Here is a 133,282-nt window from a genome sequence, read left to right as displayed (position 1 = left end):
GTATATTATAATTATATTTAAGGACTTTTATACTTTATATAATATATTAAATATCTTTTAAAAGTAAGATATTACCTTTTTATAGGGTTATATAAGAGATTTATATAATTATATTTATTTATAATAATTATTTATATTAATTATCTTATAAGTAATTATAATAGTTTATAATAGAGTAAAGAATTTAAAAATAAAGCTTATATAAAACGTTTATTAATAAATAAAAAATAAAAATATAAAGAAAAAAATTAAATAATATTAAAAGAGAAAAAATACTTAAACTTATACGTATAAAAGAAGATAAAAAGGTAATAATTAAGCGTAAGAAACGCTAAGAATAAGAGAAAGAGAGAAAAGAGAGAAAAGAAAGAAAAGAAAAGAAAAGAAAGTAATAGTTAGTTTTATTAGCTCTTTAATTAACTCTTTAAAACCTAATAATTAAAGTTATATTAAATATTAAGAGATAATACTTTAAACTTAAAACTTATTATAAATATAATTAAATATTAAAGAGTTAACGTTAATTATTATAATTAATTATTATAATTAATTTAAGAAACTTAATTTATATTATTATATTATATTATTATACATTTTATAGGTATTTATAGGGTACTTATCTTTTTCTTAGGTTACCTATAGTATACCTAAATCACCTACATAATAAAATAGGTAGCCCACGAATAACCTAAGAAAAACTTGGATACCCACGGGTGCCCACGGGTACCCGTTTTTACACTCTAGGAATCGGCCTGTCATCAAATGCCTGAACCGGCTCTTGTTCCGGATCTCCACAGCGCGCCAACAACTCCTCATCAGACCAGAGATGAAATTCCTGCGGGAGTCTGAGTAGGACGTTGCCGAGATGAAGGTCTGAACTCGGTCAAGTCAGTCGGGTAGCGGGACAGCGAACAGTACTGGCACTCACCTCCGTGGACAAATCCCTTACCATGCAGATAGGGCAACCGCAAGAATTAACTGAGCTGCGATAGCACGCGCAACGGGCAGCATTAGAGGTGCGTAGGATCCTCTGCGTTTTGCCTCGTTCACGCTGCATCGTGCAACGTCAGTGACCAGGCACGTATGGGTGCCGAGGGGGCCATTTATGTGAAATGTGTTGAGAAGTGTTGGTATCATACCTCGGCCCAAGGCGTCGTCGAACTCAGACGGATTCCGTAAAAGGGACAGAATCTCAGACTCTCGCGGGCTCGCGTCCGCCGTGCAGACTTTAACCGCAACGAGTCGCTGGTGCGTCTCATCTCGCGTGAGCCAGACAGTGGAATAGCTGCCGTGGCCGAGCTTTTATAGTACATAGCAACGACCGCCAAGTCGATCGCCGATGGCTACAGGATGGTAGCCGCCAGGGCCATGTCTGTAAAAAGGTTCTGCGTCGTCGACGGCGTGAAAATAGATGTTCGAGTCCGAGTCAGATGTCCCACTGCCATATGGGGACTGTGCCCTTGTGTTGCTTATGGCGCGACGTGACGAGGCCCAATGAGTATGGCTGAGCCGAAATGAAAGGCAGCCGACGCCGCAAGCTGGAGCTGCTAATAGGGGAAATAAAGGAGAAAGAAAGCCTTCACAGCTTCGCACAGCCATAGATGGCGTTCTCGTCGCCACTGAGATGAGAGTTGTAGTCAGTCTTGATTATGCAGATGGGTGGTTTTGTCAGGGGATGAAGGAAGGTTGACAAGATGAGGTCGTGGACCATATGGGAAGGCGCAGTCGACTTACGTAAGCTCTCACTCGTCCCTCACACATGGACATGTATCAAACCCGTAATATGTTGCTTTGAGAAAGCTCTCCAAACTCGGTTATTTAGAGCAAGTAAAAGTCGTAACAAGGTCTTGGCTGGGGTAACGTCTAACCAGACAGAAATACCCCGAACATAGTCAGTGGTACTTTGTCCAGAGTACGGAAATTGTCGGCACGTAGTACTTCAGGCAGGCTACAGATTTCTGAAAGTAACTAGAGGCAATCACTGCATGTGGCTCATATATACGCCAAAAGGTCACTTTCGTCTATATACCTTCATCAAATCCGGGCTTGATAGTTGATTAGCTTGTTCCACTCCTTGATTGCAGCTTGGGAGGGTTATAATCAAGCTAGGATTCTTGAATAATAGGATGGCCCAATTTTCGTCTCTTAATAGCGGATTACAGTTAAAGATCTACAAGTAATAAATTCAACGCATCAGTTGGGGAGTAGCTGATGGTACGGTCATTCCCACATGTTGTCAGATTTCTGGAGGAGTACTACTCCATTTCTTGCTCTCCCCATTCGCCTCGCAATATATCGCAGTACAAGTCGAAAAAGTGTATCGCCGCTTCCACGAGTAGTTTGACCCAGAAATTCTCTAGGAAACGAAGTATCGTACCGTCCAAAGATGGCAAACTGCCAGATGTTCCGGTCGGAGCCACCTTGGCTTGCGCCCTTATTCCCTCAATGCATTAGCAGTGTAGAATTCGGGGACGCTGGTAAATTCATGGTGACACTTTATTTGGCAGTCAGAATAAAAACAGCTTAGGTCTCCACGAGAAGTCGAATGCATAAAAGTAGCACACCGCTTATCAGAAACAGTTCGGCGTTCTATGGTAAGGGCAATTCTTGTTGCGGCAGTTGAGATAGTCACCCGCCTGCTAATAACACTTTTCGCATCTTGGATAGGTCAATGGCTTTGCGAAATTGGCGTGGTTGGTGGATTGTGAGGACTTGGACATTGTTCAGATGGTTTTTTTTAGAAAAAAGAAAGAAACTTGGGAGCTCTGAAAAATTGATGAATTTGGGTATGACCGATTTGTCGGTGACAAGGGCAGGGTAACTAGGCTTGCAACGTGATGAGTTCAATTCAATCTGTAATAATCTTCTTTGAGGTATCAATGGTCATTGGTTTCCCACGGGGCCTTGAGGGACCGAGAGACTCCATGTCTGTATATACAAGAAGCCAGTGAGCGTTAGAGGCCTAAGGCAGCTCTGGCCTAAGGGCCCAACCTTGGTCTCGTGATACCTTTGCTGTTGTGTCACCGTTATTGGCCCAACGCCTTTATTGTGTCCTCACCGTGAGACAGTCCCTGGTTGTGTTCAAGTGTAGTAGGTTTTTGTTCTGCTCTGTCGGGTCCCTCGTGTTGGCTGGATCGCGTGGGCCATGGTCTGAAGTGGCTGGGTCGACTACCCATAATTATGGACGATCTGGGTTTGATAAGCGCGCGGTAGGAGTCCGATATTTCTTTGCGATTGGTCATTAAGGCGCCATTTCCCCCTTGGAAGGCGGCCCGTAGGTTGTGAGCGGGAATCTAAACCGCTGAGACGTTGAGAAATGTGATGTAACTTGAGGTACCAGTTGCCAGTCTGCCCGGAATTTATCACCTTGCCAGTATTTTCAGAAGTGGAGCATCAAGCCATCGTCAACCTGGAGAAGCTTGTTGTAGAATCCATAATAGAAATGGAGAGTCATCAAGAAACGAGGCCACCTACGGGTAATCTAGGAGCGAACATGGTACTGAATCCGAATATGACGCGTCTTTCCACTTACATGGCTTTTCAGGGCGCAGAGCTCACTCATTGTCATTATATGGCTTCACCAAGAAAAAGTCTTTGGGCGAGCAAGATGGTTGTAAAGCTCATAATGGGGAAGAGCGTCACTTGGGAACAGATGATAGAGGTGTATGGCACCATGGCTCTTTTCTAGACGATTGTCATTCATCCTTAGTCCTGTTTTGTCGTCACAGGGGTACTTATTATGCGCAATGTGTAAATACTTGCGCTACTGTTTCTTATAAAAGCAATGCCCTTGCCCTAATTACACTTTGCAGAACATTCAGGCCGTAGTATTGCTCTTGTCTGCACTAGAGGTAATGCCTCTCCTGGGGACGACGGTATCACTGAGTAGCGTGGGCTGCAGGGTCAACCTCACTTTCCTCACAAACAGATAGCATACAAACAGACATAGTTGTAAGCCGTACTCTTTCCAAGATATACGGTGGGACGTCTCCCTACTCGTCTATCTCTGATGTTAGGCGTGATGTAGTGCTCTAATTTGTGGTCTTGGATCGGAATAAAATAAAAGGTACATAGATATACACATGTTTAACGAGCTGGGACCCTCTCAAGAGAGCGTCAACACTCGACGCTGGCTATATTAACGAAGTTTCAGTAAGTTTTTTGTCACATACAGACAAACGACTAGATCCTAGCGCGAGGACCCGAAGGAAAATGGCAAGGGCTCACAACGAGTTTCGTGTAAGGCACTTATAGTGCCATAGCTGTACCCTAGTCGCTACCTAGCATACTCATGAACAGCCTTTTGCGGGAAATCGTCATCTACCGTTCGCTCTTCTCGCCAGAATCCCCTTCAATACCGCATAAAGCCCTTCCATAGAAGGAGGTGGCATCTCTCAGTCGTTATGTTTTCCCGCAAAGAATGCCGTAGATATCCAGTGTAGTCTGATATGAAATCTTCGTAGCCACCGTAGGTGTGACAAGGGCTCGGTTACGAGGGCTTCGAGCAAGGGCTTAATTCAGAGATAATCTGGTATAGTGTTAAAGGTCCTTAGTTTTCTAAGAGAAATAAAGGGCGTGGTAACTATTATATATATATAAAAGGAATAGAGATACTAGGGGCGGTAAGTACGCTGTATATTTAGTTTAGGTAAGCTTATAGGTCTTATATTAGCGTTAGGCTTTATTAAGTTTTAATCGTATAATACTAGCTTTCCTTTTAAAAAAGCTTACTTTAAGCTTTTAAAGCTATTTAAACTTTTAAGTTATATAGCTTATTTAAATAATTTAATTTAAATTATTATAATAATAATAAAGCGCTCTTTTTAATAAAGTATTTATAAGATTCTTAAGTTTAATAACGTTTTATAGGCTATTCTTTTTACTTAATTAAATATTTAATATAGTTATTAGTCTTTTAAGAATTTATAATTATCTTTATTTAATAGTTATGTTTAACTATTAATATCTCTTTAAGAACCTAGCTTATATTTAAGCTATTAGAATCTTCTTAATAAGGCTTAATTAATAAAACGTAAAAGGAATTATAAGTTCTTTAAGAGGCTAATAATATTAATTTAATAATAGATAAGAAAATTACCTTAATTACTTTAAAGAGTTTAAGTATCTTTTTATTTAGCTTTTTAATAGGTTACTTTATTTTAATATTATAAGTATTTAATATTATTAATTATTCTTCTTTATAAACTAAAGCCTTTATATACTTTTTATTCGCCTAGTTCTTTATTCTCTATTAACTTTAATTAAGACTCTTCTTAGCCTTCTTATATACTTATATTATTTAATAAAAGTAAAGTCTATTACTTAAATTACGTAGTTACTCTTTAAAGGGGTTACTAACTACTAGATAAAACCTATAATTCGCGTAAAATAGCGATATACTTATAATTACTAATATTACGTTATTATATACGAATTCTACTATTAATAGTAGGTTCTTTTAGTTTAATATTTTATAGTTAATAAACGCTTAAAGGTAAACTTTAAGGGTTTAATTCATATATTTCATTTATTTATTTATTTAAGGGTAAAAGACGGTTAATATTTAGCTCTTAATTTTAATAAGCTTTAAAAAGTCTTTTTATAAATAGGCTATAAAGCGAGAATCTTAGTCTAATATAATATTTAAAGGGACTTTATATAGCCTTTAATATAACCTTATAAAGATTTAAATTAAATTCTTTGTCTTTTTCTTGTCTTTTTATAAGAGAATAAAATAAGCTATCTTTATAAAGAGATTTACTATAACTTATATAAAATTACAGCTATTTAATAGTAAAAGATTTATAATAAAGTTTATAGCTATTAATTACTAGAGCTTATAATAAAGCTTTAAGGGTTATAATAAGCTATAAGCTATATAATAAGGGTTCTTATTTCTTTAGTATTTTAAATATTTATAAATACTCTTTTAAATATAAGACTTTATAGCTAATTACTAGAAATTTCTTATAATTAATTTTAATATCTTATTTATACTAAAATATTCTATAACTTTTAAATTATACTTAAATTTTAGGATTCTTTACTATAAAAGCTTAAAGTCTAGTATTTAAAGTTATTCTTTTTAGTAGAGAAGTCCTATTATTAGCTATAATATCTTTTAATAGATTAAATAACTTATTTAAGTAAGTTAAGTTATTTTAAGTAGTATCTTTTACCTATTAAATAAACTTAAGGTAATTAAGCCTTTACTATTAGGCTATATAATTAATTAAAGGTTAAAAGTATAGCTAGTATAAGTTTTAAAGTTTATTTAAAATATTTAGGTTATAAGACTATTATTATAGGTTAGTTTTTACGTTCTCCTTTCTTAGGTTAGTATTATAATAATCTTAATAAGATATTCGCCTTCTTATTTACCTTACTTAATTAATAGTTAATAATAAACTAATATATAAATAACTTTTAAGCTTATTTAACTTATTATTAATTAAGAACCTTTATTATAGTAAAGTAATTAAGGTTTTAATAATCTAATAATACTTTAATATAATAGGTAGCTCCCTTTAAGTATTACCTTTAGTATTTAAAGAAATTAATAATAGCTAAAAGCTTTTTATTATATATTTTATAGTTTATTTTAATAGGGGATAATTTCCTTAAGTGAAAGGCTATAAGGTGCTATTTTCTATTAAGATACTTTTATAATAGTATAGCTCTTAAGGTAAAATTTAAAGTATTTACCTTAACTTATAATAGAAGGTTTAAATTAAAGTAGTGAGTATAAAGGATAAATAAAATGCGATTTTTAGCTGCTTAAAGGCTTCTTATATCTCTAAGGTTAATAATTATTTCTTTAAACTATATTAGGCGTTAATTAACGGTCTTATTACTTTAAAGAAGTCTTTAATAAATCGTTAATAAAAGTTAGCGAATTTAATAAATTTCTAGATATCTTTAATACTTTAAGGTAGTTTCTATAGTCTTATATATAATATAACGCGTTTTATTAAAGAATATTAAAATACCTTTTATTAAGATAATATACCCTAGAAATTTTACTTTAAGTACTCTTTAATAGTATTTCTATAAAGCTATAATAAGCTTATACTTAGTTAAGCGTCTTAATACTTCTTAGATATATTCTTTTATTATTTTAGCGTAAATAAGAATATTATTAAGATATATTAGAACCCTTATACTAATAAGATTCTAAAAGATACCGTTTATTAAGGCCTAAAATATAAATAGTACGTTTATTAGTTTAAATAGTATAATTATATACTTAAATAAGCTGTATTTATAGCGAAACGCTATCTTTTACTTATAACCCTTTATAATATAAATAAGGTTAAAGCTAAACTTTAAGTTAAGTTTTAAGAATATAATAGCGCTTTAAAGGTAGTTCTATAACTCTTAAATAAGTGAGATTAAATACCTTACTAGTATTATAACCTTATTAAGTTCTTTATAATCTATTATAAGTTATAAGGGGTTCTTTAGGTTCTTTTTATTAATAAATATTATAAGAGCGCTATAAGGTACTATTAACTTTTAAATTTATTTTATTTATAGTATATTATTTAACTATAAGCGTAAGGCTTAAAGTTCCCTTACGCTTATAGTATATAAGAGTCCCTATAATAGTATTTATTCTTCTACTAGGTTAATATAGTAATCTTAAGGTTAATAGTCTAGTAACTATAAGGTAGCCTTATTTAATATTATTAGAGTAAACGCTTTAAATTCCTTAAGTACTATAACTTTAATCGCTTTAATAGTATTCTTAGCCGTAACTATTCTATTATTAAAAATAAGTTTAAGAGACTTTAAACTAAAGTAGTATTTATAGTAGTATTTAAAGGTAAAGCGAATATTATTCTTATTATTCCTATAAGTTAATAGGTTAATATTATTTTAGCTATTAATATAATAGAATTATATTATAATCTTCTCTTATAGTACTAAGCTTAAAGCTAAGACTTATAAAATAATTATTCTAATACCTTAAAATAACTAGTTCTATATAATAACGGTTATTAGACTTATTAGGCTAGTTATTAAACTTATATAAGGTCTTTTTTTAAGAACGTTTATAGATTTCTAGGCCTACTTATTAGGCTAATTTAATTAATATTATTAAAAAAGAGCTTCTATTATTAAGTAAAACTTATACTATTCTTTTTTAATTACTATTAAGAATTATTATTTAAACTATTAGTTTTAGTTTTAAGATTAGTTTATTTAGCCTTTATCGTTTTAAGAGTAAAGCTATAGTATCTTTATTAAGAGGTCTTTTTCTTAGTAATAAGTTAAGGGCCTCTTTTAAAAATTTCATTTTAAGTTAAAAGGTAATACGTAGTTACACTTAATAAGGTCTCTAGAAATTACGCTAATTCGTAGTTATTTAGCTAGCTTAAAGACTTTCTTCTTATTTTCTTTCTTCCTTTTATTTCTTCTTAAAGATAATAGCTACCTTTCTTTCTAGTAGTGCTATTAAAATATTACCTTTAAGGTCTTATTTTATAAAGTAAGATATTACCTTATAATTATTTTAATTATAGCGCTAATATTTAATATTATCTTTTTTTCTTTTAATAATAAGAGCATTATTTATTCCTTTAATAGCTTTCTTTAATAATAATTATATCTTCTTAATTTTACTAGACTTATTATTCTTTAAAAATACCTTTAATAGGCCTAATATTTTCTTAAAGCTAGTTTATAATTATATTATTTAAGAGAGCTTAACTTTAAGCGCTTTAAGATTAAAGTAAGTGAATCTTTTTTTTAGGTTTACTTTTAAATAATTAAAGTCTAGTAATAACTTCTTATAAACCTCTTTAACCTTTTATAAGGCGCTAATAAAGTTCTTATTTATTTAAGGTTTTCCTTTATAAAGAGAGTATATAAGCTTAATAATCTTTTAAGGTAAAGCTTTTATAATATACTTTTAAAGAGTAATATTAAATATTTAAATTAATTTATTAAGATCTATTAAGAACGTTAAGAACTAAGTAATATTATTATTATATTTAAGCTTCTTAAGCTTTCTTAAGTTTCTTACTTTCTTTAATATATTTTTAAACCTTAATTAAATAACCTAAGAGAAATTATTTTACGTGTTTAAGCCTTTTAAGCTTTTTAGTTATCTTTCTCTCTATTAATACTAAATCTTAGCCTAATTTAAGAGAAGTAAGCTAATTTAATTAATCTTAACCTAGTTTATTAAAAAGCTTTTCACGTAAAAGTTAATATAAATAATAATAGTCTTTTATTAAAAGTGAAACTTATTAGTATCTTAATTATTAAAGTTTAATAGTTTATTCTAATATAAAGAATTAACTTATTTAATTAATTTAAATTAGTTAATAAGCTAGGCTAATAAATTTAGCTATAATAGCAGTTTATTTTATACTCTTAAGGGTATTCTTAGGTTATTTAAAGGTTTTAATAGGTGGTAGTTATTCTATCTATTATTATTACTACTAGACGAGTTAGGGTTATTAAGGTTAAAACGAGTATTATAAGTAAATAGCTGGGAAAATTATAACTATTAGTAAGTTTAATAAGAGGTACGTATATACGCTAAGCGAATAGCCTTCTTAAATAAGAGTTATAGAGTTTATAGTTTTTAGGTTTTAATATTACGTATAACTAATAGCTATATAAGTAGTATAATAGGGGATTATATAGCTTATATAAGTACTACTCTTTTCCCGATTTTTTAAAGGGTTTTATTAACGTTTGCCTATTTTCCGTTATTTATTTTTTTTATTATTTTATTAATAATAGTTTTTATTAAATCTTAAATACTCTTTAATTATATTTAATTATAAGCGTTTAATTAATTTAAGCTAATATACTTTTAAGCTAAAAGTTCTTTAATAATATTATTTATAGCTATTACTTACACTTATATTTAGTTTTAAGTATATTTAAGTTTATAATAAAGGCCTAAATTTAGCGAGTACTTTAAGCTTATATATCTCAAAGGTAAGAGAAAGCGTTATTACGCTTCTTCTCGTTTTAAGTAAACTAAGTAATCTAGTAATAAACGTTACTAGTAAATTTATTTATAGCGTTTTTAAGCGTATACTAGAAACGTATAAGCTTATTTTTATTAAATATAAGGCCTTATTAAATAAGGTTAATAACTTCTTAATATTTATTATAAATCTCTTAATACTTACGTTAAATATTCTAGAGATTCTACTAATCTAATACCTTAATATTTAAGGCTTAAAAGCGAATTACCTTATAGGCTTAGGTTAATTATTTATTAAGGTTAATAATATCTTTATATACTACTAGTAATTAATTAACTAGTTTAAAGCTTTCTATTAATTTAAGAGCGTCTCTTATTATTACGTTAAAGCTTAATAGGTTATAAATAATTAATTATTCTAATTTAACGAAAACTATAACTATTTAAGAAATAAGCTTAAATTATAGGAGGTTAAATTTTACTTAAAAGAGAGTAAGGTTCTTTAGCTACTTTTCTTTATTTAGTTTCCTTAGTTTAAAAGCTAGGGTAATTATTATTACTAGTATTAATATAACCTTTTAAGTAAGTTAAATAATAATAGAAGGTATAAGCTTCTTTACTTTTATACTTTATATTATAGCTAAGACTAATATTAAGGTAACTTATAATATAAGACTTAAAGTTTTTTATAATAGTTTAAGCTTAACTTTAATTAGCTTAAAAGATATAAGGTAATATTCTCTTTACTTTAAGTTTTTCTTATTATTACTAGTAATAGAGCTAAGTTTTTAATTATTAATAAGAGTATTAATAGGAAAGGCTTTTAATAAATAATTAAAGAAGTAGTAAAACCCTTAATTAAATATTAATAGGTTCTTACTTAACTAAAACCTTTGAGTTATATAAGGTAAGGTATAAAGGGCTATTATAATACTTTAAGGGGGTAATAAAGAGTCTTCTTTCTTATTATTATCTTTCTTCTTCTTATTATTTTAACTAAAAGTAACGTTCTTATCTAAGAATTCTTTCTCGCTTAAGGTCTCTTTCTCCTTTAAGAGTTCTTCTTAGTATTATTAAGAGAGCTCTTATAAAGCTTTATTTATAGGGTTAAGTAATAATAGTATAAGAAAGTTAAGGTATTATAAAGTAGATTATATATCTAGGGAAAAAGGTTTTCTTTAAGAGTACTAGATTATTTATAATAAGAGCTTAATTATAAGAGCTTAAAGTAAAAGCTTAATTTAAAGATAATCTAATATAGTATTAAAGGTTCTTAGTTTTCTAAGAGAAATAAAGAGCGTGGTAATTATTATATATACATGAAAGAAATAGAGATACTAGGGGTGGTAAGTGCGTTATATATTTAGTTTAGGTAAGCCTATAGGTCCTATATTGGCGTTAGGCTTTATTAAGTCCCAACCGTGTAACAGTAGGCGCCTAAGCTTTTGGGATCGAGAAGCTCCTCCAATTACTAGCGCTAAGCAGCCGAGCGGCCCTTCCAAATCTGACGAAGCTTTTGCCTGCCGCTAGTCATTCGCTCAACAACTTCCACTTGACATGGTGGCGTTGACTTTGTTAAGGCTTATAAACGCATGCCCCCTCTAGTCTCACAAAGTTGTTGCAGCATAGTCTAATTTTATTATACTAGACCCTTCCGGGGCACAAGTCAAGCAACCACTTCGAACTCGACCTCCGCAGCTAGACTGTTGTGGCGCGTGGGCATACCGTCTCAAAACTAGTAGCTCTCTCCTTCATCAAGGGCAGTTATTAGACAAGCATGGTTGCATTAGTGTGGAGTAGAGAATTAGATGGCATGAACCGGCACTGCCGTCCTTTGAAAGTAATCCACGAACAAAAGCCGCAAGAGTATAACCCTAGATAATATCCCCGAGCTGGAAATTCCAGAGAGGGTTGCTAAAGTCCATTTCGTCAAATCGTTAAAAGCACCTTCCCTTCTAAATGACACATTCGTGGCACTCTGATTAAAACTGGCACCAAAGTCGTAATTCACTACTATCAACGCCAAAGGCCCCTTTCAATGGAAAATGGCTGCTATTTATCGGGGACCCCAATAAGCCCTAAAACGCCTTAAATAGCTGCTTTTTAATTGTACTGAAAAGCCTTAAAAGAAGGCTCGCGTTACCACTCTATTAAAGCTAAACCTTTAATAGGCTAAATACTATAAAACCCCTTAAATTAATTACTTTTTAAGTGATCTATTAAATGACCTTAATATCTATAAATAAGGGCCTATTTTTCGTACTTAAATAGCTTTAATTCTAAGAATAATTCCACTATTTAATCTACTTTTATAGCTATTAACGTAATAGTTATAAGCCTAGTTTACCACTAAATTTAAGATATTTTAACGTTAAATTATAATACCTTTAAGGTCTTTAATAAAAAGACTTAATTAACCTAGTTATAAATATTACAGGTTCTTTATTAATAACCCTAATAGGTTTAAAAAGCTAGTTTTAATAGGATTTTTATCGTTAAAAAGTACGCTATTAATTAGGGCATTTAATATTTAATTAACCCTTAATAGCCTAATAAGATAGCTATTATCTCTTTAAAAAAACCCTAATCTAGTAATATTAACCCTAAGGCTATAACAATTATAAACCTTAATAAGGTTTAATTTAAGAGGCTTAAATTCCTTATAAATAACTATTAGATTAATATTTAAGCCTATTAAAGGTATTAAAAGGCTCTTTTAATTACTTAGTAATTTATTATAAAGACTATTAATAGTTATTATAATATAATAGCTATTAAAGATAGCGTTTTAAGATAATTAAAGCTACTATAAGCCTAGCTATAACTTATATTATAGGAATATAAAAGAGAGGTTCTATTAAAATATAAATTAATATTAAAGAGCGCTAATCGTATGAAAATTAAAGCTTAAATTATGAGCTAATAGAAGGTACTAGTAAAAGCTTATTAAATTAACCTGCCTAATATAAAAGGGCTTTAATTAACCCTAGATTTTATAGCTATAATAGCTTTAATTAGCCTTATATTTTTAAGCTACTAGAATAATTATATCTTAAACCTCTTAAATCTTAATAAGAAAGGTTAAATAAATAAGATTTTAGACGGCTTTTAAATTAGTAACTTATATAAATAGTATTACTAGCGTTAAAAGGTTATAAAAGGTAAAAGTAGTTTTTTATTCTTTACCTTCTAAGAAAGTCTATTATTATTAAAGACCCTAAATATATTATAAGCACTTAGCTAACCTAGAAATAATTAATAAAAAAGGTTAAAGATAGCTTTAAAGTGCCTTTATAATTAGAAATACTATTATTATAAGTATTTATACTTAAATAAGCCTCTTAAAGATCTAATATAAAAGCCTAACGCTAAAATTAAAGCTTAAATTTAATAGAAGCTATTAAACTCAGTTTATTAAGGTAAAAGTTAATTAAGCCTATTAGTAAGCTTTTAATTAAGTTAATTAAAAGTAATAGAAAAACCTAAAAATAAAAGGTATTACGTTTTTAAGCTAACTTTAATAATAATAATAAGGTATTCTTTAAAATAAAGGCCCTTATTAATAAGATCCTTTATAAGATAAAGGCCTCTTACGAGCGCTAGAGTAATCTAGGCCTTAATAGCATTAAATTAAAGAAGCTTATAAACAGAGCATTAGAAGTAGTGTAGTTTTATAGTTTTGTAGTTTTTGTAGTTTCAAATATAAAAAATTATATTAAATCTAATAAAATACTTATAAAATTATAAGTCTTACGAATAACTAGTATAAATTCTATATTATAAGCTAATTTAAAAAAAAGTGGGTTCTTATATACTATTATAAGCTTAAAACTTTAAAAACTACATTTTATAGTTTTTGTAGTGTAGTGTAGTGTAGTGTATTTTTAAAAAATTACATAATCTAGTTTTTAAGCTTATAATAAGCTGGAAGGACCCACTCTTTTAAATAAGCTGATTGGTTATAATATTAGCTATTTTATGTATTTATTATTATAATCTAAGTATTTTATTAGATTTATTATTAATTATTTAAGCTTTTTGAAAAAATGAAAATGTAGTTTTCTTGTTAATGCTCTGCTTATAAATGCTTTTTATAAGTATTAATTAAAGAAGCTTATAAACGCTTTCTACGAGCATTAAAAGCCTAGAAAATCAATGAATAATAAAGCCTATAAAGGTCTAGATATTAGAGGGCCTAAAAGATCAAAAAATAAGGGTAGCTTAAAGGGCCTAAAAACGCTAAAAACGCTAAAAACGCTTAAATTAATGAAAAAGGCTATAACTAATAAAAGTATAAGTTAAATTACGTGAAGTAAGTAACCGCGTTATCTATCTAGTTAATCTATAAGAATATTTACCCTTTAAGAGACTCTTTTATTCTAGATTCTAGGTTAAATATATATATTTATAATAACCTTAATTAATTTACTAACTATTAAGTTCTTTAATAGCTTAAAGAAGCCTTTATAAGCGATATTAAGCTTTAAATTAAAGGCTATAAAAAGGTCTCTCTACGAATATAAATAGAGCTCTTTTAGCTAGAGTAAGTAGCTTTTATTTTAACCTTTTATATAAATATAGCCTTATTAAATAGCTTTTTAAAAAAGAGCTATAATTAAAACCTAATTATAAGAGTTATATTAAAGAATAATAAGGTTATCTTTTATATAAGGCGTTACTTTAAGTAGCTTATTACTAAATTTAATGAAATTTATTAAATTAAAAGCTTTTAATTTAATTTAACGTAACCTTAACCCTAAAAAATAGCCTTTACTAACCTTTAACACTAATAGCTAGGCTACTTAAACGTAAATAGCCTTAAATATTTAGTTTAATAGACTATTAGGTTAAAGATTTAAGGCTTTATATAAATTAATTATAAAGCCTATTTTAAGGTTAAGGCTAAAAGGGTTATCTTTTATAAAAGCCTATAAATAACGAGTTTAAGACCCTTTTAAAGGATTTACATTAATATCTTTTAATTTAAGCCTAGCTATAATAATAAATTAATAGCTCTAGTAGTTAAAGATAAATTCTTAGGCCTTTTAATGGTCTTTAAGCTTAAAAATACCACTTAAAATACCCTATTATTAGCTCTTTAATTATTTAAGACTTAAATTTAAAGGTAATATAAACTAAGTATTTATTAAATCTATTAAGATAACGATAAAAGCCTTTAAACCGCTTATAAGGCCTAGATTAACTATAAAGGCATTATTAATAAGCTTATATTACCGTATACACTCGCTTAAAATAGCTCTATTAAAAGGTTTAAGGGTATTTTAAGGATAAAAGCTTATATAATATAGCTAGTAGCTAACCTTTCTATTAAATTATAGCTTAAAATCTAGAAAGCTATTACTTACCTTTATAATCTATTACTATAATAAGGCTTAAACTAAAAGACGCTCTTCTAATAGCTTTAATAGTAGCTTTAATTAAATAATCGCGATATAAGTTATTTAAATAGGCCTAATATCATATATTTAAGTCGCGTATAATTATAGGGCTTATTTAATAACCTAGAAAGCCCTTTAAGGCATTTAAAAACGAGCTCTTAAAATAATACCCCACGTAAAAATTAGCTATCCTATTAGATATAACTTAACTAATATCTTTCGTATATAAATTCCATTAAAATTAAAAGTTAAATAGGTTAAAGATATAACCTTTAATAAAAAAACCTTTTATTAAGGTTAAATTTATTAAATTTAATTAAAGAAGCTATAATAGCTTAAATTTTTAATCTATATTAAGTTTAATAATAATAATAATACTAATAAGATATAATTTATTATTAAAGTTAGTACTTAAAGCCTTTAAGTTAATTAAAAAGAAAGTTAATTATTTAAATCTAATATTTTTAAAGACCTTAAATCTAATATAAGTAGCTCTTATTAAAACCTTTTAATACTAGCTTTATTAGAGCCTTTTAACTAAGATAAAAGACCTTAATAGTTATAATAAATTTCTAATAGAGCTCTTAGTAGCTTTTATAGTAGCTTTTTAATCAAATAGCTTAAAAGGCTATATAAAAGAAGCCTATTACCTAAACCTTAATATTAGAAAAAGCTATAAAAGTACTCTTATAAGCTTAAATTTAAAAAGGCTACTTAAGTAGAATATAATACCCTAATTAACTAAGAGACCTTTTAACCTATTTAACTTAATTAAATAAAACGGTTATATTACTTATTACTATTAATTTAAGTGTTTAAATTTAAATATAATAAATATGAATTTATTAATAAATTTAAGGCCTATTTATACGTATAAGGTAACCTTTAACTACCTAATAATAAAAAGACTTACGCTATAACCTTAGCTAAAAGGTTATTTTAAACCCTAATAGCTATTATAGTTAAATTTAACCTTAAAGCTAGGTAGTTTAACGTGGTAAACGCCTTTATAAATAGCCTAATTAATAAAGAAGTTTACGTTAAATTTCCTAAAGGCTTTAAAAGGCTCGGTTAAATAATAAGGCTACTATAAGCCTTATATAAGCTATAAAGGTTAGCCTTATTATAGTAATAGTCCCTTAGTAAGACCTTTAAGCTATTAGGTCTAATACCTTACCTAAAAGACCCTTATATCTTTAATAGCTTAATATTAACGGTCTTTTTTTACGTTAATAATATCGTTTTCTTATACTATTAGGTAGCTTTTAAAGCTACTAAATAAATAATTTAAAAGCTTAAATTAACTTATAATATAAAGAATCTTAGCGAGCTATAATAGTTTCTAGGTATTTAAATCCTTTAAGATAAAGCTACTTATAAGCTTTAGCTATATTAAGATTCTTATATTAAAAAACTAGCTACGAAATTTAATATTTCTAAGAGAGATAGCTTTAAAGAAAGTCTAATACCTAGAAATTAATTAAAATCTCATTTAAGTATTATAACTATTAATTAAATTTATTAATATTAGTAAATAATTAGCTCCATTAATTATATTACGGTTATTAAAAGACCTAATATAGCTAAACTAATAGCTAAGCTAGCTAAATTTCTCTTTAATCCGTTAAAAATCCACTAATAGGTTACTAATTAAGTTATTAAATACCTGTATTTAACGCGATACCTAGTAATTAAATTCAATGAAAATCCTAATAACTTAAAGCTTTAAATAGCTTCTAATATTACCTTTATAAACGACTAATAAACTTAAAAGTTATTATAAGGCTTAATAATTCGATTATTTAACAGACCTATTAATTAGATAGCTAGTAAGTAAGATATAATTATAATATTATTTACTAAAGCTAAATTATTAGCTTTTATATATATAATTAAAGAGACTATTATAATATTTAAGCTTTTTTAATAGCTAAACCTATAATTAAATCGTTTAAAGCTTATAATATAATGTAATAATTTACAGATAATTTAACTTATTAATAGTAATCTTTTAAGGCTTAAGATTACTCTTTATTATATTAATATTTATAATAGCTAAATTTAATAAGCTTATTAATAAGAGACCTTTAATATTAAATTCGTTTAAAGCGCTAATAATCTAGCTAATAAATTAATAAAAATTCTAATAAGCTAATAATTTAACCGCTTTATTAAGTAATTAAAGCTTATTAATATTATTAGTATTATTAAAAGAGCTTAAATTAATTAATTTAGCTTACCTTAATAGCTATTAATAGCTTTAATAGCTAGCTATTAGCCTAATTTATAGGGGTATATTAACGTTAAAGGCCTCTTTTAATAGAAAATAGCTACTATTTATTAGGGACTCTAATAAGCCCTAAAACGCCTTAAATAATTACTTTTTAATTATATAAAAAGCCTTAAAAGAAGGCTTACACTACCACCCTATTAAAGCTAAATCTTTAATAGTTAAATATTATAGAACCTCTTAAATTAATTACTTTTTAAGTAACCTATTAAATAACCTTAATATCTATAAATAAGGGCCTGTTTTCCGTACCTAAATAGCTTTAATCCCAAGGATAATTCCACTATTTAATCTGCTTCCATAGCTGTTAACGTAATAACTACACATATTAATGGCTATCGGAATCTTCTTTTAACACGATAGGGTTCCGAACCGGACCACGGCAGGATGTAGCTTACCTCCACTTTTGCGGCCTTTCTCCTTATTCACCGTTTCCAGGAATTTTCCCAGTTGGGCCCTGGCCTTGGATGCCCCTTCTTTTTGCCACCGATGCTCGTCTAGCACTTGAAAGGCATGCGCCACGGCCTGCCCTTAAGAGCCGGCACCGTCCTCCAGACCGACTCCTAGTTCAGGCACTAGAGTGGAAGCAATAATGACCGTTGCAGCAGACAGTGTCACATATACTGCGATCGAGCTGAAAATTCGGCAACACAACTGCAGATTTTCGTCAAGTGTTTCAATCGCCAACAGCGCTGCTTGGACACATATAGTTGACACCTCGATGCCCGGGGTGGCTTCAGTACGCGATGGAGGCGGATGAAACGTTGGTGCCAGAATTCTTCGACGAGCCGTGGCCAACATGTTGGGCCGGAGGAGGATGAGGCGGGTGTGAAGGATTCTGTGCGCGTGTTAGATGCTGAATCCTCGTTGATTAGCTGAAAGGAGCGAAAGTCAGTGTCAACCTGATTTTGACTGTCACTGCCTGCGGGCTTAATGCTCGACCACGGCGTGTACTTTGCTTTTCGTGGTTTCCATATACCAGGTGAGCTTCGATTTGGCCGAGCTCCTCCTTCAGCTGCAAGACTTGAGTAAGTTCAGGTAAACAAAGCGCACGGGCAAAATAACCGTCATTGATGTCTGGAGCTTGATGTAATCCTTCGACTATCTTGATAGTCATGATGAAGGAGTTAAGGAGTGAAGGTGTGGCGGTTGGCTGGACGCCCTCTCCGTCTTCCAGAAGATACTCATCATCAATGACACTGGGAAGTGGGACTTTGGCGTCGAGTTTAGTTAGGGTCTTCCATCCGAATAGACTTGACAATAACCTATCCATTCAGATGCGGCTCGACGTTGGAGTTGTTGATGCAACCCAAAGCAAAAGACGATATTGAGCGTTGCATAAAAGGTCGCTTCTGTGGCCAAGGTCTCAAACGAGCTCGGCCTCCCTGGTTCCCAAAGGCACATGTAGCTTGTTCTAAAACTGGGAACATGTAGAATAGGAAAAAGGGGGTATACAAATCGCTCATAGCAGTCAATTAAGTCGTCTGCGGTAGCTCTTTTAGGGATCACCATTGACGAGGTGTCTGTCTCGACAAGCTACGCGCCGCTGCTGGGCCGGATTGACGCCTGATCCAGAGATGAAGTTGATTGGAGGTTGGTTAGTTGTGTCATGTTGGAAAGAAACTGCGTCGTTGGATTGTCTGCAAATGTCGAGTTATTTTCTCGGCCTTGGTCTTCTGCTGTGTTGCGCGGACTTTGCCAGAGGGGATGCGGCGCCGGCTGGCATGGACCGTCTGGTTGAGTAAGTCGAGTTGCTACGTGGACAGTCTTCATGGAGAGGTGATGAGGAAGAACATACACAGCTGGTGAATTTGGCACATGCGTCGAGGTCACTGTAGATTGATGCTCTAGATGCTGCAAGCGGGCCTCAATATCCGCCCATGTGTTGAATGATACTGGGACGGTAATATCATCGTATTTACACGCAGCACCCTTTGCCGCGCATGGGGAATAGACCGGACGCTGGCCATCGCACTGAGTCTTCTTGGCTCTGCATATCTTGCATGATTCGCGAACCCTGCGGCGCTTAGATGGCTGAGGACCATGCTCATTGTCCTGTACCATGCCGCAGACTACCAGGAAAAATGAAGCGCTCCAGTCGATGCCTCGGCATACACCTGAGGCTCGGAAGATTGCGCGGTCAGCGACGTCACCGATGGACCTGGTCACTCCGGCAGTTCATTCATGCATGGGCAGATCGGAATGCGCCGCGAAACCTCACAGCTGCCGATCGGGTTGTTCCCAGCTTTCACTAGCGCCCAGTGCCTGCTTGCAGAAGTTGCCGGTGAAGTGAGACAGAGCCTTGGGGCACAACTGTAAACGTCAAGGTCGATAAGGGTATCTACGGAGAAGTATATAAACCGAATTTGCATCATGTCATTGCCAATGACTTGTCCCACAAGAGCCAGGAGACAGATCAATCAATTGACCTCTCGAGTCTCTTCGGCGACCCAAAAACTTATAACCTCACAGTTTCTCCCTACTTCCATAACTCACCAAGACAGTCACACCCTTCAACATGTTCGCTATCCCTAAAGCTTGATGTCTATTATCATGGTATGCCTCCTTAGCTTCGCGGTTTGTTCCCTGCCAACGCCCTAATATCTGACGACTTGACTAATATCTGTGTTTAAAGGTGTGGACGAGGGACTGAAGGAGATGAAAGTCCCTGACTGGAGTATCTCGAGCGACGAGGCCTTCAGCAAGTCCATGGGTGTGCATTCTTTAATTGTTCTCCGTTAGCACGCCAGGTGTTGCCTTCATCCCCGATCCAGAGGAGAGCGCCAAAGTCGCGCGAGCCATGAAGGAGTACAGCGCTTCGCTTCGTGACCGGAACCCTTCCAACGGGTTCTTTGCGACGGTCCCCTCTCTCGAGCGTACCGACCTTGTGCTTCGCGAGCTTCGCTATACTTTCGATACCCTGCACGCCGACGGTGCGACCTTGTTTGCCAGTTATGCCACCCCGGGGGGTTACTTGGGCCACCCAGAGTATGTGCCCGATTGGGAGGAACTCAGCCGCCGTAAGGCTGTCGTGTTCGTCCATCCCATCAATCACAAGGACTCGGTTTTTGTGACGACACACTGCCGATGCCTGCCTTCGATTGGCCGCACGAGACGGGACGCACGGCCATGGACTTGATTCTCAAACGACGCCCGCAGCAGTTCCCCAATGTCAAGATCATATTGTCTCACGGCGGTGGTACGCTGGCGGCGTTGATCACGCGGGCTAGTATGATAGAGCTCCCTGAGTTTGGGGGCGCAATGAGCGCCGAGGACATCATATAGCCAGGCAAAAAGTGTAACAAGGGCTTGTATTCAAGGGCTTGAAGCGAAGGGGCTCAGTTCAATGACAATCTTGTATGGTGTCAAAGGTCCTTGGTTCCCTCAAGCCTTAAGGCAAGGTGAGACCGTCTTATATACATGAAAGGAACGGCCCATGCCTATTACGCCCCATAGCTCTCGTGATCTCTCTGTGTAACGAATAAGTCCTTTGTCGGTGAGGCCCCTTTATTGGGCTTCACGATCTGTTGGGCCTTTTCCTTGTAACAAAAAGCTTCTACTTTGACCTCGCACTTGCGGGAAGCAATGAAATGCTCCCGCTGATTCTGGGATTCGCGAAGGAAGGGCATCTTCTATTCGGCAGCGACTTTCCACACGCCACAGCCCCATTTAGCCAGAAGTTCACCAAATTCATTGACAAATTCCCCATGGACGATGATAATGGGAAAACAGGTATACGGGACCGCGGAGAAATTGTTCCCAAGACTGAAAGGAAAGTTCGGGTCCTAAGACAGCAACCGCAGCGGCGGAGGCTATGCTTAGAATTAGCCATTAGTATGGCATGATGTCTTGCCAGTTCGTGAAATACAGACAAGACCCAGGAAGCACTGTTCTCCCCTCCATACGGGCGGGAACTGTCGCTGCTCTTGGCGGTTGGTATAGCAAGGAATTAATAGACTGATCAGGTATAAGTGTGTATTAAGCCAGAAATAAGGACAGTAAGGTAGGTTTACTTACTGGTCTTGGTAGCTTTATAATAAGCATATGATACTCTAAGCTCGCGCGGCACTTGCTTGAAGTCAAGTTCTTTAATCTAGTCTATTTGAGTTTTTTTTCTAACACCCCTAATATTGTGAATACCCAACTAGGGTTAATAAATCACACAACTAGAGTGTAAAAACGGGTACTCGTGGGCACCTATAGGTATTTAAGTTTTTCTTAGGTTATTTATAGGTTACTCGTTTTATTATATAAGTGGTTTAGGTATATTATAAGTAATTTAATATAAAGATAAGTACCTTATAAATACCTATAAAACGTATAATAATATAATATAATAATATAAATTAATTTCTTAAATTAATTATAATAATTAATTATAATAATTATAATAATTAACGTTAACCCTTTAATATTTAATTATATTTATAATAAGTCTTAAGTTCAAAGTATAAAGTAAGTTATATAAGTCTTATTTAAGTACTTAAAAACACTTAATATTCTTAATAAATAATTATAAGTATCTCTCTTTCTCTTATAAATTTATTTAAGTCTTTTTTTTTTACCTATACCTATTTAAAGCTCACGAGTAAGTAACTCACACGGGTACCCGTAGACCTTTTACACCCTACATATAATAGAATAAACCCCACGTGGAAAAGGCCAGATTCAGCAAGAAAAGGGACAGATTCATTAACAAATCAATTATATTTGCGTCATTTACATTTTACTTGTTTTCTTGCGCGTTTCACGACTCCGCTGGATCCAACAACTTGCCCGTCGAATCCACCGATTAACAGGTCGGGCCGTGGCTAGCAACAGACATTCCTTAAGGAAGACGCTAGCATGTGTATTAATAAAAGCCTGGACCTTTTATTTTAAGCATAGTTGAGCATGAGTCGTGTAAAATACTCAGCTAATTATAGAAGATGCGGCCCGCTAAAACGGGCTACCACTCCGGTGTGTATAATAATTTAGGGCATAAGTTATATTAATTACTATTCTTCTTCCTTATTTCTACCTAAAGTGTTCCTAGTAATATTACCTCTTATTTTCCTATGTAACGTAACTTAATTTACTTTTCTTTATAATAGGCTAAGAGAGAGGAAAACTAGTATTAACCCTAATACTATATTAAGCTCTCTTTTAAAATCTATTATATATTACTCCCTTTAAGCTTTACTTATCTTAGGTTTTAATTAATTAAATTCTAGTAATTAAACCTTAATAGCTTTAATTATTTTAATTATAAGATAAATTATTTTAAGTTATTTACATGAACTTTTTATAATAAATCTCTCTTTATTAATTTAATTTTATAGGATATTAAAGATACTATTATAATTACTTATAAAAGATTTTCTTATATCTTATAAAACTTTTCTTTTAGTTTATTCTTCTTATTTAATTTCTCTTAGATTAAATTATTTACGCGAAATAATTATAGAATATTTCAGTAAGCTTTTATTAATAATAGCTTTAGTTTTTTAAGTGTAAATATATTCTTTTCTCTTCTTCTAGAGATTAATTTATATTAGATTAGTTTCTTATATTAACTCTTTCTTTAATAATATTTCTTTATTTAAAACTAGGTCTTTTACTCTCTTATATTATAAGTATAATTTAAATTCTAATATTACTAATACTAGACTAGCTCTTATAGTAAATATATATCTATTATTAACGGTTTATTATAATAGTTAATAATATTTAATTCTATAATTCTAATAATATATCTTCTCTCTTTATAACCTACTTTATTAATTGGTTTTTAATTAAGCGTATATTTTATTTAATAAGTTTTATAATAAATAAATAAAATACTAGTTTAAACGTAATCTTCGTTTTATATTTTTAAGATATTACTTTTAAGTTTAAATTCTTAAGGTAAAATCTATTATTATAATAGATTTTTCTTAGCTATTTTATAATTAATTCTTAATACTTATTTTAAGTCTTAGTAATTACGCTTTTAATAGCTTTATTATAGGACTAAGCTATAATAAATTAAGTAATATAATCTATTATTACTAATATATAAGCGTCTTTATTTTAAGCTATAAGTGTAATAAAACTTAAATAATTTATAGCTATTAAGTTCTATAGTTTTAAAATAATAACTGTCTTAGAATTAGCTTTTAATAAGCGTCTTTTAGTTTATTAGTATATTAGATAAGAATAATAATAGGTTTTTACGTCTTTTAATTAATTTAGCTAAAAGAATCTCCCCTATAGTTTTTATATAGTAATTTCTAGCTTAAAATATTTTAAAGTATTATAAGCTTACTAGATTCTTATTAGTATATTCTTTATAAGAGTGTATTTTATTAGAGATTTATTTTACTTTAAATAATAGAGTATTTAACTAATAATTTTATATTTTAAAGAGTAATACCTAATAAGTTTTCTTTATTTAATAGAAATAGTTTAATATTTATAAATAATAATAGTTAATACCTCTTTATACTACTATAATTTAAATTATCTTTTAAGTTTACGTGTTAATTCTTATATTATATCTTTATTTAAAGGGCTTTCTTTAAGTAGAATTAATTCTTTAATATTTACGTTTATTAAAATTTAAATTAATTAATCTATTATTATAAAAGTAACTTTTACTCTTATTCTTCTCTTTATTAATAGAGGTTTTAATCTTAGGCTATTTAGTATTCTTAATATTCTATTAGTAATCTTTATAATCTTTATAGTATTAGCTTAATAAATATATTTTACGTTTAACTTCCTATAATATATTAATCTATTAAGCTACTTTCTTATATACTTTTACTAGATTTACTATTAAGTTAATAATACCTTTATAATTCGTATATACCTTTAAAGGGAATAGTAAACCTCTTTACTAATTATTATATTTCCTTTAATTCTACTATAATTATATATATCTTTTTCTTAGGTATAGTATATTTTTTTTTCGTATTTATTAGCTTATAAAAAAGCTATATAATAATTTTAACCTTTAAGAAGTTATTATTTAATATTAGAGTGTTAGGTTTAGTATTTTTTATTTAAAATAAGACTTCTTTTATACTTATATTTAAGGCGTTTATTACTATATAAAATTAAGACCTTAAACTGCGCTTTAAATATTACATTTATTTAAATACTATTATAGATTTTTAAGAGCGCGTTTTAAGCCTTTAATATTTAAGTTAAGTTATCTTTAAAAACCTTTTAATATTATCTTAATTCCCTTTTTATCTTTATAGTTTTTAGAACTTTATAAAAAAACACTTCTTTAATAGTAAAAATTAAATTAACTTAGCTTAAAATAAACTTTCTTAAAAATAAAGTTAAATAAATAAGTATTAGAATTTCATTTTATAATTATAGTAATCTCTATTAAAAATATTCTACTATTAAGGTAAATTAGTTTTTATATTTATATACTAATTAAATCCTTTCTTTCTTTAAGAAATAACTTATATAATTTACGCTTAAAGCGAAAAGCTTTATCTTATATCTATTAAGCTTAATAAAAGCTTATATTACTCTTAAAAAATACCTCTTTTATAGAAAGTTAAAGTAGTTTCTCCTACGTTTTTAATTTTAAGTGATAATTATTAACGTAAATGAAAAATAAAGTGTAAATATCTTTTATATACCTTAAAATTAACTTTAATTTCGTTTTATCTTTAAAGAATAAGTGTTTAAACGTTATATCCTTAAATTTAACGTAAATAGCTAGTAATTTTATTAAGCTTTAAGGTATATTATTATATTAAAACATTTCGTTTAGCCTAGTAAAAGCTATCTTATATTTATCTATTAGGTTAATCTTAATAGCTTAAAACCTATTTAAGATATTAGCTTAAAAGAAAATAATAAAGCGCTTATAATATATTAAGTTTAAATTTACTTTTATATTATAATAAAGATATTTAAGTTTAATAGTTTTACTATTAATATTACGATAATTATATACTACCTAGAATTTCTTTAAGCTTAGCTTATCTATAAATAAGATTAATATAACCTAAGAAAAGTTCTCTCTTTAAATAATTTTAGCTTACTTTATAACGGGAAAAACTTTACGTGAAAATTCTTAATATAAGCTATTATACTAATATTATTTACGCTTTTTAAGAAGTACCCTAAAAATTAAAGGAATATAATATTATAATAAGTTTATTATATAAATACCTTTAATATTAATAATAAAATAATCTTTATAAGTGTAATATAGCCTTATAATTATAAGATATTAATTATTATCTTTTATTAGATTTTTAAGTGTAATATAGAAATTCTTAAACTATAAAACCACGGTTTCGTAAGGCTATATAATTAATAAATAATTTATATATAAATTTTAAAATTATAAGGGGTAGTCCTTTACATTTAATTTTCTTATATAAAGTAAGGTAAGGTTACGTTCTAGCGTATTTATATTTACCTTACCTTTCTTTAAAGTATTAATTAGCGCTTAGTTTTTATGCTTCTTTATAACTTTAAGGTTGTAAGAGTAATAACTTTTAAATAATACTTTCTATAATAATACCTAGTATAAACTATTTCTTTAAGGTATTAATAATATAAGAGATTTACTTTATATTCGTATATATTTTAAGTAATTAAAATAAAAGCGTGGTAATAAATCGTTTTAATTTAAATAATATATTATATTTAAAGGTAAGCCTTTAAAATAAAGAGTTCTAGCTTTTACTTTTAAAGATAACTAAAGATTTTTACTATTTATATAGGGTTTTTACTTTTTAAAGAGATAAACCTTAAATTCTAGATTTTTATATAAATTAAAGCCTAGCTATATTCTATTATATTTAAATTAAAGTTAGGGTTATAAGCTATAATAAATTTCTTTAAATCCCTAGAATAAAGGCTATTAAACTTAATACCTTTTAATAAGTCTAAGAAATTCGTATTTATATAAGGTTTTTTATTTTCTAAGAGATAGATCTTAGATTTTATATTTCCTATATAAATTAAAGCTTCGCTATATTTAAGTGTATTTTACCGTTAATTAATTTAGCTTTTCACTATGAAATTCGTTTAAGGTTAAAGAATAAGAAGAGCTATCCCATTTACCTTTCCCTAAAAATAATAATATTAGATTTATATAGGGATTTTACTTTAATAAGAGATTCCCCTTAATTTTTAGGTTTTTTATATAAATCTACTAACTTAAATATTATAACGTGTCTTTAATTAGTTTATTTAACTCTCTTACACTTAGAATATTTATAAATATATCTAGTAAATCTAATAATATTCTCTTATTATTATAAGGTTTATTTAAGCCTCTCTTATTATTCTTATTCTCCTTTTATTTTAATTTAATTAGCGTTATTTAAGTTATTATATAATTCTTTTTAGTTTTATTATTATTAAAGTTATAATATTCTTTTTCTAAGAAATTATTATAAGGTAGTTTTACCTTATTTAATTATAAAGAAGTTATAGTCTATTTATTCTTTATTTTATAGGTATTTAAGTAATAATAAACTCTAGTATTAAATAGTCTTTAATTTTATATAATTAAACGTTAAGTTACTTATCTTTAAGTAATATTTTAGGTAATATTAATAGGTTTTATAGTATAAATTTAAGGGTAATATAAAGCTAATTTTATTTTTACCTAATTATTATTTAATAATAACTTATAAGGGTTTAAGTCTTAAAGAATTAAAGCTTATAACTTTATCTCGTTTATAGATTATAACTATTTAGTCTTTATTATTTAATTATAGGAATTATAAAAGCTATTTAAGTTATATTAAGTAATATTCTATTTTAATAGTCTTTATATTAAGTTTAATTTCAATTAATTCGCGTTTAATTTATAATTACTAAGTTTAAGTAATTCCCGCGAATAATTACTAGTATAATTACTTATAGTAGTTATTTTTTTAACTTTAAGTTTCTTAACTTTATTTTCTTTACACGTTTATAAACTTCTTTATTTAATTCTTTAAGAATCTTCTTTACTTCTTTAATAATCTTATAATTAAACTCCACGTTCTTATTAAGGTTTATTCTTATTAATAATTACTTTAAATATATTTCAATAAATATATTTAAATATAAGTAAAGTAATATTATTTAAGTTTAATCTCTTACTCTAATAATAATTAATTTCTCTTTTATATAATACTCTACTACATATATTTAACGTAGTTAAGTCTTCTTTAAAATCACTTTTTAATTCTATTAAGCTTTTATAATATAGAACTTTACTAATACTAGAATTCCTTCTACTATTATATTAATATAAATATAAGCTATAATAAAGTGTTTTATATTATTTACTATATAAATAGATTTCTTTCCCTTTAATTATACTAATAAAAGATTATACTTTATTATAAAACGATAACTTATTAGTTTTACACTTAATTCTTTATTTACTAGAATAAAACTAAACTAATTATTAAGGACTAGCTATACTATACTACTATAAGTATACGTCTTTAGAAAGTAAGAATAAACTTAAGAAGAAAGAGAAAGAGAAAGAAAGGTTTCCCCCTTCTTACCCCCCTTTATATCCCTACCTAGCTCGTAGATTATCCGGGTTAGGTCCGAGCTGCCTCCGCATTGGGTCCGGCCTAGGCCCGAGCTGCTAGCTCGAGCCCATAACACTAATACCCTTTTAAATAGGTAATAATATATCCTAGTATTAATATAACTTACCCCTTTAGCTTAGCTACGTTATTATAAGCTATAAAATTAAAATAGCTTAATATTACTAGTGCTTTAAATAGATATTCTAGTGTAATAATATCTTAGAAGGGTGTAATAAGGCTATTTATAATAGCCTTAGCTAAGTTACTCTAAGCTTCTTATAATACTATATTAAGTGTATTATTTACTATTATAAGATAAAAGCTAGTTAAAGAAGTTATAGAATACTAATATTAAACCTAATATCTCTTATTTATTTTCCTAGATTAAAAGCTAGAACCTAGTATTTCTTTATTACTCTAATCTTTTTTAGTTTTAACCTACGTTTAAAAGAAAGCGCTTTCTTTATTTATATTTTCTTTATAGGTAAAGATACCTTAATAGAAAGTATAATAATTAAAACTAAAATAGATAGTAATAGAATTATTTAAGGTAATAAACCTAGCTCTAGCTTATAAGAAGCCTTACCTAGTTTTTTTAAGTGTAATTATATTATTAGCCTTAACCTCTTAAATTTATTTAATATTATTTTTTATAATAATAGTATTAACTATAAAGGTTAAAATAAGCTTATATTTATTAAAGCCTATTTCTCTAGCATTTTAAAATCTAAAAGTTCCTCTATTCTCTTTTAAGTTTAGTTATTAAAATAAACTTTAGGTTTCTAAGATAATTTTATTACCTTATTTAATAGTTTTTAAGAATTAAAAACCTTCTTAGCTTTACTCTTATTTTTCGTAGCCGCGTTTACACTCTTTATTCTTTCGTTTATCTCCTTTATTTAAGGGGATTTATAACTTTATAAATTAATTATATAATGTTAAAATAGCTATAGTATTATTAGTTCTTTAAGCGTATATTTTAATAGTAGAATTATCTCTTAATACCTTTATTTTAAATCTTTTACGTAGTTTAATTATAGTTTTATATTTAGCTTCTAGTATTTATCTCTTCTTATTTATTAAGTATTTTATTATTATAATTCTCGTCTCTCTTTAAACTTTTCAGGTAAGCATTTATCCTTATTTTTATAACTATATCCTATATATCTTTACTTTTTATAAGAGAAACACTAAAAATAATCTAAGTCTCTTTATACGTTATTTTTAAGAGGGAGAGCTAATAATATTAAAGCCTTATTTCTTAGGAAATTATTATTAACGTAAAAAGAGTTTACGTAATTACCTTTTATTTACTTATTTAAGTTTAAAGTATAATAGCTAAGCCTTTTATATTATTTATATAGTCTTAATAATTCTAGGTTTATTTAAACCTTAAATACTTTTAATTACTTAATAAGTTTAAATATTTTCTTATCCCTTTTTACTTACTATTTAAGCTATTATTTTTCTTATTTTATTTAATAGTTTATTAATACGCGAATTAGGTTTATACTTATTATTAGGGTTAATTTCTTATATTATCTTATAATCTTTTTTAAGGTAAATAAGCGATAATTATAAAGAATAATCTTAAGATTTACTATTAATAAACCTTTAATAGTTATCTCTTATATTTACTTATTTAAAGTAAATAACTTATCTAATACTTACTCTTAAAGCTAAGCGTTTATTTCTTTATTTATTAAATAAGTAATAAAGTTAATAAGTAATATTTATCTTACGTTTATCTTTACCTTTATTATTAAGTTCTTTACTCTTTAAATATAAGCTATTAATAACTCTCCCTTTTCTCTAATAAAATAAAATATCTCTTATTTTATAATTACCTTTAAATAGAGGTTAAAGTTTAAAAACTTCTTAATAAACTTTACTAAAAGCGTATTCTATCTTTTATTCTTATAAGTTAAGTCCTTATATTTAGAGCATTAAAAGTAGTGTAGTTTTATAGTTTTTAGTGAGTTTTAGTATAGTGTAATGTAGTGTAGTTTTACTACACTATATTACATTTTAAAAATTAGTGTAATGTATAGTGTTAATTAATTTATAAGCTATTATTAGCTAATATAATTAATAAGCTAAAATAGAGCTAAATTTACTTACTAATATTAGTATTAGTAAGCAGGGATTAGCTAGCTTAGATAAGCTAAAAATAGGGATTAAAAAACTAATAAAAATAAAATAAAAATAAAATAAAAGGGAATTATAAGAGAATTATATTAAGTAAGCAAGTATTATTTTATATTATTATTATAAGTAAAATATTTTAAATATAATAAATTTAAAAATTTCTATTATTTATATATAAATATCTTATAAAATAATATTATTTATAGTATTACCCTATAACTTAAATATAAAATATTAAATATTAAAGTTATAAGAAATATATTAAAGTTCTAAATAAAATATTTAAATACCTTAAAGTTTTTCATATAAATAATATTTTATACTTTCTTTTTATATATATTATTTCCTATATTATAATAGATTTTATATTTCTTACTTAACTTTTTTATTTTTAAATTTTATTATAAAAAAAGTTTTACTAAAAAAAAGCTTATATGAGTATATTATATATGAAAATAAAGCTAAAAATCACGTGATTTTAAATCTTTAAAAATTAACCTTAAAATGTGGATATGAAGCGAGATATTAAGGTTTTAATCTCTTATTTTAAAAAAGTAGATCTCAATTTTTAGCTAAGATTTCACCTATTATAACTCGCTTAATTTATAAGCTATACGTATAAAACCTAGTGTATTATAAAGAGCTAAAATAGCTCTATTTAAGTATAATAATTATAACCTTATAAATCTTATAATTAACGTTATATTTATAATTAAAATTTCCCTTTATAATTACACATTACACTACAAATATAGTTATAGTGTAGTTAAACTATACTAAAACTATAAAAACTACACTACATTAAAAACTACACTAAAAAACTACATGTAGTGTAGTTTTTTTGTTAATGCGCTGCTTATATTATATTACCGCTTTTCCCCTTAAACCTTATATAAAATATACCTAGGCTAAAGTGTTTATATATTCTAGCACTCTTACTAATACTATTATAATATTATAGTAACTAACGTAATCTTAAGTAAAATTATCTTTAGGGTATCTAGTAAATGAAATTCCTTTTACTCCCCTTATAAAATAAGAGCTTAAAGGGTCTATAATTCTTAGTAGTAAAAATAAGGGTAATTTCTTAGTTTTTTCTTCTTTTAAGTTTAAATTAATTAATAAACGTAAGAATAAAGGTAAAACGTTCTCTAATAAATATATAAAATTAAGAGAGAGATCTTTTATAAATAAAGATATAAAGTTAAGTTTAAAGTTTAAGTTTAAGTCTAATAGTTTTAAATTAGCTTAATATAATAAGAGAAAAGGTTAAACTTTAAGGTCTTATAAATATTCTTAAGCTAATATTAGCTTTTAAGAGACTAAAAGAAAAAAAGAGTATTTAAGTATTATTACGCTATTATAAGCTAATAATAAGAGTTTAATAGAAGAAGTCTAGTAAATATAAGCGTGTTTATTTAAGTAATAATAAAAAGTAGCTTATAAGCTAGAAAAAGTTATAATAAAGGTAAAATTAAGGCTAAACCTTTAATAAATCTATTACGCCTTTTATTTCTTATAGGTAAATAAATTAATAAATTAAAATTTAAATATAAATTTCCTAGAAAAAGAAACCCTTTTCTTTTATTCTAGTTTTACTTTTAATTACCCTTTTTATTAATAATAGGTAATATCTTAATTATTATTACCTTCCTTATAAACTTCTTATAATATTAAATTTAATTAAGTTTAATTAATCTTACGTTCTTATAATATAGCTCTTATAGTTTATATATAATACTCCTTATTTAATTAAATAAGTTTAATAAGAGATTAATAGGGTAAAGTAGTTTATACGCTCTTTAATATTAAGTATAATACGCTTATATATAAAAACTAAGGTTTCTTACTTTAAAGTAAGGTTATAAAGTAACCTTAAAAACTAAAAGAATAATCCTATATTTATTAATATTTAATAACTTCTCGCCTTACTTTTACCTAGCTAGAACTTTAAGCTTACACTTAACTATAATTATAAGATTATATAATAGAAAAGTAAGTATACCTATTATTAATCCCATTATTCTATAAGGTATTATTAGTATAGGTTTTTAGGAATTAGTTTTATAGTTTATTAATTATTTCTATAAATCTAATATATTACTAGCTTTATTATTATATTTTAATATATTATAAAACGAATAAGCGCTTATAGTTTTTTAATCTCGTATAACTTCTATAAGAAAACGTCTTATATAATTCTTTAATAAAAGAATAAGTGTCTTTAAAGTTCTATTAAAAGCTTTAAAAGTCTTTTTATACCCTTTAAAAAAAGAGAAGTAATAATCGTATATTTTAGTCTATTTATAAGCGCTTAATTAATACATTTAATCTCGTTTAATTTTATTAAGTTTATAGTTCTAGAAATAAGAATTACTACTTTATTCTTTAAGTATTTAATATAAGTTCTAGGACTTCTTCAAAGTCTAGTAAAGTAAAGCTATATTATAGCGTATTTAGCTATTATTTAAAGACTTTAAAATCGTTTAAGTTTATAACTATAAAAAATAAACCTCTTTATATCCCTTTTTAAGTGTTTAAAAGGTGTTTTAAAGTCCCCTTAAAATTAAAAGTTTAAATCGTTTATTCGCGTATATTTAGCCTTTATTTAATTACCTTCTTTAAGCTCTTATAGTCTCTTAAAGTATAAGTATTATCCTATAACTTCTTTATAATTTTAATACTATAGTATTAAGTTCTTCTTTTATTTTATTTATATTAAGATTATTTCACGCCTTATAATTTATATAATCTTTTATAAGTAGTTTCTAGTTTTAACCTTCTTTATAATCTTAATCTTATAGTTTTAATTTCTCGTAAAGGTTTATTCGTATTATTCCCTTTTAATATAAAATAAAGGTTTATTTATATTATTCTTAGCTTTATATAAGTCTAGTAATCTTTTATAACCTATTTTAAGCTTTATTTAAGTCTTAATATCACGGTCTTAAGTTTTTATAAGAATTAATTTATCTTATAGTACTAGTAAGCTTTATAATATTTATTTAATAATAAGAGCTTATTTATATAATATTATTAAGCGTTTAACACTTATATTAAGTTAAGAAAGAAATAAAGAAAGGTATTAGAATTATAATAGTTTTAATCTTATTATTAAAACTATATAATAATTTAAGGTATTAGTTATATTAATTGCTATTCTTCTTTCTTATTTCTACTTAAAGTATTCCTAGTAATATTACCCCTCATTTCCGCATGTAACGTGACTTAATCCACTTTTCTCCATAACAGGTGGGAGCCGTGGTGTGGAGCAAGGCGCCCCTTATAAAAAGGCATTCAATTCTCTGTTTTGCAGCTTTACCAAGGCTTTCATTAGTATTCATGTGTCTTTTCTTCTGAAACAGGTGCTTACTATTGTGTGACAACCGTTCGATGGCCCCCAGACCCGAATAATTATTCCTTCAGTCAATATATTTTGCTCGAGTAGCTCTCCGACTTCTTGGCATGAGATGGCCACTACCATGGCTGACCGAATTTCTTCGGTGCTGGAATTGGAAGACGTCTGCCGTCGGACGCCGCTTTCATACGCAGCCGAACGTGGTGACATCGATGCCGTCTCGGGGCTTTTGAATAAGGCTGCAAATTACCGGGCTGTTGATGCCTTGGGGAGGACCCCTATCTTCTGGGCTGCTATCGAGGGCCACGTGGATGTGATCAAAGAGCTTATAGCGTACGGAGCGGAATGGAAGATTGAGGATGCTTCTGGACGAACTCCTCTATCGTGCGCCGCTGAAAAAGGACACACTGATGCAGCTTGCGAGTTGGTGACGGCGGAGGCTCCCGAGGGGTCATCAGAAGACGAAGACGACGACGCGGCGGAGGGTTCAGATGAAGGAGACGCTGAGAAATGTTCCGACAACGACTCGGATGATTTCTCCATGGCTTCGACCGCTTCTATCGTCTTGCCATTAAATCTCGCGGTCCGCCGCGCCGATGAGGCCGCCGTCAAGACCCTACTGCAGCATGGTATGGACATGTACTACGACTCCGCATGGGAAGAGGATCCGCAGCCAGTTCTACTCGCGGCTAAGACTGGTAATGGTGAAATCATGGATATGCTTCTGAAAGCCGGCCTTTCCCTAGACAGAGCCGAGGACATGTATGGGCGAACAGCGTTGATGTTTGCCGCTGTAAGAGGCCACGAATCCACAGTCCAAATTTTGCTGGCGAGGCCAGATATTCAGCTTGACAGTCAGGATGAGACGGGTAAGAATGCACTCACATATGCTATAGAGGGAGGACATGAAAACATCGCCCAGATGCTACGGCAGGCAGGTTTGAGTGAAGAACGGGGTGAAGCCCAGTCTGAGACATCTTCCGCCCCCTCTGATAACGATGACGCGCTTATTGATACGCACGTGCCTGTTGACTCTTGCCATGCGCTGGCAAAATCAAGTATGACGCAGGGGACAAAGGACGAGGAGGTCGTTCTCCGCCAGCAGGATGAGCGTGTCTTCAAAGCCATTGACAGTGGTAAACAAGATGCGCTATCATTGGCCATACAGCGTAACGATGTTCATGCGGCACATACTTTGGCAAGACACAAGGGGATAGACGGTACTGCCCTGGATAACGAGGGCATGTCTCCTTTATTGTGGTCGGTCAAGTCCAATATGCCATCAGTGACACGGATGCTCATGGCCACAACACACGCGCTACACGTGGACAACCAGGGTCGGAGTCTGATTCACCACGCAGCCATGGCGGAAAACGGTGACATTTTCCCATTTCTCGTAAAAATGGGGGTTCCTGTCGATGGACCAGACAAATCCGGCCGAACACCGCTCTCATACGCTGCAGAGCTGGACCGAGTCGCCATCGTGAAGTTGCTCCTTCAGAATACTGCCGTGGATGTCAACCATGCCGATAAGACTGGGCGCACACCACTTTCATATGCCGCAGAAGGCGGCTCGGACCAGACAATAGAGCTACTACTGGAGAGACCCGGAGTCAAGGCGACTTTGGCCGCCGAGAATGGACGGACACCGCTGTCATACGCTTGCACTCATTCGACGTCGACGGCACCGACATTTGAGTTGTTGAGCGCCGTCGACGCTTCTGTTGCTGACACCGAGGACAAAGATGGCCGGACTCCCATCTCATGGGCTGCAGGCTCGGGTTCGGCTTCTGTATGCTCTCGGCTCATTTCCTTGGGGGTTGACGTCGATCGTATGGATAAAAATAAGAGGAGCCCTCTATCTCTTGCAGCTGAAAGGCCCTACGCCGACGTCGTGCGTGTGCTTCTCGGAACACAGCGGGTTGATAGGATGTCCAAATGTGCAGCCGGACGGACACCGCTGGACTGGGCAGTACGTGAGTGCTCTGAGCTGGATGAGCCTTGTCTCGACTGGCACAGGCATCAGGAACGGAAATGGGCCACTGCGTACATGCTCATCACAGGAGAACTGGATCAAGCTCCAACCGCCAGTTCCATAGAGAGGCTTCTTAAAGAGGCTATTGAGCGTGGCAAGCCGCAGGTGGTCTCGGAGCTCATTCCCTCTCCCTTAGCCAAGGACATATACTCTCCCTCCGAACTGATTGAGCATGCCATGGAGCAAGGGTCCGATGAGATGGTGAGAGCCGTCGTTACGGCTTTCGCAAAAAGCGAGATTGAATTGTCTCCTACCTCGATTCTGTCCAATGCGGCATCCGCCGGGAGGACTGTACTGGTTGAAGAGCTACTCGGTCGGGAGACGGCGTCCAAAGCCGATGACCAGAGTGTCATCTCTCAAGCAGCTGCCAACGGACATATAGAGACGATACAAATGCTTCTGGAAAAAGGCACAGATGTCAACCAAGCGGATGTAGATGGGAAAACACCTCTTATGTTGGCGGGCATTCATGACCAAGAAGAAACCATAAAGGTACTGCTTGAATCCCCGGGAATTAATGTCAATGCTGTAGACAAAGACGGACGGACAGCTGTATCTCATGTGGCTGGTGCTTGGTACTCGGGTTGTTTGAAGTTACTCTTGGCAGATCCGAGGGTTGATGCAAAGCGGCAAGATTCACAAGGCCGATCGCCATTGTGGTATGCGGTCGCCGCGTGGCGCCGCAAGGCCATCCGTGCCCTTTTGGAGGCTGCATCATGTTGTGAGGTTGAAGAGGAAGAATGTGGGCGACTAACGTATCCTACTTGTCAAGAAACATATAGTCCGGCTGCGTGAAGCTGCAAGCTGAGGTGACTGGCATTGGCCTAACTCCTACTTATTCGTAGACGCTAGGAGCTTCCTATTTGACAAGAGAAATGAAAAATGAAGGAATAAATGATTTTGAACTCAAAAAACTAGCAATAGTAATTTTTCCACTTGGAGCCCTCAACGACATGACTTTGCTCCTACTCATTTTGGGTTGTAGGTAAGCTGCTGTATTATTTCCGAGTCAAAGAGCCCGAAAAAGGTAAGGGGTTGATCACAATCCTTGTTTGGTACATGAAGTAGTGGGAGAGGCTCGACGAGACGTATATACGCCGTTGGCGGCACGGGCGCCTGTTCGATGAAGGAGGCCGCCTAGCTTGGAGGGTCAAACACCACCTCCTAGAGCACGGGGTGAAAGACAGTTGAAACTTTACATTGTACGCTATTAGGCGGCAGAATATTGTCGAATGACTCTTCAAAGTTCTTCAGATGAAATCTAATTTGACTCCGTGAGTAAGCATGAGACAACCAATATCACATCGATATAATGCATTTGGCAAATGCATTTAGATATGTGACGGGATATTGTAAAAATTGGCAGTGTTAGTGCTGTCACACAGTTACACAGAGATACGATGATGAGACCTAGGGTATAAGGCTCTCACTAACTTCTTGTATAAATAGAGCTCTTAAGCCGATTTACGCCTTGAAAAAATTAGGGACCTTTAATACTAAAGACTGTTGTAAGATGAATTGAACCAAAATATTCTAAGCCCTCACTGAGCCCTCATCACACTACGTGACTCACACTTTACACCACTAGGCAACAACATCGTGAATAACCCTAACCCTTACTCTCCTTACTACTCCTCCCGTATAGTGCGCTGTACAATTCTTCCATTGCAACGTATATCCCATCAAAAAACACGATTGAAAAAATCACCGACTACCCACCACTTACAGGAGATGCCTTCTATCACGCGAGCAGTGTCAAAGTTGACCATTTCTTGAATCGGTTGTCAGTCATGATCAACCCCGGCGCCGCATGGACAAACAGGGGAGCGGATATATCGGGAGACACCTGGCTCATCAAGCTCGACTTGAAAACGGGCGGATAGCTCTGGTGCAGTAGCCTAACTCCTGCACTGAATGGCGCGTATGGAGGGTATTAGGACGTGGCGCATGACTCCTTGGGTAACTCGTACGTTATTGGCACTTTTCCGGGCTCCATTCTCAAGGTCGACCCCAGCGGAAAGGATTTAAACCCATGTTTTTTAAGCAATGAGACCGACACTACGGTAACTGGATTCACTGGCATTGTGTATCTCAACGACAAGTTGCTCACGGCGTATGGGCGAAAAGGCCAACTACTATGCTTTGGCAGTGGCGACAAAAAGGGTCAGCCTACTTAAATCCCGATTGGAACAACCGAAGCACCACCTACAACGGACGCCATTTTTGAGAATATCGAAGCTACTAATCTGCCTCAGAAGTACAAGAGGTACGGTTCTCCTGGTGGCTTCCAACACGGAATGAGTCCATGTATTGCGATCCAAGGACGGTAAATGGGATTCGGCTGGGAAGCTTGGCGTAATCCCCAACACCTACCTCGAGGGCGGTGGGTTTTGTGTAACATCTGTGCAGGTGGGAGAGCGTATCGATGCTGTGATTGAGTACTTTGGAGATATTGCGGACCCGGTTCCTGGTACCATTGCTGGCAACGGAACAGAGTTTCCCCTCCAAGATATTACTCCTGCTGTGGACGAGTTGGTCCAGAAGTAATGTCATTCGAAGCACTGCGATTAAGGTAGGGTTATAGAAGGATATATATCTGTTACCTTGGGGTCTGTAACTAGTTCTACAAGGGGCCAAGTAGGCAAGAAGCACTTGCCCACTACCAATACTAGATTCGAAATGATTGGCCCCATCATTTTGTGTGTTTGACAGATGTTTCCTACAGTCCGAAACGTGAAGGAAGGGCAGTCAAAACGCGACAGAATCAACGAGAATTATCAGCAAAGATGGTTCGCCATGCGCAACGACAACTCTTACTTGGTTAGTCTTATTTCTAGATATAGTTGAGATTGTACTCACAATGTGTCCAGGCTCATGCTGTTGTCCTGGCTTGTTACAACTAACTCGGCGCAAAGGCATTATGAAAAGGGGACAGACGTTGACCAGGCACCGGCCACAAATGATGGCACAGAATCATTCAGTGACAGGTTATCGTAAAACAATAATGGAATATGTCCAATCATAAGAATGTGACAAGTTGGGCTTTTGGGATTCGACTCCAACACTTGGTCGAAATCTCGGGAAAATACGTCGTGCTCCGATTTACTCTTGGCGCCATAGATGTGGTCAAGATAATGGTAAGAAGGCTGCGGTGAACTGATTAAAACGCCATCTTCCAAGGAGAATTGCACGTTTTGAGACGCCTGGTTGAGAATATATCGGTCGGTCGGTCGGTAGAAGCTCGTAATTCTGCATTAGGGCCCTGGTGCCAAACCGGCCAAGAGAAGTGAGCTTATGGTCAGCCAAGGGGCTTTAAAAATTTACTCGGACTCATATCTGACTCCAAAAATTCATCAGACGGCTTCTCTGCCACCAAAAGACGTGAAAGCGCGTGTAAGTCGTATTGCACAAGATGGGCGTCACTGCATTAGTTGACGTGGCTCTTGTATTTCCCCAATCATGTTGGTAGCGATTGCGTTGGCTAACACACACCATTACGGATTGTCCAGTCATTTATGCTACAGCCGTAGCATAAACATGTTGGGTTTCCAATTTAGACAAAACTACATCTTGATCCACGGTCCAGTATATGCCGCACACAACCTACAGAGCGCAAGTTGCCTTTGTTAACCGAGCATGAAACACAGCACTCGACAGTCTCCGTCGCAACACCTTATTTTGGAATTTCAATGACCAACCCGTCAAATGAAGCATCACTATTTTTTATTCGCTATTCTACGCACGACTATCCAGAAGCATGTTGAACCATCCAGTCGTTCTCGTATAATTGGCATGTTGTCCCCTGGTTGAATGGTAAGAAAATGCACCAAGTACATCTACACGCCCGAATCTTTCGCGACGAAGGCGTGGTGGTTGGCAGCCGGGGCGTTGCGCAAACGACATGTTGACTGCACCTTTGACACAACCGGAAAAAAATTTGGCCACGATATCCTCACGCCGTTCTACCCAACTCAAGTACACAAGAAGTTTGACGTTGGGCAACTCCAGAGTCCGCGCCTCCTCAAAGTCTAAGTAAAGGCACATGTGCAGCATTAATGCTTATGTAGCTTGGAACCAAGATGGCGCAGTGGAACGGCGTGGGGGCCCGCCCTTTCGGAGCTGATGTATTCGCGAAACTGGCCGTCATAAACCAGGGTTCGTAGCAAAAAGCACCAGACTTGAGGCCATATTGATTGCATAGAGACCTAGTTTCTTTTTATAAGTGGCTAGTCCCAAAAGCTACATGTAACACATGGTGACACCAGCCCTTTCCGGAAGGAGGTATCACGGCCGACTGCCGTGCATAAGCTACCAGCCTATCAAGTGGGTTGTCGGTTCCCCAACGCCACACATCTTGAAACTTACATCAAATGGCAATTGAGTGATGTCGTACAAGTGAATTGAACAAAAAAACAAGCAAAAATTAAGAACATTTTATACATTTTGGCAAATTATCAGAGTAAAATTCATGGTATCTGGTTAGGAAGCGGCCAGCAAAAAGGATATATACCAAGACTGGGGTTCGAACCCAGGAATCTCTCGATAGTGGAAATTACGCCAAAAATCGCTTAAGCCCACCGCCTTAACCACTCGGCCATCTTGGTGTTATTGAATTTGACGTCTCAATTCGCTATATACAGGGCACTTGGTCTACACCCACTAACAGCCCACGCCCCGGCACTCACTGCCCCAAAAGTGAAACCGGGATGGGATATTGGGTGGCTTTTCGGGGCTTTTGTCACCAAGTTAATCAAGTATATCAATTGGTCTTTTATAGAAATAGTTCACTTCCTCAAGTGCTGCATGTCATGGGAAGTGCCGTCTGGTTGGTGTATGCATCGCGACCTTGACACGTCTGGTACAGTCAATAGGTAGCCGTATTAAGCGTGTCCACTGAACTATTGACCTGTAGTGGACCACAGGCGTCAACTGGTCGCTTGGAGCAGAAGCGCCCCGGGCGCCCGGCAACATTGAACCAGACTTGCTGTCCGGAGGGCCCGGTCGAACACACGGCACCTGCGGCTTTATGGAGGAATCATGTACGACGGACTGCTTCTTGTCTTCCATTATCTGAAATCGACAGAGCTTTATAGCTATATGATTGCTTTTATACGGAAAGTTGTCCAGCTCCTGCACAGCGAAGCCTTTTTCTTTGGGTAAGTCTCACCACGACACGCAACGTAAGCCTTGAAGTAACTTCTCATGTGCTGCCGTGTGTCCGCGCGTAGATTTCTAGTCCTCTCTTGCGATGAAGCTCGTGGTGCTTGAGATTCTCGAAACTAGCAGCGAGCCTCGCGACCGCACATTTAATTCTAAAATGCATCGTCTGGCAAACTGAGCTTTGGGCTGTTTTTCTTTTCTTACGCCTTTCCGTAGTCTCCAAGAGCATGTTGGCATTTGAAAGGATCCAGTGAGAAGTGTCCTCTACCTGACTCTCCATAATGTCCTCAATTCCTCCCCTCTCGGGGCGCGGGTTAGTGATGGCAAATCAACCATCAACGGGTATACTTGAATATACTGACCGATACCGCGATATCGTCAAAAAGCCACTCACCACAGGGGCCTATTGGACGACTCGATTCCTTGGCCAGCAGGATCTGTCTCATTTCTGTCTCTACCTCAATGGAAAGGGTCTCTGCCCTTTCAATGTATACTGTTCATAATTCTCCCTTTTCCCTTGGTGGGAAAAGACACCTCCTGGTTTATTACCACTTTAATGTATGAGCCAGGGTTAAAGGATTTCTTGATAAACTTGAATACAAGTACATCCCATCTCCGCTTATCATAATCTAGATCCTCATGTCATGCCGCCGCTCTTCCCCTTAAACCTCGAGTGAAGTGCACACGAGCCAGGGTGCTCACATGTTCTGGTATTCGCCCACTGAACGACTTGACGCCCGTCCAGCGGCCGCTAGATCAGGAGGTCTAAACCTCACGGTAACAGACAATCGCAATGAGGAAAAGTTGTGACGAGGCCTTTTCCGAATCTCAAAATTGACCCTTGACATCCATAAAAAGCCCTCAATTCCCACAGCCCGATAGGTTGAATACTAAGAACAAGTCCGCTCTTCAATATTCACGATGCCCACTTTGTGATACCAATGCTACAGCGGCGTTATTCCATCCCACAGGACTTGCTAGAGTAGGTGGCTGGTCAGCCTTGCAATTTTCTGATATTGATGATTTCATGACTCACAGTAATTGCGTCCAGTCTACTTATTCAATGAACGGAGGCAGCATTACCCAACAGTTGTAGTTCCCGAGCAAAAACGCCACTAGGTAGGTGCCGGTACAGCTTCCTCAATATCCTCGTCCAAGAGGCTAGGCCCTCCAAGTATTTTGTTGACGACGGCAGTCACGTCGTCAACAATGTTTGCTTCGGGTATCCCCGTGTTGGCGACGATTTTTTGCACAGTATTCTGCGCCATCTTGTCTTTTTTTCGTCCAGTCCTCAAATCATGCTCAATCACATGGACGGCTTTATCAGCAGCCATATCTTTGACCGGACTGCCAGCTAAAATGCCTTGGATCTTTGCTCTTGCCCATTCGTCTCGAAGCCGCAATACAAACTCCGGGGGCACTTCCTTGCGAACGCGCCGTCTACCAAAAAACATGAATACCAAAGCAATGAATTGCCACGTCTGTACAGCCCAATGCATCATCGATAGACCGACGCTTTGCAGAACAAAACTAACAGGAATCAAAACCAATACAATATTGGTAAACCGCGATTCAAAACACCAGTGATGAGACAAGGCGGTTGAGTCCCTGTGTGCGGATAGGACTTCTGCCTCGATATTTTTCGCAAGAATATAAGCCTCGGTATGCCAGTCATCTCCCTGCATCTGTCTTTGCACCCAAACGACCTTTGCCTTCTCGCCATCTGGCGGCTTCCAAGTGGACCGTCTTACCTTGAGAGGCAAGGTGAGAGACTTGGCTGTATACAGCAGGCCTAAAAACAAGAAAATCGTCCCCGATTCAACACAGGCAAAAGCAGTTATTCGAAATGCAAAAGATGCCTTGTCAAAAAAACACGATATAAGCGATGGATGGAAGGCTGTAAATGCGGTAAAGACCATTATGCCCACCTGAAAAGTGAGTCCAAAGATACACAGAATGTACATACTGAGAGACCGCTTAAATGGTGTCAGATTGAGTAGAAGATTGGGCGGATCAGTCGTCTCGTTGTCCTTTAGGCTTCCTAGGCCTATTGGCGATCCTGAAATGTGTCAAATTGTACGTAGTTTGCAGAACTGTAACGATATACATACCTTTTGACGGTTGCAGCCAAGGGTCATACATCTTGCCGCGATATTTACCGCCGTATTTCGCAATTTTCGAAGGAAGAAGCTCTGGAGGGATATCCTCTCTCCCGGGTAGATATATATACTCTCTGATAGGTCCTGGCTTCCTCGAGACGGTTTTTTCTACTCTTTCCACTTGACGGCCATTCCATATCTCGCATATTTCCTTTGAACAAGTTGAGAGTAGGTCCTTTTCCAAAGCTTTTCTGTAGCTTGTGTAAAAAGTGTCCATCTTGATATTTTGTAGTTTCAAAAGCCTGGACAAGACTTTCATGGCATAGGGCACACCCGTGGGAATTACAGAAAAGACAACCCAGTCACAGCAGTTGTGGGACAAGGACAGATATCGGTTTGTAAAGTCCTCTCCAAGAAGGGCCAGGAAACTAAAATCTGATTAGGGTTAGCATGAATATGACGGGCCGAGAACTTACGGAGCAACTCCGCCAAGCAGATTCATAGAATCCCATGGCGTAAGACTGGGGCTGGTGCTGGTGGATCTGTCAACTAATATTGGCGCCATGATATCAGAAATGAGTACCCGGAAAGAACACATACAGATTCAGCACAGTATATTTAAAAAAAAAAAAAAAAAGAAATCCTGAATTAAAAATACTCTATTTATACCGCCCACAAATGCCCGATGTCCTGCTGCCAGAGTAGGTGGGTGGAGTTGGGGCGTTAACGTTTGTGCAAAGTTTACGGCTGAAAGTTGTATGAGGTCTGGCTTACAGAAGGTCCATGCCGAAAATAGTTTGCCATGGAAACCCATGGGGTGTCGCACTGCCAGCTGTGGATGTGTCTGGTGGCTTAGTGATGGTGTATAGATTGCAGTCTAAAGCAAAGCTTGGTATGATGGATAAGGGCGACTTCGGAAGAGCCCCGTGAGAGGCGTATAGTGGGACTTTTTGAAGATGCCAAACGTCCTAATTATAGTCCCTTGGAGATGGGCAAGGCAGGGGAGAAATACCGCCAGCCGCTGTTACATATAACACAAGAAGTTTTGATAAATTATGTCAGCTTAAATAATATCAGCCACCGAGCTTCGACATGTGGCGACAGGACAGAAGAAGAAACTCTGACCTGGGTGTTTGGGATCAGATGGATGTTCCAAAACTTCTTCATCGGTTTCGAATCGTTCACTACAACTTCGATGCGGGCAGTGGAATAACTGAGTGCACTTTCGCGTGTTCTGCCGCTTGTGACGCAGTGTTGAACACTAGTTCGCACTTGTACCGCTCTGCAAGAGGTCAAGGGTGCTCGGTGCCAATATGCCGATCTGCATCAAGTCTAGCTTTGGTTGCCACTTGAAACATTGCTTGAGGCCACAGTTAAACTGTTCAGGAATAGGGCAAGGATATAATGCCCCATTGTGCATGATTTCTGCATGTTTTTGAGCATAACTCTTGTCAGCGAATATTGCACTACAGTTCTCTTGCTCTGCCAGAGGCACGGGAATCTTTGTTTCTCGTGGACTGAACTAGCATGGGGATCTAGCCCTTGTTCGTGACGTAAACAGGTCATTGCAACTATACTTATCAGCGAGCGGGCAAGGGTACCGCACTTTCTTATGTACCACCTTTGAATGAGAAAGAGCACCGCTGAGACTCTGGAAACTTCTGTTACAGCCATACAGCCACACTCTTTCGCCCCGGGACAAATGTAAGACCGTTTTACGTTGTGAGTTACGCCATGCTGACTTGCGGATTCTCGAAAATTGAAAACAGACGTGCAGTCCGACTCCTTCGCATAAGAGCCCGGATATGTCTTAGTTTCGTGTTTCCGTTGGGCATGCTGCCTTGCTCCACTCCGAGTTGTGAAGGTCATTGCACAGCCTCTCTCTGTTGCACAGAACAGAGGCATGGGTACTGTTTGTTCCTGTGCTTCGTCTCAACATGCGGTCGTGTGCCTCTAAAGAAGAGAACCTTGATATGCAGGCACTGGCTCCTGCAAGCGTACATAGAAACCTCGTTTTGGCCTGTGCAGAGTGAATGTGCATATCTAGAGGCGTGACTGACGAGGCTGTTATTCTTCAACCAAGCTTTTCAGCAAAGGGGCATATGAACCGGCCATCTCCAGTCTTGTTAATTGGCGCGACGTTATGACTAAGTATTGCATGAGAAAACGTCTCCGACTGGCTGTTGGATGTCTCCGTAAAAGTAAACTTGTTGGCATACGTGTAAGAGAACAGCGGCGGGATGAAAGATTCGCACACGATAAAAGCACGGTGAAGAGTCCTTACCATGGTCTGTAAGAGGGACTGGAAGTTAGGTAGCTAAAGTAGGGGTAGCTGTATTGTAATAATTAAAGCTTATTCTATTTTCTAGTTATATAAGATATAAGGGATATAGTTTTAAAGCTCTTGTTTTATATAACGTTATTAATTACGTTATAAGTAAGTAAAGTCTTTTAATTACCTTATAATTATTCTCTTTTACTTTAATTAAGCGTTAAATAGCTTTAATACTTACTTATTAATTATATAATAGTACATTATTAATTAATATATATATAATTTAAACGTTTAATTAAAGTTAATTACATTATTATATAATTAATTATATATATAAATTAATGTAATCTCTTTATACTTTTATTAATTATTTCTCTCTTAAATATTATTACTTATCTTATTCTTTTTTATATTATACGTTTAATTCTCTTTTTTCATTTCAGAATCTTTATTTTATTAAGTTAATTACCTATTATTTATTATTAAGCGTTATTTTTATATATATTACTTACGTATAATAATAAACGCCTATTATTATAGCTTTTTAAAGAAGCTTAAACTTCTTAAGATTTCTTATACTTTTAATAATAATATAAGCTTAAATATTAGCTTTTTTAAGCGTTATTAATAATATATTACATGCGTTAATACGTGTAATTTAATTAATTTATAACTTTAAAGGGTTTTCTTATAGTTTTATTATATTTTTATTAATATTTATATAGCTTATTTTTATTATAATTAAAGATATAATTAATCTTTTATACCTTTTAAGTTACCTTTAATAGCTTATAATTATTTTAATCTTAAAGAATAAGAATAATAATAATAATAATAATAATAATATTAGTTATATTTTTTTACATGTAACTTATATACGCTTTACTTAGCTTTTACTAGAAATTATTTATAGCTTTAATTATATTAAAATTACTTATTATATTACCTATAAGCTAATTAATATAATAAAAAGCCTATAGGTATATTTTTCCTTAATTTATTATAATATATTTACTAATTAATTCTCTCTTTTTAACTTTTTTAAAGTACTTATTACTAGTATACAATAGCTTAAAAGTAGCTTTTAATTACTTGAACTTATTCTTTATAATTTAATAATATAAGTAAACTTCTTTATTAATAACTTCTTATTATTTTACTTATTAATTATTATTAAGTAAATTATAATTAAGTTTTTAATAAATAAGAATAACTTAAGTTTTATATTTACACTTATTTAATTTAAGTTATATTACTTAAGTAATAATAATTTATTATCTTTATAATAATATAAAAAAGGTAATTATTATTAATAAATTTAATAATAACTTACTTAAAGAAAGCGCTTTAAGTGCTTTTTTAATAGTTTTTTTTATGCTTTAAGTGTTATTTTATTTATTTTTTATTTAATAGTTTATTAGTTTTAAAGTTAAGATAAATAAAATTAATAATAATAAGAGTATAATTATTTAATTTTTATATAATAATCTTTTACTTATAGTTTTCTTATAATATTTTATTAGCTTTTTATTTATTTTTATTTTATTAAAATATAATAATTATCTTAAATATATTAATTATATCTTTAATAATTACCTATTAATTATACTTAAAAGATTATCTCTTTTACTTTATTACTTTATTAAATAATAAGTATTTTCTTAAAAATCTCTTTAATTTTTAACTTCTTTAACTTTATACTCTTTATTATTCTCTTTAAGATTTAATATTAGAAGTAAGTTTTTATTAGTATTTTCTTACCTTTTTTATAGCTTTAATAAGCTAATATAAAAGATATTATAAAGATAATTATATTATTTTAATAGTATTAAATAATATATTTATTTTTTAATAGTTTTTAAAATTTGAAAGGGTTTAATATAATAAAGAATAAGCTTTTATTTTCTTACCTTAAATTTAATATTCTTTATAATTAAGCCTATTAAGTCTCTCTTATATAAGATAAAAGGTATATATTATTAATTATAATATTTTACTTAAAATTTTATAGCTTTTTATTAATTAATTTAAAGTTATTCTTATATTTTTTTAAGCTTAATTATATAGGTTTTTATAATAAGTACTCTCTTTTAATAAGCTTTAACTTTAAGATAAAAGTAAAACTTTAAGTTATACTTTATTAAATTATAATTAAATAAGTAGCTTATTATATTACTCTTTATATTATTATAAGTAAATTAAACTTATAATAATAATTATACTTATATTAATTAATTATTTATAATAAAATAATATAAGTAATACTTTATAATTTAATTTATTCTTTTTATTTACTTATTTATTTATAAGTAAAAAGCTATTAAAAGCTTTCTTTTTATCTTAAATAAATAATAAAGGGTTAATTAAAATTAACTAAGAAATATTAGCTTTTTATTAAAGATAATATCTTTTAATACATTAAATTAAAGTTTAATCTTATAATAAAAGAGTTTTATTAAAGATAATATCTTTTAATACATTAAATTAAAGTTTAATCTTATAATAAAAGAGTTTTATTAGTTTTATAACGTTAATAATAGTATTAATTATTAAAAAAAAAGAATACTTAATAAATTAATTTATTATTATTAATATTATATTAATAATTTACTTAAAGTACTTTATCTTAAATAACTTTATTATAAAGTCTATTAATATTTTAACTTAAAGTTATTATAAAATTAATAGTAATTTAAGCGCGTTATATAAGTAATATTATTAAGTTATTACCTTTCAATAAATTATATAACTTATAATATAATCTTTTACTTTATCTTATATATATAATTAATAAAAGTTATATTATAATAATTTTAAAATTCTTTTTATTTTAAAGTAATTTATTAATAGATTATTATAATATAACTTAAGTAAATCTTAACGTATCTTTAAATTATAAGATATAATTACTTTATTCTTATATAATAAAAGATTACTTTTATCTTTTATTTAATTCTTCTTTTCTTTTTATTTTATTATTAACTTATTAATAAATTACTTTTATATATTTAAGTTAATATCCGGGACACGGCGTTACGCCGGGCCTAAGACAGTGCGGCATAACACGACGCCTAGAGACAACTACGTAATAGCCTTAAATACCTAGATACTAGGACAGCCACCTAACCAGCGCACCGGGGCTAACCCGGACTCAGCTCAGACCTCTACCACACACGCTCTAACGAACCGCTACTAGAATAGCTAGCCTAATAGGTACCTTTAATCTACACGATCTAGAACACGCTTTATATAATTATAGGTTATAGCGGGGTAAAGATAACCTAGAATAAATGTGAGGGGGTTTTTCTTTTTATATAAAGGGTTTTCCCACTTAAACTATATGTAAAAGTATTAAAATAGCTTATAATAGCTTTAGGGTACTTAAATAAATAAATAAATATATTTAAGTTATAGCTTTAAGCTTAAAGTAAAAGTTCTTTAAGTAATATAATTAATTTATTCTTATAAATTAATTATTATCTTATAATATACTTTACTTAACTTTATATAATTATACTTATTATACTTACTTTCTTCTTAAATTTATTAATAAAATAAGTAATAATTATTAAACTTATAATAATTACTTAACTTATATAAGTTAAATACCTCTCTTTTAAAGGCTTTAAAGCTTTATATATTTAATTAAATATTAGCTTTTTATTATTATTTTTATAGTTTTTAAGATATTCTTTACTTTTTCTTAAGTAATTATTAGCTTCTTTTATAAGTTTAATAATAGCTTCTTATTAAATATAGCTTTACCTTTATAATTAAATTACCTTAATAGCTTATTAATTAAATTACTCTTATTAAATTAATACTTAATAATAAAGTTAAAGAGTAATAAGAATATATATTAATAAGCTTAATACTTATTTAACTTAAATTACCTTATAAATATTTAAAGGTTATAATAATTTAATAAAATCTTAATTAAATTTATTATCTCTTTTATATAATATTATTAATATTTAAATAATTTTATTATAATAAATAATTTTTAATTTAATATTTTATAATTTCTTTTTATATTAATAAACTTTTAAAATTAAAATATAATAAAATAATATTACTTTTTATTATTTAATTATAAGAGAATTTTAATTATTATAAAGTTAAACGCGTTTATTTTAATTTAAATTACCTTACTCAAATTATAATATTAAAGAAGAAAAGCTCTTATAAAGGTATTCTTTAAATAATTAAACGTTAATTATTCTTTATATATAAAGGTTAAGTAATTAAGCTTTTTATTATTTTAACTTTTCTTTAATAAAGCATTTAAGGATATTATTATTTTAAAGTAACTTTATATAAATTATTAATAGAAGTTATAAAATTCTAAAAATACTTATATCTTATAATACGTAATTAATTCTTTTTATTCTTAAATAATTTATACTTATTTTAAATCTATTAAAAGGCTATTAATTAATAAAATAAACCTTAAAAATTTTATAAAGGTTTAATATAAGATATACTTAAATAGCTTTATAAATAGCTTAATTACTTTTATTTATTTTAATATTTAAGTAATATAAGAGATATATTTCTCTTTTATTTTTAAGAAGATTAAAATATTATTTAAATATATTATATAAATAATATTAATTAGCTTCTATAAGGCTTAATAAAAATAATTTTAAAAAGTAATAAATACCTTTATAAGATTAAAAAGTATAATTAAGTATTTATAATACTTATAATAAGTTTAAAAGATTATCTTTTACTTATTTCTCTTTTTTATTTATATTTTATAATAAGTATTCTTTATATTAATCTTTAAGAAAAACTTAATCTCTTAATATTTATTAAGTAGCTTTAAAATTAAGAGTAATATATAATAATTCTTTTAAGTTACTTTATTTAATCTCTTATAATTTATATATAATCTTAAGGTTTTATTTTTCTTAAGTATAAATAAAATTAATACTTTAATTAAGCTTTTTAAGAGTTTTATTTATTTATTTATTAGGTTTTCATTAATATATTAATAAAGTTTCTTTAACTTAACTTAAAATAATAAGTAAATAAATTTATAAGATAACGTAATATTAAGTAAAAGGTTAATATTATAATTAATATTCTTATATAATAATAAAGTCTTAAAATAATTATTTATAAAGATATTCTTAAAGTTATAAAGCTTTATTAAAATATTATTTATAAAATTATACTCTTTTATTAACTCTTTACCTTTTAAAGTAAGAAAGTCTTTCTTAAATATACTAATAATAGCGTAAATTTAAGTTATATTCTAGTATTTCTTAGTAAGTTTATAGGAATTATTTAATAAGAAGCTCTCTCTTTAAAACTTATATTATTATTTTTAATTATATATAATTATATATATCTTCTATTTAATTAATATATATATTTTTATTAAAATAAAGTTTCTCTTTAAATTTAAGTCTCTTTTAATAGTAATAAATAATAGTTTTAAGATACGTTTATACTTATAAGAATTAATAGCTTAAATAAGTACTTTATATATATTATATTAAAGAATTAAAAGAGTTTTAATTAATTATAAAATAAAAGCTATTACCTTTACTTAATATAATTCTTATTATCTTATAAAGTTAATATTAATAAGATTAAGTATTATATAATTATTAAAATTAACGTAAATTCTTATAATATTATATTTATATATAATAACCTTTATATTAAAGTATTAGCTTATTAATACTTTTTAATTTAAGGTTAAAGTAAAAGTAATTACTTTAATCTTTAAGTATTTTCTTAATTATTTAAGTTACTTTTAAATAGTTTATTATAAGTAAGTTAAAGGTAATTCTTATTATTATAATTGTAATAATATAACTTTTCTTACTTAATTAAGTTTAGGTTTTAATTATAATAATTTAATTATAAGAGTCTTTTATTATTAAGATAAGCTTTTAATAAGTTACTTCTTTCTTATTAAGGTATCTTTAAAAAGCTTTTTAATTAAAATAAGTTAATCTTTTACTTATTTCTTTTTAATATAATATTTTAAAATTATTAAGTAATTTAAATTACTTTTTCTTAAGTTTTCTTAAAGATAAAGATATATAAATTTATATAATCTTAAAGTTTAAGTTATAACTTAATAAAAAGAATAAGTACTTATAACTTTTTATTAACTTTTTTTAAGTATTTTTTTAATAAATTTAAGTAAATATTAAAGTTTATAAAGCTTTAATTTTATATTACTTTACTTATTTTAATTATATAATTATTTAAGCCTTATAATTTTTTACGTTTTTTAAAAGTATAAGAGTTTAATTTTAAAATATATTTTAATTATTCTTAAGGTTTTTCTTTTAATTTATTAATTATTTATTAAGATATTAATTTTATTTTACCTTATATTTTAAGTTTATATAATTTAAGATAAAGAGAATTTTTTAATAATTCTCATAATACTTATATTTTACTTTATTAAAAGTATAATTTAAGTTATTTATTTAAATCTTATACTTTTAAGAGTTTATTAAATAATAAAAAGAGTTAATATATTTAACTTATACTTTTTAATTATTACTTTTCTTTAAATTATAAGAGTTATATCTTTTTTTATTATTAAGTAAGTTATGTTAAGAATTAATTTTTATAGCTTCTTTTTCTTTTTTTAAAGCTCTTATAACTTCTTTAATTAAGTAATTTAATTTTAAAGAGCTATAATAATTTTATTTAATTACTTAAGTATTTTCCCTTTACTTAAAGCTATTATATTCTTTTAATCGCTTAATAATTCTAATAAATTCTTTATTATTAAAGGTAAAAATATTTATAAAATAAGAGTTCTTCAAGTACTTATTCTTATTATTTTAATTAAGTAACTTTTTTAAAAAGCTTTAAAAATTATAAGAGAGATTAAAAGTTAAGTAATTAAAGTAAGAGTAATTATATTATAATAATTAAAGCTTATTTTATTTTTTAATTATATAAGATATAAGAGATATAGTTTTAAAGCTCCTATTTCACGTAACGTTATTAATCGCGTTACAGGTAGGCGGGGTCCCCTAACCACCTTACATAATCGCTCTATTCGGGGAAAACTGCGCGTCCTCTAATACCGATTTTAGTCGAGTTCTGTCGTACAATTAAGGTGTAAAAGGTCCACGAATACTAGTATAACGTATAACTTCAAATAAGTCGCTTATTCGTGGGCTTTAAGTATAAGTAAGAAAAAAAAACTTAAATATATTTATAAAGAAAAATAAGTGATTTATAATTATTTAGAAGTGATTTTAAGTGATTTTAAGTATTTATTTTAAATTTAACTTACTTAATTTAATTTAATATATAAGTATTATTAATAAGTTATAATAAGTAATATTATAAGTACTTTTTAATATTTAAGATTGTTTTAAGAAATTCTTTATATAAAATAATAAATAACTTATAAAGAATCTAAGAAAAGCTTAAATACCTACGTGTATCTAGGGGTACCCGTTTCTACACCCTACGTACAACGATAACTACTAGCTACTGTGGAGATGGTTAGGTGGCCTGTCCGGCCGTCCAAAGTTCTTGGCGATGAGAACAGTACGAGGGAGAAGACCACCTAGTTAATTAGGTAATGTTGGTTCAAGTTGCGTTTTCTCTTGGCAAACGCGTGCAATAGCATTGCTATGATTGGTCGGCGCGGGAATTCCGCGCCCCGCAATAAAATTCGGGGTTACTAATCATCTGAAATTCAACATCGAGTTACTCATCCGTGATCTCGAGATTCACCATCTTCCAACTACCATGGCTGTGCTTGTATGTTGCTCTACCAACCACCAATTCTCGATTTCATCCTGCTTTCATCGAAAACCTGCAACAACATGTCTAACTGTGTTTCATTAGCGGAGGGCGATCTGGCTCAATGCCTCCGTCCTTGCAACGCGACAGGCCCGTACCTCGATTACTCGCTTCCGATTGTTGCCCGGATCTGTGAATCCGTTTCGCAGCCATGTCTCAACCTGTCCCCGACAGCAACAGGCCCGGCAATTACAATCTAACACCAGCTCCAACACCCCTAACCTCCAGTCCTCCCTAGACTCCGCCGCTCGAACGAACCCGCAGACACTTACCGAGAAGATAGTACAACTTCACGCAGATGGCCTCGGCCAAGGCAGGAGAGTCAGAGCTGGGGACTATGTGATGCTGCGGTTAGTCTAGCCCTGGTCCGCCCACTGGACAATCGAGCTGACATTAGTTTGTTGCCAGTCCTCACAAGAGTATGACCCACGACAACTCGTTCCCTGTAATTACTAAGTAAGTAGTTAGCTCTTTGTAAGAATACACGAATTAATATGTCTAGATTCATGGAAATGGGCGCCATATCGGTCAGCGATAATCGCCAGGTTGTCATGGCGTAAGCTACCTCTTTCTTGCTATCTGACCTCGGTATACTGTCTAACGATCCCAGACTTGATCACGATGTGCAGAACGAATCTGACCAGAATCTGCGCAAATATCGTCTAATCGAGGAGTTCGCCAACAAGCATGGCATAGATTTCTGTATGCTCGCCGCGCCGAGGCGCAACTTTCCAAAGTATTTAGCTTACTTGGGATAGATCCTGCCAAGACTGGAATTGGCCACCAAATAATGATTGAAGAAGGTTATGCATGGCCAGGAACACTCACAGGTACGTTGCTTGCATTCTTGTAGAAAAAAAATAGAAAGGGAAAAAACCGTTTTCCTGTCGGCCACTCACACACGGGATAGTTGCCAGTGACAGCCATTCGACCATCTACGGAGGCATCGGCTGTCTCGGCACCGCCATTGTTCGCTCAGATGCAGCGAGTATTCTTGCGACCTCGACCATATTCTGGCAAGTCCCGCCGATTGCAAAAGTCACATTTACAGGCGTCCTGCCACCCGGAGTCACAGGCAAAGATGTCATCATTGCGCTCTGCACCTTCCTCAAGTCCGATGTGCTGAACATGTGCGTCGAGTTCACGGGCTCTGAGCAGACTCTTGCAAGCATACCCGTTTCGGAAAGATTAACTATTTCAAATATGGCTTGCGAATGGGGGGCGCTATCAGGTTTGTCTCCTTTCCAGGCCACGACTTTGCTGAGTAACTCATGTTGACTAGGACTCTTCCCCGTCGACAACACGCTTGTTTCCTGGTACCGTGCCAGAGCATCGGCCGCAGCAATTACTGATAGCCCTACCAAGTCTCGTCTAAATCATAAGCGGATTGATGAGCTTCTAGAAACCTCTCCCGTAGCTGATCCTGGTGCCGTGTACGCGAAAGAATTTTATCTGAATCTGTAAGCAAGAGACGCACTTGTGTCGCTCACACCCATTATCTAACATAACGCAGTTCTACTCTTTCACCCTTCGTTGCCGGACCCAACTCGGTCAATGTCGCAAACCCTGTTGCAAAGCTCGAAACTGAGAATATCGCTATTGACAAAGCCTATCTCTTGAGTTGCACCAATGGCAGGAGCACGGACTTTGCAGCTGCTGCTCGTGTCTTCCGCGAGGCTGGTACCAATGGCAAACCTGCCAAGATCCACCCCCGGGTCAAGCTCTATCTTGCGCCAGCGTCTGTGGCTGAACAACGAATGTCGGAGGAAGCTGGTGACTGGCAGGTTCTTGTTCAATCTGGGGCCGAGCTTCTTCCCGCCGGCTGTGCTACTTGCATTGGCCTGGGTCGTGTGAGTATTCGAAACCCTCTGTTTATAATTAGATGTCATGGCTAATCGTTCGCTTAGGGCTTGCTGGAAGAAGGTGAAGTGGGCATATCGGCAAGCAACAGATCCTACAAAGGACGCATGGGTAATTTCGCTGAGCTTTTACTTCTGTTTGAAGTGGCACTGACTTGTTGGTTTAGGCAGCCCCAAAGCATCGTGTTATCTCGCCAGCCCCGAGGTGGTTGCCGCTAGTGCTATCAAAGGCCAGATCGCTTCCCCTGGGTGGTACTCGAAGCCTGATGGCGTTGAGAAGGTCATTGTTGGCGAGGGCACCGGTGATTTTGTAGCCGATAAAGCTCGCTCCACTGGGGATGCTTTTGAAAAGCTCATTGGCGAGATGGAGAGCATGATCAGCGCCGCTGAAGGCGCCGCCGAGGCAGTAGCAAGCCCAACGGCTACTGGAGACGAGGTCTTGACGGATGTTCTACCAGGCTTCCCCGAGAAAATTGAGGGCGAGATTGTTTTCTGTAAGGAATTGGTCAGTGCTCGCAAGATGAGTTGTTCGCTAACCGCAACAGGCGACAATGATAACATTAATACTGATGGTATCTATCCCGGACGCTATACATACCAGGATGGCATGACGACAGAGCAAATGGCCGAGGTGTGCATGGAGAACTACGATACTAATTTCCGCAATATCATTCGACCAAAGGATATACTGGTAGCCGGGTATACTTTCGGCTCTGGTTCGTCTAGGGAGCAGGCTGCTACTTCTATCCTAGCTAACAAGATTCCTCTCGTTATTGCCGGCAGCTTTAGCTCCATCTTTAGCCGCAATAGTAAGCGCCTTTGGCAATATGTTAATTCACTTGGGACACTAATTTATGGAATAATACAGGTATTAACAATGCTCTTCTTGGACTTGAAATGCCTAAACTGGTCGAGCGGCTTCGTGAAGCGTATAAGAATGATGCAGAGAAGCCTCTGACTCGTCGAACGGGCTGGAAGCTGCTGTGGGATGTCCGCCGGTCTCAGGTTACTATTACGGAGCAGGATGGCACCTCCTGGGTGCAAAAGGTGGGTGAGATGCCTCCTAATGTCCAGGAAATCATCGCCAAGGGAGGTATTGTGAAGTGGGTGCAGTCTACTCTGCAGGCTTGAGTGGGAAGCTCGGAGCTTTGGAGTCCATTATATCTGAGACATGGCGCCCGCTTGCCAGCGATGCGGTGTCCACGCGGCCGCCTGTATTTCTACTTGGCGGCATCACGAGCCCGGCTCGGGAAAGCTTCAACAGTCTGTTGTCGGTGCTTCTCATCGAGTGTTGGACCAGCCTGAGGTGATGCGGGGAAAGGAGCGTCGTATGTGAGGGCATTTGGCGAAGGGCAGTACTGTTTATTGTCCTTGGCCGCCAAAGCGATACTAGCCCCTCTTGAGCTCCGCCCCCTACTCTCCCAACTTGGTGATCTCTGGATCCCATGTCAAGTTCTCCCACACCTCCAGAGATACTATGTTTTCTGTAATATAAGAGTTAAACGTTAGACCAATTTATATAGAAATTCGAAACATCTAGTTTTTTATTTCTTTTTCCGAACAGGAATTTTAAAGGTTAAAGCTAGTATTCTAATTTAAATAAAACGCGTTAAGTTAATTTTACGTTTATTTTCTTAGATGACTTGAATATAAAATTTAGACTTTTTTACATAAAAGTAGATTGTATACTAAAATTTGGAAAAGAGGTTTCACAGGGGTTAAAGGGATAGGAGGCTGGAGATCCGGCCCTGCCACGGCTGCGTTACCAGAGACCAGCGTCCACCACCACTACTATGGCTAGTACAAAATGAATAGTATTCAAGTTGCTCCATTCACCATGTCCTATCCATTGCTATAGCTGGTAAAGAAGCGCCCAAAGCGCATCAAGTCTTAACACTGGAACGGTACATAGCAGTGCAGATGTGACACCCCATATACGTGGTAGAGAATGGCTTCACAATCGCGCTTTCTGTAGCTCTATTACGGTACCAGCTGTGAGATGAGCTTCTCCCCTTTTGGCATTTTAAATGTTCCTGTGCGTAATTTCAATACTATTTAGTACCCACAGAATGGATAATGTACTTGGGGAAGGGGTTGTGGCTAATTATGGCTATACTTGAATACACTATACGAGCTTGCGATAAGGCCACAATTAGCTGTGTGCCATTGTCATCTTTCAAGTACCTCTATGTACTAAGTCAGTTCTAGAGCCCGGCGCTCATACGCTAAAAAAAAAGCTAAAGCTAATAGGATGGAATTTTGATGTTCTGCACTATCTGCTAAAGGGAGCTATATACCACGACTCAGACATGCCTGTTATCTTTCAAGTGCCTGAAAGTACTACCTAAGCGTTAGACCTGGGTCCGCGCACTCTGGTTTGCGTAATGAACATAGGACAACACGTTCAAGCTGCTTACAAACTGGCTTGGTATAGTACAGTACTCTTTCTTTTTGTACCGACACTATCAGGACAACCAGGAATACATAACCTCTCTCAGCACAAGTACTAATGATATAGTAGTTGTAGTAGTTGTGGCAATTTGAGCGGTGGGGGTTCTAGTGGGTCAGCAGGCAATAAGGACCAGTTGACCTCTTAGATAGGACTGGCTGGACGGCCAGCGAATACCCAGTGTTGTATGTTTTTTTGCCTTGTTTTTATTTTAATTCTCCCAAGCCTAAGAATATAATATGAAATAACGCCCTCTTCTCATACATACGACCACAGCCACTAGCAAAGTTCAGGATCCCGTCAAGCCCTTCTCCAATGTTTAAATGCCTCCAAATATGGAGGAGTGTGCTTCCATAAATGGAGGATGTGGTGTCCGTTTCTGGAGGACAGCGAACCTAGTATTGGTGTGGGAAGATTACGGTTTGCCTCCATATCGCACGGTCATCTGTTGTAACGGACGCATAATTATAGCTCCGGGCCTCCGGCACTAGCCTTGTACCAAATTTCTTTGCCATACGATACAGGCACTCACTAGGCCCCTGATTATTTCCAGGTGGGCGCTGGATTTTTTGGCGAAAAGTGAAATGTGACGGAGTGAATCCCTACGCAAACTGTGCAATTCTAGAGCTCCACTGTCCTTTGTTTAAGGCTGACGCGTTTATGTGATCATTCTTTTGCAGCAGGAAAGGGGCAACCCAGACAAAAAGGATTAAAAATAAATGCCCGGTGTGGGAATCGAACTCCACGCGGCTCAGGTGCTGTGACCGTCACCGGAGGCGGGGCAATGGTAAGCCATCTTGTCCAGGGTGCTGATACATTAGCCCGCACCAGTTCAAGCTGGGAACGCTACACCCACTGTAGGTCGAGTCACCCGCGCTGCGTCTGCAGCCGCTGCGCCAGACAAGTGCCTTTGAAACCACGCTGAGCCTCCTACCCCAATAACCTGGCTTACTTAATACGTAGCACAGCTCTTCCCCAATAACCCCGCTTGCTGTTCTCTTCTCATCGCACCATTCTCTTCGACCATCGCACTATTCTCTTTGACCATTAATCGCACTGCTCTCTTCGACTATCGCGCTATTCTCTTCGACCATCGCACTATTCTCTTCGACCATTAATCGCACTGCTCTCTTCGACCATTAATCGCACTGCTCTCTTTGACCATTAATCGCACTGCTCTCTTCGACTATCGCGCTGAGTTCCCTCCAAACCCTCTCTCAGCTTGCACCGCCGGATCATCAAACACTACTTCGCATATTTTGATTCACATCGCTGATCAAAGGGGCTCTTGATTACGCGATAGCGATTACTATGCAAATTAATTTGCCTTTTGCGCCCCAAGCATTGATACCTTATACCCTTAAAGCCGGACAAACTGCAAACCTTTAAGCCTCATTGGGTTCAAGGTCTCATGCCTATTCTTTCACGACTTCTCATCACTAGGCACATTATATACGGTTAGTAAGGTCTTAGTAACCTTACTCCACGTTAATTTCAATCCCTACCATGGAAGATCAAGTCCAAATACGCGAGCCCACCTACCAAATAGCCAAAAATGGTCTAGAGATCCTCCTTCAGATCCTAGGTCCTAAAGAAGAGGCACCATTACGTTACCAAGACACTATTCTCGTGGCAATTGACTTTGAGAATAATATTCAGTTTAGGGGAGACCTTTCTCGTAATGTGGATACGCAACTTGGTCTTGCGATTCTTGATACCAGAGATATTTCTACAGCTATATCTCCTGAAAAGCTTATATCAACATATAATTTTGTGACTGGATCACCAAAATACTATCGCAAGGCTATGCTTAAATTTTTATTTGGGAGGCCTGCCTGGATAAAACTTAGTAAGGTTCTTGATCAAATTAAGGCTCTTATTCCTATAGATCGAAATATCACTCTTGTTGGACATGATGTTAGACATGAGGTTCATGTTCTATCAGATCTAGGGTTTAATCTACAAGGACTACAGTGTCTTGATACTTTTAGAATTACGAGTCAAGTTCTTCCATACTTTTCTCTTACTCTTGGGGAACTCCTTACTGAACTTGGGTGTCCATATAGTTGGCTTCATAATGGTGGCAATGATGCAAATTTCACATTACGAGCTCTTTTACTTCTTGGTATAAAAGCCAGCCAGCATCAAGCAGAAGCCAAAGGAGACAGAGATGGGAAATTACAGCTCATGGAAGAAGTTGCAAGATCTCCAATCCCATTAATATCACCAGGCGAAGCAGAACTAGTAGCGCAGGAAAGAGCTTCTGCTGCTGAAAAAAGAGCTGTGAAAACAGCAAAGCGATTCAAGAATACGCGCAAATACCAATCTAGATTCTGGAGTGCTGAAAAACAAGCCGAAATTCGTGCTGAAAGAACAGCAATAAGATTAGCCAAGGCAGAGTTATCACTTGAACATAACGATGATGTTACGAAATAAAGTGCCGATTTGACCTGTTGTCACAGGTGGCTGTCTTAGGCACCTAGAACGCGCGAACCAGCCCCTTTTTATAGGACTTCTAGCAACCCAGATAGCTCAAGAAAAACAACCACTACCCACTCACTGATCTGACCTTTTATTTCGTAACAAGTGGTAGCATTTGTTCGTTTGCTTTGCTATTCAAGGACCCTACCTAGCTTACTAGGACCCTTACCAAATCGACCCTGTCAACCAATTCAATCAAGCCCGCCCGTCAAAGCCGTCCCTTTTACTAGGACCGTACGGCACGCACCCTCAATCAGCCTCTTGCAATGACCTCAAGAGCTGTGGCAGCTATAGCTTTTCCCAGGTTGTAGTGGACCACAAGATCGTACACGAAATCGTCAGGTCTATCGTCAATCCGGCTGCCCTGTTCAATCCGGTCATAGCTCTCGATATCTCTCGATAGCTCTGTTCAGCCCGGGCAAATCCCTGGATATTACTGTCAATCTAACTGCTCTGTTCAATCTGGTCGCAACCCTCGATATCCCTCAACAGCTCTGTCAATCCGACCGCCCTGTTCGATCCGGCTGCCCTGTTCAATCCGGCCAAATCCCTCGATATCGGCTGCAGCCACAAGCCCTTTCAAAATGATCCCCCTAGACAGGCTTGATCAACTGGAGTAACAGCGGCTCTAACAGCTCTATCACAAGGATCAACAGCGCCGTACTTGTGGCATCTACAGGAAGACCTTCCAGTCAAGAAATCAGGTCTTCCAGCATCTTCAAGAGCTCTGCCTAGCTAGCCCTCAATACCAAAGATACCAGCAGCAGCTGCAAGCCCTAGAGGCTCAACAGACCTACCTCCAGCAGCAGGAAAAGAGCCTCTAAAACTGGTACTGGGGCTAGTGGCAGCAACATTAGAAGCTTCAACAAGACTGTGACTATTGGAGAGACCAAGCCCAACGAGCTTGGTATCGGGCCCAGCAGCAAGGCCGCCCAATTCAAAGGAATTCAATCCAGCGGCTTCAATCCGAGCCCTGCAGGGGCCTTCTAATCGAGCCCGGCAGGGACTTTCAATTCACCGATGTTAGCCTTCCAATTGAACCTGGTATTATTATGCAACTTAAGAACGGCTATATGACTCTATTTAAGCATGGTCAGCTAATTCAGTCCGCGCCTGCCTATGACTTACACGGTCAGATTAGTCAATACCTTCAATCTGAGCCCGGCCAGAAGCTTCTAATCAAGCCCTGCCAGAAGCTTCCAATTGAACCCGGCAGGGACCTTCCATCCCGGCTCGAAGCTCGTCAAATTCAACAGCTTCAATCAAGCCCGGCTCAAAGCCCTGAATTTGACCACCCGGCTCAACAGCCTGAATCTCAACAGCTCTGCCGCAATCCTCAATACGGCCATAACGCTTATTTCAGTCCTGGCCACGACGTTCCTTTCAATCCCGGCCACAACGTTCAAACCGAGCCCGCCCGTGACCTTCGATACGGGCCTGTCAGCAACGCTCAATTTGGACCCGGCCAGTCCCTTCAAATGAAGCCTAGTTATAGTAGCTATTCTAGGCACTTTAGATATCCTAGCTATTCTAGCGACTCTAGTTAGATATAGCTGGGGCAGCTATTTCTTCCCTTGTGAACCGGCATCTGTTACGAAATAAAGTGCCGATTTGACCTGTTGTCACAGGTGGCTGCCTTACATATGTAGGCACCTAGAACGCCCGAACTGGCCCCCTTTTATAGGACTTCTAGCAACCCAGATGGCTCAAGAAAAACAACCATTACATACTCACTGATCTGACCTTTTATTTCGTAACAGATGACTAGTGATGAGTCATGACTCATCACTGCCTCTTCATGTGGCAGTTGTTGGCAGGAGAACCCTGTCTGTTACTATATGCGCCCTATAGATGTGATTGATAGTGGACTTGGTCCAAAATTGAAGCCATCTGGAGGGCAAACCTATCACTATTTAAGCGGCCCGGCTAGTTGATGCTTTTGATGATGGTTGATTTTGCCGATTCAGCTGCCGCAGCTAGTTTTCAGGTCTCGCCGCCACCTTTCGTTGATACTGTTGTTGAATAGATTACGCATTTTCTGCTGGGCTTGTGTGACCGCTATTTCGGCCATTTGAGACATTCCAAGGATGCCGGAAAATGGAGGCTTAGCCAGAGCTGCACTGAGCAGTTACGAATTGGACCACCGTCAGATTAATCACCTGTATATATGATAACTATCAATACTGTCCTTACATACGACCACAGCCGCTAGAAAGCTTAGGATCCAGTCCGATCTCCCACGAGAACCTAGTGAGCGCTGGATTAGTAGCTAGGTCGGTGACGACTAGCGAACACCTAGTGTTGTATGTGAAAATACATCAATTATTTTTTTTTTGCCTGGCTTAACGATGTTGAGCGTCTTACTAGTAGCCGTGTTAAGTTCTGGGAACGGGAGGTTGGATAGAAATAGTTACTTAAACGCTGGAATCGACGTGTGTAGCGTTGAGTTCCCACGAATAGATATAAAAAAAATTTTCTTAAGAATAGAATATGGGGTTAATGAATTCCTGTTTTCTTTTTCAGTAGATTTGACCTTTTATAGGACGTCGTCGTCATCACGTGGTCTACTTGCTTTGACTTGTTGTAGCAAGCAGGCAAGCGTCTTGGTTGTTGCGGGCAGCCCGTAGTATATAATCCTAATAATTAGTTTCGGAACCTGAAGTGCAATATCTTACACGACTAAAATCCCTGGTACTATGTAAAGGGCTTCAAATCTTGCTTTCTCCCCTCTATAGCAACACCATTACGATAGTGTTACCTCTAATAAATGTAATCCCGCTTCTATGGTGTGGTTGTTGCGTAGGGAATTTACAATTGCTACACTAATATTTCTGCTGGTTTGAGGGTCGTCGTATACAAATCTTGTAATGTTTCCCCTTCAGCAATAGTAACAAAGCCAATTCAAGTAGTCCTTGGCTAATGCTATTAAGCTTGCCCTTTGGTCATCTCACCCTTCTTGAACTAACTGCCGTCTTGACAGCAATGTCTTCACCCCATATCTAGAAAGGACGCCGCCCGGTTTTAATCCCTAGCTTCAATAATAGCCTTTAATACCAAAGACTGTTATTAGATGAACTGAGCTATTCAATCTAAGCCCTTCTTGAGTCCTTGTCACACTTGGGTTCAATCTATACATGTGAAAAATAATTAGCCCATCGCTCGACATGCTTCATGCACGAAGCACTTACAGGTTCCTAGAATTTAAACACATTAGTACGCTATTGGATATACCACTTCGACAGACTTACACAAATACGGCCTCCACAATCTGTTACGCAGCAAACATAGCCGGGGCGGCACTGATTATGTGGGCATGCGATGACGCATTCGCTCGATGGCTAGCCTCACTGCATTAACATCATTAATATCTATCGCGTGCCGTATGCGTACCCTTTTACACGCTGGAAAGTCAATTGCCAGCCCAAGTCCGGCGAGAATGCTTATCGTATTAGCAAAGATTTTCATGGTGATGCAGGTGGCTGTTGAATCTACTGGTTGGGCAAGGTTTGCGTAGCATAGTCTGGGTGCAAGGGGAGCCTTTATAGCCCAAAGCGTTTGGTGAGAATTCACCTGGGATTGTCCATTTAACTCATGCATATTATTGAACATCTGATCGGGGATCTCTTACACGTGTCGGAGGCCGGCTAATGGGTGTTCCACTTTACCTGTCGGCGGTTGATTACCGGATTGGCGTGAATAATATTCCCAAGGCGTTTTGGTTTGCCAATTTTCCAGTGCCGCGCGCCCTGTTCACTACCTCGAAAGCTAAACAGCCTTTGGGAGTAAGGACTGGCTTACGCTTCAGCTCCGGGCTTTGCGATAGCCACGAAATCTGGAATCGATAACCCAAAAGCTTAATTTGGCACAACACGGCAAATGGATGCCGAACTCTACCAATAGCAGGCTTGGCCTCCAAGCCATGGCCAAGTGACTAACTTGCACCTTACGGATGTGCGGTGTAACTCGTATGACCTTGTAATACGTGGTAGAGACGCGGTGCTAAAAGTGTTGGAAGGGTTCTCTGCTAGGCAGTCTCTAGGGCTTTGTCGGTCTTCTTCCTCAGCAGAAGGCTAGCGATGGTAGATACAAAACTGCTCTGCTGCCTTACGATGCCCGTAGTTCGAAAAATGTTGAGCACCCCGAACTGCTCAGCTTCCGACCAGGAAAAACCTCTAAATGACGTCACTTGCGAGACTTGCACCTAGCCAACAGGTACAAAGGGTACAGAACCCTATATAACCGAAACTAAACGTTAGACAAGACGCATTGCACCGCCGCTTTTAGTCACACCAGCTCAGGCATCAATAAATTTCCGAGTAAGTTGGGCTTTGGATTACATCTCCCGCCCACCAAGTGATATGTTGTCAGCGCCATTTTTCGGCAGTTTTGCAGACAACGCGATGGAAAGTAGTGCTTACCAAAGCTCATAAGCCATAATCGACCTTCGATCTCGTGTTGGATTTGTCGAGTTTGGCCACTGCATGATATCGTGCACTTGTCTACGATTAGAGCCTGGATAGGTACATGCATTCCTAGTGTATTTGAAGTGGGAACCATAGAGTAGAGCTGTTCAACATAGCACCGAATAGTGTCTCGAATCAACCCTATATTTCTGGCCATAGCTTGACACTGACTCTTGTCACTGTACATGATGAGATCACAGTCAGTTGTAACGGTAGCACTGTTTCACAAGGTGTGTAGATGCACCGTTTGCCATTGAGAGACATCTTAAAGCCATCGATGAGTCTCCAATTGATTTGTTCGGCCTCTTCATATTTGCCCTGCCCGTTTAGGCCTGTGGCAAGTATGTCAAGTTGCACAAGCCTATCGCAATACTCCTCGCAAAGGAGCTTCTCAAAGGTATCAACACACAGTCTTTTCAACTTCTCGGTCCTTGTCTTCATGCCTCGATATCCTGGGCTTACAGAAAGGCCATCAATTAGAAGCAGCAAAACCTCAACAATTGAGAAACAGTCCAACTCATCGTCATTTAGAGGCTGTTGGTTTTTGTTCTTAGCCTCATATTTTTCTTGTCGGTCTAGCTCTGTGGCAGACTTCGTAAGGATTTCGCTCCTAGGGATATAACTCTCAGTAAACCCCTCAAAAATAAGGTCAGAGGCCCGTTCAAGCATGAGCTCAGACTCCTCAAAATTCTTCTGGAGGTAAAGCACTGCTGTAAGAAGCAGAACGCTCATGATTATTTCGGGATGCGCTATACATAGAATCTTCTCCATCTTGTTGACTGCGTTCCTTGATATCTTCTCTACCATGGAATAGTCTCCCATTTCCACCCGGTACGTTGCTACTTTGTTCAGGAGCCCCGTCCAAATCTCCGCATCCTCTTTCGATGGAATCTCTTCAAGGACAAGAATAATATGTGGCTCTAGTTGTCGACATTTATCCGGACCTTGAGGGCACTTATTGGTTAATCCAAGGAGATATTACGCAGAAATATACTCTTCCAAGCTGGCTCTTCGTCTAAAAGCCAATCTCGCGCACAGAGCTGCACCGGAGCATGCATCTCACAAATATGTGGCTGCGTGGTCATCGAAACCATGGAGTATGCTCGAAGTATTTCAAAATCATCCTCAAACTCTGAGTAAATATCGTCAATTCTATCGGGTTCGCCTTGCTTCAAGTTATCGATACCAGCCTTATAATCTTTGTGTCTCCGGCATTAGTAGTTTTGAAGTAACCAATCCGGAATTCCCAGTGGATTAAACAAGCTCATGAAACAAATAAAGTCAGCCGTAACCGCCGCTCCTATTAAATCTAATCAAATGTTATCTGCCATGTAGTAACGACCGAGTCTGCGGCGCCAGGGTCACGGCGGAGATCTCCCCTGTCCACGCGGAGGAGATGGGTTTTTCTCTTATTATTCCTTTTAACTCAAGCCAGATACTCAGATACAAACAGTCGAGACTTCCGCCGGAGTATGTATGCTGCTGCCTGAGTGATCGCGAGAGACATAGACTCAAGTGCGTCAACAAGGTCAGAAGCCCCTATTTGGTTATTCTTTGCCCCAAGTTTTGTCGGGAGCAGCTTCTTGGCTTGGCCTTGATCCATGCAGGGAACTCTCAGAAGCTTTTGGTAGTGGCCAGTTAACCTCTCGGCTACATCAGTGTTTCGTGAGGTGACGAGGATTCTGCAATTGGTGTTCTGCGGCAAGAAGGCCGCGTTGACGAGTCTGTCGTGCCTTGCCTGGAGGTTTTTGGATAAAAGACATTGACATCGTCTGAACTATTGAGTATCATGGGCCAGCTCCCGTTCTGCTCGTCCTTCAGCCAGTCATGCACTAGACGAAGAAAAACCGGTCTGAGGGTCATCAAGTCGCGGCAACTTCAGTCGAACTGCAATCTCGCGGTAACCCTCCTTGAATCGAGCTTGGGTGCTCGCGTGCACCCCAAAACACGTATATGCTTGGCATCTGGTCTTGGATTTCATAGGCAAACTGAATAATCAGCTGCGACTTTCTAGGGCAGTTAGACGTCAAAGGACAAGACGATAGCGGTATGCAACGGGCGGCTTACCCGATGCCACCCCGTCCAACGAGTGCGAAACGTCCGCCAGCCGCTCGTATTGTTTCTGCAGCCACCCAAGAATCTCATGTCGGTCGACACAATGCTCGTCTCGCGGGAAAGGGACGGTCGAGAACGGCTTATGAGGCGTGGCCTCGCCAAGGGTTGGTCACCATAGACAGCAGCTGTTTCGCGTTGCAAAGTCAGTTTATTTGTAAGGAAATACTGGTGGCGGTTGATACAGGGCAGGCCAAAGGCCAGGTCAGTCTCTACATACTCATCTTAAAACCCTCCCACCGAGAAATTATTACCCAAATCACCCTGCTGAATCCTAGATGCCCCAAAAGTGGGCCGAGTGCCGAGCCTGCTTGGCCCCGGATCCGATAACAGGAGGTCGCGGGGCAATTTCGGTGGAGCCGCGCCGGCCCGAGACCGGGATGAGTCGAGACAGGAGAGTAGTTCCTTCGCACATGCCGCTGCCGTCGCCGCCGCATATTTTTGCCATGCGTCGTTCTTATGCGAGTCGACATTTTCGGAGATGCCCCGAATGACGATACACGAATGCTCAGTGGCAATGCCCGCTGCTTCCATCTCGAAGCAGAGCACGTCGCCCAGGGCTTGGACATTTTGGTCCCTTTTCATGGCACTTTTGACAACACTATCCCCCGAGGCAATCAGGCCATAGTGTACCTCAGGCAAATTAGATTCCCGGTCTTGTCTCTCGACGGCCTTGTCCGGGCCGCGCTTTGCACATGTTAACTGGCCAGGAGTATGGTGATAATCTGCCTTGAACAGGGTGTCAGACGCGGGCAACGGGCGTGTGTAGGTCTTGAGGCGAGGTGGACTTTTGTGTTATTGCCGAGACGGTTTTATCGTTCTTATTATCTTGCCCTACGTGGTTCGACTTCATGGTCACCACAGCGCGCCTCAAGTCTGCTGGCGGCGGGCAGAGAAAGCCCTTCCGCTCAAGAGCGTCCTCGGTAAGCCTGCCCAGGTCGTATTGCACAACACCGCCATGTTCTCCCTGCGGCATGCTGATGACCACGTCGCCAAGGCGAATGTCGTGCCTCTCGCTGGGCACACCCCCTCCGATGCCAATCATGAATCTCCACTTGATCCTGTCACACAAAAAATGGGCGTGGCCACGGCACAGTATCTTATGTGTTGTACCCCCTTATGTCCTTTGCGACAGATCCAAGGGAACGTGCGGGCCACGTTCGTGGCAACGCTTGCAGCAGCGCCCTTCCCCTGATTGCTGAGGAGACACGCAAGAATGACATTCTGGCCGCTCAGCTCGCCGAGAATGTAAATCGTCGGATCGTCCTGCTGCTTGTATCCGCGATGTTCTTGGTCCAACGTGTAGCGAACGGCACTCATCTCGAGCTTGACAGCGCAAAGTGCTATCGTGTACCGTTTGAGCCTACGTTGGTCATCGTACTCGTCTGATATTCTTGCCATACCGCAGTTTACCGATTGCGCTTACCGTAGATAATGTTCTTGAGGCTTAGGTTTACAATAATAGCTTGTAAAACGGCAGTGGGGGAAAGTGTAGAGTGCTGGCTAACGATAGAGAGGACGCCAAGTGCTCAAATGGAGATGATACGTACATGTCAGTGAGATGTTTCTCTCTGCCGTCGAAGAACCTCTTTTCCGTTCATGTCCAATGTGTAGCCGGTTGGGCAGCGTCGTAGTCATTATAGCCTGCTGTGTCTGCTGAACCATGCAGGATGACCACCGTAAACGCTGTGTGACCTGTCCAGAGTCTCATCTAATCCGGGACTGCCATATTCGAGGGAAATGCGCTCAAGACGATATTACGATTGAGTAAAATCGAGGTAGTTTGGCTGGAAGTGGCGTAGTTGGTTAGTTAGAGAATATCGTACGTAAGTTGAACTACACACAATACACACACAGCCAATAAAGATTACGATGATACAACGCCACAGCCTGAATGTTAGCATAATGGAATCAATGCGTCTGAGCGGTAAATCGATTACTCATCGTATGCAGAAGAATGGTAGATGGGCTGTTGTCGCAGGCTGCAAAGTGGTGAATGGAAGCAGTAGGAATATCAGTCACAACATTGCTCCGCCCGGGCACCCAACCGTTAAAATACACTAAATACAGCTTTTCGTGGCACCGCCATGGCCCCGAAGCATATCCTGATGTAGCTACTCCTAAGTAAATGACTAGAAACTGGCTTCGTAGTAGTCGTAGCAAGGGTTCAACGGTTTCCAGAACGGCCGAGATTGAGTAAAGATGTTCCACGGCTGAAATTGCGAAAATCTACAAATAGCATGATGATTTGGCTGAATTCTTGTTAGACATACCCATATGATCATACGACTAATTGCCCAGGTCTGGCTCACGTTGTGATCCAAGAACAGCCTACGGAACAATGTTGACTCCATTGATTTCAAAATAAAATAAAATAATATTATGAGAAGACTAACTCAACTATTAAATAAAACCCATTTAGGCTAGGTGCCTTACTTCTTCATATTTCAAGATATTGCCCCCGATCTATCAAACATAAGCATTTTAGTTTCGAGTCTGCCTATGCCTTAGCGGAGCGTTTGTAGTCTACTTTCCCTGCTTCCTCGGTTTCATCTTCAGAGTTATCCCTTGTCTCAGCTTAATGAACCGCGTCTTCAGTATCCTTCTGTTCTAGCTCGGCGGCCGCTCGACTGGCTAGCCCTACGGTCTCGACATGCTTGGACTTGACAACTGTGGTCAGGTATTCTCCAGTATCATCGTAGCCATCCATGTTGCCAAGCTTGGAGTGGAAGAACTCAATGTCATGTAGCATGCTGTACCAAATTAGCACATGTCGTGAGCTCCTTCGGGCCGGCATAGACGTACCTCTCCCAACCTAATACCGTCTTGGCATCTACCTCCTGAAACGCTTTGCCGAACTGATCCCTATACCTGATAAACACTGAAGTCATAAGCATACGAACAGTTCTTTCTGGTAGAGTCTTTGTGAGGATGCGATGCAACGAGGTCGTGTCTTTGACTAATGCCGTCATGTATGGATGCACATCCTTCTGTCCATTGTCCCAGTTAATATTTTTCATGGTCTTTACATGTGAGGCGGCCAGGCGACTCATGATTTCGACTAGCTTGTCATATATGCTGTTCTGGTGCTGTTGGTAGAGACGCTCGACCTTGTCAAGTTCCACGAGACTCGAGGAGGTAGCAGCAGTACGTCCGGCATGGCGTCTGAGAAACTCGCGGACACAGCGGATTAGGCTAGCTACGAATGCCAAAGACTGCGATGCGACAACTAGATGCTTTGAGGTAATGTTCTTCAGGCCTGCGGATTGTCGGGCCCCTGCCCCCAAGATGAGTTGTGTGCAGCGTGAGTTGAAAAGCTGGAGATAGGAGACTAGTGAAGGCCCGATGTCTGGGATCATTGATGGGATGCTAACCATCAGTTGCAACAAGTGGGCTAAGCCATGCATGCAAAGAATTGCAGACTTAGGAAGTACGAATATTTCCTCATCAATAGACGCATTCCTATTCCTGGCTTTATCATCGCTGTTGGGTTGCGGATCATCAGCCTTATTAGAATGAGGATCGTCATCTGAATATGGAACCCAGATTTTGAGACCATCTGACCATTCAGACGGGTCCTTCGTACTACAGGATAAAATCCTGTTAAGCTCGGCCGTGTCTTTCTCTGAAAAGTCTTTTGCCTCCCATTGGTCAAGCTCCATACCCTGAGCAAGCTTATGCTTTTCCTCATCGGTATACTGCCGTATAAAGTCAGTAATTTGCACATTGATAACTGTCTTAAGGGCCGTCCCGCTCCGTCCAGAGATTGATTCACACCCGTTAGCGAAGTATAGGTTTAGAGTAAAATATCGAAGAAACCAGATTAGTGATAGACGAGTATTCTGCTCTGAACGAACCCTCAGGAGCTTAACAATCTTGTCCTGCGCAACATCCACAGCTTCACCTAGGAGACTTGGTAGGTCTATAGCTTTGTGGATTTCTTGTACTTCAAGTGCAGCGATCATTGAAGACCTCCCTGGGGTAGGACTACTCAAGGGCGATTCTAACCAAGCAGATCTTAGCCATGAAGTACTAGAGTCATTACTTAACGAGCTGGCAACGTCTAACAGCAGTTTGACTTGTGTCGTTAACCGCCTCAACGTCTCGGTGACGCTGATATAAATTTTAACCAGTAGGTCTTCAGCGTCTTCCGGCTCAAGAGCTCGCAGATTATGAGCTAGAATAGACCATTTCTGTTGCAGTGACGACTGTCTCCTTGTCATGGTGGACGAAGAAATAGTTGACTCGTCATCTTCGTTTGAACTAGGCAGAGATCGCCGAACTAGATTGCGCATTTCCTTAAGTACGGTCTCTCTGTAGGCGGAGGCGGCAATAGTGATGTGGTTTGCTCGATGCAAGCCGGTCAAGCTCTTCAGTAGCTCGGAGCGAAGACTATCGGTTGAGTCCATATAGGATGGAAAGACAGAAGGCTCCTGCATATGGCCGCTTCGAGACCGAAGTGAAGCACTGGTCCAACGCATTAGAACCTCCTGCGTGGTGACAGTTTGAGAGTGGCGCTGGAGATCTCCCATAAGGAGACTCAAAATTCGTGTTTCGTAAGCTTTGCCGATTCGGAATCTTAGAGTACTCAAATCGTAATTCACCTCCTGAACCGCCAGTACAGTTCTAAGGTCTCTTAACTGGAGATCCTGTCCATCGATCTTTAATGGTGTCTTTGAAAGATCCGACTCGCCGGCAATGAGCTTCTCAAGAGAAGCAATACATTCTGAAGCCTTCCCCACTTCTCCATTATCAACGAAAGACTCGCAAGTAGCAACGCTATCAATGATATGTTTCAGTTGCTGGACTGCATCGTGAAGCTGTTGGATATTGTGCCACTCTTGTCTCTTCTTGGCAATATTTAACCCGCTGCTTGCAATCTCTTCATCCAAAGCGTTAAGCTCTCTCCTGAGAGCCTTTATTTTCCTCACCGAGTTAGCGGTTTCTGAGTGAAGGTCCTGTAGCGAAGCTAGCGCGGTGAAGAAGGCCGTGGAAGCCACTGAAATGGAAGCTATGAGATACATCTCAAGCGTATCCATATACCAGGACAATTTTTCCTGTAATATCGCATTTGTTGCCAGGGCTTTCCGTGGTGCCGCTGCATTTCCATCTGCTGAAGCCTTTTCATTCAGCGTCCCTGGTGCTGGTCGAACAACCTCTGACCTCTCACTGACCACGTCAAAGGTGCGAGGGTTTTCCAGGCAAAAGTCTTGCTTGAAATAGACAGAAGGTATTGTTGATAATGGCGGTAGTCCTTGCGTCGCTCTTGTTTCAAGTCCTGAGCTAGATCTACGAGCCGGAACAGGCGCTTCTGTTGGTGAGAATGAAGATGCAGAGGGGGCAGAGCCTTTGCTTGATCCTGATGTCCGCTCTCCCAGCCGTAGATCGCTGTCATCGAAGACGGCAACTATTTTGTCTTTTTTACTGCTCTTTCTGTGCAGGATATTTACCGCTTCATCTTCAGTCTCCTTCACTCTTCGCAATTCCTCGTATAATGCACCGACTTGAATTAGATAGGGCTTGAATTCAGCTGCGTCAACGTGTGGGATATTTGTCAGTGTCACTGGAGGGATATCCTTTGTGGTTGGAGGTTTGTGAGAGGCTGATTCTAGAGTGGAACTATGCTGCAGAAGTCCTGTTCGTATTATTGGCGGTTGTAATAATGTCGATATCGCTTTGCAACGTATTAGCTCATACTTTGAACACAAGATGAGAGGGCTCCAGCGTACCATTCTGCCCCATTTCCAATACAGCATTGGCCCAACTATCTGACGGTGTATCCAGCCATTCTCCGATTGAATGCGCGGAGCTTGCCGTGGAGCCGAGCCTTGTATGAGAATACGGGCATATAGAGTCTTGCCTTGCGGAGCAGTTAGTCTCCATCTCTTGCCAACGCATCCCGTGAGTAATACTTATGGAAAGGGAAATTCTTTTGATGTGCATAATGAGATACGACTGACGACAGAGTATCGACGGACTTGCGCGCGCTAGAATTCGAATACATCTTTGCAGATGTAGGCTACCAGGTGAGTAACAACCCCTTCTCCACAAAGACGCCGCAAAACAGGATGGAGACCAGCCTGGGCTGATGATCAGAGGATAGAGAACTGTTGAAGAATCATAGTCTCGGCCAGACTCAATGTACACGCATGAAAGATTAGCCTGTAAGGTCCGATGGGTTGGAAGATTAGATGCGTTGTTGGTTCCTGGTCCGGTCGACGTAGCTCATGTCAGCTGATAGCCGGAGCTTAGCCAGCAGTGTCATGTGCTGATTCAGCCGAAGGCTGACTCTACATTAATCCATAAGTTTTCCGAATAATGAGGGTTTGGTGCAGGCTTGACAAATAAGTTTCTATTGGTCCAAATTTTGTATGGGAAATCGCGAAAGAAGGCTGGATTGGTTGGTGGCTCTAGAAAAGTGGGTAAAGGACAGCCACCGTCTGTCGGTGCTTCTTTGTTTACTTCTCTGTTTACAATCGTTTACAATCGTTTACAATCGTTTACAATCGCTAAATTTGCCCAGCGATCTGTTCGTTTGCTTGGCCAGCAGCCTTTCTTCCATTATTGAAACAGATGTACCGCATGGTTGGGTATGGATTATGATTCTAGGGGTAATATTAGTCCTAGATCTGAATTGGCAGTCCATTGCCCGTCTTGCGACCGAACAAAATCACCAAGTAATTTCGTTAGCAGGAGGAAATCTGCCAATCCAACTACAACCTGTCTGGAATGCCGGGACCACCGCAATTCCGAGGTAACTGACACCATTGATATACTATATATGCCTCCCTAACCTGATCAAGCGTGCCAGGTCCAAAGGTGCCGTCCTTGCATTGAGAAAGCTGGCTGTCCGTCCTACCTCAGCTGAGAGATCTGCCCCGAAAAGAACCGACAGAGACGCTGGCCTATCGCCTCCTAACCAGAGATCTGGAACCCAACCTACATCGCCAGAGAAGCTACGGCAACAACATACAGCTAGGAGTTTGTTCGGAGAGCCAGGCAGCCAGCCGCAGATAGTGCTGGGGACGCCGATCCCACCAACCCAAGCGAGCTCGCGGCTCTTCCGGGCTCTAGCTCCCTCACCGCCTGTGCCGCCCTCGACCGATCCTGTCGCCTCACATTCTGATCCATCTACTGTCCGAAGCAGCACGACTGGTGTGGACTACTCTTACCTGGCTGTTAGGTTCCACAAGGGCGGGAAGGACTCGCAAGATGATGCCTCCAAGGCCGGCGCCAGGGCCAAGCAGGCCACTATTCGGCGCGACCATCGTTCACGACGCCGTGCAGGGGAGGCTGTGTCACTAACTCCCACAATCTCTCAACTCGGCGTCTTTGAAGGTTCTGATGGTCCTGGAGAAGGTATCCTTGTGCTGTGGTCCCGGCAGTTTGTTCAAGCTAACCACGGAACGTAGCTGGGAGTCAAGATCGACTACAGGCAAATGAGCTCCCAGATGGGGATGGAATGACCAAGGAAGCGGATGACAGGGGACAGTTCTCTGAATCTGATGTTGACGTCGAGGACTATTTCAACTTGCTGCTTTCACCTGCTCGACCACGGAAGTACCTCGAACACCTAGGGGTAGAGTCTGATTCCGATCTAGGGGACGAAGACGGGAACGATAATAGCAATGCCTTGGACGAAAGCCCTCTTCGCTATTGCTCGCGGCAGCCTTCCAGAAAGTCAGGGCCTCGTCGCCGTGCTCGCCGTGGTCCTGCCCCTGGTACAGGAGGGCGGCCAAAAAAATCTCAAAGGCAAACTCGATCGTCGGGGCCGCCACGACGGTACCGGAGTCCAGTGATGATTCCACCTGAAGAATCGGCCGTATTTCACGCACAAGATCCGGTGTGGAATGGGGACCTGGACGCTTGCGCCTTGACCTGTCGTGATAAAGCAATCCTCCGTGAGTTCTGGACAAAGCTGGACAATGACCAAATGCAATTTTGTGGTCGATGTCAAGAGCGTTGGTTCCAGATGAAGATCGATTCTGATGGCATTTGTGCGCGTTGCTGTCGAAAGGATGATAAACGCGGCCCTGAAGAGCCGTACTTCTTCTCTGTGGACAACCAGTTGGATTTTGGCTCCGTACCGACTCAATTGCCTCAGCTTACACCTACTGAAGAGTCTTTAATAGGCCGTGTTCACGTCCACGTGAATATTATGCTTGTGCGGGGCCAGCAGTACAAATATCGGGGACATGTTGTTCACTTTCTCCGCGAGGTTGGCTTGGTGTACAACCAACTCCCGCTTTTGCCGCGGGAGTTGAACACTGTATTACTCCGTCCTTCCAATACGTCGTCCCATGCAAACCTTAGCCGGCAATTCACCCGCCAGTTCCGTGTACGCCGCCAGCCAGTTGCCATATGGCTTAACTACCTCCGGCGCCATCATCCTGGCTATCGATGCATCGTCATCGACGAAGAGCGGCTGAGTCAATTGCCTCAAGATGGCAATGTCCTGGACGACATCCCCCAGAGCCAGGTGGAGGCTGCCGAAGTTGGACCCGAGGAAGATGAGGAGGCAGAACCGGACCTGGAGGACGAGGCTGCGGTGCCGGACCTTTTGGCCAAGGACACGGAGCTCGATGCTCTGCGGTCTATTCTTGCCGGAGAACCAGAAGCTGAACCAAGGCTTTCCACAAGCTTCCAGGAGCAGGTGCAGCACGAGCTGCAGCTTCCGAATATACGGCGCACACCCATTAATGAGTTCAATCGCTCTCATGCCCTACTCTCCTTAGCTTTTCCCTGCCTCTTTCCTGACGGGAGAGCCGACTTTGTTGAGCCTCGGCTACGGTCAATCGACTACAAGGACTACATCGAGCACGCGATGCGCTGGCATGACGGGCGTTTTGCACGCCACCCGACCTTCCGCTTCGTCGCCTTCAATACTCTGATGCGGTCACAGGCCCGTGCACGGTCCAAATTCTTCGTGAAGCAACACGATGGTAGTCATGAACCGCTCACACGGGAGCAGCTTGTTCAGGCACTGGAGCACAGCGAGGACCCTGAGGCGCAGGTGCTAATCAACTCAATCACAAGACATGCGGTACCTATTCGCGGCACGCGCCCCTTCTGGAACAGGAAGAGGCAGGACCTCGAGGCCTATGCCTACAACCTTGGATGTCCTGGTGCATTCATCACATTCAGCCCGGCAGATTTACACTGGCGGAGTCTCTACCAGCACATGCCCCGATATGATGAATGGCTGGCTGCGTCCGAGTCCGAGAGGATGGGTCTCTCGCGCCAACTTTTGCGTCAGAATCCTCACATTGCTGCTTTCCATTTCTACCGCCGATACTGTTTCTTTCGAGATATCGTGTTAAGCAAGAAGTTCAACATTACGGATTACTGGGATCGGTATGAATGGCAAGGGCGTGGCAGTCCGCACAACCATGGCCTGTACTGGATGGAGAATTGCCCAAGAGTCGACATGGTGGATGAAGCCGCTCGTGATGTTTTTGCACGCACGTGGGGATTCCACATCACTGCCATTAATCCTGAGCCGACTAGGACTATGCCCCAGGGTGAGGGTAACCCCCTGAGCGTAGATCCACTGAGTACAGAACTGACATTCCTGCGTCTCTCACAAATCGTCAACCGCTGCCAGCGCCACAGATGCAATACCACATACTGCTTACGCGTAAGGAAGAGAACCGTTGATCTGGCGAGGGATATGGAAGGCGCTGCTGCAGATATCGAGGCGGCCAATGCGGCCAATCCAGAGCGGGAGTGTCGTTTTGACTTTCCTCGTGCCTTGCGGGAGCTGGCCGCAGTGATCAGGAAGGAAGGCAAGTCGTACTATGTCTTCGAGGCGGCGCGGAATGACAACCTCATGAATCACTTCAATCCCGCCATTATACTAGGCTGGCTAGCCAATATCGACATATCTCCTTGCACCAGCCTACAGGCGGTTATTACGTACGCTGCCAAGTATTGCAGCAAATCTGAGAAGAAGACTGAGCCTTACTGTAAGCTTGCAGACCAGGTTTTGCCGCACACGGCACACCTTCAGCCGCTATTATCCTTCTCCTCTCGCCTGATGAATAAGCTGATTGCCGAGAGAGATTACTCGGCGCAGGAGATTTCCCATCTTCTCCTTAACATTCCTCTGCAGGAAGGCACGCGGATGGTGGTCTCTGTCGACTGCCGTCCTTTGGAGCAACATGCACGTTCGTATCGCGTGGATGAAGATGTCAACGAGACCGTCGGCAGCTACAGGAGGTATCTCGAGAGAAATGACCAGCACGAGGATGCAACTTACCTCGAGTACCTGCAATCGTATAATCTCAAGACGTGGAGGAGACTCGCTGCCAACGCGAAGAAGAGAGTCCTGTCTTACTTTCCTCGATACAGGTCCGTGGAGGCATCTCCCCAGTTTGGTGACTTCTGCCGTGTTAAATTGATGATGGCTCACCCGCATCGCTCTCCAGAGGAGTTGCTCACCGTGGGCGGGCAGCGGTTCGATTCCTTCGCGGCTGCGTACAGGTTTTGCAGAGAGCAGCACCGTGACACCCATGCGGACGATCATTATGGGGAGCCAGATACAAATGAATTGAGGGCTGAGGACGACGAATTTGAGCTTGAGGTCCATGAAGAGCCCATTGTGGATGAAGACTGGCATGAACTCGCCCGCATGCTTCCCGACCGCCCGCTGGAGGAAGAGGATATCGACATGCTCGGCCGCCGAGACATCGACATCAATTATGATTGGACCCCTCACGTTGGACGGTATACTGATGACGGTATTCTCAAGGGCGACTACTGGAAGCAACGCAAGGCGGCAAACCGCCTTGACCTTGATGTGGATCATCAGCCCTTGGAAGCTCGAGATTCCCTAAACCGGGATCAGCGCTTAGTATACGATACCGTGATGGACCACTTCCTGAATCAGGAACCCTCTCAGTTGCTGCTCCATGTGGATGGTGGAGGTGGTACCGGGAAGTCATACCTCATTAATTTGCTCTCCGCGCACCTCCAAGCCGCTGCTGCCGGGAGAGGGACACCTGTTTGGCGTGCCGCGCCCACTGGCGTCGCGGGAAATCAGATATCGGGCACTACTTTGCACTCCCTGTTACACCTTCCAATCAACAAGGACTTCAAGCCCCTCTCGCCCACTGACATGGCCCAGCTCCAGAAGAAGCTGAAGGACATCAACTACCTGATCATCGATGAGAAGAGCATGCTGGGACTGCGACAGCTTTCTTGGATCGATGACCGCCTGCGCGAGGCGTTCCCGAGTAGGAATGAGGAGTTCTTTGGTAGTCTTAACATCCTTCTGGTTGGCGACTTCTTCCAGCTTCCACCCGTGCTACAGAAGCCGCTCTATTACGATAAAGAGGTGCAGGGAGTGGAGATCAAAGGCAGGAACGCATATAGACGCTTCGATAAATCAGTCTTCTTGAAGGTTGTCCAACGGCAACGGGGCGACGATCAGAAGGCGTTTCGCACAGCTCTCGAGGAATTGCGGCTCCTCCAACTGTCAGTCGAGTCCTGGAAACTCCTTTCCGGTCGAGTACAGGCGAAGCTAGATGATCTGGAGGTCGCCAGGTTCGCCAACGCCTTGCGAGTATACGCCACGAAAGATAGGGTGAACGAATATAACCACTACCACCTCGACCGCCTCGGCCGGCCAGTCATTCAGGTCAAGGCTAAGAATGTCGGCCTTGGCGCGGCTGCGGCGCCTGATGACAAGGCGGGCAACCTTGCGAAGCAGATCCCTATATGCATTGGCGCCCGTCTGATGCTGACATCTAACCTTTGGCAGCCAGTTGGTCTCTGCAACGGCGCTCGCGGTACCGTTTACGATATCGGCTGGGCACCGGGGGCTGACCCAGTCCAAGACCCTCCCTGTGTTATCATGATGGAGTTTGACAAGTACAGTGGACCTGTGTTCCTGACCACCGCTGATGGCAGAAAGATTGTCCCGATTCTCCCAGTAGACAGGGACTTCCTCATCGGAAGCACTCTCTGCACTCGCACGCAGTTTCCCCTGATCGTATGCTACGCCATTACGGTTCACAAGTCGCAGAGCATCACTGAAGATGTCATCGTGACAGATCTCTCCTGTCGGGACTTTCAGACTGGTTTAAGCTACGTAGCTGTCTCTCGCGTAAAAACGCTCCAGGGCTTGATGCTGGATGCGCCCTTTGATCGTGGTCACCTGTTTTACGAGTCTCCACCAGAGGGTATGAAGATGAAGATGAGGGATGAGCGGCATAGAAGACGACAGGTCCTTACACGGAATCCATATAGGTCAGACCACGGCTCTGCATAACTAGATAGCTAGCTAAATGTAATGGCTTAATAGTTGCTTGGCCCAAGGACTCCCAGCCTTCGGATGATCGTACCCCTTGCACCCACAGCTCTAACGTGCAAGGGGTGGCGTAGTATTTTAAGAGTATGATAAGGATTCTCGCCCTTGGAAACGCACTAACAACTTCCTGTCCTCTAAACACGCGGATACTTTAGGCTCATTGCACGCGACCCTATATAGAACGGAAAGTTGCGCTTCATGTTTCAACTAATCGCGTCTAGGTAGGCGGAACACGATTTGACACATTGCCCTTATACGGATATTAGCACTAGTCCAAAAGATCCTTTGCTTTGCCATATCGTTTCCTATTGCTCCCTTGAGTAATATCAGAATCTTCCTCCATTCAATATGACCACTCATCATTCATTCAATATTCCCAAATAATTCGATTAATCTAGTGAAAGCGAACGCTATATTTTATAAGACTAATAAGCAGCATAAGAAATTGCAATAATGGAGGTTGAATGATAGTGCTCTTCGGCAACATTATTCGATATCCCAAGCAATTTGTATTCAATTCTTTCCAACTCACTATCCCCTGTCCTTCCCTGAGCATCACGTTTATACGTCGAAATTTTAACTGAGATGACTGAAGCTTTTGCTGTCGCCCGATGGTCCAGCACAATCAGCATTGGGACTCTCGTTGCCAGAGCTTGCATTTTCTGAAGTGACCTGTGAAGTAGTCTGTAGACTCGAACCAATTCCGCTATCGTAGGAACTGTCTTCGTTTTGAACCCCCGATTGCGACGAAAGCTGCAGCTTTTCGGGGTCCAGAACGCTGCTGTCATCGAATACAACAGCAACTTGGATCTTGGCGAAGATGTCATCATTCAGGGTACCCTTTCTAGTCCAACCGATTTCGTGTAATACTTGTGCCGGGACGGACGAACGAAGTTGCTGCACACGGCTAGGAAAGGTGTGCTTGCAGCGCGGCCGCAGGTACTGAAAGCATCCTCTGACGGGAACCAGAGGAGGCCTTGAGCTAATTCCAGCCAGTTCGCATCTACTTCGCCTTCCTCTGTGCTATGTTGCTAGATTCCCTTCAGCAATGAAATGGGGACCGCGAGATACTTGTGGCCCGGCGGAATAGTCATCCAGTCTTTGCAGATATGCGTCTGGGCCATCAGTCTTCAAATCAGTTACTGGCGTGGTCGGATAGAGACATACCAATATGTCTGGTTATATTTGGCGTCCACCTTACAAAATTGCGAATGCCTGCAGCATCCAACAAGTCAGTGCACACTTTGTCAACTCCGACCCAGACCGGAGAGCGTATAATCTGCCCGTCTACAGGTCGATTTCCACCCCTGTTGTTGTTCAGTGGGATTGACCCGGGAGGAAGATCTGCCATGTCTAGCAACACTAAAATTAGCGTCTATTAGTAAAGCAATCTCATAAACCGCGCGTAAAAAGAGGGCGAAAACTCAAGACGTTCGCCTTTCTTGCGTTGCCTTGACTTCATCCGAGTGAAGGAGGCACAGGAGACCAACAAAGCCAAGCAGCAATCTGTTTGAGTACTCAAGTCTACGGAGTACTCGGGTAGAGGAGTCTGGTGGGGATGGTGCAGCAAAAGCATTACTGCCCAATGAAAGATGCTGGACATTCGGGGTCTGTATCAACTTGTCACATATGAGGAACACCTTCCTCGAGACCACAATATCAAAGCTCCTGTACCGGTTAATAAGCATGCGGCCCACGATCCATCCATCATACAACAAATGATTTTTCCAAATGGAGGATGCAGCTGATACGAGCGAGCGCGCTAGACGCAGTCTCCAGAGCTATGGGTGGTGGATTGGAAAACTCGGCTGTGTGGAAAGGCTTGTACAAAAAGGCCTCGCCACCACGCGTTGTGCTGACCACCATGTCAACCACACGGGCCATTGCCTCGTCGGTACCGATAATCGACGAGAAAAAGCTTGGATATGATCATCACTACCCTCAGGCGGCCTTACAATCCAGCGTTCCCCGTTCCTGTACGCATAATGACTCGAAAAACAGCCCCCAAGTTTATTCACGACACCAGGATTGAGCGACCTGGCAAGGCGCGATGTGGCTTGCCGCATTGTAATGATAGCGGAGAACAATCGGACCGATGTACATAATTGAGCCGACTATCCTTCATTCTCAAAAGTAATTCAGGCTCAACCACTCTTTATTGAGAAAGTTTTATTACCACCGGACATCATACGGTCGAATAAGCCGCGTCCACGCTGCAGCGGTCCAGGACCTCAGACAGGCTATGCATGTCTGACTTCAGCAGGCTATTCAACCATTAAGAAGGTGCATACTATCGGTGTCAGTCAGCCCTGGTGAGTGATGCAAATTTCTCATCGCGGTGTGGATTTCCGCTTACATGTGCAGATCACATCCGTTGTCATTATTGTGACCTCAAGTGGTAATTTCAGCTGGAGCCTCTTTGGCTTACTGTTATCTCAATGCAGGCACTTGCATACACTCCCCCGGCAAGAAGTGACTTGCAGCCTCGATTTACAGTTGTGGCGACGGTGACGATATTTTGTTCCCCTGAGAATATTCCCAATATTCAAGCAACCACTCCTTAGATGGATAGTCAATATGTCAATGCTCAAGACATCCAGGTCCTAATACGTCCGTGTCGGAATACATTTTCCCAGAAAGAAGTGTACACTAATATACCTTACTATATTATGGATATAGAACGCGATAGGCAGGTACTTAATTTCTTAAAAAGTTTTTCCCGCCTCCTGTATACGCAAGCAGCATAAACATTTAAAATCTGAGGCCTTGTCCTGAAACTGATATATAAAGTGGCCAAAGGGGTCTTCTTGCCATGGTACTGAAGATTTCGTCCAAGCCAGGATCGAAACCATAACAAGATTCTCTGTATCTTTTACATCAACATTGGCTACAATGGCTACTGTATCTCAGCTATCCAAGGCGGCATTTCTCCTTGCGCTTTCCTTCAAAGTTGCCAGTGCTGTTGATTTGGATCATGATACCATCATTGGCGTTGATGGAGGGGACCACTTGAACCCGCCGCAGTGTCATACAACTATTACCATTCCTTACATCGGAAGTACCACAACATCTACCACGATTGTTCCTTGCGGCACTGGCCTCTCCACTCTAGTCATACAGACTCCTTTAATCACTGAGACGTGCAGCCCGACGCAAACCACAACGCGTAAGCCGCCGTCTACTTCAACATCTCGGCACACGACAACACAAACCACAACCATTAAAACCACCACAAAGAAGCCAGTCACAACAACCACCACCACTACTACCAAGATCCCAGAAGCAACTCCTGGTGGGCCCTGCCCAATCACTAAACCCCGTTGCCGCCCGGATGGTTTCGACATCGACTACTACGCCAACCCTTTTGCTGGTTACAGTCGAGAGAACTCCCTCCCGTGGTCCTACTACATCACGCAGAACCTGAAGCCTCTCAAATCTTCAATCACAAACGTCACTTTCTTCCCTCAGGACTTTGGCCCTCCTGCCAACCTTCCCAAAGTTTATCCTCGCCCCGACCTCCCCGGAGATTGGTATGCCGTCGGCTGGACGAAGCAGACCAATGGCGGCATTGTGGTTGACGCCAACAACTTTACCCTCGTGTACAGCGGTTTCTACCGTGCTCCTGAAACCGGCAAGTACACTCTCTGCACCACCGCTGATAACGAGAACGACGTCTTCTTCGGGCACGGAAACGCTTTCAGCTGCCTGGACGGCAAAGTCGACACAAATGTGAAGCCACTCGTGGTGTCCACTGGAGGCAATTATATCAATGGAATCAAGTGTGCGGATCTGGAGTTGGTCAAGGATGCGTACTATCCGCTGCGTAGCGTCATGGGAGATTGGCAGGGCCCGTCAGCCTTTAACCTCACTATCAAGACGCCGAGCGAGACGTTTGAAAACCGTAAGAACGATTACACTGGCCACGCATATCCCCTTTCCTGTCGTTTTGGATCCTAAGACAGCGTATGCCAAATCCGACGGCCGCAGAGGCACAAGGATTGAATCGGTTTGAACTTTTAAAATGTGGGCATGTCGCCATGTCCTCTTTTACCATTCTTCACGCTCCTTGATTGAATTATTCCCAAAAGTACAGACTTGGTATAACTAGGATACTGTGAACTTAAATACAGAGCTGTCAACTTAAATACAGAGCTGTTAACTTAAATACAGAGCTGTTAACTTAAATACAGAGCTGTCAACTTAAATACAGAGCTGTTAACTTAAATACAGAGCTGTTAACTTAAATACAGAGCTGTCAACTTAAATACAGAGCTGTTAACTTAAATACAGAGCTGTCAACTTAAATACAGAGCTGTCACGTTAATAAAATCAGCCCAAGATTACAATTCGTGCTTCGTTGTAAGAAATTTGTGGAAAGCAGAAACGTAAAGTGTGGGCGCTTCGCATGACGGCATTTAGCACACGAGAACCCTGACAAGATGAACTCTAATTCTACATGAAATATTATGAATTTCTCTCAAAATAAGTAGGTAAAGTAGATATTCTAATTGCTATAATAGCTATTTAGCCCGAGGACTCCCAGTCTTCGGATGATTCTACCCTTCGCAATCCACGGCTCTAGCTTGCAAGCGGTGGCGTAGTATCTTCTGGCAATCACCAGAGTATCCTGACCGTAATGAGGCTGCATTCACATGTGTTGGAATAATTTTAGGGCTGTTCAGCATTTTCAAACCAAGCTAAAGTACAGCCCCCATTAGCATTGACTGCTTGTGAAAGGCCTCTAGCGAGCTGATTCAGCTAACTAGTCCCTGAGCTGTTTACTACAAAGATGAAACAGAAAAGGGAGCCTACACACTCCGTGGCACAGTGACAGCGCCTTACATATTTCCCATACGCCTCCACAGGATATTCTAGAATCAACCCGCTCGGGGGAAGTTGGGTTCAAGCGGCTCGACCTGATATACTGCACTCAATGCCGCAGATACAACAGCCGTCACGCGACATAATTGAATGGACAACCGGACGACCAGGAACTCTCTATCGTCTACAAGAGCTAGAGCACTATAGTAACTGCTACTAACCCCCGGGGAGCAGTAGTATTTTATGATGGCTCTGAATGAGCAGCTTCACGTTGGCTTCATCACTTTGGGCTAATGTAAGGCCCATATGGAACCGCAGCATTCTCAGCCACCCACTTCGGATTAAGATGGTCATGGCCCGCTAGTATGACTTGGATTGAGTGTCGGGATAACGACATAATTCGGCCGATGTTCCCTTTCCGATTGGGGTGATGCTGTTACAGCCCTTTTGGAATATACCTCGGTTGAGCCTAACTGCCACGGCATTATATTACGAAAAAAAAAAAAATGCAAAGCTAGAGGCGACGCTGCTAAATATGTCCGAGTGCGACTTGGGCCTTGAATTACGCAGCTTGATGATGCACACGCCCCTTTTAACCCGCTTCACTAGCGATAATAAAATAGTAACTGTCTGTTATTTTTTTTATAAGACTAGCTGGTAATAGAATAAAAATGTACATTGACTCTTTGCTGTCTTCATCTTGTGAGAGGAATATACTAGGTCCGATGCCAACGTGAGCCCTTGCCATAGGTGTAAGCAATGCTGATGCGCTGCTACTGCGGATCAATTCGAGCCTGCCTGTTGAAGCTGAGTTTGACCAGTTGACCTTGCTGAACCAGTCTTTTGATTTTCCAGAACGCTTGTACGGAGTATGATGCTTGCCTAATACTTGTACTACTGTCTGTATTAGAAGGGAAAAAACAAATTCATATAATTTAAAGTGAACTTTTTAATTAATTTATTCAAATTAATTAATTAATTTAAATAACCTTAAATCACTACCATTAGCTCAAATCTCAATGCCGGTACGTGTCCTTCAGATGTGGATCCTGCTGTTTCGGTGGCGGGGCTAGCCGGTGGGGCACCTTGACCAGACATGTTACATCCATCAATGTCTAGTAACAAAAATCTCTCGCCACTCAAAAGCTTTCAGTCCAGCAACGGAGATGAGAGTCAATAGTCAAAGGGGACATGGTCAACACTGTTGGCGGTAGATGTTTTGAGATTCCAAATTGCGCGTTTAAACCAGAGCAGACACGCAGGTCGCGAGGCTGCTGAGAGAGACCAGACCAGACCTCTTCACGGCGCAAAGACGAGCCTAGTCTACTAGCCAGGTGGTATGCGTGGGACTAAACGCAAATAGGTACAGAAAATGGGGTCAATGCTCGACAAGCCAACTGCGATGGAGTCTGGTTATTAGGCCATGTCCAAGAGGCTACGCTTATCGATGGTTTTAAATGTCTGGGCCGAGACTTTTAATGTCTGGTGGCCACTAGCCTGTTCGGCACGTGCGCTGCCCTACGAGTCGTTATCTAGATAAAATGTAACGTGGCTTACGTGCATGAATAACTACCCAGGCACGCACGACGGGCACGCAACCCCTTCGCTGACTCGGGGAACTGTACGAGTCATATTCCAGATGAAACAACACGTGGTCTAGTAGCCCCTGCTATGTTACAGGGCATTATCTACATACAGTCCCCCCCTGAATGTTTCTTCATGGCTACAAGCAGGGGGGAATACGCTATGATCCATATATTTCAAGTGGTAAAGTGTTAAAAGGCTTACAGGAATTTATAATAAAACCCTCAACTGATTGAGAAATGTCGGGAAATCTCAGGTATTTCTTATACCTACTTTTCTCTTATAAAAGCTTTTTTTAATGGTTATCAACCCCCTACCAGGCCACACATGTAGAAACATTCAGGGGGGCACTATACAAGGCCATACGAGTCATAATGAACCCAACATCAAACGCGATCCAAGCGGCCCTTGCTACTATGCAATGGTTTATAAATACAGAGAATAGGTTGCACATCTAGAATCTTTGTTGAACCATTCTCCAACTCGCAGCACCCATATGCTTTACCTGTATAGGTAAAAGATTTAGAGAGCAATCTTTTCTAGTTTTACAATGATTAAAACTCCGTCTGGATCATCATTTCATCGTTTGTTGCGCCCTATCTCTGGAGGTTTCACCGTCGCCATCGCCCTCTTGGTGCTTTGGCATCTCTACGCTTTCCCGTCTACTAACACACATCTTGTCGCCGCGCCCAAAGACGTCCCCGAAAGAAAACCTCATTTAGCGAAGCCCTCGAAACGCGTTATTCCCAACTTGGTTCACTTTGTCTACATGCTTAAAGACCCCGAAAGCGAGCTTGCCTTTGACTTCAGCGCCTTCCTGTCCGTGTACGCCGCCTGGCATTACTGGCACCCCGACGCCATATACCTGCACACAGATGCCCCGAATCAAACCATCAGCCGAGCGCGAGATGGACTATCCGGGAAATGGAGCAAGCTCCTCTTTAGCATGCCGGGCTTTCAAGTAAAGCACGCCACATCTCCGACGCACGCTGGCAACGGGGCGGAAATAAACCTCATGGAGCACAAATCAGACTTCGTCCGGGTCCAGGCCGTCCGAGAGTTTGGGGGCACCTACATCGACTTTGACGCACACGCACTGCGAGACATAAAGGTGCTTCGAGAAGCCGGCTTCAATGCCATTGGCGGGAGGCAGCTTGGGGGGCAGGTAATGTCGGGCACAATCATGTCGAGAAAAGGCAGCAAGATGATTAATCTTTGGGCCGAAGAGATGCCCCGAGTATACGACGGCGGCTGGGTCACTCATAGTAATGAGGTTATAACACGTGTCGGGGAGAAATTAGTGGCCGAGCCCGGCGAAATGCTCATCATGGAACGAGAAGCCTTCGGTCCCGGTAGCTGGGAAGCCGAGGACCTGACTCGGCTATATGAGCCTCACATGGACACACCCTCAAGCCTGGAAGGTATCGATCCTGGTGGCCGCCTGCCGTCGTATGGCGCCGACTCTCCCGGCACCGGCAACTATTCTGAGAGCACCCCGTCGTGGGCGACCAACTGGTCACGGACGTATATCCTTCATGCCTTTGGTACAAAACGATCCGGGACCAAAGTCGAGGGGTTTGATCATATTTCACCACGTTATGTGCTGGAAAGGCGAAGCAACTTTGCACGGGCCGTTTACCCGATTGCCAAGATTTTATATGATCGTGGTTTAATAGATGTAAATGATTTATAATATTTTCTCTCTTATGCAAATAAGTATAATTTTGTATCTTTGAAATACCAGACTAATAACGCCCGCACTAAGCCTCAAAATATGACACCTCGTGGTGCCAGTCACTCGCTGATAGTAGGGCACATGACAATTCGAGAGTGTTCAGAGTCCAAAAAAAAAAGAAAAAAGAAAAAAAACATGTACCGAACCAAATTTAAATGATAGCTTACGACATGGTCAGAGCACAGCGCGGCATCCGATTACACTATCCCGTATCCCAGGGGTGACCAGCTGCTTACGATACAAATTCTAGTTAATAGCAAGCGTATGCGAGTACGGCAGAAATGCAAGCATTACTTGAGCGAGCTTCCTGACAAGGAAAAAGCCGCGCAGGTAGCGAGGATAACCACCGTGTCTAGCAAAGGACTCCGACTTTTGGCCCGTGTTGGCCAACATGCCGACGCCAGCGCCCTTCTTCCGCCTTTACGCGAGAAACAAGCCAAGTCAAGAAGACCCGGGCGGGCTCTGTTGGTCGCGTACGATTTGTCGGCCATGAAAACAAGGGGGATCCAAGCGTTTCTTCGAGATACTACCTTACGCGGCTCTGCGTCTTTCAAGTGCTTTTTCACCCACGTGCAGTGACGTGCTACTGCGGCGAGTCAGTAGGTCTCATCGGAGTTGTATTTAAGCGTGCCAAGAAAGCTGTATGCATGACTACTAACCAAGTTCATCTAGACGACTCATATCCTCACTCTTTAATGTGTTTTACACGTGAAACCATGGTAATAGGCCTACATGTACCTTGATAAACGTGTCAAGTAATCTTATTTATTTTTAGCTTTAAAATTCAACAGCCTTAAAAATAGTAAGATTAAGAGGGCTTAATTTGAAGGGGTAATTATTATTAGGAAAGAAGAGTAAAAGGCAACAGCTAGTGCTACGCGTAGAATATTTATTGATTATTATAATAGGTATAAAAAGATAATATATAAAGCCGTAACGTGATTCCCACTAGACGCGTTATTACTAAAAATCAACAGGTATAAGGGTACGTGCATGTAATAAGGCTGTGGCCGTATCACATGTCTGGTGGGCCTGCTAAATTACAGCTCCGAGTAGAGTAGTACTGACTATGCGGAGAGTCTTGTGCGGCCGCGGAGGCTTCATCGCGTCCCTGTATCGCTGTGTTGGGAATGTCGACCGCCAAGGATAACCTTGGACATGGGTTCCTACACGAGATCTACATGGAATTTTCCACAGAGCTCAAGCTTCTTCTTTAAGTCCTGTGGTTTGAGTTGCGCCTGTCGGGCGCCCGGATTGCCTCGGATGCGAGGATAGATGAGCGAAGACGACGGGACAACACTGCGAAAACACTGGCATCGAACGAAATAAACAACGTTTGCTACATGTTTCTTTGATGTAGAGTAATAGCAGAGGAGACAAAAAGCATACGCCATTGTGCTTCAAGGCAAGATTGAATCGAGTCAGTTGGGATCTGGACTGGCAGCGGGAGCCAATGATTCAGCACCCCTCGTCCGAAGCAGCTTCAGGCAATGTAATCCCCGCGAGGAAAAAGATGATTACATGGGTGAGCAAGGACGAGCGGTGCCAGGTGGCATACATGTATGGTGTATCGCTTCAGGTCAGCCGCCATGGCCTCAGCTCAGGCAGAATCCCCAAGTAGGTCAACAATACATAACAGCTTAGGCAGGCGGGGTCGACGGTTTCAACTGTCCGTTTGTACATGTATGTCTCCCCTCTAGAACTTTGGCCCTACGGCTTACAACGGATGCCTAGGTAGTTTGACACTAGTCCCAGTGCTGTTTTGGTATGGTGATGACGTTCTGGGCATCAACACTACACTAGGACATGACTATCAACGTCCGATTGTTAAACGTATAAAGTTACATGGAAAGCCTGTATATAGAATAAGACTTTACACGGCAAAAGTGTGCATCAAATACAATCATGTACGTTTCTAACCACGCCTTATTATAATCCTGCAGATGCCCCTGTCTCAGCTGGTCACCTGGTCGCGAAGGACACTGACACGTATAGTCAAATCGAAGAAGCCCGGTCAAAATGTAAAAAGGTAAGCAATCAAGCCCGCAGGCTGAGGGGTTGCACCACCCATGCAGCATTGTCGAAATATAACGCATTTGGTTCAAGAATTGACACAGTCCCTCCCGTGGTCACGGAGTTCATTTGATCTTGTCGATTCCACTCCGGGTGTGTATATATTGGAGAATCCATCGCTTCCCTAGGGTAAGTTAATCGCGCACGGCTATAAGTGGAGCACGTCTTCGCCAGGGCCAGAATGGAGTCCCTCTCGACTTTCGTTTATTTCCACCTCGACATGGACGTGCCTCATACATTTCGCATCCTGGATCTTCACCCTGGGCAGCGCGACGATCCTTTACGCTGTACCCTGCACCATGTGCGCCGGGAAGGGGAGTCCCAGTGCAAATATGCAGGCCTCTCATATGCTTGGGGTGACCCAAGCGTCACGAGCGACATCATCGTGAACAACGCGAAGCACACCATCACCAGAAATCTGGAGATAGCCCTTCGCGGCCTCAGGGACAGCAGCGCCACGCTCACGCTATGGGTAGACGCCATTTGCATTAATCAGATGTATATACCCGAGAAGAACGACCAGGTGCGGCACATGCAAGCCATCTACGCAAATGCTGACAAGGTCATTCTCTGGCTAGGGGAGGCTTCCAGCGACAGCGACAGAGCCATTGTATTCCTCAAGCATGTCTGTGCTCGACTAGAGCAAGCCGGTATCGTTCCCATGGAGAGTCTGGACCCCCAGCTTTACGTGGAAAAAGATTTCCTGCGCGGCCTCGGCGATTATCTGGAGCCGACTTTCAACGACGACTGGGAAGCCGTGGCGCAACTGTTCATGCGGCCCTGGTGGACTCGAGCCTGGATCGTCCAGGAGTTGGTCGCTGCCTGGACGGCCGAGTTCCGTTGCCGAAGCATGACGATATCGTGGCCCGTCGTGGCGCTCAGTATCTCGCTGCTGGCACACTGCAAGATGCCAATCACACAGTTCCCTCACCCTCTCCGCGTGTCGTGCGCAAGGGACCGAGCATGGAGCATGCTCTACATCAAGTACGACTTTGCAGTCAAGGGTTCCGTCGACTTCCTCCGCCTCCTCGACCATCGACGTCGAAACTGTGCCGATCTTCGAGACAAGATCTACTCTCTGCTGGGAATGACCAATGAGTTCACGAGAGCGAGGCTGAAGCCCGACTATTCTGCGCCCGTCGCTGACGTCTTCGCTGCCGCTCTGGCCTGTGACATTGACGAGCATCAGGACCTAGAGGTCCTAAGCTTCGTAGACCACCTCGACAACCCGAGGGAGTACCCCTCGTGGGTTGCTGACCTAGCCAGGGGCCCAGAGACATGGAGGTTTTACAAGTACTGGCCACCTCCTCCCACATTTAAATGGACACCCGCCTCTCCCATTTCCTTCTCGGACGATTTGCGGACCCTTTATGTCAATGGGTACGAAATTGACACTCTGCAGGATGCCAAGGTACAGGATACCGACGAACCATTGCAGCGACGCACCACTCAGAGCGGCAGAGACTTGGAATGGACCTGGGACTTGGAGCACATCGTCGACGACTTGGCCTCGAGCGGACGGCTGCAGACTGCTCGAGCAATTCCCGATCCGGCCACACCAGAAGCTTTGCGTCGCTCTGTGCAGAGGATTGTTTATGAGACACTGATAGCCGGGCAATTGAGCACCAGCAGCGGCTGGATCCGACATCAGGTTCGGTATGCAGACGACGAGATCAACCCCAGCGAGCCGCCCTTGTCGCCGTCGAGTTCCGGCGCTGCCCCTACCCCCTCGGCGCCCAAGTTGTTGTCCGTCGAGTCCCGCCATATTGGCCTAGCTCCGTCGGGCAACACGGTCGGTGCGGCATGCAAAGCTGAGCAGCCAGTGAAAGAGGCCCTCGCAGGCAGACCGCTAGACGAGGTTAATATCCTGAAGCAGGCCTGCAGCCAAACGCTGGGCCGCAGTCTGCTGCTGTCCAAGGCTAGGTTTCTTGGCCTCGGCCCCGTCATTTCACAGCCGGGAGACGCCATCTTTGTTCTTTTTGGACTACGCGAAGCCGCGGTCTTGCGCCCGCGCGAGGACGGATCTTACATGTTTGTGGGCACAGCTTATTTCCATGGTTTTATGGAAGGAGGGAATCTAAAGGATTTTGAGCTAGGCAAGTTATCCAAGAAAAGACTGGCGATACGATGACCGATTTCATTTCTGGAAGGGCAGCACGGAGGCGTAAGGGTCATGATCGGGACACTCATTTAGATGCTCATTTTGCGCCACACACTCATTTCTGGCAGTTTGCGTAGCGTATCGTTATTCCCCTTTGCTTGATCTTTTGCGAATCGTTTTCTATTTCCGAGTAAAAACACGCCGCTCGCTTACTTTTGCTATCGCCCGCGATGGCTGGCGGTGCTGTAGATGACGGTGGTTGTCGTGGAACCGGGCTTCCGACGCGTCAGAATCAGCCTTGGATGATCAAGATGCCATGGTCGGAAGCTGCGTATCGCTCCTATCGACATTTACCACGATGGCGCCCTGGGCCGATTGTTGCTGGGGCTGCGATAGTTTTCCTATCGCCTCTAGACCGGGGCTTCGCCTTCTCGTCGTGCCCTTTGTGAGGTCCTCTTTTTGCATCTCCAAAAGGTGAGTAGTTGTCCAGCTCTTGTAGCCTCTCGCCGTCGGATTCGTAGCGTAAGTACGGTCTGTGGCAGAACATATTTGCCCACCAAGCATACACTAGTATACTGTAGCATATCATAATATAGAGCGCGATACTCAGGTCCCTAATCTTTCCACATGCCGGAAGAGGGATCTGGAAAGGTGGTGAACTATTCAGTGTGAATTGTTCACCAGACGTGACAGACCCAAGGATTTCTTCCGCTCCCGCCCAAGTCTGGTTATCAAAATATACTCCGGGTTTCTGGAATGACTTCGCCACCTTACTTGATAGACCATGGGGATCTGGAGTCTCATTGGTCTTCCGATTCTTTGTAGCTGCATTGACACTTTTAATATCCTCATCCAACTCCTTAACGCGGGACGGAGCTGGAACTGGACCTGGTAGGCATGGAGCAGCCGTTGGTGGCCCATGAGTTGGTGCATCTCTGAGCGTCTCCAAGTGAATGCATGGATGGGATCAATTCCTCAGACTCTTCCACAGTCATCTCCCGCCTTTGGTGATGTTCCCTCTCACTTAACTGCACCGACGGGATGCGGTACCTTGTCACAAAACGTTGACCGATGAGTTCCACACTGGATCCTCCATCAAAAAAGAACCAAAATGTATTAGAAACCTTCCAAATGGGCCGTGATGTTCGTGGTAACCTGCCCTTATGGCCTTGATACGTTGTTGTAGGCTACGAGGTGGGTGCAGCCCAGTATCGCTACCGCTGGTGAACCTGTTGGCAATTCAGGTCTGATAGTCTCCTGGAATGGTGCTGGATATTATTCACAATGGACCTGGCCGATGCCTCCCACTGTAGTTTAACGTAACGGGTAGCTCGATAACTCACCCATTAATGACGTTCAACTGTGAAAGAGACCTCGGTTCCGTAGCTAGATGGATTCAACTACGAGCCGATCCATTGACCAATTCAATTTATAGCTGCCAATCGTGGTACAAGTCTGCAGAGCCAGCACTCCTCAGCCAAGAATTCTTTAGTGTCCAGGAGCCAAGAATATCAACAGTCTCGTCCTGATTCTGATTTGGTAGAGTCTTGCGGGTAATAGTTGCAACCAATTTCTGCTAATCGAGGACCATGATACACGCATGTCGCACGGGGCCCTCACTGGGCGCGACCAACTGTGCCGAGAAGGTTAATTCTTAACATGCAGATACGTTTCGTGGAAGAATATAGTTGCCCACCAAGATAGAGGCACTAATATACTGTAACATACTATAATATAAAGAGCGACAGCTAGGTATCCAATCTGTTCAAATAGTATTCGCCTCTCGCTATAACTAGAAAATTTCTAACTTGTCTTCCAAATTCTCTTCGCCGAAATGACAAAACCTGTTCTGGCGCGCCGACCAGACGCCATTGTGTTTCATGTCCATTCTCGCTTCCAGAATCGCCTTCTTCTGCCGATAGAGACTTGTATCTCTGACTCAATGCGGATAGAGGCGGGAGACTTTCTTTTACTCCCTGTAGGCACAAATATCTTTTGTCGAGGCCGTATCAGTTGTCCGTGCCAGTCACAAGCAGGCCATGTCTCATGAACCTCAAGTGCGTTAATATTTCAGCCGCAGTCCCTGCGCAAGCCACCGGCACTCGTTGTGCCTCACACAGTAAAAATCATGGGAGAATTCACCAGGACCCCATGTCCTGTACAGTAGCATTGCATGAATGAGCTTAGATCATCGACGGCAGCAAGATGGGCTGCTAGGTCTAGCGCATTGTCATTTCCGAAGAATTTAGGAGGCAGTGGAAAGCCACCGGCCCATGTTTCCGTATTGCTAAAGTCTCGGAAAGATGCAGGAACATGAGGCATAGTATTGACTATATGCCTCCGAAGTCTATTCTGAGAGCAGAGCCAAGACACCATAGTCCTGCGGTATCACATGACGACAGCGGTTTTGAGGACTCCGGAGTTGGACGTTTCTAGACGAGTCTGAAGAAAATTATGTCTAACTTGTGCTCTCAACGGAAAGGTTCACAAACACTTCCATTGGTCGGTTCGTCCCTAGTGGCTTCTCCAAAAAATTCCCTCTCATACATCTCATACGTCTCTGAGAGCAATGACAGTGGTCAAATGGATATCAGCCGTGGCTTGATGACGACCCAAGGTCTGAACACACGGCAGGGGATTCAATGTCAGAGACACAAGCATCGTTCGGCTGTGGAGGTGTGAGCATTTCAAAGGCCACCGCCAAAGGCCTGATCTACCAGTTCCCACCTTTTCTCCTCAAAACATCAAGCCGCAACCCCTGGCCAGTCCGTGCGCGGAAGGCTTGGCGGCGGCATTGACACTTTCTCGGCCGGTTCCGCTCCATAGTCTGTGTGGTCAACGCCACAGACCCGGGCTTGTAAATGAAGCCAAACTTGGTTCTCACAACTTCGCAAGGCGGCTTATTATGTCTCACAACAGCGAGGGCGCGGCTTGGTCGGCAAACTACGGAGTACACAGCACTCCAGATGTCTTCCGTTAAAGCTTTCCCTGTTGCGGTCATGGTCCGCTGTGGAGCGTAGCAACTAGTTCCCGAATTGTGACGGTATGCCGGTCGAAGCACAGGGGTTGAGCATCCCCGAACCACAGAAAAACCTTGGATGCTGCAGAACTGCGAGTCATGGGGCCATGGCCATTCTCCTGGAAACTGTGGAAATGACAGGTCACCTCGCTTCCCAAACTACTGTCTTGGGGGACGGGCCAGCTGCGGGTTGATGTTGAGTATTGCGGAGTTGGTCAGACAAGAGATTGTCTTTGCCGTTTCGACAAGAACCGAGGCCGGCGGAACCAACGAGCGTGGCACGCAACCAGTTACTATATACAGTATTAGGGCAACTCAAGCGGTAGCGATTTCCATTACTCGTCTTTGAGAGGCTCAAGGTGACTTCTTCCATAACCCTTCCTCTTAGCCCTAAAGACTCCCGAAACCTTGTGCCCTACATATATGTACATGACCATGTCCACGCCACGCTCGTGCATGCAGTAGCTCGTCCCTCGTACGTACCACACCTCCTCGCCTGGTGTGGAGAGATATTCGTTTGTGCCGCCGCCGCTCAAGCAATTTGCCCTCCTCCCGGTAAAGATAATTTTGAGAGCTGAGATACTTTGAGCCGTACCATGTCGAACCGAACCCTTATTGGACAGGAGAGGATGAACCGGCGCTCCCGGGGGGCGGGTTTGAGCCGTGGGTGCGGCAAGTTAGGGTTCCGTACGAGTGGGAATTTGGGACTCAACTTGCGTGCCTGCTTTGGGAGCTATTCCGAGACCAGTATGTGATCTCTCAGCCGTACAATCTTGATTTCCCCACAGCTTCACATGCTGCTCGATTTGCTTTTTCAGTATTTCGTTGCCCGATAGTCGCGGCTTTTCCTTCACGTTACTTTCGCCGTTGCATTGCCTCCCTCTCCGCTGTGCGAAGGATCCCAAGTCCATGGTGACAGGCTCAAGGCATTTCGGTCTTAAAAAGAAGGTGTTGAAGACTTTGTTCGACCCGACCACACACGTCCCAGATAGCTCGAAGATGAGTTGGGAGCACTGAAGATGCGGCTCCCCATCAGCACGGCTTTTCTTCTGGCTTGTTTACCAACGCTTGCCCTGGCACAGCACGCGGGAGCAAATACCACGTATCCGTCCGCCACCGAGATTCTAGAGCTACTTCCTCCCTGCGCGGTAAGAATTCTTTTCATCCCATGTATCCCCAATTTTTGTCGTTTGAAGGCGGACTACATATTGACTCGATATGTGTGAATTTGCAGGCCAAATGCCTGACGGCCATTGTACCGGGCTCTGTTTGTTCATTGACAGACGTGCAGTGCATCTGTACGAACCAGCCAATTCATGATGCGGCCGAAAATTGCATCCTAAAAGACTGCCCTTCGTTGGTTGACGCTCTCTGTAAGCATCGTTGCTTAGAAACAGGGAATCTTCTGGTACTGACGCATTTCTCGGCTCAGCTGCGAAGAACATCACGGCTACGTCGTGCCATGCCCCGGTTCGTGACCGGTCCGGCCAATACGTTGCCGTATCAATTGCTCTGGGGACAATCGCGGTCCTTTTCGTAGTTGTCCGGTTAATCTTCAAACAATTCTTCGCTGCAAACATGGGCCTGGCGGCCGACGACAAGGTCATTCTGGTCACGCTGGCGATTCGCATCTCCTGCATCGTCATCAACGTCAAGGGTCTAGCAGCCCATGGCTTGGGCAAGGATACGTGGACGCTTCCGTCGCACGAGCTGACGTCGTTTGCAGAGTATCTGTACATCATGGAAGTCCTCTACCTTGCGGAGCTGTCTCTCATCAAACTCAGCCTGTCGCTCTTCTACGTCCGCATCTTCCCTGGTACGACTATACGGAGATTGCTCTGGGCCACCGTCATTATCAACCTTCTTTACGGGACAACCTTTGTCATCACGGCGATTTTCCAATGCACGCCAATCGCCTACTTCTGGACGCAGTACGACGAGGAGCGCGCGACGGCAAGGTGCATCAACATCAATGCCTTTGGCTGGGCCAATGCCGCGATTAGCGTTGCTCTGGACATGTGGATGATCAGCATGCCGCTGAGCCAGATTCCAAAGCTGAGGCTGCACTGGACAAAGAAATTCGGCGTGTCCATCATGTTTTTCCTCGGAGCATTGTAAGTGAGGGCGCTACAACGTGTGAAGCCACCGGAATGGCATTTACTCACGAAACTTGCCCAGCGTGACCATCGTTTCGATTCTAAGACTGAGCTCGCTCGTCTCGTGGGCAAACTCAACCAACCCAACCTGGGACCAGTGGAATGTCGTGTACTGGTCAACCATCGAAGTCAATGTCGGCATGATTTGCACGTGTCTCCCGTCCATTCGCCTCATCATGCTGCGAGCCTTCCCCAACATGACGCGATCGCATCCCACATACGGCAGCAACTCCCTCAGCCACCACACGAGTGGTCAGTCGGGGCTTGATAGAAGAACGACGGCAAGAGATCATTGTCTGTCCGATTTTGATCAAAGTGTAGGGCACGCGTGGACACGAATAGGCAAGTGCATATGGAGGTGGCGTAATTCTGTTTAGCAAGCCTTGCATACTGACATGCCAACGCAGAGTCAGAGACCAAACAGTGAGCGCCGGTCATCGAGACAACTTTAAGCACTTATTTTGTTGTTTTTATGATTCATATACCCAGTGGCTCGGGAGGGACGCTACAAGGATCATGATACTGATGTCATCTTTGGTTGATCGGCGGGCTGTTGTATATACCATCATAGCTCAGAGTAGATTAATCAAAACAATTGGCAATTTGTCTCTCCTCCAAAAAAACAGTCCGTCTTTTACTACATACTCCCCCAGTCACCCCGCGGGCACCAGTGACGGTTTCTAGGCCGATTAGGGCTTAGTTAGCATCAACCTCGGCCGTTTGTAAAATTTACGGTCAAGCCACTGCTACCGGAATTGTTGACGTGCAGTAAACCTCGAGTCATGCAATCATCCCACTAGCGTCTATGCCCTGAAAAATAGCCACTATTTTCATGCAGTCATGTTTTGACAGCGTACAGTTAAAAAAAAGATGCGGTCAGTGTGACTCGAACACACGACCTTCAGATAGGCATCCGTAGGATTGAAGTTAGACTTCAGTCTGACGATCTCCCAGCTAATCTATGACCGCACATTGTGATGAGCAACAGTGGTGCTGAAGTGGTTGATATAGCCGCTTACTGCAACGTATCACTTCTTCAACCCACAACACCAAACCATCAAGGAATATGCCCCTTTCTTGATCTCTGCATATTACTATTCAAGTCCTACTGATCCCCCACCTAATTTCGAAGTATTTACTTTATTAATTCTTTTTTATATTTTAACCTATCCTAATAATCACACTAGTATACACCAGCTGAAGCCTAACTATACCAACACTGTGTGCTTTGCCATACTTAAATTAGAGAACCGTAATATACTAAAGGAAACACCGTATAAATACGCATCGTAATGCATGACAAGCTTGTAGAAAAGTGTTTTGTTTACTTATGATGATATTTCTTCCACAAGCACATGATAAGACGCAGAAAAAAAAAAAAAGTTCAGGTACCGGGTAGTCAAAACCCGGCTACCACCACCCAGCCCCACAGCCCCTCCATCACTCTCCAGCTTCCGTCACCACCATGGCTGCTTCACCATCATCCCAATCGCTTCTTGTCTCCCGCCCTTCGCCGTGAGCTCCTAGAGCCGTGCATACACCGCCGCTCTCTGCCCGCTTCTTACAGCAGATTCTCCGCCAGTAACCCGCAATGGCTAGCAAGGTCGACAAGATCGTCGCCCGGTTGCAGCAGAAGATCACAGATGGCGACTTTTACGAAGCGCAGCAGCAGACCCGGGTAGCTGCCTCGCGATATATCAAGACCAAGAACTGGGACGCCGCCATCGACATCCTGTCCAACGTTGCGCAGTCGCTCCTCAAAGCTGGCCAGGGCGGCAGCGGTGGCGACTTGTGCATCATGATGGTAGACGTGTACAAGCAGGCAGAGCTGACCCCGGACTCGGCCTCCAAGGGACGATTGCTGACATGTCTGCGGCTGTTTGATGGCGAGGAGCCCACGAGGAAGAAGTTCATCACAGAGATGCTCGCGTACGTCCTTGGCTTTGGGAATACCCGTCGTACAATATCCAAGGCAGATTGCTGAGCTAACACTTGGTTTGCAAATGCAGATGGTCATCTAAATTTGGCGAGTATCCCGCTGGAGACCCTGAACTGCACCACGTAGCAGGGTCCATATACGCCGAAGAGCACGACACATACGAAGCGGAGCGACACCTGGTTCTCGGAACTAAGGATTCCCCAGAAGTCCTATTCAAGATGGAGTATGCTTGGTACAAAGAAGGCGACGCCCACCTCGCGCCGCATTTTGCCGGACGGGCCGTCCTGCCCTACTTGCTCGTGGGCAACGTCCGAGCCGCCAACAACTGCTACCGCCTCTTCACCAGCGCCCTGAGCAGCGACAACCCCAGTCTCGGCGTCCAGGACGTGTCGAGTTCGAGCTCCGACATTCGAATCTTCCCCAGCCTCCCGCTCCTCAACTTCCTCGGACTCCTCCTGCTTGCTATTCAACGTGCCGCGCCAGAAGTCTACAAGGGCCTCATCTCCAAATACGCCACGCAGATCAACGAGACGGATGCGTGGGCAGAACCGCTGGAAATGATTGCCGAGATGTACTTTGGCATCACGAAGCCACGACAAAGCAATCCTCTCATGGACATGATGAGCGGACTATTCGGCGGCGGTGGCCCGCCGCCTCAGCAGCCGCGGAGGCAAGAGATTCGGGGTGCGGATGCTCCTGTTGCTGAAGGCCTAGATTAGATACAGACGTGGCGGTACGCGAAAGGGGGGGTAAAATGGCCATGGATCATAGGTAGATACCGGGAAACATAGAAAAGCGGCGTCTGTTATAGCGGAAAAAAACGCCGAGTGGCTTCAAATCGAGAAACAAAGATGCAAGCGAGTCATTATCGAATTTGGTCCTCGGCCTCAAACATCCAGTTGTCGTCCGCAAGAGCCGCGACTTTGGCGCGTAAACTGGCCCTCACAGCCTCCAGCAACTCTACAAACAAAGTCAACCAAACATGATCGTGATGAAGAATGCAAAACCCACCCACCCTCAGGTTGATCCGGCACCGTACTATGGTTGATGCTGTGATGCTTCGCCGCCTCTGCAAGTCTCTGTCGCTCCTCTAAAAAAACAATTAGTCCACAAGCTTGTAGCCCACTCCCCTCGAAACGTACTCTCGCTCTCGTCCCGGTCCTCAGGCTCATCCGTCTCCAAAATGGGCGTCGGCGGATCGCCCAGCTCAATCTCGCCCTGCTGGTTCCTCACCACAATCTCGGAACTGTCCGATAGCACTTCCACGTCGAGGCGCACCGTGTCCGCCGAGTTGGATGAGCTCGGCGTCGGTCGTCGCGTTAGCTGGCTGCGGAAAAGATTGGGTCGAACGGCCGACGCAACGGCTCCTGGCGCCCGGGGCCGGTGGGTGCCGGTTGTGGGGGGTTGGGCTCTTTGGCTCATGAGGCGATGCTTTGCTAGGCTAATCTGTATGAATATTCCGAGATTGGTGTCGGCGCGATGCGAGGTGATGAGTGGGAGGCTCGAGCTGTGCAACTTGTGTTTATTGTGATGATGGAGTTGGCATGCAAGGCGAGATGGAGGGGCGGCAAGGGAGGGGTCCGTGAGCGATGGGCATGGGTAGCTAGGCGACGGGTAGAATGCCCGTCACAGCTCACATGAGGTTGAAATTAGAGGCGAAAGATGGCGACGAGTACGGCTGGGTTGGTTATTAGCCAATAAAAAGTAGAAGCCTGATTCAAACAGTTGACATGAATAGAATGCATGGCTAGTCAATAACGACGTGCATATTTGTAGATCTGCGATTAGCTTGGTGGCCTACACTAGGACCATGGGGAACATAAAGTCATGTTTGATATCAATTTCAAGTCTCCGCCAACAAGAACTAGTTGAAGTGGCAAACAGCGCTGCTGCCAGTGTACACATCCAAACCGTTTCATCCCACACTTGGACAAGATCAAACCTTGCAAAACCACCACCCGAATTATGCTCTCAGCCCATTCGCCCTGCATCACCCGCCTCAGCTCGCATTTCTTATATCGACAGATTGTAAGAGTACTCATCCTCCATGTTCTGGCTGACCCAGAGAACGACGGAGCTGTGCACCATTAGTAACTCTTCATCGCACGAGCGCATGGGACGAGAGAGACGTACCTGAACCCAACCAGCGCATTGCTCACGAGGTTCTCAATGCCCATTCCCAACGCAGGCATAGAAACACCAGGTACCACAAACTTGAGCACAAACACCGTGACGCCACCAGCCATGCCGCCTGCGAGGGCAGCAAACCCCAGGAAAAGCACTACCCGAGCCTTCCACGCCACCCCAGATCCGCTATAGCTGAAGGAGTCGGCGCTGAGGCGTGTCTTCTCAACAGAGTTGATGATCAGCATGCCGAGACTGGAGAAGACAAGCGGGAGCCAGTCAACAAATTTGACATGGACGTTGGAGCCGTTGCGGGCGGATTTGGACCATACGGCCGAGTCGAGCATTACGTAGAATGCGAGAGAGAACTGTCATGGCCATCGGATCAGTCGCGGACTTCCAATACAGCGGAGGCGAGGGTATAGGTGTAGCCTTGTGCAAGCAGGAAAGTATCTTGCATCCTCTGCATAGTAGTCGCTTGCAACTTACCAGAGCCCCTGCAGCGTAGACGCCCGTGTTTCGTGCCCAGACACTGTTCAGCCACTCGGGCTTTCGGAACTTCCAAAGACGTTGCTCCTCCATGATGTAAATACGTCCGGGTCGGTCGGTCCAATTATAGGTTCGAGATTCGGCGCCGGCCGGTGCTTGGTTGCGTCGAAATGGGGATGTCGTTGCTGGTTTGAAGCTGTGGTGGGCACTGGCGCAGCATGACGAAGCACAAAACGTCGGGCATGACCCCGAAGACGGCAGGGTCACGTGGACACGCGACAGTGTCTGGGGATGCTTCTGTTTCCACCGAAAACGCCGAGATCAAAGAGCCAAAAAAAGTAAAGTAATTATAAATCAAGGAGTTTAAACGCAAAATAATATGACAGTTTTGGCTATCGATACCAGCTGCACTTCTCAATGCTATCTATAGTTTGAGTGTGGAATACAGCCAGGATTGGCCCAGACTATTCTATTATGCCTGCGGCTCGGTTGGTCATGTGGTCGCGGGGAAAAAGGCGACAATATATCATGCCGCAAATTGTGGGAAATTTTTTTTTTCCCGCCGAATTGTCTGGTCCAAGGTTAGCATGCTCGTGGAGAGTCGTTGCTCGTGTTGCAGTTATACGAGATGATAACGGATCTCGGACTGCACGGATCTGCTCGGCTAGCGCAAATAGGGATGGAAGAATTAAATCATATACCGAGTAGAGCCCTCTGATTTCATATTGTTCCACTCCGTGTACTCCGTACTGCTGTTTGCAACCCCCGTGGTAGAGGCAAAAATGGAGGGGCGTGACGGCTCTTTCTTTCATCCCGTTGACCTAACCGGATACCTGTTACACAGGCACGAATGTCGGCTTGTAGAGCAAATAGTGACGGGAGAGGCAAACAGTTTCAGGGAGCCTGAGTCGGTACTCCTTAACATGCCCCTAGATCGATCGATTCGCATCCGAAATATTTTTGAATGTCGGCCAGTTATTAGTGTGAACATGTTCTTTAATTCTGCATCATCTTAAGCACCTCATTCCTTTTTTGGCTGGCTAGGGAGACAGAAGTGGGGCACTGCCCGCCCTGGGGAGGTTGGATGTGTGGACGGTTCAAGTGCGGCTGTACCTGCTGTCTCATCACGCATTCTGCTCACCAGGACGGTACGTACCTCTAAGGGGGAGCCGCCCAGACAACCCTGGAACTTGGAACGCAACAACACTGACCACCTACCTGCACTGGCACCATTCAGCCGTACAGCCGCACCGTCGAGCCCTTCTCTTCTTTTTCCTCCCATACCTTCGCCATCGCCAGACCCAGCGTCATTTCCGCCGCTGGTGCTGTTCCTGGTGCTACTACCAGCCGACATTCTTTTGCACCATCTCTACAATATACTGTTTTCTTTGGCCTTCTCCGACTTATCTTGCTTCGCTTTCCTTGGCTCCCGCCGTGCCGTCTTGCCATAGCCTTGGCCTTTTTAATTTTCACCCCCCGCGACGTTCACGAACCCCCGACCCGAACCAGCCGGGCCCAGCACTCGCATATAGCTTCGTCCGCACATCGCATCGCCATCATGAGACCGGCCAACTATCTTCCGGGGCCCTCGGTGCTCCTTGCTGCTATTGCATTCCTTACCCCTGCAATGGGCCAGAAGGACTCACCATCAAGCAAGGACGATAGCGCCTCGGAAACACCGTCACCCAAGGACACTGGAAAGTCCACGCCGTCCCCATCTCCTAGCAGTAAAGAGGAAAAGTCAAGCGAGACTCCATCGCCTTCGTCATCGGACAAGGCCTCCATCTCCAATACCGGCACTCCTGTCACCACCGACCCAACTGGCAAAGCAACCATCACTGGTGGCCCGGCGGCCACGACCGGTGGTGAACTGACGGGTTTTCCCACCTTGACCGGTCCTGGAGTGATTCCCTCATACCCGCCTCCGAGCGTGCCACCGACGAACAATGCGCCCTTTATGCAGCAGTCCAGCCTTCCTGATGGGACCGTCTTCATTGCCGTCGGAGCCATCCTCGGGGCTCTAGGATTGGCACTTCTTCTATGGCGCAGTATAGTCAGCCTCATGCTTCATAGATCCGTTGCGCGTGCAGCCATGGCCCAGCACAATGGCGACACCAAGACTGGTTTCCCTGCTCCTCCTGCCCCGTTCTACAAGTATTCTGATCATGCTTCGACCATGTCTGTAGGTGCCGGCGCCGGCGCCACCTCGGCTGCGTCTGCCGGCCGTGGAGTTCGTCGAACCAACCGCGGGCCTATTCCTTCTGCAACGCCAAGCCAGTCTAATTTGTTCTTCTCTCCCACTGCCGGCACCGGCGCTTCAGCCAACCGCGCCTCAACGTTTCTGCCGTCTGGCTTCTACGCTGCTGGCACGAGCTTACCCGGAGGAGGAGGTAACCAGACCAATTCGATTAATCTGTCCAACCTTCGACCCGACTCGCGAGGCTACTACGCTAACGCTTCACGAAACACCATGGATATTTCACCTCCCGATTCTCCTCGAGTTGCGGCGCGCCGGGACATGAGCAGCAGCTCACTCAACCTTACACCCGGCCAGCGTGCCCCTAGTGCGTACCTGGATGATTTGTTAACCGACGATCCCACTGCACTGCCGCCACCTCATATGCCTCCTTCGACGGGCCCGCGTCGTTCCGACAGTCCAGCCAACCGCTTTTAAAAATGTCATTGACAGATCTGTATGGATAAGGGCGAAGCGGAGTGAGGCGTTTTACTTGGATAAGCAGCGTGTTTACTATTTTTTTTCTGTTCTTCAATTTCCTGAGAGTTGCTGAAATTTGGATTTGTCAAATCAAGGCGTTTTCGGCATTTTCTTCACCTTGTCGTATCAAGGGTTGTCGTGCATATAAATAAACTTGTAATAAGGGATTCCGGGGCGACATATCCACCTGAATCGGTCGTCCGAGAGGATGGAACGGCACTGCCTGGACGAGCCAAAGGAGCGATTAAGAGCTTGAATTGTAAAGGCGATGCGGCAGCTAGCGAAGGATGGTCTGCATGGCATAGAGATGGAGTGCAAATCCGGTAACCCGGCCCATTTATGCTGTCCTTAGTTTACGCTTTTGAATAGTACATATTCCGTTTCACTCAGCGCAAATACCACCGTTTCTTCAGTGTCGGATGCAGAGTCTGTACGACGGATTTTGTGACTAGCTTGCCACAGTGGGCTTTGCATGTATCCCTTGTTTGGAAGGAATATGGAAACGACTTGTTGATTTCATATCAGAGCTCCATGGTATCGTGTGCGCCGTAAACAACCTATATACAATTGTGTTGTGCCCCCCCTTTTCCTCCCGGCCCAAAAAAAGGTATGTGCTCATGTACAATGTTCATCAAATGTCTCAATCGTTACCCGAGCATGTCTAAATACCCAACATTCCACGCCACGTTGTGAGCGTTATTTATATACATCTTTTATAATTTTCAAATGCTCGGCTCGGCTGCATCCAAGGCGGCCAGACTATCCTTTGCGCCCTGGATATCTTCCTGCCGGATACCGCTTCTATCGCACATGCTTCTAAAGATGCCGGCTTGGTGCCAGAGGGCGAGGGGGGTGTCCATCTCGGCGATGCGGCCGGCGTCCATGACGCAGATGCGGTCGTAGCCGATGATGGTGCGCAGGCGGTGGGCAATGCAGAGGAGGGTCTTGCCCTTGAAGCCGGTGGCCATTGTGTTTTGGATCTTGTCGTCGGTCTCCATGTCGACGGACGAGGTGGCCTCGTCGCAGACGATGATTTGGGAGCCGCGGACGAGGGCGCGCGCGAGGGCCATGAGCTGGCGCTGGCCGAGGGAGAAGTTGAGCCCGTCCTCCTCGACGACGGAGTCGAGGTGGATGCGGGACGGGGAGGGGTCCGCCTTGCGGTCGTCGAGGGACGCGTCGGGTGGTATGAGGTGGGCTTGCCGCAGGGCAGACCACAGCGCCAGGTCGGCGTGCTCGCTGAAGGGGTCGAGGTTGCTGCGGACGGTGCCGCGGAAGAGCGTCGGGTCCTGCGGGATGATGGCCAGGCGCGAGCGCAGGTCGTACAGGCCCACGGTGGAGATGTTGACGCCGTCGATGGTGATGGTGCCGGCCGAGATCTCGACGAGCCGGAACAGCGTCGACATGATGGAGCTCTTGCCGGCGCCGGTGCGGCCCACGATGCCGACGCGCTCCCCGCCGCGGACGTGCATGCTCAGCCCCCGCAGGACGAGCGGCAGGCCCGGGCGGTACCGCATCTCGACGTCGCGGAAGACAATCTCGCCCTTCTCCGGCCAGGTGCTGCGCACGTCGACCGTGTGCAGCGGCGCCTCCTCCTCGAGCTGCGTGCCGTAGTGCTGCAGCCGCTCGACGGCGTTCATGCCGTTTTCCACCTCGGCCAGCTGCCGGATGGAGAACTGCAGCAGCTGCACAATGGACAGGATGTAGCTGAGCACGAGGCCGCCGATGGAGGGGTTGACGCTGAACCGCGACGTCACGACCAGGATGGCCACGGTGAAGACGAGCGCGTTGCCCACCATGTCGAGCCGCACGGATAGCCACCTCTGGTTGGAAAAGGTGAGGTAGTAGGCGCTGTTCATTTCGTCGATGGAGGACCGGAGGTCGTTGATGAAGCGCGTCTTGAGGCCGTACGCCCTGATGGACGCTACCCCGCTGAGGCCCTCGCCGAATTTGGCAAAGACGTTGGACCGCAGCACGGACTCGAAGCGCTTTACTTCGCGGGCTGATGCCCTGTAGTAGGACGCCGACAGGATAAAGAGGCAGTAGAGCGGGACCAGGGCAATGGCAAACCAGTGGAAGTAGGCGATTATAAGGGCAAAGACAGCCGTCACCATGGCGAGGGTGAAGAAGTACATGCGGATGGCATCCGTCAGGTTGTTGTCCGTGACATCCACGTCGCGGGAAGAAGCGGTTGGTGATGCGCCCGAGGGGTGTCGTGTCGAAAAAGGACATGGGAGCCCGTAGCACGCGCTGCACCGCTTCTCGCAGCATCACCTTGCTCGACTTGGTTCCCAGAACGGTCAGCGTGACGGAGAAGGCGAACATGAGCAGGGCTTGGACAACACCCAGGGCAGCGTAGATGCCAATGTATTTGCCGGTAGAGTAGCCGAACTTGTCGGATGTCCACCACGACAGCCAGAGACCGGTGACGATGTTGGCGCCTTGTGAGATGATGAGAATGGTGATGACGAGGGGGGCGTTTAAAATCGAGCCCGAAGCGCGCACATATGCTGCGTAGACCGACCAGGGCACGCTCGATTCAGGCTTTTCCTCCTGCTGCATAAGCGCCGCCCCCTTTTTGTTCTGCTTGCGCTTCTTGCGCTCGTCGGCGAGATCAACGGGAGCCCGAGGCCGCGGCTCCTCCTCCTTCTCCTCGACGGCCGTGGTCTCCATGAGAGACTGGAAGCCTCTGTGGTCCCTCATCAGGTTGTCAAAGGTGTCAATGGCCTGGATCTTGCCGCCGTCCATCCATATGATTCTGTCGCAGCGGCTAAGCACCCAAAGCTGATGCGTGGCCAGAATACGACACTTGTCTTTAAGGAGACCCAGGATGGCATTATCAAAGATGTGCCGGCCGACGTGGGCGTCTACCGCGCTGAGGGGGTCGTCCATGATGACGATATCTGCGTTGAAGTAGATGGCACGAGCGATATTAAGTCTTTGCTTCTGGCCACCGGAGATGGTAATGCCTCGCTCGCCAATTTCGGTCTGGTCGCCGTTTGGAAGCATGTCCAGATCTGCCTGGAGAGCACATCTGAGACGGAGTTAGCTGTTGGTACGCTAGGAGGCAGACTAAAAAAAAAAAAAAAAAACCACAAGGAATAACTTACGCCCGGACGACTTCACGGTACCAGTCACGGTCCATGTCCTTGCCAAAAGTAATATTGTTCTGGAGGGTCGTGTTTTGAATCCAGGCATACTGCGGGCAAAACGCCCGTGAAGCACCGTATACGACATCTCCATTAGTCTTTCGCATATCGCCTGCCAGAGCAGCAAGAAGAGAGCTCTTGCCGCTCCCGACAGTTCCAATCACTGCGACAAGTTCATTGCGGCTGATCTGGAAGTTGAGGCCTTGAAGCTTGAAGGGCTCCCGCTCCTCGACCAAGGTGCTTCCTGAGTCCTCCTCCGAATTCCCAGCAGAACTTTGTGACTTTGCAGGTTTCGGCGTACTTGTGCTCTCCTTGGCCCCGTCCTTTACCCCCCTCTTCTCTTTCCCTGCGCCAGCAATGGTGGCCTTGTCTGGATCCTGCGTGGCCGTCCTCTCCCAGGTGAAAGCAGCGTCAATCATCTCGACGGCGTTGCTGCCTTCGGGCTTGTAAACCACATCCTCTTCTTGTTCCTCCTGCATCAGAAACTCCTCAATGCGTTTCATAGACGACCAGGCATCGGTGACTTGGCCCAGAACGAGGGGTAGCAGATTGAGCGGGATGCGGAGACCGTTAAACAAGGCCAGAGACGAAAACACCTCGGCCGGGGCCAAATCGTGGTTGGACAACGAGTACACAATAAAGGAAAGCATCGAGGCAAAAATGGGCAGCGACATGCTGACGGCATTGATGGCGTTGCGAATGGCCAGCAGCACCTGGATGGAGTAAATCTCCTTGGCTCGAAACTCCCCAAGCCGGGCTATAAAGGCCTTTTCCCAGCCGAAATACTTGACAAAGCGGACGGACTGAAGAATCTCCTGGGTCAGAGAAACTCGCTGATCGGTGATTTTGTTGATGGCTTTGCGTCGACGGAACAGGGTTTGAATGGCCTTTGTGAGCGCGGGCACGCCAACGACGAGCAGGGCAAAGCCAGCCAGCGCGCTGTAGGTCAAGTTGACAAGAAGCAACACCAGGGTGATGAGACAGACGACGGGCGAGGTCCATATCATGTGGAAGAGGGCGGAAGCTTGATCGATGCGGTAGGTATCCACGCTCATCAAGTTGACGATGCGACCATTTGCCCAGCCAAGGCCGTCCTGTTGCGGCTTGCCCTTTTTCGTCTTTGTCTTCTTCTTCTTCTTCCCTGCACTCTGCTCATCAGTGGCAGTCTCTTTCCCCTTTTCCACCTCATCTGCGTCGTCTGACTCGGGCATTATCGACGGCTTGACACCGCCGGCCTTGGCCCTGCCGGATATCACCATGGCCTTTTCGTAGATGAAGCCAATGAGAACACCTCTGCTCTGGCCACCCATCATCATCCCCCGATAAATGAAGTGGCTGACACCGAATGCCTGGAAGATTTGCATGGCGGTTATACCGATGGCGAGGCCAATGCCATTCTTGATGGGGGGCGGAGGGCCGCCTCTGACGTTGGCGATGTATGCATCTGTGGCGAATTGGATAAGGAAACGCAGGGTAAAGGGCGCAAGGACCTGCAGGATGGCGGTAATCAGGGCGCAGAGGCCGCCTAGCCAGAATTCAAACTTGAAGGTTTCGTGCAGGGCCCAGAACAGAGGGTTCTTTTCGCCATTTTGCACGCGGCGATGAAAGGATTCTTTGACTTTTTGCGTGAGAGGTTCCACGGCCCGGTCGGGGTTCACTTGCCAGATATCGGCCTTTTCCAGTTGTCGTTTGTAGCCAGTCTATACATAACGGGCCTGGTCAGCGAAAAGAGGAGGACGAAACTGTAGGGAGTAACGGATGATTTGGGTAACTTGACACGAGATGGTGGTGTAGGGACAAGGGCAGGGGCACGTGGTTGGCCGGGATGTCAGCTTGGCCACACCTTAAGCACACAAGAAGAACAATGCCATCCTCGATAGGACTACTATCTAAAAGCAAACAAATGCAAACGACGCGACGTACCGTCATCAACGGTGTCATCCACTGAAAGGTCAACTTGCTGAAGAAGCCGGCAGTGTACTCGCGCGAGACGATTCGCTCCTTGGGGACTGGCGGAACGCCTCCCCACCGCAACGGGTTGATCTGTCTGTACCAAGGTTTGGCTTTGGCCGGCGGCGGCTGGCCCGTTGACGGCGCGCCAGTAGCATCGCTGACATCTGTCGCAACGCTCTTTGTGACGTCGAGGCGATTGGGGCTGGCCGCCTGGGCAATGTCGTCTGTGTCGTCGTCGTGCTTTTCGTCGGAATCGGATGGATCTGACGGCGCATCATGCCGCTCCTCGTTGCTGGGCTGTATCGCCGCCGCCGCAGCGTCTGCCGACTTGAGCTCCAGCTCCTTGCTCTCTGGCGGGTCGGCCATTACGGCAAAATGCAGAAATGTTTTGCTGGCGCTCAGTGATTCCAGAGGGCCGGCAAAACAGATCCGTCAAGGGATCCGAAGAGGGATCCGTAAAGGGTGCTCGACTGGCTCTTGAATTGCAGGAAAAGAAAAAAGGAAAGGAAAGACTGCCTAGGTAACCTGCAAAATGGATCGGACCTCGGGATTTGGCGATGCGCGACGCCCCGACTAGTGTGCTGAGAAACAGACACTCTGGATGGACGACGGGAATTCGAGAGATGGTGGAGCCGCTGGGGTATTTTGCCTGTTGTGTTGCCAGACTTTTCCCGTGTTTCTCGTCGACTTGCAACACTCGAGACAGATCTCTTGTCGCCGGGGAGCAGAGTTGTCTAGGAATAACAATAAAACTCGGCAACTGGCCAAACAAACAAAGTCCGTAGCGCTGCGGAGTTTACCAAAATGTAGCAACGGGAAGCGGGAGGGATCGTGTGATGCTACGCTACATATGTCATCTTTATTACACTCGCGTCTTCTAGACACGGACAAGTAGGGCAGGCGTGAGCAATGACAACGAGGCTGGAATATTGGAATGTTCAATGTTGGTGAGCGACGGTCCGGGAACACCATCCGGACAGAAACTCTCTTTTGATGCTCCGGGGGCCTCTTGCAGGACCATGAATGCGGCGAGAGGTGACAACGCCGCATGAAGTCTCTCGTTCATTGCCCACGACTTTAGCCCCAGCATCACGCTTGCGGTTGATGTACCCGGCAACCAACAAGCCATCGTTTCCTCCTTGTCCTCAATTCCCATCTAAAGAAGGGCAACGTTGAATGGCAAAACACGCCCGAGTGACAAACCAAACTAACAAGTGCCAAAGTCCAGGCATCATTCTTCCGTAATGTCTTGGTCAATTTTAGCCACTGGCGGGGTGTCGCCCTCCACATTATACGGAGTAAAGTTGCTAATCTTCTATACTCTAAGTCCGGACGGGATTCCGGACCCCTCCAAAAGCGAAACCCGGCCCACCATGCGTCGTCCTGGACTCCTGGCGTACGTGGTTGTTCTGCACGATTGTTTTATACGTGTATTTCAAGATTCCTCCACATGCCGCTACGGGCACAATCGGGCTTCCTTCCATTGCCCCCCCCCCCAAAAACTCGAGATTCAGTCACGTCGACTTTTATAAGCCAATGTGTGCTGACAGAATGTTACACCGCAAACAGCATCTGTACGAAACCCGGCCAATTTTTAATTTTTTTTTTTCGTATTGGAGGCCAAGGCAGAATGATTCATAAGGGATAGGCGGGACTATGTATTCCCGTCGGTCCCGACACTTTGTCTTGACCGAGCCGGGCGCCGGGCATTACCACAAGTGTCAAGTATTGTCCCATCTCCATGACGAGCCTACTGTCAGGTCTTTTTTAGCGCTCGGCACATTCCAAACGGCCATGCTCGTAAATGCAAACACCCGGCTCGAACGGCCGACATTGAGCTGGCCAGACATGGAGCTTATATCGAGAATCAGCCTTGAATGGTTGCCACTCCGCTGTGCCAGATGGGCAGCTGCCGCGCGGTGGAGCTCCATTCAACTCTGATCTGCCCCACCACCATTGACAGATTTCTCTACGCCATGATTCACGAGAGCTTCAGCTGCACACTGCTTCACGACTCCAAGCCATCGGCACGTCACGCAGCGCCGCATCACGCCAGTCATTTCCCACGAGCCAGTAAGCAGGATCCAGCCATGGCTGCAGACGAACTGCCGTCTGTCGCAGTCCCCGGCAACATCCTCGGCCCTGCCTCAAAATACAACCCCGGCCCGGGCACACACATCCACCAAGGCAACGTCGTCTCCTCGCTCCTCGGCAGAGTCCGCGTAACGGCGCCCGCCAAGCCCCCCGGGCCTGCGAAACGGCTCAACAAGATCACCGCTCCCGCCCCGGAAGAGCTGCCCACCCTCTCCGTCGCAAGACACGGCCGCAAGCGCGAGATCCTGCCCGACGTGAACAATGTGGTCCTGGCGCGGGTAGTGCGCCTGATGCCCAAACAGGCCATTGTCGTGATCCAGCAGGTGGGGGATACCGTTCTCCAAACCGAGTGGCAGGGCGTGATTCGTGTCCAAGACGTGCGCGCCACGGAGAAGGATAAAGTCAAGATGTACGAGTCGTTCAAGCCGGGAGATATTGTCCGGGCACAAGTGGTATGTGTTGTTTTTGGTGAGCCCGATCACTCTTGGATATCAGGTGGCTGACTTGTCTTGCGTGTAGATTTCGCTGGGAGACCAGGCCAATTATTACTTGTCCACCGCGTCCAACGAGCTGGGTGTTATCATGGCGACGAGCGAGGCCGGCAACGACATGGTGCCCGTGAGCTGGAAGGAGTACCAGGATCCCGAAACGGGGTTGAGCGAGTCGAGGAAGGTGGCTAAACCTAGCTGAGGGGCTGGCGATGAAGACGAATTTGATTGGGTTCAACGGGAATGTTTGACATCCGTTCTACGCCTACGGCGGCTTCAGCTATCGTTGAGTCAAGTCCGGACTCTGCGTTTGTAAGCCCCGTCGCTGCCTGATTCAACGATGCAGTGCGGTTGAGATCAGACGACACGAATCATGGAATCGGCTGCTTTGATAGGGCTCACGGCTTGTCTGGAAGATCTGGCTCGTCTGCAGGGGTGACGAATCTTGCAGGGACACACTAGGCGCCATGGAATGAAGGCGCGAACTTTTCATAGGCGTGTATGTTGGCGAAATCAACGATTTACCATAGAAATATACCCAGGCTACAAATGCCAAAATGTTGCATTGATCATGTACGAGTTTGTTGGTGTCCGAGTATTGGAGCATGTGGAACCGTCTTGTCCCTTTACGTTTTCCTTCAGTCTGCAGTAAGAGGCAAAATATATTGAGCCGGATTACGGATCTAGCTGTCGCGCTCTATACCGCGATATCCTAAGGTCTATTGGTGTATACTTGTTGACAGGCAAGTATATTCTGCCAGACTAGTACATAAAGTCAAGTCCATCTCCAGTCGTGCAGCGGCACAAAACGTCTGGTCTTCCCTTCGATGGTTAACGATTCAGGCACTACTTTGTTGCCTGACGTGATATTTTACGCTTTATTTTAAAATACCGACAAAAACAAAATAAGTAAAATAATAAAGTAAACTATATTTGATATTTTACCTTGGATATAATAAAACATCTCTTAAAGATACTACTACTCTTAGACTCACAAATTCGTTGCTAGCCGCGTCGTTCCCAGCACTTTCGCAACACGTTCCGTAAATACAAGATAAATATAAGATGAACTGGATCCAATTACTAAGGGGTCGAATCGAAACCAACTCCTTTGATCTTAAATATAGCCTTTTCTTGACGTTATTATCACGTGGTGTGCTTCCTCTTGACTAGGTCGTAACAGAACGCAACACAATCCAACAGACACTAAATCACCCGTGTCCGAATTCCAAAGGTCAACTTCAACTGCCTCCTCCTTTGCTCGTGTGCTCGCGGCACTCTTTCCCCCAATTCCCGTAGTATCGCCGCTGCTATGTCCCCTACAGTCCAGTCCACACGTCAGATTCACATCTCTTTGCAGGTCATGACCAACGTACCATCACATTGCTCCAGATCTGCCAGCGTCTCCGGACAGTGAGACAGCTCCTCACCTGTCGTCACATTGTACAGCGGCGACAAGGTCATCTCTCCAGACACCACAATGCTGTTCGCCATCCGGGCTTGGAAATTCTTGTCCCTGCACCAGAAACACAAATCGTCAGTCCTCTCCTCTTCCCGATATGACGGCCACTCACGTAATCATCATCTTCAGACCGAGCCCATCCAGCTCACGTCGCATGTCGGTCATCTCACGTCGCATGTCGGTCATCTCACGTCGCATGTCGGTCATCTCACGTCGCATGTCGGTCATATTCAGACCGAACCCATCCAGCTCACGTCGCATGTCGGTCATCTCACGTCGCATGTCGGTCATCTCGGTCCTAAACCCATTTATCTCATGTCGCATCTCGGTGACTGCCTCAAAAATCCGATCCATCTTCCTCATCAGTTGTGTCCCGCCTTCGAATGCGGGTATATTCTCAAACCGCTGCACTTGCTCGCCAATGTCCTTAAAGTTGCTCGCCAAGCGCCCAAAGTCGGGTTGACGCGCTGCCTGCTGCTCCATTGTCGTCGTACTCTGTCGCCCAACCCAAGTAGGGCACCTTGGCATCAGATGATACGAATCTCTCTCTGTATACTCCGTATTGATACTACAAAGCCTTGATTGAGCTATTCACAACAGAGACGGAAGAGGAGGGACCGGCTCCACACATGGCTGTGCGCATTATCCAATTTCCCCGCCCTGGTTCTCTCACACACGCGTTTCCCCGGTAACTACCGGCTCACGCAGTGGTAGGCAAAAAGTACGTACCTCCCTAAGTAGGTGCGTATCTTTTTCGACCAGATTAGCCTCGCTATCGCGCTCTTCACCATAATATACTACAATATATTAGTGTACACTTCCTGAAGGGTAAATATACTCTGCTACTACAGACTCTACCTACCATAGCTTGATTCGGGCAATCTAGGCCTGGTTCGCGCGCGACTCGAACATGTTGTTGCACATTGAATGGCACATCAAATTCCAGTGCTGATGAAGGGGCTGCTTGACATAATCTACCGCCGGTGTGCAGATCGTGGCCTTAGGATATGACATTTCGAAGTTTCGATAGCATCAGGTAATTGAGCGGATCAGCATCGTCGTCGCATGCCTCGTGACGATTACCATGCGGCAGTCTTTCCCGCCGCTTCTCCTTGAAGCATTTGGCGGCATCTTCCCACTTTCGCATATCGCTGCAAGATTGTATAGCAGCAGTAGTGAAGCTAGGCTCCGGGGATACGGTGCTTACCATCTGGCTGTTTACCAATTTCGCGCGACCTTTACAAGGCGGCTCATCCAGTCATCCATGCACGGCTAGAGCCAAGTCGGCAATTTCCCCAGAGCCTGTTGGGACTCCATTGGAGATCACTCGAGACTCGCGGGTGATATTCCTGATGAATAGAACGATATGAAGCCCATTCACGTGGAGATTGACTGGTAGAAGGTTGGGACGCACCAAGCCAGCAAGGATACGAGATGTGAAGCTGCTTCTTGTAGGTTGGAAGATGCAAAGCGAGTTTATACTGTCTAGGCTTTTTCCACGAATTTATAATATAGAGTAGAAATATTTATCGCGAGACTCACATTACTATTATTACTATTATCACTGTCAGCGTTGTTACCTTGTTACTATTGTCGGTCTCGTCACTACCGTTGCTATTCTGATTGGGGTCAGAGATTAGAACCCAGTTCCTGCAATCACACCCTCAGAATTGATAATTCTTGTAGGCCAGAGAATATGACTCATAAGGTCACCATGGGATCCATTGAGTCTTAATAGGTTTACCATTCCAAGTAGCACAAGCACTCTTTCAGCGCCGGCTCTAGCCCGGCTCAAGCGCAGTTCCCACCTTCTAAGCAATATCATGTCATATGTAGTGCAGCATCACCAGTAATACGAAGCGCTCGTCAGAGAAGTCAATGCGCGCTCACATTTCGGTTCCGCCAAATACGCGCCACCACCCAGGCCAACCACGAAGCTGTACCACCAAAAATCCTCCCGCGTGAACCGCAATGCCGTCGTGAAATCCCAATAGTCGGGGTATCAGCCTGCCGATTCCCAGTCCAGAAAGCCTGTGATGCGCCCCCCTTTGACCAGAATGTAATGGGGCTTGAGGTCGCCATGGGTAAAAACAATTTTATGTGATATTTTTTCCATACCTTTGGTTAGACTGAGGGCATCATTGTACGCCTCCTCGGAGGGGAAACCACCCGCCCAGGACGGTCGGATGAGATATTCGTTGAATTCTTCCTCGGACTCGAATGTACCAGCAAAATGGTTAGGAATGCGAACGCTCCGAATTGAAGTGCCCAGCAAAGAAGAAATTGTTTTCCCACCCCGCAGGTTTTTCCATCCGCGCATCACGTCCAAGTAGCCTTTGAGCTCTCGTTGGACCGACTTTTGATCTTCGCTGCTCAGTTTTTCATACACTTGACCCAACTCTTTTCCAGGCAAAGGGGTCATTAAATTCGACACTGGAGCATGTGGTGCATCAGGATGCTCTCCATAGCAGATGACTTTTGGGACCGGGAAACTAGCTGCTCTAGCCACTTGCATCGCCGACACTTGTTCTACCCGAGTGCCGCCAGACCATTTCAGAATCAGTCCAAACGGGAGCTGGATAATTTGATTATCGAAGGGGATGCCGACCCAGCTACAATATGACAGAGAGAAATCTTGCAGGTACTCATGCAAGATGCCCCAGAGTCGGCGTATTCGGGGGTGCGTCGGTCGAGGCGTGGGCGGTATCCCGTTCGAGATGGGGCGAGGATTGTTTTCCTGCCATACAAAGTCTGGTAGGAGGACGCGAGAAATGAACCGATTTCTCATGATGACAAGGAGACAAAGGAGAACGGAGAAGGGGACGATTATGTTGAGGTAGAAAACAGAATGAGGTGGGTAGGTTATTGTTCCAAGGCTTGCACGTGCGCAGTGAAATTCACACGACGTTCCATGATTCACTGATTAGCTCTGAGGGCCCCATATCTTACCAGGTGAATCTCTTGTGACAAGCTGAGAAGCTTACATTGAACCAATTACGACTACCAGTGACATCAGTCTAGTCGGTAAGTAGCTATCATCGCCCCTCGTGCCCTCCAGCCAAGTCATGTCCTACGTGACAATATATCAGTAGCTGCTGATGATCCCCAGAGAGTGATTGTCAACTCGGGGCGATATCTCGGCAAGCTCACAGGTGACCTTGGGTTTGAATGGTCATTAGAAACTGAGATTGCTGGGCACAATGTCTTTTGAAGCTCGCGTTTGTTTGTCGTGGGCATGACGATGCTATAGACAGTCGACCCGTTACCTCGGGTTCGTGTGAATTGAGTAGTGGACTGGTACCTTATTAAATCTGCCTGTCCAGCTCCGAAATGGAGGCCTCCTTGATAGACCATTATTGAGAATGGCGCCGTTCAAGTCATCAAGGACTCACTTTTAGGTTGGCCAGCTCGCTTCTGATTGGAGCTTACAAGCTTGGCTTCATCAATAAACAACTTTTGCCATGCCATCAATGCTTTCTCGTTTGACGGTGTCGTGATTCGACCGGTTCAGTATTCGAAGTTCCACCGCTCATGGTCGGCCGGGATGTCTACGTCGGCTCGAGACGGATCTTGATACAGAGCAGACTATTCATGTAAACAGAAGGAGGGCAAAGGGAGAGGGTATCCGGACGACGTTGATGTGTTCCAATTTAAAAGTCTCAGAGCTATAACTTTTTAAAGACCACTCACATGCACCTTTTTACCATGCCCAGCTCAGGACGATATATCCAAACTCCACAACGTCACGATTTTATTCCCAGGAGACGGATTGCGCCGACCCACGCCGGGGTTTCTCATTGTAAACCCTGCCAGTTATTAGCACCACCATCATCACAGACATCAGAACGACAGAGGGTTTCTACGTCAACCCACCTATTCACGTTCTTATATTCCGCGGATCCACGTGGTGCAATCGAATCGTCACTCGAGACGTCCATGTTTGCGATGCTATTCCGCGCAGCCAAATGGAGGTCTAGAGAAACGTTTCAGCATTCAACCACGCTGAATACTGGAAGCTAGGACGCCCCCGCCAAATCTCCGATCCGTGTGCTTCAAATCAGAAAAGGGCCCAGGAACTTACTCTCATCAATGCTGATTTCCTCCTCAATGTCCTCTCTGCTCCTGCGCCGCTGTCGAACTCGCTCAACGGCTCGTTTAATGTAGTAATCCATGGCAGGTAAGACAATGCGGCCAACATATAAAAGCAGGAACCAGACACAACGTAACAAGTACAAAAAATCGATGGGGAGGAATTTTTACAGCGAGCATCCTTCTCTTTGTATCCCCTGACTTGAGGTCCTGGTATTTACGGTGTCTCTGCCATGGAATTTCTTTGCCGCTCCTACAAAACTTGAGTTCCGGACGATTGGAGATGGCCCCCCTCCCGGCGGCAGTGTTCCGAACCCGTTATTTTGGGTTTTACGTGCCGCGTCGATGCCGGCATGTCTGATACGTGTCTGTTACAGAGCGCTTCCGCGGTCGTCATAGCCCGCCAAGTGGACCGCAGATCTGAGCCGTCCAAGCCACGGCAGGGTGACAGGTGAGACGGGAGGGTCTTTGATGTGAATTTTTCTCAAGTGGATGTCCGGCAGAAGGTGGCTTTGGAGTTTGCGGCATGTCGTCATGGTAGCTCGCACTGAAACAAATGAAGTAATGGATGCGGATGGTTTCTGGGAAGAACCACCGTGTGTATAGCTTTATTTTACTCTGAAATCATCACGACGCGACTTTGAGACAGCCTCTGGAAGTTTGCATGTCATCGACAACGGGACTGGACTCGCTCGGCATCGACAGGCTAGGAGGCCTTGGCAGGAGTCGGGACCTGGCTATACGGCCCTGAACCCGTCGACGCCCGTGTGAAGCTTGTCTTGGTAGGTTTTGTGGCTGAAGATGGCCAGTTTCAGGCCTATGCGTCATTAAGTGCCGTTGAGATAAGCTTCAGCCACTGGATTCTGAGTCTAAACACGAGTCAGATACTGGACCCTACTTTCCGGTCCATCGCTCGATGGTTTGCTCGCTGATTTCGTCAGTGCGTGGGAACGGAATGGGGGAAGACCACCGTAATGGGAGTCATGCACAACGACTAGATATACGCTACATGGGGGCTACTAAATATGTCTCCATGTACGGAGCCATCCACGATGAACAGCTTCTAAAAGCAAGAAATAAACGGCTCGCAATTTAACATGATTCTCGCCGAGATCATGCGTAGGACCGGTTTCAAAACAAAGGCTGCTCGTGTACTATAGCTTACATTTCTCGTAACGTCATTGTCCGATTTTCCCTCAATGGTGCCGCCCATGGCTGCTTGACCCTTCACTATGCCTGCGCCGACGACGCCCGTGGTCCTTGGGCCCATGGGCGTCGTCTTTGCGTGCTTCCGCCGGCTGTTGTTTCTTCTTCTCCGTTTCTTCCATGGCCACCTGGAAACCTTTCCTCGCGACCTGCTGCCTGACGCTGTTGGGGTGTTTTTGGCCGAGGAATCCATCCACCAATGCAGACCCGAGCGATGCCACGGCCACCTTGGCGCCCTTTGCCCCTTTCCATTGTCCGGGGTCGCCGCGGCTATCTAACGCGGCTGACAGGCCGGTCGACACGGCGGTGATGGCGCACGTTCGGACGATGGGATTCTGCCACCACTGGGACGCTGTGGTCTGCCACTTTTGTTTTCGAGGCGCCGACGTGGACGCGGAGTTGCTTCGTCGTGTGCTGCTTGGCCCCGGTGGCATTCTTCCGTGGCCACGAATCGAGTCTCCATCACTCATCCTGTCGTGCGAGCGTGGCCGTCGCGGCCTCCGGTTCCGAGACTCCTCATACCCATGCCGGGGGTTCCGTGCCTCATGTCCCTCCTGAGAAGCTGTATGGGCTGAATGATGTCCCCGTTCACGCCCGCGTCCTCTATCCACCTCGGGTCCGTCAACCGGCCATGTCTCGCTACGGGGGTGAGACGGCTCGTAAGGCGGCGGCGGCAGTCGATCCGTATATACACCATTCGCTCTGGGAGGGTAGGCAGACGGATGCCAATAATGCTCATCGGGATAGCTTGCTCCCCGAAAGTGTTGCGGAGGTGGTCCACTATGACGCCGGCGCCGAGACGACATGGGTGACAGTGACAATGGTGGTGTGTTCCTAAAGAGGGAAAACGGTATGCATTCGCCTGCGGCTCGACAGATATTGATCTCTGTCAAGGGTGTCAAGTATATAAACGGGAGGATTTGCAGCGTTTCCTTTTAGGACAGTGGCGAGAATGTCCATCGATATCTTGACCGCTACAAAGAATACAACCGTTGCCCGTAGACTAATATTCCCAGCAGTGACGACGCCCATCCAAGGGACGTCCGCCACGACTGTTGGGGTGTGACGATCGGTCGACGATCGACGCACGATGACACTTGATGCCCTGTTTTTCCAGGGCAAGCCGACATGTGCTGCGCGACGTACGTCATGCAGCCTGCTTTTTGCAGGGCCGCTTGTGCAAAGCGGTGAAAGGCGCGCCAACCATCACTTTTCTTCGTCTCGTAACTTCAATGTTACTATATTCCTGTTTACCTTGGGCGAGTCATCTACCGACCTGACCATTGCTCGCCACTTCGGGGTCCGACCGGGCGCACTGGTGCAATACTCTCCATGTAAGATACATGGCGACGCCGGCTGACGAGCCATGGGGTCTTTTCTGGGACTGTACAACCTGGGTTCTGTGATAGTTATGTAACATTGAACCGATCAATCTTTTGGGAGCTAGAGCTTATGCGCAGGTACGCTAGTAGTCAAAGCTAGCAGAAAGTAGACGCCTATCCCTGCCCTGCTCGTAGAATAAGAACTGGCATGTTGGCAATGTTTCCGCGATTTAGAATGTAGTTAGGTTAGTTGCTTTCAGAAGATGTAATTGTGCATTTGTAATGCAAGAATGTTAATGGGCATCGCCAGGCGCAGGAGCGGTCTGGTCAATGGTGTGACTCCGCACATGCATGTTGAAGACAGTCATGCTCGGATCCGAGCCCAAGGCACATTCCCCTGTGAAACCATGGCGAGTGCCCATGTTAGCTCTGTCCGTCTTGGGCTTCGGAACTTGGGAGTTGACCGATCCACGGAGTGCGTGGCAAGCAGGGTTACTGCGCAATAAAAAGAAAGAGACACAAAAGACCACCGAACTGCAAAAGCACAGATAGCTGTTGGCCTCTCCGGATGTGAGACCCCTTGAATCATCGTGATTGACCATGCTGGTCGTGCTCGAAGCAAGGGATGCTATCAATCTGCGACTCGGGGGCAATCCCATGATCCCCAGCCAGGCTACCGGTCAGTTTGGCCCAGAATCGGAGCCGATCGCCCTCTGCCTGATCAAAGTTAAGAAATGAAGAATTCTAATTGGGCAATATCCCAGCCAACTAATTGGCTGCCGCTCGTTGGCGGATATGACGTCCTACATCGGCATTTGTCAACGGGCTTTCTGTCCCTGTTCGCAAAGACACAGACAACGAGAATGCCAAAACCGTGTGGGATGGGATTCAGTGTACCACAGCTGGAAAGCGACTGTCCATAAATAGCCGAGTCCTCCATTTATCTTGTCCATGTCAAGGTTGAGTTTTAGCTTCTTCCAACTGAGAAGTCTGACAGCAGAACCATAAACACTATGCCACATGTCAACGCCAAAGGCCCCTTTCAATGGAAAAAGGCTGCTATTCATCGGGGACCCCGATAAGCCCCAAAACGCCTTAAATAGCTGCTTTCTAATTGTACGAAAAGCCTTAAAAGAAGGCTCGCGCTACCACCCTATTAAAGCTAGACCTTTAATAGCTGGATACCGTAAAACCCCTTAAATTAATTACTTTTTAGGTAACCTATTAAATAACCTTAATATCTATAAATAAGGGCCTATTTTTCGTACTTAAATAGCTTTAATTTTAAGAATAATTTTATTATTTAATTTACTTTTATAGCTATTAACGTAATAATTATAAGCTTAATTTACCATTAAATTTAAGATATTTTAACGTTAAATTATAATATATTTAAGGTCTTTAAAGACTTAATTAACCTAGCTATAAATATTAAAGGTTCTTTATTAGTAACCTTAATAAATTTAAGTAATTAATTTTAATAGATTTTTATCGTTAAAAAGTACGCTATTAATTAAGGTATTTAGCATTTAATTAACCCTTAATAGCCTAATAAGGTAATTATTATCTCTTTAAAAAAACTTTAACCTAGTAATATTAACTTTAAGGCTATAATAATTATAAACCTTAATAAGGTTTAATTTAAGAGGCTTAAATTCCTTATAAATAATTATTAGGTTAATATTTAAGTCTATTAAAGGTATTAAAAAGCTCTTTTAATTACCTAGTAATTTATTATAAAGACTATTAATAGTTATTATAATATAATAGCTATTAAAGATAGCATTTTAAGATAATTAAAGCTATTATAAGCTTAGCTATAACCTATATTATAGGAATATAAAAGAGAGGTTTTATTAAAATATAAATTAGTATTAAAGGGTGCTAATTATACGAAAATTAAGGCTTAAATTATAAGCTAATAAAAGGTACTAGTAGAAGCTTATTAAATTAACTTACTTAATATAAAAGGGCTTTAATTAACCTTAGATTTCGTAGCTATAATAGCTTTAATTAGCCTTATATTTTTAAGCTATTAAAATAATTATATTTTAAACCTCTTAAACCTTAATAAGAAAAGTTAAATAAATAAGGTTTTAAATAGCTTTTAAATTAATAATTTATATAAATAATATTACTAGCGTTAAAAGGCTATAAAAGGTAAGAGCGGTTTTTTATTCTTTACCTTCTAAGAAAGCCTATTATTATTAAAGACCTTACATTTATTATAGGTATTAAGTTAACCTAAAAACAATTAATAAAAAAGGTTAAAGATAGCTTTAAATTACCTTTATAATTAAAAATACTATTATCGTTAATATTTATACCTAAATAAGTCTCTTAAAGATTTAATATAAAAGCTTAACGCTAAAATTAAAGCTTAAATTTAATAAAAGCTATTAGACTTATCTATTAAGGTAAAAGTTAATTAAGCTTATTAATAAGATTTTAATTAAATTAATTAAAAGTAATAGAAAAACCTAAAAATAAAAGAAATTACGTTTTTAAGCTAACTTTAATAATAATAATAAGGTATTCTTTAAAATAAAGGCTCTTATTAATAAGATTCTTTATAAGATAAAGGCCTTTTATAAGCGCTAGGGTAATTTAAGCCTTAATAGCATTAAATTAAAGAAGCTAATAAATGCTTTTTATAAGCATTAATTAAAGAAGCTAATAAACGCTTTTTATAAGTATTAAAAGCCTAAAAAATTAATAAATAATAAAGCCTATAAAGGTTTAAATATTAAAGGGCTTAAAAGGTTAAAAAATAAGGGTAGCTTAAAGGGCTTAAAAACGCTAAAAAAGCTAAAAACGCTTAAATTAATAAAAAAGGCTATAATTAATAAAAGCATGAGTTAAATTACGTGAAGTAAGTAATCGCGTTATTTATTTAGTTAATCTATAAGAATATTTACCCTTTAAGAGACTCTTTTATCCTAGATTCTAGGTTAAACACATATATTTATAATAACCTTAATCGATTTACTAACTATTAAGTCCTTTAATAGCTTAAAGAAGCCTTTAAAGAAAGGCTATAAAAAGGTCTCTTTACGAATATAAATAAGGATCTTTTAGCTAAAGTAAGTAGCCTTTATTTTAACCTTTCATATAAATATAGCCTTATTAAATAGCTTTTTAAAAAAGAGCTATAATTAAAACCTAGCTATAAAAGCTATATTAAAGGATAATAAGGTTATCTTTTATATAAGGCGTCGCTTTAAGTAGCCTATTATTAAATTCAATGAAATTCATTAAATTAAAAGCTTCTAATTTAATTTAACGCTACCTTAACTAGACCTTTAAATGTATTATATTTTTTTGTATTTTTTACTATATTATATTATATTATATTATATTATATTATAATATAATATAATATAATATATAAATGAAATACCTATAAATGTATTATTAGGATATCTAATAATAAATTTTAAAAAATATATAATAATAATAGATTTTTTTTTATTATAAAAATATAAGAATTATACTTAAAAGTTTAAGTATTAATAAAATATTTTACTTTAAAAATAAAATAAATATAAATATTAGTAGAACTGTGTAGAGAAAAGAAAGAAAAAAAGAAGGGTGGGCGGGAAGCGGTAGAAAAACGGTAGATGAGAGAAAGGAAGGAAAGAGGGGGGAAAGAAGGCGGGGGACGGAGAGGAGAGAGAAAAAACGAAAAAAGAGAGAAGAGAGAGGAAGGAGGGAAAAACGAAGAGGAAAGAAGAAAGAAAAAGAGAGAGAGAAGAGAAGAGAAGGAGAGAAGAGGAGAGACGGAAGAAGAGAGAGGGGGGGGAGGGGGCGGGGAGGGAGGAGGAAGGGAAAGGAGGGAGGAGACGGGAGAGGGGAAAGAGGGGGAGGCAGAGAAGAGAAAGGAGAGAGAAAGGAGAGATGGAGAAAAGGCGGGAGCGTGGGGGAGAGGGAGGCAGAGAGGGGAGAAGGAGAAAATATTGACAGAGACGTAGATATATTATAATATATAGATATATATATATTAAAAATAAATTCTATAACTTTTATTATATTATATATTTTATTTATTATAATTTTATAAAAAAAACGAATTTTACTATAAAATTAATATTATTTAAAAGCTTATAATCTTAATTATTTAAAAATAATATTTTCATTTATTTTTAATTAATAATTATAAAGATATTATATATAGTATTTAATAATATAAAGAAAGTAAAGTATTTAAGTTACTCTACGTAACCTTACTTTAATAAAAACGCTATATTATATAAATTAAAATATCTCTATTAATAATAGATTAAAATAAATAAAAATAAAACTAATTAATAGCTCTTAAAAAGCTTTATCTTTACGTATTAAATATATCTTTATAAGTCTAATATTTTTAAAGTTATATTAACTTAAAGTTTAAAAATATAAATACTTCTTATAATATATATATATATATTTTAAGTGAAAAAACGCTTTAAGGTAATATAATAAAAAGCCCTTTATATATTATAATTATACTAGTATATTTTATTATTTTATAAAAATTATATTTTATCTTATAAATTTTTCACTAGTTTTTATATAAATATACACGTTTTAAAGGTAAGTTAAGTATTAAAAGAATGCCTAAAATTTAAGGTTTTTATAATATCTTTTATTATATTTAAACTTTATATATTAATTATATTATCTCTCTTTAAAGTGTAAAATTCTCTTTTTTTATACTAATACTTTAACACTTATAACTTAATTAATATCTTACTTTTAATGAAACTTTTTTTTTACTAAATAACCTTATTTTTAAGGTATATAATAATTACTTTTTTTACCTTAAAACCTTATCTTATTTATTATTAAAAATAACTAAAAATCCCTTTAATTTTAAACCTAATTTATCTATAAATAATAACTCTATTATAAGACTTTTAACGCTAAATTGATATTAAAATAACCCTAAAAATAATAAGAGCTATTAATTTAATTTAAAATTATATATTCTTTAATATAATCTCTTTAATTTTTAATTATTACAGATTAATTTTAATAAAAAAAGGTTAATTTATTATTTTTACACTTAATAAGACTATTTATTTACTTTTTATAGTAAAGTAAAGCGTTTTTAGTCTTTTAATAGTATTATATATTATAAAAAAAACATTCTTTTATTATAACCTTAAAAAACAAAGAAAATTCTAAATTAACGTATAAGTTATTAACTTATTATCTTTAAATTATTCTTTTAATATATTAATATAATATTAATATTATATTATAATACTTTAAAGATATTAATTATTAATTTATTAATATATAATGCCTATTTATACGAAATTACCTTTATTATCCGAAATATTAGCTTAATCTAGTATATCTAGTAGTAAAAGAGATAATAAAAGACCTAAAAATAATACTATTATTAGTGAATTTTTTAAGGATACTACTCTTATATTAGCTATTAAGTTTATACTTTAAAATAACTTATCTTTTATTACTATTATTAATAAAAGCTTTAAAAAGTTAATAAGCTATTATAATAAGTAAGTTTAAAATATTATATTATATATTTTATTATAATATTAATAGTAACTTATTTTAATTAAGATACTAGCTTTTTTTACTATTAAAATATACTTTCTTATATAAATATTTTATATTTAAAGATAAAGAAGAATATAATTAATATAATTTAAAATTAAGTTAATAAATTAGGTTATATATTTATTTAACTTAATATTTAAACTTTTATTAATTTTAAGTCTTATTTAAGAGTTATAATTAATTAGCTAAACTTTAAATTTAATAGAAAATATTATTTAATTAATTAGTTTATTATTTTTATTATTTTTTCTTATTTTTATTATATAATATTATATTATTATTTAACTTTTTAAATTAATTATATTTAGGATTTAAATATTTACCTAATACTTATACTAAAAGTTCTATTAATCTTTATTTTAATTAATTATTATTAGAATATAATATAAAATTAAAAAAAATATTAAGGTAAGTTAATTATAAGGTTATTTTATAATATTTTATTAACTTATTTTAAATTATAGTTTTATTAGAGATAATAGCTCTAATAATAATACTTTTCTTACCTCTTTTTTAAACTTTTATACGAAAAAAAACCTAAAACCTTTTAATATTTATTATATAGCTTATATTTTAAATATTATTATTAAAGATATTATATTTACGTTTATTATTAAATTAATAACATTTAAAAATATTAAAAATATAAAAATAATAAGCTTTTATACTTTTTAATAAAAGAATTTAATTAATTATTATTTAAAAAATAAAAATAATTTTTTAATTTACTTTCAGGTATTTTAAGTTTTTTTTTATTATATTTATATATATGTTAAGCTAATTATGATGTAAGAATTATTAAAAAAGTTAAAAAAATAGTAATTCTTCTTAAAAATAACTAATAACTTTATTCTTAATAGATTAAAGCTTTAAAAAAAGCTAAATCTAAGAGCTTTATAGCTAAAAATAATAATATTATAAAAATACTATTAGATAAGTTATATAATATATTTAATAGCTTTTATTTCTATTAAAACCTTAAAAATCTATTTAAAACTACTTTTATTTCTATTAGAATTTAGAACCTTAAAAATCTATTTAAAACTATTAATAATTATTACTAATTATTTTTACTTAACTTAATAAACGTAATAAAATAGAATTTAACTTTTAGAATAATAAATATAACTATTATACTTAAAAAAGCTATTATATTATTATAAAACGTTATAAATATAGTAGCTTTTAAAGATATTAATTTAATAACGTAAGAATAGCTTAATTTAAAGACTTTATTAAGTATTTTAAAGGTTTTTAATAAGCTTATAAAGAAATTATAAAGCTAGGCTTATAATATTATAAGCTTAATATCTTTTTATATCTTTAAAATATACTTTCTTCTTAAAAATATATTAAAAGATTAAGAAAGTTAGCTTAAAAACGTAAGTTTTTTATATTTTTAAACTTTTTATATTAAAATAATAATTATTTTAACTTATTTATAGAAGAACGCTTATAATCTATTAATTAAAGCTTTTATTTTAGCTTTAAATATAGGTTTAAAGAAATTAAATCACTATTTTTTAAAAAATATTAATAGTAATTATAGTTTTTAAAAGCCTTATTTATTTACTATTATATTAAACCTTAGATTTAATATTGAAACGGTTAAAACTTAATTTAATATAAATTTAATTACTTTACATTTATTATTAAATAATTTAAAAATAAAATATTAAAAGTAAGTATAAAAATAACTTTTTTTTAATATTTTATAATTAATTATATCTTAGAACATATAAATTATATATAAAAGACCCTAAAAATAAGCTTATTTTAAATATAAAAATAAAAGAAGATTCTTCTTTTAATTCTAATTTAAATAATCAAGTAATAATCGATTTAAAATAACTAGCTAAGAAATTAATATCTTATAAAGATTCTAGGCTTAAATTAAAGCCTAGTTTATTTAATAACTTATTTTCTAAGCAAAAAAATAAAGCTATTAAAGAAACTAAAAAAAAACGAGATTTCTAGTTATTATAAGCTTAATTTAAAAGATAATAAGGTATTTTTAACTTTTATTATAATAACCTTAACTTTATAAGCTTAATTATATTAAAAAAATTATTAACTTTTAATAGAAAGATATATTTATTTAATAGGCTAATTCTATTAAAGCTTTTTTAATTCTTTTAATAATAGCACGAAAATATTTAACTATTTTAGCTACTTTAAGAGCTATAAAAGGGAATTTTAACTAAGAAGGTAACGTAATTAATAAGCGAAGAACCTCTTTAATATATTCTAATATTTAAAAAATTTTATTATTAAAAAACTAGGCTAAAAATAAGGAAAAATAAGTTAAAATAAAGAAATATTATGATTTATTCTCTTATTTTAGCTTAAATTTAAAAAAATTTAAATTAAATGAAAATTCAGCTTTTTCTGGTAATAATAAAGCTATTTTTAAAGTTAAATTTATAAATAATATTAAAAATAAGAAAGAAGAGAAAGATAATAATATTTATAATATATAATAGCTTTATATTAGTATAAAATAAAGCTTTTAATATTTTTTTTGAATTTTATAATAATAAGAAGAACTTTAGCTTTATAAAAATATTTATATTAATATTATAAGTTATATATTTAAAAAGTTACTTGCATTTATATTTTTTTAAATTTAATATTTACTCTTAAGTCTTTTTATAGTATATTTTTAGATATATTATTAAGAATTAATTATATGAAAAATAGTATTATATTAATATAATTTTAAGGTTTATAATAATATATTATTTACTATTATATTTTTAATAATTATTAAGATATTAAATAAAGTTTAAAAATTTAAGTTTAATACTATATAAATTAAGAAAAAAGAACTTAAAAATAATAATACTTAAGTAATATAATTAATTAACGCGTTAATAGCTTTAAAGTATTTAATTTTATAAAATTTATATATTTAAAGTTTAAAGTTTATATTTTAAATTTTTAATAATATATTTTAAATAATAAAAATATAAATAACTCTCTTATTATATAACTTATAAGAATATAAATTAATACATTTTAAAGGACTAAAATAGCTCTATTTAACTATATAAAAATATTTCTTATAAGCCTTATAATTAGCCTTATATATATAAGTAAATATTTTACTAGCGTTTTTCCCTAATAATATATTTATAGGTATTTTAAGAATGTAATGTATTATATTTAAATATAATATACGAAAATACAATATAATATAAAATATAATACATAATACACTTGTATTTACTATATTTGTAAGAGCTTTAGATATAACCTTTAATAAAAAAAACCTTTTATTAATACTAAATTTATTAAATTTAACTATAAAAGCTATAATAGCTTAAGTTTTTAACCTATATTAAGTCTAATAATAATAGTAATACGAATAAGATATAGTTTATTATTAAAGTTAATACTTAAGGCCTTTAAGCTAGTTAGAAAGAAAGTTAATTATTATATAGTAGTATTTATACTTATAAGTTAAAGGAAGTTAAATAGTGCATTTAATTGTAGGCACGTTATTAATATAAGAGAATAAAAACACGTATAAGTCTTTAATTTAATAAGTTTTACCTTTATAATTAGTTTTATAAGGTCTTTTATTAATATTTTATTAAGTCTTTTAATTAATCTTATATAAGCTTATATTATATAGCTAAATTATTTAAGTTATTTAATTACTTATTTATACTTAAAGTAAGCTATAGCTTATAATACGTATAGTTAAAATTACTAGTATTTTAATAGCATTTAATTACTTTATTTAAATTAATTTATTACTTATTTAAAGAACTTATTATTCTTAAAAAGTAAGTTATAGGAATTAAAAAGTAATTAAATTATAGTATTACGTATAAAGTTATAGGTGTATATATATTACGTTTAAGCTAATAAAAATAATAGTTTCGCTTAAATAATATTTCTATTAAGAGAGAATTATTTAATCTCTTATAAAAGGTACTTTTTAGCTATTATAAGAATAAATTTAAATAAATATAAAGGCCTAATAATATTTACGTTTAAGAGAATATAAAAGAATTATAATTATAATAAAACAAACTAAAAATAAGAAAGAAATTATAAGTAAATTATAAAGATAATTTAAATTATTTAATTAAGTAAAGAGAAATTATAATAAAATAAAAATTATTATAATTAAGCTAAAAAAAAAAAGTTATCTTAAAGGTCTTTAATTAAAATAAAGATATACTTACCCCTTAAATATTAATAGACTTATAATTAAAAAGAAAACTTTTATTAAAATAGCTTAAATTAATTAAAAAGAATTAAAAAGAGAAAGAATTAATTAATTAATTAAAAGAATATAATATTTCTTATAGTATCTCTAGTAATTATAATCTTATAGCTAATTATAAGAAATAGTATTATAACATTTATTATTTTAGCTTATAAGATTATCTTTATAATAGAATTATCTTTAAAAGAGATATAAAAGATTATTCTTAAGTTAAGTAAATTAATATAAATATCTCTTAAATATAATTAATTAAATAATTAAAAAGAATTTAAAAGAAAAGATTTTATTAATTTATTTATTATTAATTAATAAAAAGTTATTAAGAAAAACTTATATTCTTATTAATAATACTCTCTTTAAGAAATTAACTTAAAGAAAGAAAAGCTTATAATTAAAAGGCTAAATATTTTAAGATTAATTAATTTTATTATAACTTATAATAAGAACTTATTTAAAGTTATAAGCTAATAAAACCTTACTTTATTTATTAATATAAGCTTTAACTTTAAGAGATTTATTAAAATTCTTAAAAAAGCTTTAAGTAAATAAGAAATTTTAATTATATTTTAAAAAGCCTTTAAAGTTAAACTCTTTAATAAAGAGAATATCTTTAACTTCTTAAAGAAATTTAAGAAGAAAATAATCACCTTAATTATTTTAAAGAAAAAGTAAATAAAGATATTAAAATATAATATTACTTCTCTTAAAAGAATACGCGTTAAAACTCTTATAATTATTAATAATTAAAATAAAGCTAAGAAGAAACTTCTCTTATAATATAATATAATTAATTAAAATTAAATAAAGACTATAATAAATAAGCTAAAAAGTCTTAATACCTAATATTTAAGAGAGATTTCTAAGACTCTTTATTAGCTATACCTTTATTAAAGCTTATAAAGTAAAGCTAAACCTTTTACATAGATAAAATCTATCTCTTAGTTAAATGCTTTATTAGCTTAAACGTAATACACATATATATACCTGTAACTTTATACGCGGTATCGCGATTTAGTTACTTTTTAATTCCTATAACTTACTTTTTAAGGATAATAAGATTCTTAAATAAGTAATAAATTAATTTAAATAAAGTAATTAAATACTTTTAAAATACTAGTAATTCTAATTACACGTATCATAAGCTATAGCTTATTATAAGTGTAAATAAGTAATTAAATAACTTAAATAATTTAATTATATAATATAAGCTTATATAAGGTTAATTAAAAGACTTAATAAAATATTAATAAAAGACCTTATAAAACTAATTATAAAGGCGAAACTTATTAAATTAAAGACTTATACGTATACCTATTCTCTTATACTAATAATTTAACTATAATTAAATACACTATTTAACTTTCTTTAACTTATAAGCATAAATACTACTATATAATACCTTACATAAAGCCTTACTTAACTATTTAATTATAAGCTTTATAAATAAGAAAGGGTATTTATAAAGTAAGATTATCTTAAAGAAGTATATTATACTTTAAAGTAAGCTAAATAAGTATATATAAGCTAGGTTTAAACTTATAAATTATTACTTAATTATACTAAAATTAAAGTACTTACTTTAAGATTAAAAGTATACCTTAAAGATTATTTATAAATTAATAAGAAGTATTCTTAAAAGTAACTTAAATAATTATAAGAAGTAAAGCTTATATTAAAATAAATTTATAATTTGAGAAGTAAATAAAAATTAAAGAGAAAGTAAAGAACTTAACTTTATTATTAGCTTTTCTTTTAATTAAATTAATAAAATTATAAAGTAGCTTAAAAAGATAAAAATCGCGTTAATTAAGTAAGTTAAAAGGTAAATTAATTTAAGAGAATAACTTAAGTATTATTAAAAGAACTTATTTTAAGAAAGTAATAAGCTTAATTAAAATAATTAAAAATTAATTTAATTTAATTATATTTAATTTAAGAATAAAGAATTAAATAATAATAGCGTTAATAATTACTTTAAAATTAATTATATTTATATAAAAGAACGTTAAGAGATTTAATACTATTATTATAATAATATAAAATATTTCTTTAAGAAATACTCTTACTTAAAGTATAATTAAATACTTAACTTTATTTAATATAATATAAATACGCCTATTCTTATAATTAATATTAAAGTATAAGAATATATTATATTATTATAACTTTTATTTTAATTTCTTATTATTAAAAGCTATATAAGAAAGCTTATTATACTTTAAGTTAAATTATTTTTAAATATATACGTTTATATATACTTAAATTAAATAAAATACTTTAAAGATATCTTAATAAAGAAATAAAATACACTATAAAAAGAAATTAAAATATTATAAAAGAAGTTAAAGTAAATTAATATATTTAAGTAAGCGTTAAGAAAGAGTAATTCTTATAATTTACCTTTAATTAAACTTTTATTTATTATAATAATTATAATATTTAAAATATATATAATAAAAAGCGCTTAAACTTATAATTTTAAATTTAAAGTTAATCTTTTAATAAACGTAAATATATATAAGTAAGTAAAGCTTAAAGATAATTAAAATAATACTAAGAATAAAAATAAAAAGAGTAAGATTATAGCTTAAAATAATAAGGTTAAGTTAAAAATAATTAAACTTATTAAAGATAAAACTAATAAATAAGTGTAAATAATATAATTAAAGGGAAATTATTTAATTAAAAGAATTATAATATAATTATATAAAGAAACGCTTTTTAAAAAGATTAGCGTTTTATTAAAAGACTTATATTAGCTACTTTTAAGCCTTATAACTTTAATAAGAAATAAAATTAATAATTATACTAATAGTATTAATAACGTTAAATAATATGATAGAAAATTAATAACTCTTTTAAAGAAACCTATTAAATTTACGAATAAAAATACTTTAAGATTAAATTAAGTAATTTTAATATTTAATATAATATTAATTATAAAGAATTATATTAAAAATAATTAAAACGTAATAAAAATCTTAAATAAAGAAAATAATATACCTTTAATAAGTGTAAACGTAAAACTTTAAGTATTACTTATAAAAAGGCTTTAAGGTATACTTAAATTAATTAATTATTAGATTAACTTTTAAGTAAACTTAATTTTATAACTTAAAGGGATTTTTAAGTATACGTAAAAGTTATTATACTTATAAGTATAACTTAATTATAAGAGAGCTTCTCTTATACGTATCTTAATAAATAATAGCTTATAAAGAAATATTATTAATATAAAGTTTACTTTTTAAGTAAATTTAAAGATATATACACTTATAAAAAATATATTTATAACCTTATTCTTTAATAAGATTATATATATATATAAGAAGATAAAGACTTATCTTTACCTTAAAAATATATAAACTTTAATTTATTTATATATTACGTTAAATATTATTTATATTTTATTAATCTTAAGTATATTATTTATAAAACTTACTTAAGTATTATTTAATTATAATAAAGAGAGTAAAGAGTTACTTATTTAATATAAATTTAATATTATACGTATTATATTTAAAGCATTAATAAAAAAACTATACTACATATAGTTTTTTAGTGTAGTTTTTAATATAGTATAGTTTTTATAGTTTTAATATAGTTTAATTACACTATAATTATATTTATAGTGTAATATATAATTATAGAGGGAAATTTTAATTATAAATATAACGTTTATTATAAGACTTATAAGGTTATAATTATTATACTTAAATAAAGCTAATTTAACTCTTTATAATACATTAGTTTTTATACGTATAGCTTATAAATTAAGCGAGTTATCATAGGTGAAATCTTAGCTAAAAATTAAGATCTACTTTTTTAAAATAAGAGATTAAAAGCTTAACATCTCGCTTAATATTTATATTCTAGGGTTAATTTTTAGAGATTTAAGATCACGTGATTTTTAGCTTTATTTTAATATATAATATGCTTATATAAGCTTTTTTTTAATAAAACTTTTTTTGTAATAAAATTTAAAAATAAAAAAGTTAAGTAAGAAATATAAAATCTATTATAATATAGGAAATAATATATATAAAAAGAAAGTATAAAATATTATTTTATATAAAACATTTTAAGGTATTTAAATATATTATTTATAACTTTAATATATTTCTTATAACTTTAATATTTAATATTTTATATTTAAGTTATAGGGTAATACTATAAATATTATTATTTTATAAGATATTTATATGTAAATAATAGAAATTTTTAAATTTATT

The 133,282-nt window shown here is 39.4% G+C and overlaps 22 protein-coding genes and 1 non-coding gene across 26 annotated transcripts; 11 read left to right on the top strand and 12 right to left on the bottom strand.

Annotated features, from left to right (window-relative positions):
* Positions 1-18,169: 18,169 nt before the first annotated feature.
* On the bottom strand, positions 18,170-18,755 carry J3458_013240 (uncharacterized protein; the record flags this gene model as incomplete). Its single annotated transcript, XM_066120322.1, has 2 exons — positions 18,170-18,476; positions 18,541-18,755. The coding sequence occupies 2 exons, from the start codon at positions 18,753-18,755 to the stop codon at positions 18,170-18,172; spliced, it is 522 nt and encodes a 173-aa protein (XP_065974609.1).
* A 1,683-nt stretch (positions 18,756-20,438) lies between these two features.
* Positions 20,439-20,777, top strand: J3458_013239 (uncharacterized protein; the record flags this gene model as incomplete). The annotated part of the gene is made up of 1 exon (XM_007816244.2): positions 20,439-20,777. The coding sequence occupies one exon, from the start codon at positions 20,439-20,441 to the stop codon at positions 20,775-20,777; it is 339 nt and encodes a 112-aa protein (XP_007814435.2).
* A 13,029-nt stretch (positions 20,778-33,806) lies between these two features.
* Positions 33,807-36,601, top strand: J3458_013238 (uncharacterized protein; the record flags this gene model as incomplete). Its single annotated transcript, XM_007817926.2, has 1 exon — positions 33,807-36,601. The coding sequence occupies one exon, from the start codon at positions 33,807-33,809 to the stop codon at positions 36,510-36,512; it is 2,706 nt and encodes a 901-aa protein (XP_007816117.2). The 3' UTR covers positions 36,513-36,601.
* A 3,623-nt stretch (positions 36,602-40,224) lies between these two features.
* J3458_013237 lies at positions 40,225-40,321 on the bottom strand. Its single transcript has one exon. It is a non-coding gene; the product is annotated as a tRNA-Leu (tRNA).
* Positions 40,322-41,992: 1,671 nt separating this feature from the next.
* On the bottom strand, positions 41,993-43,253 carry J3458_013236 (uncharacterized protein; the record flags this gene model as incomplete). The annotated part of the gene is made up of 3 exons (XM_007817925.2): positions 41,993-42,669; positions 42,844-42,936; positions 42,989-43,253. 3 exons carry the CDS (start codon positions 43,251-43,253, stop codon positions 41,993-41,995), a joined length of 1,035 nt encoding a protein of 344 aa, XP_007816116.2.
* Positions 43,254-52,994: 9,741 nt separating this feature from the next.
* Positions 52,995-56,038, top strand: LYS4_1 (mitochondrial Homoaconitase; the record flags this gene model as incomplete). The annotated part of the gene is made up of 13 exons (XM_066120321.1): positions 52,995-53,006; positions 53,094-53,398; positions 53,457-53,504; positions 53,551-53,604; positions 53,659-53,750; positions 53,807-53,878; positions 53,959-54,279; positions 54,331-54,508; positions 54,562-54,898; positions 54,956-55,019; positions 55,075-55,401; positions 55,453-55,716; positions 55,776-56,038. The coding sequence occupies 13 exons, from the start codon at positions 52,995-52,997 to the stop codon at positions 56,036-56,038; spliced, it is 2,337 nt and encodes a 778-aa protein (XP_065974608.1).
* Positions 56,039-58,076: 2,038 nt separating this feature from the next.
* J3458_013234 (uncharacterized protein) lies at positions 58,077-59,912 on the top strand. Its single transcript, XM_066120320.1, has one exon. It carries the CDS (start codon positions 58,863-58,865, stop codon positions 59,790-59,792), a length of 930 nt encoding a protein of 309 aa, XP_065974607.1. The 5' UTR covers positions 58,077-58,862; the 3' UTR covers positions 59,793-59,912.
* A 7,242-nt stretch (positions 59,913-67,154) lies between these two features.
* J3458_013233 (uncharacterized protein) lies at positions 67,155-67,813 on the bottom strand (the record flags this gene model as incomplete). The annotated part of the gene is made up of 2 exons (XM_007817159.2): positions 67,155-67,466; positions 67,526-67,813. The coding sequence occupies 2 exons, from the start codon at positions 67,811-67,813 to the stop codon at positions 67,155-67,157; spliced, it is 600 nt and encodes a 199-aa protein (XP_007815350.2).
* A 956-nt stretch (positions 67,814-68,769) lies between these two features.
* J3458_013232 (uncharacterized protein) lies at positions 68,770-72,598 on the bottom strand. The gene is made up of 4 exons (XM_007817160.2): positions 72,325-72,598; positions 72,142-72,272; positions 69,218-72,086; positions 68,770-69,165 (listed from the first exon to the last, which is right to left on the bottom strand). The coding sequence occupies exons 1-4, from the start codon at positions 72,414-72,416 to the stop codon at positions 68,991-68,993; spliced, it is 3,267 nt and encodes a 1,088-aa protein (XP_007815351.2). The 5' UTR covers positions 72,417-72,598; the 3' UTR covers positions 68,770-68,990.
* Positions 72,599-81,614: 9,016 nt separating this feature from the next.
* J3458_013231 (uncharacterized protein) lies at positions 81,615-82,679 on the top strand (the record flags this gene model as incomplete). The annotated part of the gene is made up of 1 exon (XM_007817161.2): positions 81,615-82,679. The coding sequence occupies one exon, from the start codon at positions 81,615-81,617 to the stop codon at positions 82,677-82,679; it is 1,065 nt and encodes a 354-aa protein (XP_007815352.2).
* A 2,998-nt stretch (positions 82,680-85,677) lies between these two features.
* J3458_013230 (uncharacterized protein) lies at positions 85,678-86,820 on the top strand (the record flags this gene model as incomplete). Its single annotated transcript, XM_007817162.2, has 1 exon — positions 85,678-86,820. The coding sequence occupies one exon, from the start codon at positions 85,678-85,680 to the stop codon at positions 86,818-86,820; it is 1,143 nt and encodes a 380-aa protein (XP_007815353.2).
* A 2,296-nt stretch (positions 86,821-89,116) lies between these two features.
* On the top strand, positions 89,117-91,817 carry J3458_013229 (uncharacterized protein; the record flags this gene model as incomplete). Its single annotated transcript, XM_007817163.2, has 1 exon — positions 89,117-91,817. One exon carries the CDS (start codon positions 89,117-89,119, stop codon positions 91,064-91,066), a length of 1,950 nt encoding a protein of 649 aa, XP_007815354.2. The 3' UTR covers positions 91,067-91,817.
* Positions 91,818-94,363: 2,546 nt separating this feature from the next.
* J3458_013227 (uncharacterized protein) lies at positions 94,364-97,326 on the top strand. Of its 2 annotated transcripts, XM_066120317.1 has the most exons (5): positions 94,364-95,203; positions 95,290-95,428; positions 95,488-96,169; positions 96,234-96,553; positions 96,619-97,326. In XM_066120317.1, exons 1-5 carry the CDS (start codon positions 95,075-95,077, stop codon positions 96,636-96,638), a joined length of 1,290 nt encoding a protein of 429 aa, XP_065974604.1. In that variant the 5' UTR covers positions 94,364-95,074; the 3' UTR covers positions 96,639-97,326. The 2 variants fall into 2 exon arrangements, with proteins under 2 accessions (XP_065974604.1, XP_065974605.1); XM_066120318.1 differs by having other exon boundaries at positions 95,488-97,326.
* On the bottom strand, positions 94,391-94,966 carry J3458_013228 (uncharacterized protein; the record flags this gene model as incomplete). Its single annotated transcript, XM_066120319.1, has 2 exons — positions 94,391-94,629; positions 94,747-94,966. The coding sequence occupies 2 exons, from the start codon at positions 94,964-94,966 to the stop codon at positions 94,391-94,393; spliced, it is 459 nt and encodes a 152-aa protein (XP_065974606.1).
* A 318-nt stretch (positions 97,327-97,644) lies between the features above and the next one.
* J3458_013225 (uncharacterized protein) lies at positions 97,645-99,973 on the top strand. The gene is made up of 2 exons (XM_007817165.2): positions 97,645-98,140; positions 98,221-99,973. The coding sequence occupies exons 1-2, from the start codon at positions 97,803-97,805 to the stop codon at positions 98,867-98,869; spliced, it is 987 nt and encodes a 328-aa protein (XP_007815356.2). The 5' UTR covers positions 97,645-97,802; the 3' UTR covers positions 98,870-99,973.
* On the bottom strand, positions 99,016-99,572 carry VPS68_3 (Vacuolar protein sorting-associated protein 68; the record flags this gene model as incomplete). The annotated part of the gene is made up of 3 exons (XM_007817166.2): positions 99,016-99,110; positions 99,166-99,240; positions 99,293-99,572. 3 exons carry the CDS (start codon positions 99,570-99,572, stop codon positions 99,016-99,018), a joined length of 450 nt encoding a protein of 149 aa, XP_007815357.2.
* On the bottom strand, positions 99,974-100,941 carry VPS68_1 (Vacuolar protein sorting-associated protein 68). 2 transcript variants are annotated; one of them, XM_066120315.1, is made up of 3 exons: positions 100,764-100,941; positions 100,284-100,642; positions 99,974-100,227 (listed from the first exon to the last, which is right to left on the bottom strand). In XM_066120315.1, the coding sequence occupies exons 1-3, from the start codon at positions 100,854-100,856 to the stop codon at positions 100,164-100,166; spliced, it is 516 nt and encodes a 171-aa protein (XP_065974602.1). In that variant the 5' UTR covers positions 100,857-100,941; the 3' UTR covers positions 99,974-100,163. The 2 variants fall into 2 exon arrangements, with proteins under 2 accessions (XP_065974602.1, XP_065974603.1); XM_066120316.1 differs by having other exon boundaries at positions 100,284-100,941.
* An 803-nt stretch (positions 100,942-101,744) lies between these two features.
* On the bottom strand, positions 101,745-110,231 carry YOR1_1 (ATP-binding cassette transporter yor1). 2 transcript variants are annotated; one of them, XM_007817168.2, is made up of 3 exons: positions 108,549-110,231; positions 106,587-108,325; positions 101,745-106,510 (listed from the first exon to the last, which is right to left on the bottom strand). In XM_007817168.2, exons 1-3 carry the CDS (start codon positions 108,942-108,944, stop codon positions 104,296-104,298), a joined length of 4,350 nt encoding a protein of 1,449 aa, XP_007815359.2. In that variant the 5' UTR covers positions 108,945-110,231; the 3' UTR covers positions 101,745-104,295. The 2 variants fall into 2 exon arrangements, with proteins under 2 accessions (XP_007815359.2, XP_065974601.1); XM_066120314.1 differs by having other exon boundaries at positions 106,587-109,632.
* On the top strand, positions 102,322-103,437 carry J3458_013222 (uncharacterized protein; the record flags this gene model as incomplete). The annotated part of the gene is made up of 1 exon (XM_007817167.2): positions 102,322-103,437. One exon carries the CDS (start codon positions 102,322-102,324, stop codon positions 103,435-103,437), a length of 1,116 nt encoding a protein of 371 aa, XP_007815358.2.
* On the top strand, positions 109,992-111,723 carry J3458_013220 (uncharacterized protein). The gene is made up of 2 exons (XM_007817169.2): positions 109,992-111,124; positions 111,192-111,723. Exons 1-2 carry the CDS (start codon positions 110,456-110,458, stop codon positions 111,360-111,362), a joined length of 840 nt encoding a protein of 279 aa, XP_007815360.2. The 5' UTR covers positions 109,992-110,455; the 3' UTR covers positions 111,363-111,723.
* Positions 111,724-112,087: 364 nt separating this feature from the next.
* J3458_013219 (uncharacterized protein) lies at positions 112,088-113,210 on the bottom strand. The gene is made up of 3 exons (XM_066120313.1): positions 112,735-113,210; positions 112,537-112,676; positions 112,088-112,479 (listed from the first exon to the last, which is right to left on the bottom strand). Exons 1-3 carry the CDS (start codon positions 113,148-113,150, stop codon positions 112,367-112,369), a joined length of 669 nt encoding a protein of 222 aa, XP_065974600.1. The 5' UTR covers positions 113,151-113,210; the 3' UTR covers positions 112,088-112,366.
* A 3,206-nt stretch (positions 113,211-116,416) lies between these two features.
* On the bottom strand, positions 116,417-116,794 carry J3458_013218 (uncharacterized protein; the record flags this gene model as incomplete). The annotated part of the gene is made up of 2 exons (XM_066120312.1): positions 116,417-116,595; positions 116,704-116,794. The coding sequence occupies 2 exons, from the start codon at positions 116,792-116,794 to the stop codon at positions 116,417-116,419; spliced, it is 270 nt and encodes an 89-aa protein (XP_065974599.1).
* A 990-nt stretch (positions 116,795-117,784) lies between these two features.
* J3458_013217 (uncharacterized protein) lies at positions 117,785-118,889 on the bottom strand. The gene has a single exon (XM_007817171.2). It carries the CDS (start codon positions 118,721-118,723, stop codon positions 117,908-117,910), a length of 816 nt encoding a protein of 271 aa, XP_007815362.2. The 5' UTR covers positions 118,724-118,889; the 3' UTR covers positions 117,785-117,907.
* Between the last annotated feature and the right edge of the window lie 14,393 nt (positions 118,890-133,282).

This window comes from Metarhizium acridum, assembly GCF_019434415.1.
Source record: "Metarhizium acridum strain ARSEF 324 chromosome Unknown scaffold_276, whole genome shotgun sequence".
NCBI lineage: Eukaryota > Fungi > Ascomycota > Sordariomycetes > Hypocreales > Clavicipitaceae > Metarhizium > Metarhizium acridum.
This window is presented reverse-complemented; position numbering and strand designations above follow the sequence as displayed.

Bases quoted from the DNA above. Each gene is read 5' to 3' on its own strand.
- J3458_013234 (XM_066120320.1), top strand. From the start codon at position 58,863: ATGGAAGATCAAGTCCAAATACGCGAGCCCACCTACCAAATAGCCAAA.
- J3458_013232 (XM_007817160.2), bottom strand. From the start codon at position 72,416: ATGTATTCGAATTCTAGCGCGCGCAAGTCCGTCGATACTCTGTCGTCA. The intron at 72,087-72,141 runs GTACGCTGGAGC...TACGTTGCAAAG, and splicing joins ATTGGAAATGGGGCAGAATG to CGATATCGACATTATTACAA. The intron at 69,166-69,217 runs GTACGTCTATGC...AATTTGGTACAG, and splicing joins ACGGTATTAGGTTGGGAGAG to CATGCTACATGACATTGAGT.
- J3458_013227 (XM_066120317.1), top strand. From the start codon at position 95,075: ATGCGGCTCCCCATCAGCACGGCTTTTCTTCTGGCTTGTTTACCAACG. The intron at 95,204-95,289 runs GTAAGAATTCTT...GTGAATTTGCAG, and splicing joins AGCTACTTCCTCCCTGCGCG to GCCAAATGCCTGACGGCCAT. The intron at 96,554-96,618 runs GCAAGTGCATAT...ATGCCAACGCAG, and splicing joins GCACGCGTGGACACGAATAG to AGTCAGAGACCAAACAGTGA.
- J3458_013225 (XM_007817165.2), top strand. From the start codon at position 97,803: ATGGCTAGCAAGGTCGACAAGATCGTCGCCCGGTTGCAGCAGAAGATC. The intron at 98,141-98,220 runs GTACGTCCTTGG...TTGCAAATGCAG, and splicing joins TTCATCACAGAGATGCTCGC to ATGGTCATCTAAATTTGGCG.
- VPS68_1 (XM_066120315.1), bottom strand. From the start codon at position 100,856: ATGGAGGAGCAACGTCTTTGGAAGTTCCGAAAGCCCGAGTGGCTGAAC. The intron at 100,643-100,763 runs GTAAGTTGCAAG...TGGCCATGACAG, and splicing joins TCTACGCTGCAGGGGCTCTG to TTCTCTCTCGCATTCTACGT. The intron at 100,228-100,283 runs GTACGTCTCTCT...AATGGTGCACAG, and splicing joins AATGCGCTGGTTGGGTTCAG to CTCCGTCGTTCTCTGGGTCA.
- YOR1_1 (XM_007817168.2), bottom strand. From the start codon at position 108,944: ATGGCCGACCCGCCAGAGAGCAAGGAGCTGGAGCTCAAGTCGGCAGAC. The intron at 108,326-108,548 runs GTACGTCGCGTC...CGTTATGTATAG, and splicing joins GGATGACACCGTTGATGACG to ACTGGCTACAAACGACAACT. The intron at 106,511-106,586 runs GTAAGTTATTCC...ACTCCGTCTCAG, and splicing joins TACCGTGAAGTCGTCCGGGC to ATGTGCTCTCCAGGCAGATC.
- J3458_013220 (XM_007817169.2), top strand. From the start codon at position 110,456: ATGGTTGCCACTCCGCTGTGCCAGATGGGCAGCTGCCGCGCGGTGGAG. The intron at 111,125-111,191 runs GTATGTGTTGTT...TCTTGCGTGTAG, and splicing joins ATATTGTCCGGGCACAAGTG to ATTTCGCTGGGAGACCAGGC.
- J3458_013219 (XM_066120313.1), bottom strand. From the start codon at position 113,150: ATGCCAAGGTGCCCTACTTGGGTTGGGCGACAGAGTACGACGACAATG. The intron at 112,677-112,734 runs GTGAGTGGCCGT...TTTCTGGTGCAG, and splicing joins GGTCTGAAGATGATGATTAC to GGACAAGAATTTCCAAGCCC. The intron at 112,480-112,536 runs GTACGTTGGTCA...ACTGGACTGTAG, and splicing joins AGATCTGGAGCAATGTGATG to GGGACATAGCAGCGGCGATA.
- J3458_013217 (XM_007817171.2), bottom strand. From the start codon at position 118,723: ATGTCGTCTCGGCGCCGGCGTCATAGTGGACCACCTCCGCAACACTTT.